Source organism: Bos grunniens, chromosome 15 (genome assembly GCF_055505025.1).
Source record: "Bos grunniens cultivar Pamir isolate PY7600 chromosome 15, Bosgru_T2T1.0, whole genome shotgun sequence".
Lineage (NCBI taxonomy): Eukaryota > Metazoa > Chordata > Mammalia > Artiodactyla > Bovidae > Bos > Bos grunniens.
Window position 1 is genome coordinate 64,383,960 of NC_141179.1, and position 128,740 is coordinate 64,512,699.

Here is a 128,740-nt window from a genome sequence, read left to right on the forward strand (position 1 = left end):
TCCGTTCAAAAGTATCAATTCTTCAGAACTCTGCTTTCTGTATGGTCCAACTCTTACACCCACACATGACTACTGGAAAAACCATAGCTTTGACTAGATGGACCTTTGTTGGCTAAGTAATGTCTCTGTTTTTTAATATGCTGTCCAGGTTGGTCATAGCTTTTCTTCCAAGGAGAAGGTGCCCCATATAGAGTCAAATAAGGAGAACAGGCAGCTTAGGGTCAAAAGACAGGAACTACCCTATGGCTTTCAGGGAAGGGTATTTTTTTTTTGGACTGTGCTGAGTCTTTGTTGCAGCTCATGAGTTCTTTGTTGCTGCATGTGGGCTTTTCTTTAGTGCAGGGAGGGGGACTAGGACTTTGTTGCTGCAGTGGCTTTTCTTGTTGTACAGCACAAGTTCCAATAGTTGCAACTCGTGGGCTTCAGAGCACAGGCTCATTAGTTGTGGCACACAGGCTTAGTAGCTCCACTGCATGTGGAATCCTCACTGGTCAGGGATCGAACCCATGTCTCCTGCATTGGTATGTGGATACCATACCAGGGAAGTCCCAGGGATACAATTTAGAAAGAACCTTCTTATTATAAATCTTTGCATTTCTGAATGCCTTTAATCAAAGAACAACTCAAAGTTCCAAAGCACGCTGTTTAAAAAAATTAAACAAAAACAACCTATTATTCTCTATAGCCATATATTTGTGTGATAAGGAGTATTGTGATACTATGTAATCAAAACAAAGTATAAAAATTAATTGGAGGGCTTTCCTGGTGGCTCAGTGGTAAAGAATCCACCTGCCAATGCAGGAGACACAGGTTTGATCCCTGATCTAGGAGGATCCCACATACCACAGAGCAACTAGGCCCTTGTACCGCACTACTGAGCCTGTGTTCTAGAGCCCAGGAGTTGCAATTACTGAGCCCAAATTCTGTAACTACTTAAGTCTATTTGCCCTAGAACCCATCCCCTGCAACAAGAGACGCCACCACAGTGAGAAGCCCACGAATGGCAACTGGAGAGTAGCCTCTGCTTGCTGCAACTGGAGCAAAACCTACTCAGCAAGAATGACCTAGTCCAATCAAAAATTTAAAAAATAAAAATAATAATTGGAGGAAAAGACAAATACAAGGCAAATGATTATACATAACTTCTGATTTCCATTTTTCACATTCGTCAAAATGGCTTCATTGTTCCTTTTGATTGACTTGATAAAAGTAAATGTAAATGAGCTTATAAAATAAATGTATGTCAAAATTAAATTTATTCTACATGAAATATTGACCTAAAATGTGTTTTACAGTTTTAAAATTTGGAGAACACCTCTATTACACTGCAGATTAGAGGGAGGAATTTCTTGGGGGTGGAATAGAGAATAAAAGGGTTTTGAGGAGACAAAATTACTGAAAAATAAGAGGAGCACTCCACGAGGTGACCAGTTTTTTAAAGACTTTCCTTGTTCTTTCCAAGCCATCAGTTGCTGCTACGTCCCATCTTTAATTCAGCTGGATCCTCAGGTGGGTGGGAATTGTAACAGGTGATCTCTTTTGCAATCATCAAATTAATGTTATCAATTCTTTGTGAAATCAAAGGCATATCTTTTTTTTTTTTTTTTAAATACAGACCACTTCATGAATTTGTGTGTCATCCTTGTGCAGAGACCATGCTAATCTTTGCCGTATCATTCCAATTTTAGTACACGTGCTGCTGAAGCATGCAAAAAGGCATATCCTTTTAAGCAATTGCTTCAAAAGATGAAAAAGACTATACAATGAATAGTAAGTCTCTCTTCTTCTGGTCCCTACTTACCCAGGTAATTTTCTGGAGAGAGGACAAAAAGTGAAGACAAAAACACAAACACAACTATATAACCAAAACCTAAGCTATTAGCTTTCTTGGTACATATACAGTAACTACAAAAAAAATTTTCATTTAGAAAATTTTTGTTTCTTATTTATTCCTTCAGAGATATTCTATATATTTGAGTATACTCATATACCCATAAATCTTTATCTTCCACATTAATCCTAAACAACAGTACAAAGAACATACTTACATATATATTATTTTAAAAATGTAAGAATATATCTCTAGGATAAATACTTTTGTGCTTTTATTCTATCAAGATTTCTAATGATTTGTTGGGAGCTGTATATTCATACAAAGGAAGCAAGTCTTCAGTGTATGACTCCATAGTTTTTCGAAAGTGAAAGTGAAAGTTGCATTCGACTCTTTGCGACCCCATGGGCTGTATAGCCCTTGGAATTCCCCAGGCCAGAATACTGGAGTGGGTAGCCTTTCCCTTCTTCAGGGGATCTTCCCGACCTAGGGATCAAACCCAGGTCTCCTGCATTGCAAGCAGATTCTTTACCAGCTGAGCCAAAGTTTATGTTAAAAGTGGACTGAGGGGATTTCCTGGCAATCCAGTGACTAGGAACTGGTGCTTTCACTGCCTGGTCCAGGTTCGATCCCTGGTCAGGGAACTAAGAAGCCAAGCTGCTGCTGCTGCTGCTGCTGCTAAGTTGCTTCAGTCGACCCTGTGCATGGCCAAAAAAAACAAAAAACAAAAAACCTGGGTTGAAATCTCTATATATTGACTTTTCACTTTCTTATTATGAATGTGTGTAGTATAAGGGGAAAAGAGAATTGTATAGATCTTCAATAAGAATTCTTGGTTGAAGTTTCCTTATTTAAAATGATATTTTCCTTTACAGCACAGTGAATTGTGTGTCCTATTAATATAAGGACATACAAAATTTTTACAGTGATGAGGCTTCCCTGGTGGTCCAGTTGTTAAGAATCCACCTTGCAGTGCAAAGTACACTGGTTCGATCCTTGGTCTGGAAAGATTCCACATGCCGTGGAGAAACTGAGCCCGAGCACCGCAACTACTGAGCCAACGTGCTGCAGCTGCTGAAGCCTGTGTGCCCAGAGCCTGTGCTCTGCAGGAAGAGGAGTCAGGGCAATGAGAAGCCTGCACGTGACAGCAAAGACAGCCCCTGCTGGCTGCAGCTAGAGAAAGCCCTTGTGCAGCAATGAAGACCCATCACAGCCAAAAATTAAATAAACAAATACTTTTTATAGTGATGAAATAAAATAACACTTTTAATATTTGTTTATTACCTGTGCACATCTCTTTTCTACTTAATATTTGTCACTTTGAGTAATTTGTCTCCTTCCTGAATGCCAGCCTTAACACTTGTTATATCAAGAACTTGAAAGCACCGAAACATAAAGTTTCTGTAAAGTTGGGCCTTTTGTAACATAATTCCCACAGACAGATGCAAAACTGTAATCTAACCCACTATTTCAGGAGTAGAGAGAATACTTCTGTGACATATGATAAGAGTTAAACCCTACTGAACTACAGATGTTTGTGTTGGCATTACAGCAGTTGTGATCTGTAAAATCTTAAAGCAAATTTCTATTGTAGCAAATTAAATAATATGTAAGGAGTTAGGTTAGTTTTGATCCTCTGACTCAAGATTTAAAATTAAAAAAAAAAAAACCACCTGTTTTCAGTGTTTACAAATTAACTTCCTTTAGCTTTCAGAATATTTTTCATCTTGACAAGAAAAGAATGACAAAAATGTCATGTATTAAATGGTGCCATCTTCCTATGATGCCAGTTTCGGAGAGCTCTTTAAAGAGCCTGAACTTTTAGAAAGATGTTTACTATTTGTAAAGAATATAACCCCCAAGAGGTTTTCTGGACTGTTCCCTAATTTGTTGGATCTTTATCAAATTTCCTGCCTCTGCTCATGCACTCACACTTAATTTGTCATAATTCTCCTTTAGAAAAGGCTCATTTTAAGAGAAGCACAACAACTGTGGTATCTTTGGAACTTATAAATACCTAGTCTGGGATTTCCTTAAGCCTGTCATCTGTTTCCTCATTTCAAAACTTGAAACAGTGTTAGGCTGTGTTTTTAAAATGTTGGGTTTGTTTTGCAAATACAGGAAAAGCAACACTTCCTAATTTGCTTAGATGAGTGCCCATGTAATTTGGAATTATATCAACTCATGTTAAGTACTGCTGTTGTAACAATAGGAATGATCAGGTTTTACGTGCCTGCATACACGTAGAAGCCTTTGTGTGTCTGCTGTATGAGTGTATATAATTAGTGCAATACAGGATTTTAGAGAATCAGTATGAAAGTCAATCCATTCTTTAAATATTGTGAGAGAGACTGAACTAAAGAGAACATACCCAGATCTGCTATGCATACTTCCTCTCTTTTAGTCATTGATTAGCCTATTTCCCCTAACTGGAAAAGTGACAGTATTCTTCCATTCCTTAAATCCTTGAATTAGAATTCATTAACAACAGTATTTTTTGTGGAGCATGATATTTCCTAAAATTGTGCTTTTAAATGAGTCACATAATTGTTCAGTCTTTTAGATACTTAATAGTTGCTTATATCATTTATATTTTAATTATATTAAAAATTGGATGATAGACCTAGCTCATTCTATACTGGAATTTCCCTTATAATTTCTGTGATAAATAGTTAATCAGTTTTTTGTTGTTCTGTTAGTTAAGAGAATGTATAGGAAAGCATCTAGTACTGTTTCTGGTACAATTAATTTTTTGCTAAAAATATTTTTTAAGTGAAGAAATTTTACCAGTAGATAATCATGTATTCAAAGGTTATCATAAGGTTATTTTTTTCTCCTGATTGGTTACATACTCTACTGATTATCTGAATAAAATATATTTATTTTTATAAACCCAAACAAAACAGAAAGTTAAAGTGTACTATAATCCCACTTCTCAGTCATAGTTACTATTAACAACAACCCAAAAGACAAATCTACATATAGACATCATCAGATGGTCAATAGCAGAATCAGATAGATTATCTTCTTTGCAGCCAAAGACAGAGAAGCTCTGTACAGTCAACACAAACAACAATTAGGGCTGACTCTGGCTCAGATCATGAGCTCCTTCCTGCAAAATTCACACTTAAATTGAAGAAAGTAGGGAAAACCACTAGGCCATTCAGGTATGACTTAAATCAAATCCCTTACAATTATACAGTGGAAGTGACAAATAGATTCAAGCGATTAGATTTGATAGAGTGCCTGAAGAACTGTGGATGGAGGTTCCTAACAGTGTATAGGAACTAGTGATCAAAACCATCCCCAAGAAAAAGAAATGCCAGAAGGAAAAGTGGTTGTCTGAGGAGGCCTTACAAATAGCCAAGAAAAGAGGAGAAATGAAAGGCAAGGGAGAAAGGGAAAGATATACCCATCTGAATTCAGAGTTCCAAAAAATAGCAAGGAGAGATAAGAAGGGGTTCTTAAATGAACAATGCAAAGCAAGAGAGGAAAACAATAGAATGGGAAAGACTAAAGATGTCTTCAAGAAAATTGGAGATATCAAGGGAATATTCCATGCAAAGATGTGCACAATAAAGGACAGAAACAGTAAGAACCTAACTGAAGTAGAAGAGATTAAGAAGAGGTGGCAAGGATACACAGAAGAACTATGTAAAAAAAGGTCTTAATGACCTGGATAACCACAATAGTGTGGTCACTTATCTAGAGCCAGACATCCTGGAATGTGAAGTCAAGTGGGCCTTAGGAAGCATTACTACTAGCAAAACTAGTGAAGGTGATAGAATTCCAGCTGAGCTATTTCAAATCCTAAAAGTTGATGCTGTGAACGTGCTGCACTCAATATGCCAGCAAATTTGGAAAACCCAGTAGTGGCCACAGGGCTGGAAAAGGTCAGTTTTCATTCTAATCCTAAAGAAGGGCAGTGTCAAAGAATGTTCAAAACTACCATACAAATGCACTTATTTCACAAGCTAGCAAAATTATACTCAAAATCCTTCAAGCTAGGCTTCAGCAATACATGAACTAACTTCCAGATGTACAAGCTGGATTCAGGAAAGGCAGAGGAACCAGAGATCAAATTGTCAATGTTCATTGGATCATGGAGAAAGCAAGGGAGTTCCAGGAAAACATCTACTTCTGCTTCATTGACTATGGTAAAGTTTTTGACTGTGTGGATCACAACAAACTATGGAAAATTCTTAAAGATATGGGAGTACCAGACCACCTTCCCTGTCTCCAGAGAAACCTGTATGTGGGTCGAGAAGTAAAAGTTAGAACCAAACATAGAACACCAGGCTGGTTCAAAATTGGGAAATGAGTATGACAAGGCCGAAACAAGAAACACCTGGAGTAACAGGCAAACTTGGCTTTGGAGTACAGAATGAAGCAGGGCAAAGGCTAATAGAGTTTTGCCAAGAGAACGCACTGGTCATAGCAAACACCCTCTTCCAACAACACAAGAGAAGACTCTACACAATGACATCACCAGATGGTCAATATCAAGATCAGATTGATTATATTCTTTTCAGCCAAAGATGGAGAAGCTCTATACAGTCAGCAAAGCAAGACCGGGAGCTGACTTTGGCTCAGATCATGAACTCCTTATTGCCAAATTCAGACTTAAGTTGAAGAAAGAGGGAAAACCACTAGCTTGCATGGTGGCTCAGATGGTAAAGCATCTGCCTGCAATGTGGGAGACCCAGGTTCAATCCCTGGGTCAGGAAGATTCCCTGGAGAAGGAAATGGGAACCCACTCCAGTACTCTTGCCTAAAAAATTCCATGGACAGAGGAGCCCGTGGGCTACAGTCCATGGGGTCACAAAGAGTCAGACATGACTGAGTGATTTCACACTCACACTCACATTAGGGAAAACCACTAGACCGTTCAGGTATGACCTAAATCAAATCCCTTACGATTATACAGTGGAAGTGAGAAATATATTCAAGGGATTAGATCTGATAGAGAGCCTAAAGAACTATGGACAGAGGTTCATGACATTGTATAGGAGGCAGGGATCAAAATCATCCCCAAGAAATGCAAAGAAATGCAAAAAAGCAAAATGGCTGTCTGAGGAGGCCTTACAAATAGCTGGGAAAAGAAGAGAAGCAAAAAACAAAGGAGAAAAGAAAAGATATAGCCATTGGAATGCAGAGTTCCAAAGAATAGCAAGGAGAGATAAGAAAGCATTCCTTAGTGATCAGTGCAAAGAAATAGAGGAAAACAATAGAATTGGAAAGACTAGAGATCTCTTCAAGAAAATTAGAGATACCAAGGGAACATTTCATTCAAGGATGAGTATAATAAAGGACAGAAATGGTGTGGACCTAACAGAAGCACAAGATATTAAGAAGAGGTGGTAAGAATACACAGAAGAACTGTACAAAAAAGATCTTTACAACCCAGATAATCATGATGGTATGATCACTCACCTAGAGTCAGACATCCTGCAATCCAAAGTCAAGTGGGCCTTAGGAAGTATCACTACGAACAAGGCTAGTGGAGGTGATGGAATTCCAGTTGAGCTATTTCAAATCCTGAAAGATGATGCTGTGAAAGTGCTGCACTCAATATGCCAGCAAATTTGGAAAACGTAGCAGTGGCCACAGAACTGGAAAAGGTAAGTTTTCATTCCAATCCCAAAGAAAGGCAATGCCAAAGAATGTTCAAACTATCACACAATTACACTCATCTCACATGCTATCAACGTAATGCTCAAAATTCTCCAAGCCAGGCTTCAACAGTATGTGAACCATGAACTTTCAGATGTTCAAGCTGGATTTAGAAAAGGCAGAGGAACCAAAAATCAAATTGCCAACATCCGCTGGATCATCGAAAAAGTGAAAAACATCTACTTCTGCTTTATTGACTATGCCAAAGCCTTTGTGTGGATCACAACAAACTGGAAAATTCTGAAAGAGATGGGAATACCAGACCAACGCACCTGCCTCTTGAGAAATCTGTATGAAGGTTAGGAAGCAACAGTTAGAACTGGACATGGAACAACAGACTGGTTCCAAATTGGGAAAGGAGTATGTCAAGGCTGTATATTGTCACCCTGCTTATTTAACTTATATGCATAGGACATCATGAGAAATGCTGGGCTGGATGAAGCACAAGCTGGAATGAAGATTGCCAGGAGAAATATCAATAACCTCAGATATGCAGATGACACCACACTATGGCAGAAAGCAAAGAAGAACTAAAGAGCCTCTTGATGAAAGTGAAAGAGGAGAGTGGAAAAGTTGGCTTAAAGCTCAACATTCAGAAAACTAAGATCATGGCCTCTGGTTCCATCACTTCATGGCAAATAGATGGGGAAACAGTGGAAACAGTGACAGACTTTATTTTTGGGGCTCCAAAATCACTGCAGATGGTGACTGCAGCCAGGAAATTAAAAGACGCTTGCTCCTTGAAAGAAAAGTTATGACCAACCTAGACAGCATATGAAAAAGCAGAGACATTACTTTGCCAACAAAGGTCTGTCTAGTCAAAGCTATGGTTTTTCCAGTAGTCATGTGTGGGTGTGAGAATTAGACTATAAAGAAAGCTGAGTGCTGAAGAATTGATACTTTTTAACTGTGATGTTGGAGAAGACTCTTGAGAGTCCCTTGGAATGCAAAGAGATCAAACTAGTCAATCCTAAAGGAAATCAGTTCTGAATATTCATTGGAAGGACTGATGCTGAAGCTGAAACTCCCAATACTTTAGCCACCTGATGTGAAGAACGGACTCATTTGAAAAGACTCTGATGCTGAGGAAGATTGAAGGCAGGAGGAGAAGGGGACGACAGAGGATGAGATGGTTGGATGGCATCACTGACTCAATGGATATGAGTTTTAGTAAGTTCTGGGAGTTGGTGATGGACAGGGAGGCCTGGTGTGCTGCAGTCCATGGGGTCGCAAACAGCTGGACACGAATGAGCAACTGAACTGAACTGATGACAAGGCTATATATTGTCACCCTGTTTATCTAATTTCTATGCAGAGTACATCATGCGAAGTGCTGGGCTGAATGAGTCACATGCAGGAATCAAGATTGCCACGAGAAGTATCAACAACCTCAGGTATGCAGATGATACCACTCTTGTGGCCAAAAGTGAAGAGGAACCAAAAAGCCTCTTGATGAGGGTCAAAGAGGAGAATGAAAAAGCTGGCTTAAAACTCAACATTTAAAAAACTAAGATCATGGCTTGGGTCCCATCACATCATGGCAAATATGAGGAGAAAAAGTAGAAGCAGTGACAGATTTATTTTCCTTGGCTGCAATATGGTGACTGCAGCCATAAAATTAAAAACACTTACTCCTTGGAGGGAAAGCTATGACAAGCCTACACAGCATATTTAAAAAACAGAAACATCACTTGCTAACAAAGGTCCGTATAGTCAAACTATGGTTTTTCCAGTAGATATGTACAGATATGAAAGTTGTTCTATAAAGAAGGCTGAGGGCCAAAGATTTGATGTTTTTGAATTGGGATGCTGGAGAAGGCTCTTGAGAGTCCCTTGGTCATTAAAGAGATCAAACCAGTCAATCCTAAAGGAAATCAACTCTGAATATTCATTGGAAAGACTGATACTGAAGCTGAAGCTCCAGTACCTTAGCCACCTTATGTGAAGAGTCAACTTCTTGTAAAAGACCCTGATGCTGGGAAAGATTGAAGGCAAAAGGAGACGGGGATGTCAGAGGAATAGATGGTTAGAAGGCATCACTGACTCAATAGACATGAATCTAGCAAAATCCAGGAAATAGAGGAGGACAGAGGAGCCTGTTGTGCTGCAGTCCATGGGGTCAAAAAGAGTTGGAAAGGACTTAACAACTGAACAACAATAAAACATATATATTTGAGTACATATAAATGTTAATGTGTTATTTTTCACTTTACAGAAATAAACCAAATGTAACAACATTTTAAAGCAATGTATCTTAGACATCTTTCTCTGTAAATAAAAGTAGATCTATCTTATTATTATTATTTTTATAATGCTGCAGTTTCCATTGTATGGCTGTAGCAGAGTTATTCATCCAAGCTTTCTAAGACACATTTTTCTTTTCCACATTTTAGAATTTCTGAAATCAGGATGGGGCTTATATTTTACAAATCCATGGCGCTACTCACAGCACATGGGCAGCAATTGTGTCCTGGTTGTTTCTGCCTAGTTGTTTTTGTGAGTTTAGTTATAATTGTTCAAACTGTCATCACTCTAATGCAGTTACATGCATTGCTGGTGCTATAGATGCTGAGTTTAATTGCTGCTTAAAATGGGAAAAGATGGCACTAATATTTTTCATTAAAAAATTTATTGTTTATACAGAAAGACACAGAGCAACAGGGCACAAATTTTATATTTAGTGAATATTTGTCATTCAGGAAATAATTGTAATTTCATTTTCTTTTTTTCAAAGGAATGATTTCAAATCCTGTATGAGATGGAAAAAAAGTACTGATAAATAATGAAGATATGTTTCACTTTATTATGAAGATGTATGCAAGAGGATTGCCTAGAAGCAGCCAAGCAATGCAAGTGAGAGCTGGAAAACATGCCAAACTACTCAAAATTGATAAAATATACTTCAAAGCAATGGGGAAATGGCATGCCCAATTCATACTTCTCACAGGACCATTCTTAAGGCATTGTGTCATAATTTAATTGACAGCAATTTTTCTTTCTTGCTACCCTATAAAATAATAATGATTGTTTTTTACTATCAACAATGGCTAAGATTAGATAAACTACAGTATTTCAATGAATATTTGGTATTGTGCTGAAGACTTTATATACATTTCCTACATACTTTTCTAATTGAATTTTTAAAAATACTTTGTTTTTTAGAACAGCTTCAGATTTAACAGAAAATCAAAAATATATTACAAAAAGTTCTCATATATATTTCACATCCAGTTTCCCTTATTATTAATATTTTACTCTAGTATAGTACATTTGCTAGAATTAATGACTCAGTATTAATATATTATTATTAACTAAGGTTCATGGCCTGTTCAGATTCCTTTAGCTTTTACCTAATGTTTTTTCTGTTCCAAGATTCCACCCAGAATATCACAGTACATTAAGATGTACTGTGGTACATTTTACTATTTTATTTTAAAATATTCTATTCTTTTTTTTAAAAAAATAATTAATTTATTTAGCTGCTCTGGGTCTTAGTTGGTGGCATACAAGATCTTTAGTTGCCGCATGTGGGATCCAGTTCCCAGACCAGGGATGGAAAACCGTGCTCCTCGACACCCTCCCCAGTACCTACGCCCCCAGCCCCAAGAAAATGGACTGTAACTCCCCACTCCTTACAGGAGGGCTGCACATAATGACTTCCTTTAAAGTCAGTATTGAAAGGTGGGAGGGTAGGGAAGAGTGGGGCGTTACAGTCCATCGTCTTGACAATGGGATATCTACATACATGTTTTGAAATTCTTCTGCATGGGAGATTTGTCTCTTTTCTCCTATTTGTCTACTTATCCAGTCATTTGCTTGTATCATCATAGACTCACTTATCTGATACTCTGAGTTATGGTTCAACACTATTTCATTTGTTTTGTTGATTAAAATGTCCCAGATGTATTCACTGAGAGCTCCTTTGGTTGCTTCCTGTGGCATTTGACATACCCCTCATAACTGTAGGTTTTTTTTTTTTTTAATTTTTTAAAGCACTTCCTTACTTATTGGCATTTAACTGAATTCTTATAATTCTATGAGGTAGGTATTACCACCTCCTTAGTTATAGAGGAAAAAATTGAGGCTTAAAGAGATTAGGTAGTTTTCCCAAGGTCACATAGGAAGCAAATGACATGATTTGAATTTTGCCCTGTTTGAAACTTTTAATGACTTTTAATACATTATGCTGATACTTTAAATGGTAATAAATTACATATCCTTTTAAGAAAAAGAATTCTGCCATCATAATTCAATAGATGTGTGCATTACTATCTTTATTTTGGACTAAGAGGGGAGAAATATATCTACTTAAAGTCAAATACCTCTGGAGAAGGAAATGGCAACCCACTCCAGTATTCTTGCCTGAAAAGTCCCATGGACAGAGAGCCTGGTGGGTTACAGTTCATAGGGTTGCAAAGAATCAGATACAACTAAGTGACTGAGCACAAAGTCAAGTATATAACTTTTGGAATCCCATAAGCCTATGAATGTCTACTCAGATTGTCAGAGTTCCAATTATCTATGGCTCACAGCTTGCCCACCCTCCTGTGGGAGTTGATTTGTTCTACGTGGAGGTTATCCAGGTGGCGCTAGTGGTAAAGAACCCGCCTGCCAATGCAAATTAGACATAAGAGGTTGGGTTTGATCCCTGGGTCAGGAAAATCCCCTGGAGGAGGGCATGGCAACTCACTCCAGTATTCTTGCCTGGAGAATCCCATGGACAGAGGATCCTGGCGGGATACAGTCCACAGAGTCACACAGAGTTGGACACAACTGAAGCAACTTAGCACACAAGTACACAGAGGTTATAGCTCTTGTAGTAGAGTATGTTAGGCTGTAATGTTGTTGTGTGTTCTTAAAGGAATTTATTCCTTTCATTCATTTGACAAGGTTTACTGTTCTGGTGGAGGTTATACTCCAATGTTGTTTTTGCTGTTTAGTCATTAAGTGGTGTCCGATTCTTGCGATCCCATGGACTGCAGGCTGCCTGGCTCCTCTGTCTGTGGAATTTCCCAGGCAAGAATACTGGAGTGGATTGCCATTTCCTTCTCCAGCGAATCTTCCTGATCCAGGGATTGAACCTGTGTCTCCAGCTTGGCAGGCAAATTCTTTACCACTGAGCCACCTGGGAAGCCCTATACTCCAATAGGAGGAGACAAAATCAACAATTATGTAAGCAAATGAACTTGATATTTTTAGAGGGTAATAATAGCTGCTAGCTGAAAGCCAGTCTAACCAGAACTGCAGTGACTGAGGGGTATATGGGAGGGGATGAGATCAGAGAGGTAGGTCTGTAGCCCTTGGACAAAAGCATGTGTGTTATTCTCATTTTAATAGTTGGCTTACAAAGCGTTTAGGCAAGGAAGCTCCATGGTCTGCCTGACTACCCACAGATCTTCCTCATGCCACTCTGTGCCTGGTCCCTTCTCTCTGGTCACATTGGCCTGGCTCTTCCTGAAATATGCCAACTCTTTCCTGCCTTTGGGTCTTTAGAAGAAAGAAACAAAAGCTACTATTCCTCTACATTATGATGTGACTCCCTCCTTCACATTATTTAGGTTTCTGTTTAAAGCCATCTCTTTGGATATTCTATCTAAGAGAGCTTCATTCCCAACCCTATCAACATGTCTCCTCTCCAATCCTCAGGCTGCTTACATCTTTCTTCTTATTTTTCTTCAGAGCATTTATTGCTACCTGACTTTATTTATTTCTTGCTCACATTCTGTCAGCCTCACTAGAAAGTAAGTACCACATGAGGACACAGAGTTTGTTCTGTACATCATTACTTCATACCCAGTGCCTAGAAAATTGTCTAGAACATAATAGGTAATTTTACTATTTAGTTATCTATTGCTGGGGAACATATTACCCTAAATTTCAGTGGCTTAAAAGAGCAAGCATTTATTATCTCACAGTTTCTGTGGATCAGGAATTCAGGAAGGGCTAAACTTCCTGAAGGGTGGTTGTGCTCAGGGTCTTGTAGGGGCTAAAGTTATCTGAAGGTTGGACTGAGGCTGGAAAGACTGGCTTCCAAAGTCTTTCACGTGGTTTTTGACCATAGGCTTTAGTTCCTTGGTTCCTCTAAAATTGCTCTCAAGATAGCAGGGAAAGCCCCTATATCCTTTTGTGACCTAGTGTCTGAAGTTGCACACCATTGTTTCTGCTTAATCCTATTTTTCAAAAAAGTTCAGCTCAGTTCAGTCACTCAGTCGCATCCGATTCTTTGCGACCCCATGGACTGCAGCACGCCAGGCTTCCCTGTCCATCACCAACTCCCAGAGCTTGCTCAAACTCATGTCCATTGAATCGGTGATGCCATCCAACCATCTCATCCTCTGTCATCCCCTTCTCCTCCTGCCTTCAATCTTTCCCAGCATCAGGGTCTTTTCAAATGAGTCATTTCTTTGCATCAAGTGGCCAAAGTATTAGAGTTTCAGCTTTAGCATCAGTCCTTCCAATGAATATTCAGGACTGATTTCCTTTAGGATTGACTGGTTAGATCTTGCAGTCCAAGGGACTCTCAAGTGTCTTCTCCAAAACCACAGTTCAGAAGCATCAGTTCTTTGGTGCTCAGCTTTCTTTATGGACTTGTTTAAAAAAACAAGTCACCAGGTCCAACCTACATTGAAAAGGAGGGGAACTAGAATTCACTTATAAAAGAGAGGAGTATCAAATAACTTATGGACATATTTTTTAAAGTAATGCATGGATCAATTAATATTCATTGAATGTAGGGATATATAATTTGGGTTATGTTTTTATTCCGTTTCTTTTACAAATTTTTATTTTTTTATTTATTTTTGGCTGTGCTGGGTCTTCATTGCTGTGTGGGCTTTTCTTTAGTTGTGGCTAACTGGGGCTGTACTCTGGTTGTGGTGTGTAGGCTTCTCATTGCAGTGGCTTCTCTTGCTGCAGAGTACAGGCTCTAGGGCTCATAGGCTTCAGTAGTTGTGGCACAGGGGCTCAGGAGTTGTGGCTCCCAGGCTCTAGAAAAGTGAAAGTGAAAGTGTCAGTCATGTCCGACTCTTTGCGTCCCCATGGACTGTAGCCCGCCAGGCTAGTCTGTCCATGGGATTCTCCAGGCAAGAATACTGGAGTGGGTTGCCATTTCCTTGTACAGGGGATCTTCCTGACCCAGGGATCGAACCTGGATCTGCCACATTGCAAGCAGATTCTTTATTGTCTGAGCCACAGGGAAGCCAGGCTCTAGAGCACAGGCTCAACAGCTGTGGCACAGGGGCTTGGTGTTCCATGGTATGTGGGATCTTCCCGGACCAGGGATTGAAACCACATCTCTTGTGTCTCCTTCACCGGCAGGCATTCTTTACCACTGAGCCACCAGGGAAGCCCCTGGTGTTTTAAGCCACAGGGATTATATTTTTAAACAATCATGCTGGCTGCTGTGTGGAGAATGGACATTAAGGGGGCGAGCTCAGAAGAAGCATTGAGACTGTAACAATGATGGCAGCTAACATTTATGAATTCTTTTTATGTGCCAGGAACTTTTCTAAGTACTTTACAGCTATTAATGCATTTACTCCTCAGAACACTCTTAGGAGCTGTGTATCATTCTGTTGTCTCCATTTTATAGATGAGGAAACTGAGGCACACAGATATAAGGAACGTAATATACGTGAAAGATGATCTGATGCGTTCAGTTCAGTTCAGTTCAGTCGCTCAGTTGTGTCTGACTCTTTGTGACCCCATAGACTGCAGCACGCCAGGCCTCCCTGTCCATCACCAACTCCCAGAACTTGCTCAAACTCATGTCCATCGAGTCGGTGATGCCATCCAACCATCTCATCCTCTGTTGTCCCCTTCTCCTCCCGCCTTCAATCTTTCTCAGCGTTAGGGTCTTTTCAAATGAGTCAGTTCTTCGCATCAGGTGGCTAAAGTATTGGAGTTTCAGCTTCAGCATCAGTCCTTCCAATGAATATTCAGGACTGATTTCCTTTAAGATGGGCTGGTTGGATCTCCTTGCTGTCCAAGCAACTCTCAAGAGTCATCTCCAACAACACAGTTCAAAAGTATCAATTCTTCAGCACTCAGCTTTCTTTATAGTTCAATTCTCACACCCACACGCGACTACTGGAAAAACCATAGCTTTGACTAGACGGACCTTTGTAGGCAAAGTAATGTCTCTGCTTTTTCATATGCTGTCTAGGTTGGTCATAACTTTTCTTCCAAGGAGCAAGTGTCTTTTAATTTCATGGCTGCAGTCACCATCTGCAGTCATTTTGGAGCCCCAAAAAATAAAGTCTGTCACTGTTTCCACTGTTTCCCCATCTATTTGCCATGAAGTGATGGGACCAGAGGCCATGATCTTAGTTTTCTGAATGTTGAGTTTTAAGCCAACTTTTCCACTCTCCTCTTTCACTTTCATCAAGAGGCTCTTTAGTTCTTCTTCGCTTTCTATATAGCAAAGCTTGTGCTATAGTTATACCAGCTCTGACTGTGAAGACTTTAAATGCCTCTATGTTCTCTAATTTGTGATTTCAACTCTTAAAAACTCTGAGCTCAATGTATCATAGGAATCCCTAAATTGCTTGAAGATAATACCACAGACATACAAAATAATACACTCAAAAATATGTACCATAGATTCTAAGTTTCTTCCAATGGTATTAGAGTAGTCCATCTTTTCAATAACAGAAGTATATTGTTATGATGTGGAATTTATTTAATTACTGTGGAATTTATTTAAAATTTTTCTTTCATATATTTTTAGGGCAAGAAATAATAAATTTATAAATAAAGGGGAGTCATGAGTGTATTTATCCTTTTGCAGTTTGTATAAAAGTTTTTTTTTTTTAGTTTTTCAGATATTTAAATAAGTATATCTTAAGACTCAGAGCTTAGTATATAATTATCAAGCAACTGATTTTTTTTTACTGAATCTAGATTTGTGTGTGATACGATTCCTAACATATCAATTATATAAGAACTATATTAATATAGCATTATTTTAGTTCATTTACATTTTAAATAAAATAAACTATATATAAACAAAGTAGATTTTCCTTTACATGGTTTTGAAATATTCTGCTTCCCTGCTAGCTCAGCTGGTATAGAATCTGCCTGCAGTGCAGGAGACCTCGGTTCCATTCCTTGGTTGGGAAGATCAGCTGGAGAAGGGATCGGCTACCCACTCCAGTGTTCTTGAGCTTCCCTGGTGGCTTAGCTGGTAAAGAATCCTCCTGCAATGCAGGAGACCTGAGTTTGATCCCCGAGTTGGGAAGATCCCCTGGAGAAGGAAAAAGGCTACCCACTCCAGTATTTTGGCCTGGAGAATTCCATGGAGTGTATAGTCCATGGTGTTGCAAAGAGTTGGACACGACTGAGTGACTTTCACTCATTCCTTATCATGCCAAGAATAAATGAAGTTCTATAGTCTGTAGATCAGGTATGAACATTACATAGTAATTCTCAGTATACTGATTAAAAATGAACATTTGTTTAGATTTTGTTGCACATTTCATTTAATTTTACTGCAACATGAACTGATTGAACTCTACATGAGAAAATATATCATTTTAATTTTTTGCTTCACATTTGATTGCTTCTTTCAAAATCTCATAAGCCTTTTAATAATTTTCCCTCTTTTTTTTTCATTTTTTTCTTTCTGCAAATGTTTTTTTCTCTCATAAAAAAGAAAAAAAAATGTTACTGCATTAATCCCATCAGCAATTTTATGACTAATGTTTCCTTCGTTATTTCAAGGATGTGGGCCTAGGCCACATAAAAAACCTATAAAGCCTGAAAATACTTGAACAGAGTTTCCTGTTTAGAGAAAAAAGCAAGCTGCACCACAGCATTAATCTCACACATATTTAATAGCATACACTATCATCATGCTACATAGTGATTTAGACATTTGGGTAATGAGCAAGAGGCATAAATAACTATATAATTACTGAAGGCAAAGCAGACATTTTGGGGATCATTTGGGAATAAGGGAAGTGTGAACTTAATTTGAACAGAAATTTCAGTTGGTATTTGATTATTAACTGACAGGAATCCATATAGGATTCTAAACTTTATGCTTGGGGCTTATCCCTAGGATAGACTTCAGAATTTTGCATTTAGGGCAAGGCAGTTCTCCTCTCTCAGGGAAAACTGCCCTTTTCAAAGTGGAACAAAACTTAAAAAGGATGGTTCAGACATAACACCGGATAATAAAAGGAGGAAGAGAGGTTTAAGCTTGAGAAAACTGGTTGGTCCTTGAAGTAGCAAAGAAGGGGAGGGAGGCAGAGAAAGGGGGTCTGGAGAAAGGTAAACATTGCCTTTTGTAGCTAAATCCTTCCCCATTTCTCCCTGACTTCTGTGGCTGATCTCAAAACGCAAATAGACCCAGAAATGTAACCCTGAATATCTTCTCCAAGTAGCCTGAAATTTTACTAATTAGACATTCTTAAACATTTAGATTCACCTTTTCAAAATTTTTTCTCCTAGCTTTGTTGCTATATAATTGACACATAGCAGTGTGTACATTTAACAGCACTGTGTATATTTAACAGCACTATGTATGTTTATGGTGTGGACCATAATGATTTGACTTACATACATCATAAAGTGGTTATCACAGAAAATCTGGTGAATATCTACCATCTCATATAGATACAAAATAAAAAGAAAAAAACTTTTTCCTTGTGATGAGAACTCTTAGGATTTACTCTCTCAACAGCTTTCATATATAATATAGAGCAGTGTTATTATATTTATCATGTTGTACATCACTTCCCTAGTATGTATTTATCTTATAAATGGAAGTTTGCACATTTTGATTACCTTCATCTAAGGTGGTCACCTAATCTTCACATTGAGCCCACCATATATTGAGTTTGCACAATCTATCTCATTTAATCCTAAACTTGCTTGCAAGATGAATATTATATCAAATTTAAAGATGACGGTAAAGACCTGGAAAGGTATGAAACGCCCCCAGAGTCACACAGGCAACTTAGTCTCCTGATTACTTCTTGTCTAGTCTCCTTTTACCGCTTCCTATGAGGGACAGAGGACAAGAAAGGGAGGCTGTATCAGCAGGGCTGCTGGGGTGGGAAGGGTGGAGGGCATGAGACATACTGCAAACATCTCAGGTGTGTATGTTTATTAAGAAGTCTTTCAGACATATGGCAGAAAAGTGTGCTGCCTTAACAAAATCCTTATGATAGGACAATTTTCTGACAGACGGAAGCAAAACATCATGAGAAGTGCCTTTTTTAATTCCAGCAAAAGGCTTTGTTTAGGCTATTGGCTGCTTTAACTACTTTGAAACATAACATTTTAAAGGATGCTTTAAATAGAATGCTTTCCTTTCCTTAAGATTAAACTTGAATTTACTTGGGGGAATGGATATTTTCATCAAAGCAAGGAGTGACCCTGAAACCCCTGGGCAAATAACCAGAGAAAACCATAATTCAAAAAGATACACGCACTCCAATGTTCATTGCTGCACTGTTTACAATATGCAGGACATGGAAGCAACCTAAATGTCCATCAGCAGGGGAATGGATAATGATGTGGCACATATATGCAATGGAATATCACTCAGCTATTAAAAAGAATGAAAAATGCCATTTGCAGCAATATGGAGGGACCAACACGTTATCCTGCTGAGCGAAAGTAAGTCAGACAAAGACAAATATCTATGGTGTCGCTTATATTCAAAATTTTTTTAAAAGGGAGTACAAACGAACTTATTTACAAAACAGAAATAGAGTCATGGATGTAGAAAACAAATTTATGGTTACCAGGGGATAAGGAAGGGTATGGATAAATTGGGAGATTGGGAGTGATATGTACACACTGCTGCTGCTGCTGCTAAGTTGAGTCAGTCGTGTCCGACTCTGTGCGACCCCATAGATGGCAGCCTACCAGGTTCCTCCATCCCTGGGATTCTCCAGGCAAGAACACTGGAGTGGGTTGCCATTTCCTTCTTCAATGCATGAAATTGAAAAGTGAAAGTGAAGTCGCTCAGTCGTGTCCGACTCTTAGCGACCCCATAGACTGCAGCCTACCAGGTTCCTCCATCCATGGATTTTCCAGGAGTGGGGTGCCATCACCTTCTCCAGAAAAACAGCTGCTGCTAAGTCACTTCAGTCGTGTCCGACTCTGTGCAACCCCATAGACGGCAGCCCACCAGGCTCTCCCATCCCTGGGATTCTCCAGGCAAGAACATATACACATTACTATATATAACACAGATAATTAACAAGAACCTGTTGTATAGCATAAGGAACCCTACTCAATACTCTGCAATGACACAAATGGGAAAAGAATCTAAGAGTGGATATATGTATATAACTGATTCACTTTGCTGTACACCGGAAACTAATGCAACATTGTAAATCAACTACACTCGTATAAAATTTTTAAAAATTAACAAAGAAAAAGAAAGAAAGAAGAAGTAATTTTGATGGTAGAGCTCTCTGGCTGCTTGGCAGCCAGAGCATAATCTGCAGTTTGTAGGGACTATCTTTGAAGGGAGGAATGGGAAGTCCAGGTGTGTAGGCGAATGTAATAGAAGGAGCATCACAAATAAGTAGGAGAAAAGCACCAAGGGAAAAAGGAGAGTACCAATTCATACACAACCTTACCTAGAATCACTGCTGAAAAGTGTTAAAGGCACAGCTGTCCTTGAGTTGTCCCCCTTCATTTTCCATGCCAGTGCCCTGGGAGAGCAGTTCCCTATTTCTTGTCCCCTAGAAGAGCCAGACTGACACATACGTGGAGTAGGCTGTGATGTGGTTTGAGGACAGACCCTGACCAAGAGACTGTCTCCTTAAATGCCTGAAATCTCCTAACTCAGAGGAATATGGATTAGCACGCAGAGTTTTTATTGCAACTGTTACCTGGCTATGCATGATCGGCATTCCCACAGATTCTCCTGGATGTTTGTGGCATACTTCCTCACACATTCCACTAAGGCAACGGTGAGCTCAAAAAGGAAGGGTGGGTAATTTCTATTTTGGAGTCAGGTAGTCAATATTGAGTGTGGAGGAACTGAGCTGTTTCACTAGTTCAGGTATTAAAAGAGGAAAGAAGGAATTTAAGGATAAATCAAGGGGTTCCTGTTCTGGGAATAAAATCATTCTAATGAATCAGTTGGGATGACTGAGGCAAGAGGACTGGATGTGGATGGTCTTGGGTAAGGAATGAAACCTACCTGAGCCTCTCTTCTCCCCTATCTGAATCTCATCTCTGTTCTCTCATCTGGGAAAGGAGAATGTGGGCCATGATGAGCTTGGGTGACTCTTCTCTATGTATCATTTTAGAGAATTATAAAACTCTACTTTTTTTAAGAGTTTAATGTTTGTCATAGCCATGGTTTGATGCTGAGACTTGTCAGGAACACAGTTCTCAATGTGAACTTTTCCCAAAGTAAATTACAATTTCCTTTATTCCTACATGCTTTATAAAAACATTTTCAAGAATGCATTTAGTGAAAAATCTGTGATTGGGGTAGATGTTTAAGGACAGACAGCTTAATTACAAATCCAGCTCCCATTATTTACTGTGTTAACTTTGGACAAGCTTTTTCATCTCTCTGTGATTCCATTTCCTCATCTATAAAATGAAGACAGTAACAGTTATCCTTGAGTAATTAAATAAAAGCATTCAGAACAGTGTCTGGCAAGTGGTAGGATTTGAAAAATATTTGTGGGGAGCATATATGTCACTTAAGAATGGTATGTTCAATCAAAGCTTTTTGGAGGCATGAACATTTAACTTTGAAGGAAGGATGGGATTTTAATGATGAGAGGGCAAGCCTGATAAGCATGGAGAAATAAAAGGTTATCACTGGGGAAAGAGAAAAGCACACTTTGGTGGGATCACAGGGCATATAGGAAAAATGGACAGAAAGGTTTTATGGAATCCAAATGCAATGTCCTTCAACAGCCAAATTAAGAAATATGGGCAGTTTTAGTGGTGACACGGTCAAAATGCTTGTTGAGTAGGGAAATGTCAAAATCAAAACAAGATCAATGGTTTATTTGCCTTCTTTGCATTTCCTCAGTTTAAACATCTCTTTTCTAATATAAAAGCTATGCTACTCTGTTAAATTGCATCATCAGTACATTTAACTTCCAAGAACTAAACTCCAGAAGCTCTGGAGAGAATGGAAAACGTAAACAGTGTGGGTGCTGGCAGCCCTTTTCTCTCTAGGAGCTGATGCAATGGATTCAATCAAACCTGAAGTAGAATGCAACTAGAGATTGTCACACTAAGTGAAGCCAGAAAGAGAAAGACAAACTCCATACGATATCACTTACATGTGGAATCTAAAATATGACACAAATGACCCTGTCCATGAAAACAGAAACAGGGTCTTTCCCTGGAGGCTCAGATGGTAAAGAATCCACCTGCAATGCAGGAGACCTGGGTTTGATACCTGGGTCAGGAAGATCCCCAGGAGAAGGGAATGGCAACCCACTCCAGTATTCTTGCCCAGGGAAATCCCATGGACGGAGGAGCCTGGCAGGTTATGGTTCATGGGGTAACAAAGAGTTGGACACAACTGAGCAACTGAACAGGCATGCTTGCAAGGTATGATACACATTTCTCTGTGTATATAATCCTGTACAATAATAAGTACATATTAATGATGTGCTACTTGTAAGTAGTCATAAAGTAAATGTTTCATGTGGTTCACCTCTTAGAGCACTTAAGAATATTAATGACGATTATAAACTGTAGGCTTTTCCAGTTTCATCATTTTAAGATGGAGTCCAGCAATCACTCTGTTTGTTACAGTTCTTCTGTTAAATCTTGAATTTCTTCCTCCAGGATGATGGACACACCCATTCACCTGACACCCAAATGGCATCTACGTGAGTGAAGAATCCTTAAAATCCATGGCACGTTATTTTCAGTTTTTGCCATTATACATTAGGGGCAATTTTTGTATTTTTCAAGGATGAATTTTATGAGATTTTTGCGCTGACTGTAGTACCAAGATCCTGAATTAAGATGAGATTTGTGAAGTTCCAGATTAAGATGAGGTTATTTTAATCTATAGTTAGAACCATTTTTTTTTTTTTTTTTTTTTTTAAAGAAAGGAAACAGATCTCTAGGCTACAAAGAGTTACTGGAGTGGGCCCTTCAGTCATGCAAATGTAGGTAGTCTTGAGACACTCCTGAACATTTTTTTCATCCTACCCACCCCTCCCTGAGGCCCAGGTGCACAAAGCTGATATCTAGAGAGAAAGTAGATTATTTGCATAAAGTGGCTGGGAGCTCCCAGGAGGGAGGAGACAGAGGCTCCCTGCTGCTGAACCTCTCTGCTTAGAGTCCACTTTCTGGTGGACTAAGTGCTCCTCCCCCCACATCCCACCAAGGCAGGACTGGAAACCTAGGGTCTGGAGGAAGTCAACAATAACAGCAACAAATCTCCAATTTCTTTGAGGAAGGGAATGTGGGTTGCTGACTCGGGCTCTGACAAAATCCCAAGATTTTTCTTTTGGAGAAGTGTCAGCCTCATTCCCTAGGCCTGTTGGATTTCTCCATTTTGGAACCTATAGGAGGTAAGTGAGGAAAAAGGGCAGTGATGAACACAAGGTAAGTGGGAGGAGGACTGTTCTCCTTTGTGTATGTGTCTGACTCTTTGTGACCCCTTGGACTGTAGCCCACCAAGCTCTTCTGTCCATAAAATTTTCCATGCGAGAATACGGGAGTGGGTTGCCATTTCCTCTTTCCGAGGCTCTTCCCCACCCAGGGATGGAAGCCATGTCTCCTGCGTCTCCTGCATTGCAGGCAGATTCTTTACCCACTGCTGCGCCATCTGGGAAGGTTGTTCCCCTTTTGATGAGTAATTTTGGGATCTGGGTGTTGGGTAAAGACCTAAGATAAAGAAAGAGGTCCTGGATTTCACATTTGGGTGTTTTGAACAACTGTGACAGTGGCAGTCTGAGTTTATGGAGTGTTTCATACTGCTTATACAGAAAACTCATTTGTTCATTTTACAGGTATCGATTACATTACTTTAGTATGCCAGACAATGATCTAGGCTCTGGGAGTAATGCAGCCAACAAAACAAACAAAAATTCTTGCCCTCAGGAAGCTTCCTGTCTGGGTTGGGGTTCAGGGCGTGGGGGGTGGGGAGAGGCAGAAAAGCCGATAAAATAGTATCTTAGATGATGCTGAGACCTAAGGATAAAAATAAGGGTAAAAATGGTGTGGGGGGGGGGAGTTATGTGTATAGATAGGTGTTATTGTTGAGGGAGGCTTCACAGACAATGTAAATTTGACTAACGATCTGAAAAGGAGGTGTGGACAGAGTGTGATCCAGATAGCTGAGGAGGGACAGTGACTGGAGTCTGTGAAACTGGGGCTGGAGTGAGACAAAGTGGGAGGCGAGTTCCTTGTGCGCTTTATACACCATTTTAGGTCCACTGCAAGGTTTTTTAGCTTTTAATCTGAATGAGACTGGAAGGAAAATTTGAAAAACACAGAAAAAAGCAAAGAAGTGATTGAAACATGGATTTGACATGGAAAGCCAATGGCTTCTTTGATCATGCTGAAAGTCACTCAGTCGTGTCTGACTCTTTGTGACCCCACGAACTATACAGTCCATGGAATTCTCCAGGCCAGAGCACTGGAGTGGGTAGCCTTTCCCTTCTCCAGGGGATCTTCCCAACCCAGGGATGGAACCCAGGTCTCCCGCATTGCAGGCAGATTCTTTACCAGCTGAGGCACAATGGGAGCCCAAGAACACTGGATTGGGTAGCCTATCCCTTCTCCAGCCGATCTTCCCAACCCAGGAATCAAACTGGGATTTCCTGCATTGCAGGTGGATTCTTTACCAACTGAGTTATCAGGGAAGGCCTGTGTCTCTGTTAAATCCTTCAACAGTTTCTTTTGCCAGCAGAATGAAGTCCTAGATGCTAATCTGGATCTTGCTTCTCCCTCTACTCTTATCTGCTTCTGATTTATCCTCACTCTGACTAAAAACAATCAGTTTCTCAAATTTCTGCTCTCTACCACATTTTTTTTCTATGACTTTTGCATGAATCTTATCTTCTGCTCTCAAGTGTTCTCTCTTTGTTAGGGCTAATTCCTATATCCTTTAGATCTTAACTTTAACTCAGCCTGTGTACTGGCACAAAGTCCTGTGCTCAGAAAGTTAACTCCGAGAGACAGTGAAGGACTGGGAAGACCAGTGTGCTGCAGTCCATGAGGTCACAAAGAGTAGGACACAACTGAGAGACTGAACAACAACGATTCGTTTAATGCTCTTTTGTCACCAACCTGAAATGCTTAATAATTTTGAACAAGGGGTCCCGCCTTTTCACTTTGCACTGGGCCCTGTATCCATACGTACATGCCTAGTCCTGTTGATCCTCTACTATGCACCACTGCCTTGGTGCTGAACATACAAAGGAGTACCAGAAAAAGATGTCCTCCCTACTTTTGCAGAGCTTTCATACTGGTGGAAGAGGTAGACATTAATCAAACAATCAGAAAATAAACATAAAATTGCAATTGAGAAAAAAGCTACAGAGGAAGATATATGGAAATTTGGGTTAGTCAGAGAAGCCTGGAGATTCCCCAAGGAAGTAAGTATTCTATTTAGCCGAGTCCTGTGTGTTCAATAACTCAGCTGTGTCTGACTCTTTGTAGCCTCATGGACTGTAGCCTGCCAGCCAGGCTCCTCTGTCCATGGAATCTTCCAGGCAAGAATACTGGGGCAGGTTGCCATTTCCTACTCCAGGAGATCTCCCCTACCCAGGGACTGAACTCGCATCTCTTGGGTCTCTTGCATGGGCAGGCAGATTCTTTAGCAATAGTACCACTAACCAAGTCCTGGAGGATAAGAAATGAACCAGACTTCCCATGGCTTGCCCCTTTCCCTACATTTGATTAGGTTCCTGTTCTGGCCCCTCTTTGTGTCCTGTACTTTTCTTTTTGACTGCTATTATTACTAATTATTAGTATGATGGCCAACTTTTAGGGAGAATGTAAGCTCACACGGTGTCTCATTTTTCACACTGCATTCTCAGATACAGTGTATTCTCACTGTATTCTCAGCACAGTTCAGTCACTCAGTTGTGTCTGACTGTGACCTCATGGACTGCAGCACGCCAGGCTTCTCTGTCCTTCACTATATCCCAGAGTTTGTTCAAATTCATGCCCATTGAGTCAATGATGCCATCAAACCATCTCATTCTCTGTTGTGCCCTTTCTCCTCATGCCCTCAATCCTTCCCAGTATCAGGGTCTTTTCCAAGGAGTTGGCTCTTCGCGTCAGGTAGCCAAAGTATTGGAGCTTCAGCTTCAGCGTCAGTCCTTCCAATGAATATTCAGGACTGATTTCCTTTAGGATGGACTGATTTAATCTCCTTCCTATACAAGGGACTCTCAAGAGTCTTCTCCAACACCACAGTTCAAAAGTATTGATTCTTTGGTGCTCAGCCTTTTTTATTGTCTAGCTTTCACATCTGTACATGACGACCAGAAAAACCACAGGTTTGACTATATGACTGAGCAACTATCACTTGACTATACGGACCTTGGAAAGGCGATGGCACCCCACTCCAGTACTCTTGCCTGGAAAATCCCATGGATGGAGGAGCCTGGTAGGCTGCAGTCCATGGGGTCGCTAAGAGTCGGACACGACTGAGTGACTTCACTTTCACTTTTCACTTTCATATATTGGAGAGGGAAATGGCAACCCACTCCGGTGTTCTTGCCTGGAGAATCCCAGGGACGGGGGAGCCTGGTGGGTTGCTGTCTGTGGGGTCCCACAGAGTCAGACACGACTGAAGCAGCAGCAGCAGCATACGGACCTTTGAAGGCAAAGTAACGTCTCTGCTTTTAAATACACTGTCTAGGTTTGTCATTGCCTTTCTTCCAAGTAGCAAGCATCTTTTAATTCTATGGCTGCAGTCACCATCCACAGTGATTTTAGAGCTCAAGAAAATAACGCTAGTCACTATTTCCATTGTTTCCCCATCTATTTGCCATAAAGTAATGGGACTTGATGCCATGATCTTCGTTTTTTGAGTGTTGAGTTTTAGGCCACTTTTTTCACTCACTTTCACCTTCTTCAAGAGGCTCTTCAGTTCCTCTTTGCTTTCTGCCTTAAGGGTGGTATTATCTGCATATCTGAGGTTGTTATTTCTCCTTGCAATCTTGATTCCAACTTGTGCTTCATTCAGCCCAGCATTTCACATGATGTACTCTGCATAGAAGTTAAAGCAACATACAGCCTTAACTCCTTTTCCAATTTTGAACCAGTCTGTTGTTCCATGTCCAGCTCTACTGTTGTTTCTTGTTCTGCATACAGGTTTCTCAGGAGGCACGGAAGGTAGTCTGGTATTTCCATCTCTTTAAGAATAGCTTTGACTACATGGACCCTTGTTGACAAAGTGATGTCTCCGCTTTTTAATACGTTGTCTAGGTTTGTCACAGCTTATCTTCCAAGGAGCAAGTGATGTTTTTGAATTAAAATTTTTAGCAATATTTTTGAACTAAAGGATTATTTTTTGGCTATAAGCTTTTTACACATAAACTTTTTTCATGTACAATTTAGTAGTCTGCATTTTAAAAAGAACTTAATTCTATGAGACATTTTCCATTTTCTAAAACAAATTTCATGAACTGGCTAAATCAGGGGCTTTGAATTATATGGAGGTTGGTGTTCTGAGAGCTTCCCTGGTGGTTCAGACGGTAAAGCGTCTGCCTGCAATGCGGGAGACCCAGGTTCGATTCCTGGGTCAGGAAGATCCCCTGGAGAAGGAAATGGCAATCCACTCCAGCACTCTTGCCTGGAAAATCCCATGGATGGAGGAGCCTGATAGGCTACAGTCCATGGGGTTGCAAAGAGACGGACAGACTGAGCGACTTGACTTTCTTTCTTGGTGTTCTGAATGGATAAGAGAGGGAGAGACTGGAGGTAAAGAGATTAAGAGACAATACATACAAACTAAGTGTTCATTTACTTATTCAGCTACACTTACTAAGGACTTATTATAAATGAGCTAGTGTAATAGGCATTCACAAAACAATCATTTTTTCTTTTTTAAATGATAGGATCTGCTCCTTGAACTTACAGTGTACTGAGTATCAGTGACAGGGCTAGAAAGGTAAAAAAAAAAAAAATCCTTCCCCTTTTCAGCTTCCTTCATAGATGTAGCAATGCTGTAATAGACAGAATAGAAGCCTTCCATTAGCAGTGACCCAGAGAAATGTTTTGCAAGAATTCTGAAAGTTTGAAGTTCTAGTGGAATATTTTTCTTGTTTCACTGATAGATTTTTCTATTATTGTAACTTTCTCCTTTGAGTCATGCTTTTATCCTTTTTTGGTTCTTTTGACTACTACTTTTTAAAAAAAATCAAAAGTAACTAAATACTAAGTAAAAAGGAATGGCTAATATGCTGCTATCTGAGAGACGGTCAGTGTTTTGTTTTTCTATTTTGGAAACCTTTGCAACTGGTTATCCTCCCTAACTTGAAAACTCTTTCCAAAATGTTATTTCCTACCGCCCAGGGCATACTATCCTTTTCTCTTTTAAAGGCATCCTTCAAAATACTCTTCTCCCAGTTGGAAAAGCAGCAGGGAGTCAAGGTGTGGAGTTAAGACCGGCAGCAAGTTGCCACTCCCCTTGCCCTGCCTCAGTTACTGCAAGAGCATACATCTGGGGATAAACCCTTGTGTGGTAGAGTCAATCCTCCTAGTGAAGATTATGAAGGGAACAAAGAGAGGGCCCTTCCACGCTTCAGAGAAAGGTGTTCTCACAAACACTAATTCAGGATAAAAAGAAACAGAGGAAATGAACATTTAAAAAGATTAACTCTGAATGATACCTATAAGTTGTTCAATAAGGAAAAGGAGGAGCGAGGGAGTACAGACCAGGATTCGGCTGGATAATCTTGGGTAGGTCACCTAAACTTCTTTGAATCCCTGCTCTACTTGGACCAAGGATCTCTTAAGGTTCTTTCATCTATAAAATTCTATGGTTCTAGGATGGAACCATCCTAGAAGGGCCATTCTGTTGATTTCCTAGTCTCCAAGAGAGAGATAACTAGTTTCTGGGAGAGGAACTGACTGCCTTGATGGAGAATTATCAATGCAAAGGTGAGCGAACTTCTTATTTACGGGGGTTCGGACCGTAGCGATGCTTTTGGAGAATTTCCACGAGGGCCTTTTCCTCGTTCTTTAACCTGATTTTACAATTCTCTTGACGCTTTAGGATGGCGGAGCAGGAAGAACCTATTCAGACTGGGATTGTTCACTTCAAGCATTTTCCCCTTCCTTATTATTAGACCTTAAAAAAAAAACAAAAAAACCCGCCAAGAAACAGATCCGAAAGGGATGGCAGGGGAAACTATGATTACGGGATCTCGAAAGGCCTGTAAAATGCGCTTCCGCATTTTCATCTTTTCTTTGGCATTAGGACCTTTTTGAAAAACAGATTTTTGGCGGAGTGGGCCCAAGAATGAGGTTCAGAACAGTAGAGGGGGTGCTGGCGTGGGGCAGCTCCGGATCGGACTCTAGCCGGCCGCCTGGCGGGCTAGAAGCTACAAGGGCGCGGCCGCGGGCGGGCGGGCCCCGGGGAGGGGCTTTGCGGAGGCGCCGCGGCCCGAGCCGAGCGGGGCGGCCGGGGCTCGGCGCGCAGAGCGGCCGGGCGGGCGGTGGCGCTGCGGAGGCGGCGACCGAGGCCGGCGGGCGCGGAGGAGGGGCCCGAGACTGGGGCGGCCGGCGGCAGCCGCCTCGGTGACGACTCCCGGCAGCGCGGCGACCAGAGGAGACCGAGCCCCGGGCCCCGCCGTCGCCGCCGCTCCAGGCTGTCTTCCTTCTCCTCCAGTCTCGGCGGGGGCGTCAGGAATGGGCCCCAACCGCCGCGGGCCCCGCACGCTGCGCCGTCCGTAGGCCCCCCGGCAATCGGAGGTCGGCCGGCCGGCCTCTCACCACCCCTCACCCCAGCCGAACCGTCCCCACCCCAAATCCCCGGGAAGGAAGATGAGGGAAAAGGGCCCGGCGCTCAGCAGCCAGAGCAGCAGCAGCAGCAGCAGTGGTCGGGGGAGGGTGTTTCGCCGTTTCCTCTCAGCCGCCAGGACAAGATGGCAGCGGCCGCGGAGAGGGGCTGAGCCCGGGCTGGGTGGTGCCGCCTGCTGAAGCGCCTGGCTCCCTGTCCCCGGCACGGCCCCGCACCCACCCCGGACATGCTCAGGGCTGCGGCCGCCCGAAGAGGGGAGAGCGCAGGCCTCTAGGAAGGTAAGGGACTAGGGTAAGGGGGCGCCCCCACCCCGCGGCGGGGGTTGGCGGTGGGGGGGCGGAACGGCTCCACCAGCCGCGCCTGCGTTCGGAGGGCCAGCGGGCCCCTCCTCCAGACCCTCCCTGGGCCCGACGCCCCCTAAGCGGTCCGCACCCGTAGCGCGTTCCGCACCCGGATCCGCATCTCCTGTGCGCTCGTGCTCCGCGTTTCCGCCTGGCTCCCTTGGGGTGGCGGATCCAGGCGTCTCCCTTGAGGCCGAGGCGCCCCAGGCCCGAGGCCGCCGGACGCGGGGGGCCGCGCGTGGTTCCTGCGCGCGGTGGCGCAGCCTCCGGGAAGCCGCGCTGGGGCTGGGCCGGGCGGCCCCCGCCGCCCCCTGCCAGGGTTGCGCAACGGCTCTTCCCAGCAACCGAAGTTTTGTTTAGTCCCACTGGTGGGGCGGTGGGGGGGGCTCTTCCCTCCCCGCAGCCCGGGCCGTCACTACGGAGACCTCTTGTCTTTCATTAAGGGGAACAAACACAAACACACGCACGCACGCAACTTGAGCTCCGCGGCCGATGGCTGCGTCCCTGGCTTTGTGGCCCAGTCCCCAGCGTCGTCGGGCGGCGGGTCCGGAGGGTGTCAACTCGAGGGACGTGAGTGCGTGTGATTGTTGGGGAGGAGAAATGTGATCCGCCGCTCCGCGTCCCCCGCCGCGGCCGGAGGAAGGCGTGGCGGCCGCGCGGCAGGTCTGTTGCCGGCGTCTCTCGTTACGGTGGCGGCCGCCCGCTTCCCTTCGCGGCGCTGGGAGAACTCGCGGAAAGACTTCGGAGGAGAGAATGTCTGTTTTCCTGTCGGGAGGGAGACGGCTGTTTTAACATGGTATGTAGCTCTCGGCGAAGCCTGTTGTTTCCCAGTCTTATCTCTGCTTGAGGAATTGCGCTGAAGGGTGTGTGCGTAAATTACCTTGGACCTGTTACAGAGCAGTCACAACACGTTCAGTCCTTGAACCGTGTTTTCACAACCTCTTGCTGCCCTGTTAGAATTTATTTTTCCACCTGTCGGTCTCTGCTTCTCATTAAGAGGAGCTTCTGTTAGCAGTAGAGAAGTTTTTCAGATTATCGTCCAGTTTACAGGCAAAGCTCATGGTTGATTCCATTGTCAACTTTGATGTCTCTCTGGTCTAGGGCCAAAAAAGTTAGCTGGTAAACCAGCCTTTGCCTCTGTTTAGTAGTTTGGTGATTATTATTATTATTATTATTTTCTATTTTAGGTATTTGCTTGTTAGCTGTAACTTCTGAAGATGAAGGATTTATATTTAAACCGTTTCTGTTTATTTCTAAATTTTAATTACTGGGCGCTATAAAATTTTAAGAGGTTCTCTTAATCAAATTTTTGATGAGAACTTTTAAGCAGGATCGGTGAGTTTTGTTACCCAACTAAAAACATTTTAATCCTGCATTCTCAATTTTTCAGAAGCTAGGCAAGCCTCACCATATGTTTGATAAGTCTAAATTCTGCTTATGCTTGCAAGTGCGGTGCTAATTTTATACAATGAGCCATGATAAGATTTTGATAGGTCATGATTAAACTTAGGATTTAAGTAAACAAAATAAGACTGGCCCTTTTTGTTTTCTTTAAAAAAATTAGTTTTTATAGTTTTGTTGGTTACCTCATGCCTTCATGCCACTTAAGAGTAATTGAGATGTACCAACCAGGTAAAGTTCCGTGCTTTTTAATCAACAAGCTGTTTCTTGGTATATTTATGGGTGTATTCGTGAAGTATAGGGTACTTATTTGTGAAATACAATGGTTGAGGTTTATTTTTTTTCACATTTCTGAAACGTTTTTAATTTGTGTAAAGGTAAAGATGTGCTGATACATTTGTATTTTGGATATTTCATTGTGTGCGGTTCTTTTTTGTATTTATGGGAAAAATGAATAATTTAATTTGCTCCTTAATTTTTTATACTCTAGGGACTATATTTAAAAATTTTTTTGTGGAGAGTGTTAGCTTAAAACTATGTTTTAGAAAGATAAAATGAGCTTGAACTCTTGAACAGAGCCAGCCATTAAATGTTTCAGATTTATATTTGGACACTGCTGACTATAGTAGCTAAACATACATATTAGGCAGGCAGATCATAACCTGGTGAGCCAGTCTTAGTTTACTGTCATAATACCTTTTCCATTGAACTTGTCATTATCTTGCTTATAAACCAGTCATTGGCTTCTGGGCATGGAGTTTTAGAGTCACATAAAAGTGGATGATTTTTATGGAGTAATTCTTCTTGTAAACATGCTTGAAAAGAAGCTTCAGATCATACTATTTTAATTTTTTGGATGTTCTGTCATGGGTATCATAAAACAAGGTGCAAATTACAGAGGTGGGTTTCTGTAGCTAGTAAGGCAGGGCATGTAAGTATTTGTTGAATGCAGATTATTGAAAGCCCCACCCCCCCTTTTTTTCTTGCAACTTAAAATAGCAGCAGCTGTCAAATGAACTTTTTCATTGAGCTTTGTTTTAAATATTTGATATATCAACATTGAGGGCATCTCTATGGAAGGGCAGATGAAGAAAATGTAAATTTCAGAGTGCTAAAATGCTGTTTCCCAATCCTGTTTCACATCCATTGAATGGAATACTTGTTTGAGTGTTTCCATTTGAATGTTAATTTATTCTGGTAACTTTCGAAGTTAATTTTCTTAATATGATGATATGGTAGATTAGAATTGCATTATTGGGGGTTAGTTAATTCAAAGTCTTTAAAAATATATAGTTTTCCATTGTAACTTTATGTTTGAATTTGGAGATGAAAATATCATGGCACTATTTAGATTTAAGGGTGTTTTAAGGACCTTTGAATTTTTCCACATTTAAAGTATCTGTCCAGAATTATTCTTGCTTCTTAACTATTAAAGGATATGAGATGCTTTGCTGCATGATAATATTGTTGGTACTGAAAGAGATCTTCATGTGAAGTTTCTGTGTTTGCAGCTGTCCTAGCTTCCTAATGTCTGAAGTTGAGACTCCCAGTGTGGTATGTTTAACTTGGAAGTTACTTTTGATGACAAACCCTAGAACTTTGTAAAAATCAAGGAACCTATCAGTGTATTTTATTTTAAAAGAACCCCTCCCGGCTCCCTCGTCCCCCCCCCCCCCCCCATTTGCTGAAACCTTTGTGGTGGGTATAACCTTTTCTGTGTAATACGAATGTAAGTCTAAATGAGTTATTTGAGATGTCCTTTCTGATTCTGGATTCAGCTGCTTAAAAATTTTATATATATACACACACACATGCATATATATATATATATATTTGTCTAATACGTTAAAGCATACACTATAAGTTGAATATAGGGCTATAGATTTGGAATAGAAGTTTTAAATTAGTGGAGGATTTTAGGATTAGCCAAAAGTCCACTCCTTTTAGTTTGGTTGGTATAATTAAGAATGATTTGGGGAAGAACAGTTTAATATTAGTGCGCTGCTTCTGTAGCTTTGTCACAGCTGTCCTTTTTTTAAAAATCTTAATCACTGTCAGGACAGAACAGATATTTGGAGGATGTATGTTACACATTTTACCCAAATATTTGTTGAATTAGACCTTGACCAATTTAGTGGATCAGGCTGTTCTCCACAGTTGCTACTTAGGCCATGTGTCGCTACATAAAGGCAACATGTTGTCTGGATTCTGAAGCATACCACTGAATGCTAGGGTGTTAGAGCTTCTGTTCTCACCACTCCTGTGGAAATTAAAAGAGCTGGATGAGTATTGGAAATACTATATTTTTAGGGTGGCATTTATAGTTTGTGGACAGTTAAGCTGATTTACTTTTCTCTTTCATATTTAGTAGTTAATGGCAAGAAAGCTGTCTTTTTTTTTTCTTTGAAAGCTGTCTTTTTCTAATGTAAAAGTCTTTGAAATGAAACAAACCAAGATAATATGTTTTTACCTTAAGTGCATTTTATTTTGATCCAAACAATTTGTCTAATTTTCTGAGTGAGCATTTTTGACTCCTAAGGGAGACTGAGGGGTAGGGAAGGTAGAGGGGAGATACTTCAGAGAAAGCTGGGCTGTGGTGGGGGTGATGGTGAGGCGTGGGTTTCATTGGATTTGGGAGACTTAAGAAATCTGTTTTAAATGTTCAAGTTGCTAGAAACCAGAGTTCTCTTAGTTGTAAAGTCAATGAAATATTGTGGTAGCTTGGAGGAAAGATTATGAATATGGCATTGGCACCTGCCGAATGATCATTCTTGTGAAATAATATGTTTATCATCCTTGACCAGTTTTTAAATCCTCCCCAGCCCCCAATTTATTTTCCTTAAAGTATAATTTAGGGAAGATAAACTTTTTATACAATTTAAAAACAAAGAATGTTACAGGCCTATCTTGAAATTAGAGGTGTGACGAGAAGAGAACATATTGCCATTATGATGAGTTTGATTTATGGGAATATTTTTAGTTTTTGGAGATCCTTAAAAATAAAACTGAAGTGCACTTAATAAGCAAATCTAGGTTTTTCAAAACACAGGCTTCTTTGTCACATGTTTCATTTTTACATTCTAAGAGGAACATCTCTTTTAAAGATTAGACTTCCAGATACTTTTTCATGTTGCATTTTCTTTCTTGCTTTGTCTTTTTTGTTTGTTTTGTTTTTTTTAAATGAAAAGGTGGTTACACCTTGTTTGTGGAATAGGGAAAAATAGTACTTGGCTCCTCTAAACTATACCTTTTCCTTGATCTAAGTGAAGTGAAGTTACTCAGTCGTGTCCGATTCTGCGACCTCATGAACTGTAGTCAGCCAGTCTCCTCCATCCATTGGATTTTCCAGGCAAGAATATTGGAGTGGGTTGCCATTTCCTTCTCCAGAGGGAATCGAACCTGGGTCTCCTCCAATGCGGGCAGTCTCTTTACAGTCTGAGCCACTAGGGAAGTGAGCATCTAAATTGTGAAAAACTGGTTATTTAGTATAACTCTTTGGTCACATTCAAAATAAGAGATTGCCAAGGGTGGTCAGATTTAGTTCTTTTTCGTGTAATTATTAATGCTGGAGTACCTTTTCTCATTGGAAAAAAATTGTTTTAAGTTTGATAGATATTGAAATAATCAAATCAGCAGACTATGAATCATTCTCTCCCTCTTTTAAAATTTTGTAATCATTATAAATTATATTTGATTACATATGGATTACCAGGAAATTGTCTTTAGGATTTGATAGAAAATATAAAGCTTGGCTTATTAATTGGCTAGTATTTGACTAGCCAGTTAATCCATTTTAGAAATTTTAAAAAGTATTTGATTTACTAAAACAGCATTTATATTAACTTCAAACTCTTTAATTTCTTCTTGCTTTGTTGCATATTGTTCATAAATAAAATGTTACAGTTTTTGAAAAACAGAAGGTAAACTTTGCAGAAAATAACTTGTTTAAAAAATGTTTCCTCCCCTATAAAGCTATTATTTTAAAGGCGTAAAAACTTCATTACCGTATATATTGACTGTGTGTTACCTGTTTAATAATACATCAAGAGTCTTGTAGGTCTGGTAAACGATGCTACTTTAGATAAATAATGCTCGGTCTTACATAGTTAATAAGTTAGATGGACTGATAACACTGAAAATTGAACCCGACTTTCTAGAGACTTTTTTTTTTAAAGAGTATAATACTTCTGAGGACTTTAAATCTGTAATTTATTGTAACTTTTAATGAGATTAAATAGGGTACAGTGACATAAAACCACAATGAAAATTAGAGGTTATGTGCTAGATAGCCTATAGCTATGATGCTGTTTTTCACTACATTCTCAAAACATGTTTTGGGCCAGTTTCAGTGGAGACAGTACAGGTATCTCTATAGTATATTAGTTATAGTTTTATATTTTAAGTTAGATAAGAGTAGTATTGGGTTCAAAAGTATTAGGTTTTTAATCGGGTTAGTATACTTTAAATCTTTTTTTGTAGCTGGATCATTGACTCTGACCACAAATAAATGAAATTTTATTATGATAGGTAAAACAATGATAAATAAGTATTGAAAATTAGTACATGTTTGAGTGCCCATTAACTGCAAATTACTGTCTATGGATGAAGAGTAAGACATGATAATCTCTGCTTTGAGGAAGTAGATTCTATGAATTTTATTTTTGTGATAATCTTTCCGTCAAGTCTAGCCAATTTAGTAGTATAATAGCCTTATATTGCCTAACAGAGATGTGTTGTATTATTTAGTCGCTAAGTCGTGTCCAACTATTATGTGACCCGTAAACTGTAGCCTACCAGGTTTCTCTATCCATGGGATTTTCCGGGCAAGAATACAGGAGTGGGTTGTCATTTCCTCATCCGGGGAATCTTCCCAACCTAGGTATTAAACTTGCGTTTCCTGCATTGGCAGGCGGGTTGTTTATCATTGAGCCACCAGGGAAGCGGTTGAGTAGTGTAATTGCTTTCATTGCCTTATGGAGACATGCGTATGTTAATTTAAATGAAGGAGAGGGTCATTTCTCAAATACGGTTAATCTCATTCTCTTAGTCTCTAGTGTTTCATTCTGGACTTGCCCCATTCTTGTATTGCCTGAGCAAGTTATTAAAAGATTGCCTCTTCTAATTATATTATTACTTTCTCAGTTTGGAGTAGGGCTCTCCAAATCTTATTCTTATGCCATCTGTGGGAAGAAAACAGGTGAAAACTGGGTACAGATAGAATTTCGTTTTCAGTCAGTTCAGTTCAGTTCAGTCGCTCAGTCGTGTCCGACTCTTTGTGACTCCATGAATTGCAGCACGCCAGGCCTCCCTGTCCATCACCAACTCCTGGAGTTCACTCAAACTCACGTCCATCGAGTCGGTGATGCCATCCAGCCATCTCATCCTCTGTTGTCCCCTTTTCCTCCTGCCCCCAATCCCTCCCAGCATCAGAGACTTTACCAATGAGTCAACTCTTCGCATGAGGTGGCCAAAGTACTGGAGTTTCAGCTTTAGCATCATTCCTTCCAAAGAACACCCAGGGCTGATTTCCTTTAGAATGGACTGGTTGGATCTTCTTGCAGTCCAAGAGACTCTCAAGAGTCTTCTCCAACACCACAGTTCAAAAGCATCAATTCTTTGGCACTCAACTTTCTTCACAGTCCAACTCTCACATCCATACATGACCACTGGAAAAACCATAGCCTTGACTAGACGGACCTTTGTTGGCAAAGTAATATCTCTGCTTTTGAATATGCTATCTAGGTTGGTCATAACTTTCCTTCCAAGGAGTAAGCATCTTTTAATTTCATTTTAAGGTACTTTTAAAAATATTGAAATTTCTGGCTATAACTCATTTTGAAACCACTCTTCAGAAGGGATATTATTTGTGTACTTAATTTGTGTAAATCAAGTCTGTCTTATGTTGAGGTCCTTAAAACTAGTCATGCAAAAGGCAAGTGTTGTATTGTGTTTCTCCTATTACGATTGTGTATGATAAATTCTTAATGAACTTTGACAATTTGGTAACATTTTGATATTTTATACATGTGTATTTAAAATGGGATTCGTTTTCTTTTTGGCCACACTGTATATCTTGCAGGATCTTAGTTCCCCGACTAGGGATTGAACCCAGGCCCCCGCAGTGAAAGTTGTGAGTCCTAACCCCTGGACTACCAGGGAATTCTCTAAAACTGTTTTCTGTATGGAAACCTACTCAGAGTGTTAGGGACTATAGCATAATTGGTTTCCTAATAGCTTTTGAGTAGAAAATAGTTGGAATGCTTGCCTTGTCAGTTGCCCTAAGCCTAGTGTGACAGTGCTGGAAGTATTTCTAGTGGCTGCTTTGAAACTTGCAAAATCACTTTAAAAATATCTCATATCTGAAGGTATATCTAGCTTGAAATTGTTTCCTATTATCTGATTGGAAGAAAATGAAATACCTCAATTTATAACCTATTTTTATAAAATAACAATGTATTCCATTGTAGGGGAAAGGTTACATTAAAAAAATATAAAATCATATCTAAACTGTTCTTTGGTCAGAGACCATGTCTCAAAGGTTTTTATATCTCCTCAACTGCCTGCTTGACATTGGGGAGTCAAATATAATTATCATTGATAGTGTGATAGTGAAGTCACTCAGTCATCTCCAACTTTTGTGACCCCATGGACTGTAGTCTAGCAGGCTCCTCCGTCCATGGGATTTTTCCAGCCTAGAGTACTGGAATGGGTTGCCATTTCCTTCTCCAATAAAAGTAGTCATAAACCATAAAAGTAGTCAAATACTGGCATACTTTATTGAGTAGCTTGACTGGTACCTGACGAAGCAATTGTGAATGTATCAAAGACCCATTTGACTTCTCAAAACACTACTTTTCCCCTCACCTTCTTAATTCTAGCAAGTGAGTTTGTTTCTTAGGTAGAGGTCAAACAGATATCAACTTTCTGCAGATTTCCAACCCTTTACTTCAGAGTATAACTTATACCATTACCCATGTTGTTTTTCTACTACTCTCTCAAGAAAAGAAATACCTCTTTTCCTCCAAGACTACTCCCTATTCTCTTTTGTGGATTTCATCCTAAAATGTTTTTCAGCATCTTGAACCTATCCAGTAACTTCAGTCTCTCTCTTTTTCTTGACCTCTTTTCTTCAGCCTTAAACAGGCATCTTTTAATTGTGCCTCCACAGGTCTGTGGACCTATCTTCCCTACTCTATTTCTTCCGCATTCCTTTATGTGTACTCTAGCCTCTACTTGACATTGTAGCTCTCTGTCCATGCCACTCTAGTGAAGTTACTCCCACTAAGCTCTCCAGTAGTTTTCTCTTATTCATGGTTTGTGTATCCCTCCAGATGATTGCGTCCAGTCACTATTCAGTTCTGAGCTTCTTGTAGCTCATCTTCTGAATTGTCTCCTGAACTCCCTATTTTTCCTGTACAGGTAGCTCAAACTTAATTGATAATCTTATTTCCAAATTTGTTCCTTTTTCTGCATTTCCTTTTTGGTATTCATATTCATTTTCTATTGTGGTTTTAATGTTTGAAACTTTAAGTCTTAAACTATTTTTTTTTCTGATGAGTGCATTAAAAAAAATACTACTAAAAACAAGACACACAGCCAAAACTGTGCTTTGCAAAACAAAATCTTTCAGTTTTTATCAAGTCTCTTTTTTGGAAATTCATATTAAGAAAATAAAGTATGTATAAAAGCTATATGAAAATATTTACAACTTTATAAATGTGAAAAAACTGGAAAAAAAGCAGTCTAGCAACTTAGATATGCATATGTGGTAGAATATTATGCTGCTGTTTAAAATAAGAGTAAAGATATCCTGTAAGAGAACAAATTGACATCAGGTTATACATGTATTATGATTATAAGCATGTAATAAAGCATACATTAGAATGACTGAAGGAAATGCTTTTGTGCAAAATGTTAAATGTCACAGATTAGTCCACTCATTCTAGCCATCTGATTTCAAGTAACGATAAGGCTTAGTGATAATTTCTACTCTTTGAATTTGCAAGGCTTCTATGAATAAATAACATTTAAGTTATAACGTTGTAATATGACCATTTTGGCATATTCATCGTGTATAGTTAATATGTAATCATTAGTTTTACATCTGAGATTCTATCTAGCCTCTTACGCAATTACCTGAAAAATGGCATGAGGTCAGTTTTGGCCAATAAGAAATTTTTAGTTATTATCTGGAGGATAAATTTCTCATCAGTAAGCTATAACTACTTTGTGGTCATTTTCAAATGATTTAGTGTGTTTTTGTTTTATGCCATGGAATCAGTAGCTAGCCTTAATTTTGAACTTAAAAATTAGGGGGCTTTCCTGGTGGTTCAGTGGTAAAGAATCCGTGCACCTTTACAGGAGACTCAAGTTTGATCCCTGATCCAGGAAGATCCCACATGCAGCAGAGCAACTCAGCCCCTTGGCCACAGCTATTGAGCTTGTGCTCTAGAGCTTGGGAAACGCGACTTTTGAGCCCATGTGCTGCAGCCAGGGAAGCCAGCTTTCCTCAAGCCTGTACTCCACAACAAAAGCCACTGCAAATAAGAAGCCTGCCCAATGCAAAGGAGAGTAGCCCCTGCTCGTTTTAGCACAGCCAAAAATAAATAAAATAAATTATTTAGGCAAAAATGTGTTAGATATTACAGAAACTTCAATCTGAATTACTTTCTTTTTTAAAAAATTTATTTTATTGAAGTATAGTTGATGAACAGTGTTGTGTTAATTCTGATGTATAGCAAAATGATTTGTTTATACGTATATATATACATATATATATCATTTTTTCATATTTTCCGTTATGATTTATTATAGGATATTGAATATAGATGTTGAATATACTGTATACCCTGTGGTATATAGTAGGACCTTTCTGTTTACCAATGCTATGTGTAATAGTTTGCACTGCAGTCCCCACTCTCAGTTCATTGCCCCTGCCCACTTAACAACCACAAGTCTGTTATATTTGTGAGTCTGTTTCTTTGAATTAAACATTTTTTGAATTAAACTTTCTTAATCATGTTTTTATCTTTTAATGCATTAGTGTTGTTAAGAAAACTCTTTAGCCAGATAAATCTTGAGTTTTTCTTATCATTATAATTCTGATACATATAGTTATATGGTATCCTATATGACAGTGTGGCTTTTTACACTGATATAACACATTTTTTTCAATGTTTCTGTGAGCTTGTTGTGGAAGAAATAAATGTTTATGTGACCCTTGCCAAATGGATATAAATCTGCAGTTTTAGTTCACAGCTTATTACATGCAGCCCAACAACGTGTCACTTTAAGAAGTTAGTGGTTAGAGGTAGTCAGAGCCAAACAGAAGCAGTTGTAATAGTTCTAAGAATTCAGCGTCCTCTAAGAGTACTTTTGAGAAGCTGATTGTTTTTCCTCTGTAGGGCTTTATGAATTGCTTTGTTCTTTAGTTTTTTTTCTGGCTTTCTTAAGGATATCCATTGTAAATTTCTGCCCTGTCCTCTTCCTCAAATTTGTCATGAGAATAAGAGTGAGATCTTTGTTTTTCTTAATATAGTCTCATTTCTGTTCCTTCTATTGTTTCTCACTTGATACCATAGAGATTCCAGAAGCGCAGGATTTCCTGATGCCATGGTGAAAGATCATCTTCACAAGATGTATATGACATTTAAAATTTGAAACTAAAGTTTCTTTACTTAGAAAAGTATTTGAAGGTACTTCACTAAATTCCTCAAAAAGGACTTTTCTATAAAATGGCTTATCTGGCAACCAGCTATGAAGAGAGAGAACATAATTATAGGGAGAAAAAAAACTATGAATTTAGCAGTGTAGGTCACATCAGGAACATACAGGGTCTTAACATAATTTGGAAAGAACAAGGAATTGACTTTTTTGTTCCAGTTTATTTTTTCAAGCCCTAAAATGTCTTTCATAAAGATTTTTCAAAACCAAAAGTACTAAAATCAAGCTTATGCAACTGTAAATATTTGTCTCTTCAGCTCTTAGAAATACAAAACTGTTATTAGTGTGTGCATGGTGGTGGGCAGCTACTGTTCTCACTTCACACTAGTTTTTAGACTTGCAGCTCATGTAGTATATATAACTCTTGAGTGATAGTACTCTTAGTTATGTATGAAGAACACTGTACAGAAAGAGAATCTTAAAACTGTTTATTTAGCATAGCCCATAATTTAGAAAATTTTTGTAGAACTTGACCTTTAATTCTATAAATGTTCATTTAGAACTTTGAACTCTTATCTCTTATAAAAGTCTTAACTTGTCAGCAGCATTTTTTTTTTCTTTATTTTGGTTGATCAGCAGTGGATGTTTGATCAAATTATTAATCTATGATTCACCTTCCTCTGAATTGTTTCAGAGGTGTTTTAGGTTAGGAGATATTCATGCTTTAACAGTTGGTTACATGGATTTTTGTTTTAATAAGAAAAGTTTTGTAGTGATTCTTTTGGGACAGACTTTTCTACAAAGTAGAAAACAATTCATTTGGCTTTCTAGAAGAGAGTTATTTTATTCATAACCTAAAGATGTAAGGCTGTTTAATTTTTCTAATAATCCATTGGTAGGTACTGGCATTAGTAGATATTGTGTGATGAATTTAAGGAAATTTTCTTTTGTACTTGTTTTATAAACTAGATTTGAATTATGAATCTTAAAGTTTATTTCAATAAAAAGAGTTCTTCAGAGGAACTTTTCACTTTTAGTCAGCTTTTCTGTCAATATTTCCATTTCTGAGTTTTGATTTTTACATAGCTTCAAAAAAATCTAGAGATTTATATGCTTTAGAAAATGTAGTTCTTAAATACTGTTTTTCATTAACTCTCTTCTAGCCTTTCTAAAGACTTGTATTGGCAGGGTGAATTCTAGCAGCTTTGAAATGTCCACCGGATCACTTTCTGTTCCAAAAGTTGGAATGTTTTGCTAAGTCAGATGAAGCTTGTTATTTAACATGCTGATTTGTGTTATAGTCAACACATTCCCTAGATGCTTTGTTCACAATACTGCTGGAAAATACCCAAGACTTTAGTGTTTTCAAATAAATGTTTTGTAGGTACCTGAGACAGCAGGTTTATTTTATGAAGCTTTACAATTTGAAGTGGTTCATGTATATGCATTTTCTTACATGAAATATTTTAGCATCAGTAATCTCCTGGATATAATAGGCACAGTGACCTCTTTAATAATATAGATATTAAAAATGGCCAGTGAAGAGTTAAACTTACTATTCACACTGAAAACTTATTTTCTGGCATACCCTGTCTTTTATTTTTAAGAAGACTTGTTTTGTTTTTTATAAATATGTACTTTAAACAAAGTAATTGAAAAATGAAAGCGTGACTAGATACTACTTTTTATTGACTAAATATTGCTAGTCATATAGTTTGATTTTCTAATTCCTGTTGTAGAACCTTGTTTAGAAGGTTTTTGAAGAATAAAAAGACTCTTTTATTGTCAATTTATTGGACCACATAGTGAAATACTAAATAGTTTTAGTCTCTGTTGAATGAAGAAGTTACATAATGACCCAAAGCTTGAAAAGCAAGTGTGAATTAAGTAATATATTTTAATGAAAAGATTTCCTGTCACTGCTTATGAATACTTTTTTATTAATGGGGGCACATGATCCCAGGGACTTGCTCTGTGCCTGACAATTCTAGGTGATCTAGGCCATACGCTAGTAAAGTAATGCTCAGAATTTTCCAACCCAGGATTCAGCAAGTAAACCGTGAACTTCCAGATGTTCAAGCTGGTTTTAGGAAAGGCAGAGGAACCAGAGATCAAATTGACAACATCCGCTGGATCATCAAAAAAGCAAGAGTGTTCCAGAAAAACATCGATTTCTGCTTTATTGACTATGCCAAAGCCTTTGACTGTGTGGATCACAATAAACTGTGGAAAAGTCTGAAAGAGATGGGAATACCAGACCACCTGACGTGCCTCTTGAGAAACCTATATGCAGGTCAGGAAGCAACAGTTAGAACTGGACATGGAACAACAGACTGGTTCCAAATAGGAAAAGGAGTACGTCAAGGCTGGATATTGTCACCCTGCTTATTTAACTTCTATGCAGAGTACATCATGAGAAACGCTGGACTGGAAGAAGCACAAGCTGGAATCAAGATGCCGGGAGAAATATTGATAACCTCAGGTATGCAGATGACACCACCCTTATGGGAGAAAGTGAAGAGGAACTAAAAAGCCTCTTGATGAAAGTGAAAGAGTGAAAAAGTTGGCTTAAAGCTCAACATTCAGAAAACTAATATCATGATATCTGGTCCCATCACTTCATGGGAAATAGATGGGGAAACAGTGGAAACAGTGTCAGACTTAATTTTTGGGGGCTCCAAAATCACTGCAAATGGTGACTGCAGCCATGAAATTAAAAGACGCTTACTTCTTGGAAGGAAAGTTATGACCAACCTAGATAGCATGTTCAAAAGCAGAGACATTACTTTGCCAGCAAAGGTTCGTCTAGTCAAGGTTTTTCCAGTGGTCATGTATGGATGTGAGAGTTGGACTGTGAAGAAAACTGAGCGCCGAAGAATTGATGCTTTTGAACTGTGGTGTTGGAGAAGACTCTTGAGAGTCCTTTGGACTGCAAGGAGATCCAACCAGTCCATTCTAAAGGTGATCAGTCGTGGGTGTTCGTTGGAAGGACTGATGCTGAAGCTGAAGGTCCAATACTTTGACTACCTCATGCGAAGAGTTGACTCATTGGAAAAGACTGATGCTGGGAGGGATTAGGGGCAGGAGGAGAAGGGGACGACAGAGGATGAAATGGCTGGATGGCATCACCAACTCGATGGACGTGAGTCTGAGTGAACTCCAGGAGTTGGTGATAGACAGGGAGGCCTGGTGTGCTGCGATTCATGGGGTCACAAAGAGTTGGACGTGACTGGGCAACTGAACTGAGGCCATACCTAAGATATTCAGCAGTTCATTCTCAAATGAGTAACGCTTGAAGAGCAGCCTTGTGCAAGAAAAGCATTGTCAATTGACAAAAATTCAGACCTACAGAAAATTTGCAAGAATAGTACAAAGAATTCCTGTGTAGTTTTTCACGTGGATGCTTCAAATGTTAACACTTTTACCCCATTTGCATTTACCTTTTCCTCTCTATATCTGTGGTTTTTTTTCCCCCTGAACTTTTTGAGAGTACGTTGCAAACTTGATGTCCATATACCCCTAATTTCTCTTCCATAAAAGCAAAGGCTGTTTTGTTTTATATCTGTTTTCTGTAGTCTGGAAAGTTTCTCAGTCTTTGTGTTGTTTCCTGATACTGACATTTTGAAGAATACTGCTAGTTGTTTTGTAGAATGGCCGTCAGCTTGGATGTTTGTTTTCTTGTGCTTAGAAGTAGCACAGTGAAATATATTCCTCTCAATACATCATACATGGAGTCACTGATGGCGATATAGCCCATTACTAGAGATTTTAACATTGATCACCCGGTTAACGTGACATCTGCCCGTTTCTTCTTTTTGATTAATACGTATCTTGTGGGAATGTACTTTAAAAATACGTGATTGTCAAGAACTATGAAAGGTCTTGCAAACTAACAGATTAGGAATGGCTGCTGCAGGAGACAGACTCTGAGGTAAGAGATAAAGGACTTTATTATTTCTCACTTACTGAGCAATAGTAGTAGTCAGTGGGTCAGTATTTCCTCTGTTTCCCCAGCTCAGTTCTCACAGGGTGATGCAAACAGGGCCAGGTGACTCAGGCACAAGAGGAGTTGCACTGCAGGAGTGGCACCCCAGGTTTGGAAAACTCAAATCTTTTGTAAGGGGCAGTGAACCTGCCTGACATGCGTGCAGGAGGGAGTCATTATCTTGGCGTGAAGCAACCTGCCCTTTGCTCAGGAAGACGCTATCTCTACTTTCCAAGGCTGTTCAGTATACAAATATCCTTGAGAAGAGACTCCGAAACAAAGGCATTTAGTGTCCCTGCTTACAAGACTCCGAGAAGCATGAGAGATCCATGGTGAATTGTCTCCCAAGAATAATATCCTGTTATTCTTGAAACTTTCACCATTTTTTTTAAATTTTATTGGAGTATAGTTGATTTACAGCATTGGGTTAGTTTAAGGTATACAGCAAAGTGATTCAGTTATACATATATTCATTCTTTTTCTTACCCACTAGTTTTTGCACCCATTGATAATTCTTGTTTGAATCAATTATTATGGTTGTTGCCAAGTAGTTAATTTTTAATTCCATCATTCCTTTACATTTATTGCTTTTCCCTCTTTCCTGACTAATTATCCCTTGTCGCTTACTTGTGCCCCATGGGAAAGCTTCCTAAGTAAACTACTCGAATGTAGGCCTTTTTGTAAGAATCTGCATTTAATTGGGCTCAGTCTTAAGGTACCTCAAACTCAGTGTATCTAAAATTGAATTCAGTTTTTCCTCTCTCATTTATCCTTTAAAAGAATTTTTTGGTTCACATTTAGTTACCATTTTTTCAAGTCAGAAGCATGATTGTGACACTTCCTTCATTCCTCACCAAGTTCTGTGGCTCTTATCTCCTAGTCGCCTATCACTATTGGTAATCAGCAGTGTCTCATTCCATTACTTCTGCCTTTGCTTAGACTCTGATCAGCTATTATCTGGATTATTAGGGTAGTCTTTCAACTGTTATTTCCGTTATCGTCTCTTTCCAGTTTATTGTTCACAAATTTTCCTGAGTTATCTTTCTAAAATACAAATAAGATTAAAAAAGTGCAAATATGATTATATTGATTTCCTATTTAAAACATTTCAGAGACACCTCATCACCCATAGCTTCTTAGTATGGAAGATGAAGTTCTTTGTGATTTTCTTTTTAAAGTTGTCTTTCTTCTTCTCAAGAGAATCTTTTTCTCCAGCTGCCCCTGGCAGCAAGTATGTTCTAGAGCAGAGGTTGGCAAATTTCTTAAAGGGCTTAATGGGAAATAATTTAGGCTTTACAAGTGGCATATGATCCCGGTTGCATGCATTTTTTCTCTTTTTTTAAACCTTTAAAAATATAAAAGACATTCTTAGCTTGTGGGCCATACAAAAATAGTCTGGGTGGAATTTGGCTGACTGTAATTTATGGGCCCCTGTTCTAGCCACACAAAGCCAATGTGTCATATTTTTCACTAGTCTCTTCTCTTACACGAGCTATTGGTTTGTGCTATTGGAATATCCTTCCTAAGTAGCAGACTTCTTTCCATCATCTTTCAAAATCTAGCTCAGGTTAACTTCTTAGTGAATCCTGTGTTCTTTCAGGCATAGGTTAATCATCCCCTTTTTTTGCTACCTGTGTGCACCATATATCCTTGTTACTGCCCTCATTAGTAATGTAGCTATATGTATACATGTGTTTGCCTTTTCCCAGAAGGAGCTCATTGATGAAAAAACATGCTTCATTGTTAAATCTTCCTCCTCCTAAATATTTTTACTTGAATTGAAAGAAAAATTTAAAAATTGAAAAAATGGGATGCAATAGTGTATGGCTGACTAATAAGCTAATAAAATATATCTAAAATCGTTATATATGTTCTAGCTCTTAAAATTAAAGAGGATATCCTCTTCTCTGGTACGTTTTTTTTCCTTCTGTATTTAAAATTAATGTACATTTAGGCTATGAAAGTATAGAGAGTAAAAGAACCAGTTCCTGTGCAGCTGCCACCCTGGGTACAAAACCGTTCCTGCAGTTGAAGTCTCTCCTTTTCCCTTTCTTCTTGGCCTGTTATAATTTCTGTGCATGATTTTATACTTTTGCCACATACTTAGTGTATCTAAAAACACAATATAGGTTTGTTTGCTATTGACTTTAAATAAATAATACATGTTTTTCTGCAACTTGTTTCTTGTTTTACATTGTTCTGGGATTTATCCATGTTGATATGTGTAATTTACATTAATTCGCTTTGCTGCATGTCTTTCATTCTAACATGCACAATTTTCCCCACGTTTTCACATCTTTGAAATTGTGATAGTATCTTAGTGTCTTAACCTTATAATTGTTTTCTTTTTGCAGTACAGAAATATATGATGATTGTGCTATAAGCCACAGTTGTGTGTTGTATGAAAAAGTCAAAACAACTATATCCATTCCTTTTCTGACGGTTGCTTCAAAATTTTGTTCCTCTGCAGCAGTGAACATTATTTTACCTGTTTTTGTTTGTTTGATTAGTGCTTTTACCTTCTTATTTTTTATTTTTTTTAAATACTAAAAATATTTTATATTGGGGTGTAGCCAGTTAACAGTGTTGTGATAGTTTGAGGTGAACAGTGAAGGGTCTCGGCCATACATAGTCATGTATCCATTCTCCCCCAGACCCCCTTCCCGTCCAGGCTGGCACATAACATTGAGCAGAGTTCCATGTGCTAAACAACAGGTTTTTGTTGGTTATCCACTTTAAATATAGCAGTGTGTACATGACCTTCCCAAAGTCCTTAACTGTCCCTTCCGCCTGGCAACCGTGAGTTAGTTTTCTGTGAGTCTCTTTCTGTTTTGTAAGTAAGTTCATTTGTATCACTTCTTTTTAGATTCCACATATAAGGGATGAGATGTGATGTTTTTCCTTCTCTGTATGACTTAACTTCTCTCAGTATGACACTCTCTGGATCCATCTATATTGCTGCAAATGGCCTTATTTCATTCTTTTTACTGACTGAGTAGTATTCCGTTGTGTGTGTGTATATGTGTGTGCATATGTATATATATACACTGCATCTTCTCTATCCCTTCCTGTAGATGGACATTTAAGTTGTTTCCGTGTCTTGGCCATTGTAAACAGTGCTGCAGTGAACACCGGGGTGCATGTATCTTTTGGGGCCATGTTTTTCACTGGATATATGTGAATTAATTAATCTCTGCGAGTTTTTTAGACATTAAAATACTCTCATAGATTATTAACTCATATATCATTTGAAATATATGTTGACAATTAGGTCAGTTAACAGGAATTCAAACTTCCGCCCAAATAATACAGTGTTTGGAAAAGGTTTTCATTTGTGGTATCATCATAATTATTTCAGGGGGTGATGTTTTAGAAAATCTATACAATAAACTAATATTAATTTTAAAGTTACATTTATGAGCTAATCCAAGATAAGATGGTTAAAGTGGCATTACAATAATAAATAGTTGTGCAGTTAATAGCTTTTTTCAGTCACTCTAAGTCAAGTTGTGTGATACTTGTCTTTAGTATTCTTCTCTATGTTTGATATCTTGTCCTTCAGCTTTAAAGATCTTAAGAAGAAGGTCCTTTTATCCCTCAATAAAATGTTGACGAATTCTCAGTTGAAACAGAAATGAAGTTCTGATATTGATTGCATGGTGTCCAGTTACAAATATCATAAGAATGTTTCTGAATGAAAATATTTTAAAAATGGAAAAAAATGGAAACCTTTTCTAAGTATATTTATGAAAACAAAGCTTTTAAGTCTGTGCATGAACCAAACTGGAACAATTTATTATTTACATGAAACTAGATTAGAAGACAGTATTGTTATCTTGAAGACTTCTGTCTCATTTGATCTCTTTGTCAGACCTAATGAATCAGTCATTTGTACAAAAATTAGAGTTGTGATAAAACTAGTGTTTGCAATATCATATAAAAAAATAAGTGAAAATGTGTGAAACTGTAGAACACCTTGAGTCTATTCGTTTAACTCTGTGCTAGACTTTGTGAAGAATGCAGCAGTAGTATAAGACTCTGATAACAAAGTCTTGCAGAGATGTTGGTACATTCATGTTCACAGCAGCATTATTCACAGTAGTTGAAAGGTAGAAGCAACCCATGTATCTTTAGATGACTGAATGGATAAAAATATGGCATAAACATCAGTGGGATATTAGCTTTAAAAAGAAAATTCTGACACATGCTGCAACATGGATGAACCTCGTGGACATTACGCTAAATGGAATAAGCCAGTCATCACTGACTTGATGGACGTGAGTCTCAGTGAACCCCGGGAGTTGGTGATGGACAGGGAGGCCTGGCGTGCTGCGATTCATGGGGTCGCAAAGAGTCGGATACGACTGAGCGACTGATCTGATCTCATCTGATCTGAAAAGGATAAATGTATAACTAAACTCATGGGTAGTCAGAATTGTAGATGTAGAGTACAGAATGCTGGTTGCCAGGGGCTAGTGAGAGGGGACAATGGACAGTTGTTTAATGGGTAGAATTTTAGTTCAGAAGAGGGAAAAAAGTTCTGGATATGGATGATGGTAATGGTTGCACAATAGTGGGAATAACTTTAATGCCACTGAGCTGTACACTTAAAAATGGTAAATTTTATGTTATGTATATTTTACCACAGTTTAAGGAAAAAAAATTAATGAAGTTTGAACAAGTAGAAGAAGAAAGTTGAGTAAGGAGAATGCAAGGCATTAAATATATTTTTGATAGAATATTTTAAATAAGAACCTTATTACATAGTACCATGTTTAAGTTTGGCAGAAAATGACCCAGAATTTTCATATTGGCTCAGTGGGTAAAGAATCCACCTGCAATGCAGGAGACTCAGGAGATGCGGGTTTGATTCCTGGGTTGGGAAGATCCCCTGGAGGAGGACATGGCAACCCACTCCAGTATCCTTGCCTGGAGAATCCCATGGTCAGAGGAGCCTAAGGGGTACAGTCCATTGAGTTGTGAAGAGTCAGACATGACTGAAGTGACATGAGCACGCAAGATGTTCAAAGTATTTCTATCTCTGCTCCCTCCCTCCCTTTTCAGAAGGTCTGATATTGTATAATAATATTATTATATTATAATGTATTATTATAAGAAAAAAGAAACTCTCTATGGTTAGTGGTGGTTTGGTTATCAACATTGGTTACATTGCTGTTTCAGTAATTGTAAAAGGATGTGAAGAATTTAGATAGATATCAGATGAGTCTTAAAATTTTTTTTAGAGGAATGGGAAAATAAGGCCTGTTCAAGTACCCGAGATTATTAAACCCGAGGAATGGAAGCTTAATGGTTGCTCTACCAGGAGGCTTGACTGTCCTCAGAGTGCCTGTACAGGTAGCTTCAGCTTTCAAAAGGGTAATATTCCAAAACTTCATTTCTTAGTCAGATGGTAAGAACAAATGACAGAGTTTATGAAATACAGCTGCAGAGGTGTAACCGTATGTATAGCAATGAAAAATAATGGGAAATATGTAGTAGTGAACTAAATCAGTGTTTGGAACCTAAGCAGCTTCTGGGAGTAATGACTATACTCAGTAAAATTCATGAACACCAAGGATGAGAGACTCCTCTCAGGTTATGAGTTAATGTGAGGGTGGGTGGGAGAAGGGAAAGACTTAATACCTGTGGTCAGTTTGATTAGTAATTTAGAGTTCCTTTCTTGTGGTCTATTATAACAACTATCTCCAGCGTTACCCCCTCCCCCCTTTTTCTTATGTGCTGTGTAAATTATGTGACACTTCTACCTTGTGTCTTAGAAAGAATTTTCTAAAATGCTTTTCGAGATTGGTACCCCAGCGCACAGTGTTGGTGAGAGGTAATTACTTTTTCTAAGCTTCCTTTAGTTGGCCCTTGGATTAAGCTGATTGTCTGCCTTCTGGCTTGGCATGTTGGAAAAGGAAAAGTAGTGACAGCTGGATTCAGAAATTGCATTAGTTTCGTTAACATCTCCAGGTAAATTATCTGGCTTTTGGCTGTTGTCCATGTTCAGTTTAGTCACTCAGTCGTGTCCGACTCTTTGCAACCCCATGGATTGCAGCACACCAGGCTTCCATGCTTCCCTGTGTATCACCAGCTTCTGGAGCTTGATCAGACTCGGGTCCATCGAGTTGATGATGCCATCCAACCGTCTCATCCTCTGTTGTCCCGTTCTCCTGCCTTCAGTCTTTCCCAGCATCAGGGTCTTTTGCAGTGAGTCAGTTCTTCACATCAGGTGGCCAAAGTATTGGAGTTTTAGCTACATCATCAGTCCTTCCAATGAATATTCAGGACTGATTTCTTTTAGGATTGACTAGTTTGATCTCCTTGCAGCCCAAGGGACTCTCCAACACCACAGTTCAAAAGCATCAATTCTTCGGCCCTTAGCTTTTTTTATAGTCCACCTCTCACATCCATACATGACTGCTGGAAAAATCACAACTTTTACTAGACTGACCTTTGTTGGCAAAGTAATGTCTCTGCTTTTTCATATGCTGTCTAGGTTGGTCATAACTTTTCTTCCAAGGAGCAAGCGTCTTTTAATTTCATGGCTGCAGTCACCGTCTGCAGTGATTTTGGAGCCCCCAAAATGAAGTCTGTCACTGTTGCCATTGTTTTCCCATCTGTTTGCCATGAAGTGATGGGACCGGATGCCATGATCTTAGTTTTCTGATTGTTGAGCTTTAAGCCAACTTTTTCACTTTCATCAAGAGGATCTCTGGTTCTTCTTGGCTTTGCTGATCTCACACGCTAGCAAAGTAATGCTCAAAATTCTCCAAGCCAGGCTTCAACAGTACGTGAACCGTAAACTTCCAGATGTTCAAGCTGGATTTAGAAAAGCCAGAGAAACCAGAGATTAGATTGCCAACATCCGGTTGGATCATATTAAAAGCAAGAGAGTTCCAGAAAAACATCTACTTCTGCTTTATTGACTGTGCCAAAGCCTTTGACTGTGTGGATCACAACAAACTGTGGAAAATTCTTAAAGAGATGGGAATACCAGACTACTTGACCTGCATCCTGAGAAATCTGTATGCAGGTCAAGAAGCAACAGTTAGAACCAGACATGGAACAACAGACTGGTTCCAAATTGGGAAAGGAGTGCGTCAAGGCTGTATATTGTCACCCTGCTTATTTAACTTATATGCAGAGTACATCATGTGAAATGCTGGGCTGGATGAAGCACAAGCTGGCATCAAGATTGCCAGGAGAAATATCAATAACCTCAGATATGCAGATGGTACCACCCTTATGGCATAAAGTTGTCCATGTAACACCTTGGTTTAACATGGCATGGATTGGCCTAGGAGGGTATATCTTTTATTCTCTAGAACTTCAACCTGATGTTTCAGACTTGAGGGCCCTGAATTGGTCAGACTTGAATTTGCCTAGGTTTTTGTACAGACTAGATCATTGATTCTCAGATGTTTGTGTGAATCTAAATGGCCTTGGGAACTTGTACACATATAGGTACTTGAACCTCATTGCAGACTTATTGAACCAGAATCTTTCTGAAATTTTAAATATATTTTTACTGAACTTTGTATTAAGGAAAAATGTAAGCATTCAAAAGGAGACAGGATAGTATGATGACCCCTTTTTACTTACAATTAAGCTCCTTTGGTAATTTATGGCTAATCTCATTTTATCTATATCCCCATCCACTTTCTCTTCTCTATTAGTTTGAAGCATATCCCAGGTATATTATTTCATGTTGAAATTTTTTATGTATATATTTTATTAGGTTTCCAGATGATTAAAAAACTTTTGAACAGTTAATACATGTACAAAGTAAAAAATAAGGTGGTTAAAAGAACATATAAAGTAAATCTTTCTCATTGCTCCCAGTAGTCTTACTATTCTCTAAGGCAAAGCAGCCTATAACTTATTTATGTTTGTATAGATACTAATATATTTGCAAAAATATAGATATATAATTCCCCCTTTAATTAAACATATATGGTAATATCTATTGTAAAGTACACATTTTCCTAAATTTTGCCTTTTTCATATTACAATATTGGGAATCAGGTTGCAGCAGGTTAAATAGGTTGTTTTCATTCTTTTTCAAGAAGATTCTAGTTGGTCTGTGTATCAGAGTGGATGTCACTCACGCCTTTTGCATGGGTGTTTAGGTTTCCAGTGTTGTGTCTCTGCACATAGTGCTCCGTGAATACCTTGCACCATATCTGAATTGTCAGATTCTTGATCAGGGAACATCCATGCATGTGTGCTAAATCACTTCAGTCGTGTCAGAGTCTTCGTGACCCAATGGACTGTAGCCCACCAGGCTCCTCTGTCCATGGGATTATCCAGGCTCACTAGTTCCATTTAAAAAATTATTTTCCTGTCTCTCCTGTTTATGTTCATGCTTTTCTCTAAATCTATTAGTATATTTTACACGTGCTACTTTAGGAATTTTGTTTATTGACTGTCATTCTGTGTGTTTCTGTGATTGTGGGTTACAGAAGGGATTTGAAATAAGAATGGTAATGTTAAGTTATTGAAGATGAGGGTGGGGAGCTTCACAGTGTCATGTGAGCTTGATATGTTCAGAAGGAGTTATTGATGTGGCTTTGCATCATTAAAGAGATGATAAATTGGTGGAGTTTGAAAAACTCCCTTGAGTAACAGCATAGAACAGATGCCAACAAGAATTTAAGAAAATGGATGAAAAGGTTTAGATCTAGGATTTCAATTTACAATTTCTCATATATGTTGAACCATAAATCTTAATTTGTGTAATAAGTTTTTGTAGCTGATTGCTTACTAAAGCCAGGTCAACTTAAGAAAGTGGTAGTAACAAGAATTGTTTAGGAAGTTGAAAGAGGCATAAATTTATGCCTTTTACCTGAAGGGGCAGTGTATCTTCCTGTTTTTACTTCACCTTAGGTATATGACCTTGAACCAATTAACTAGTCCCTTTGGGCTTCCCAGGTGGCGATAGTGGTAAAGAACCTGCCTGCCGATGCAGGAGACATAAGAGATGCAGGTTCGATTCCTGTGTTGGGAAGATCCCCTGGAGGAGGGCATGGCAACCCACTCCAGTATTTTTGCCTGGAGAATCCCATGGATAGAGGAGCTTGGTGGGCTGAAGTCTGTAGGGTCACAGAGAGTTGGACATGACTGAAGCAACTTAGCGTGCATGCATTGAGCTTTAATTTTCTTAACAGCAAACTTGGACTACATAAAATACTGCAAATAAAGCATTTGTCAAACTGTTGCATAGTAGGTGGTAGCTCTTATTATTTTAAGTGCTGCATATATTACATATTGTAATGGCAATCTGTTGGTTATTTTATTTATTTATTTGACTGTTCTGGGTCTTAGTTGCCACATATGGGATCTAGTTCCCCAGCCAGGAACCAAACCCACATCCCCGGCATTGGGAGCAAGGAGTCTTAATCACTGGACCACCAGGAAAGTCCCATTTTTTAGAAGAATGGAAATATTTTGAAATCAATTCCCAAACAACATTTATTAAAAACCAACTTTATATTCTGAGTACTTTGTTTTAGATCTCGTGAGAAAGACTGTTTTATACACTGACAATTATAATGTCAGTCATGTCATATCATGCCTGGAGCATGAGCGGTGAGTATATGTGTTCTAGGAAAGGCTTCATCAGGAAGGTATTGTATTAGGAATTCCCTGGTGATCCAGTTGTTACGACTCAGTGTTTTCACTGCAGAGGACTGGACCAAAAAAAAAAAAAAAAAGGAAGGACAACCACTGTATCACTTTGATTTGAATGTAAAGGAATTTACTGTTAATACGTGTTCAGGGATGATGTGAAAAGGACTTTAAAGAGAACATCATGAAAATGACTTACATACTTATTTTTACAATTGGTTTTTTTTTTTCCAAGGTAGTTCTTGAGCTTTAAGTTTAAGGAATATGACATTTGTGTAATATATATTTTCTGGTCTGATCATTGGTTCATAAATGATATATTGGTAATAGAATGCTTACTTTTGCTAGATGTATACAGCTTAAGGATCTGTACATTTTCTTTTGGAGGGAAAATAGTTGGTACAGTTCCTTGGGCATATCTTAGCCATTGTAGCTTGTCAATAAATATTGATTCAATGAAGGTTCTCAACTATTTAGTCCCAACCTTTCATACAATGCACAAAATATCTGAAACACTAACTAAAATGGAGACGGTGAAAATGTTTATCTTCTCCAAGGTGAAGAAAATCTTCATGGAACTTAACTGTTTTTATAAATTATGGACTTGACTCGTTAAAAGTTTTCTTCACGAGAGTTAAAAAATTGAACTTTTGTAGCTAATGTGACCCTTTTGTTTGTTTGTTTGTTTGTTTTTGTAGGTATGGCCTCACAAGTCTTGGTCTACCCACCGTATATTTATCAAACTCAGTCAAGTGCCTTTTGTAGTGTGAAGAAACTCAGAGTAGAGCCAAGCAGTTGTGTATTCCAGGAAAGAAACTATCCACGGACCTATGTGAATGGTAGAAACGTTGGGAATTCTCATCCTCCCACGAAGGGTAGTGCTTTTCAGACAAAGATACCATTTAACAGACCTCGGGGACACAACCTTTCTTTGCAGACAAGTGCTGTTGTTATAAAAAACCCTGCGGGTGCTACAAAGGTTATAGCAGCTCAGGCGCCGCAAACTCAAGTGGAGGCACCTCAGATCGGGGCGTGGCGGCACAGGTTCAGTTTCCTAGAAGGCCCCCAGCGATGTGGATTGAAGCGCAAGAGTGAGGAGTTGGATAATCATAGCAGCGCAATGCAGATTGTCGATGAGGTGTCCATACTTCCTGCAATGTTGCAAACCAACATGGGAAATCCAGTGACAGTTGTGACAACTACCACAGGAACCAAACAGAACTGTACCACTGGAGAAGGTGACTATCAGTTAGTGCAGCATGAAGTCTTATGCTCCATGAAAAATACTTACGAAGTCCTTGATTTCCTTGGTCGAGGCACTTTTGGCCAGGTAGTCAAATGCTGGAAAAGAGGGACAAATGAAATTGTAGCAATCAAAATTTTGAAGAACCACCCTTCGTATGCACGTCAAGGTCAGATAGAAGTGAGCATATTAGCAAGGCTCAGTACTGAAAATGCTGATGAATATAACTTTGTACGAGCTTACGAATGCTTTCAGCACCGTAACCACACTTGTTTAGTCTTTGAGATGCTGGAACAAAATTTGTATGACTTTCTGAAACAAAATAAGTTCAGTCCCCTGCCACTAAAAGTCATTCGACCCATTCTTCAGCAAGTGGCTACTGCACTGAAAAAATTGAAAAGTCTTGGATTAATTCATGCAGACCTCAAACCAGAGAATATTATGTTGGTGGATCCTGTTCGACAGCCATACAGGGTTAAAGTAATAGACTTTGGGTCAGCCAGTCACGTGTCAAAGACTGTTTGTTCAACATATCTGCAATCTCGGTACTACAGGTAGGTGATAATTATTTTTTGGTTATTTGATAAGTGTTGAATTTTTGCTGAATGAAATAATTTTGTGTGTGTATGTGGTGAAAAAGACTGCTTTGGATACATAGATATCAAGATACTTTAGGCATAAAATCTGTTCAGGCAGAATAGAAATTTCTACTGCAAATTTCTGTGCTAAAGACAGTTATTTTTATTGTTAATAGAAGACCTGAAGGATTGGTAGGTGGTTAATGATGATTAAACGGAAGTCTAAATATTGAGAAAGGGTTTATAGTAAATTTTGTACATTTCTTTGGAGAAGGAAATGGCAACCCACTCCAGTACTCTTGCCTGGAGAATTCTATGGACAGAGGAGCCTGGTAGGCTGCAGTCCATGGGGTCGCACAGAGTCAGGCATGACTGAGCAACAGTCATTTTCTTGGGCATTTTTCAGTGCTTAAGAAAACTAGCTTTTTAAAGATACATCTGATATAACTGAACATTTAGAAAGTTTTAAAAATACAGAAAGTCACTTTGATTAGTAATTTTAAGATTTAAACTTACTTCCATGGCTACCACAAATGTTCAAGCTGCTCTTTTGTAACAAGTTTGATTATATTCTTTACATATATGTTTTAGGTAATGTTATTTTGATGTTTGTACTATGGTTGGAATTTAAAGAAGAAAATAATTTCAATGCAATGTCATGATTAATATAATGCTAGCCTGGAGTACAATAAATGGTCTTGAGGTTAGCTAATCATTACCAGGATTCAGAGTATCTTAAGTTTGTAAGTGTTTTTAAATTCATAGTTGTGTAATTTTGAGAAATTCTTTTCATTTCAGCTTAAATGAGTTTTATGGTCTTGGTGTATTCTGGAGCCCCACAAGCCCCAACTCAGCAGGCAAATAAAAGATCTGACAATATTGGCCATTATTAATAAGTTCATAAATAGACAAAAACATGAAGTTTATTGTTGGAAACTGTTAGAACAGGAGAAAGGAAACCCACATTTATGTCACTTGGTTGATAATTAAGTTTACTAAAATATATATTAGAAATCAGAAGTGTAGCCTAAATTACCCTTTATATTCCTAATGTTGTAATTTTTAGTCTGAGAGTACTAGGTACTGTTCTTAAAATCTTTTAGATGGCTTAAAAGGTATTGTAGCAGTGTCATGAGTCTTAATTGATATCTCCTATAATTGGATTTATTTGACCCTCTGTGCTCCTGACCAAAAACAAATTTTTTCCCCCAATTTAATGTAACACAAGATTAACTTTTAGTTAATTTTTCTCTGGAAAAATTACTTTAATATCTGATATAACAGCATGAGAGGAATAGCATTTCCCCTTTCCCTTGTGTTCTGTGGATTCTGTCTTTTTATGAGTTTTGAGCAGTCAGCTAGCATATTATATAAACCCCCCAGCTCCAGCTGCTTGGGCTCTATATTTAGTTCACTTGTTAGTAAATGACTTCATTATATTTGGGTCCTGCATTATTCGGCATATCAGATTTAGTTATGTGTAATACCTTGACTCCTTTTCTTTATTTGAAATCTTTTCTTTTGGATGAGAGTAAAAAAAGAGCTTTATTTTTATACTTGAGATGATCTGTTTATTAAATGTTTCAAGAGAGTAAAAGAAATCCTTTAAAAAGCAGTCTAAAATACTAAATATTTTATGATATTGGTTTTTAACATTAGGCTTTTGCACAAATAGCCTCTTTTGGGAATGGAAAAATAAGGTATGAATAATTGCTGAGTACAGCTAGTAGTTTCTAATTTGTTTTTATACATAAATTTCTAGTAAATAATTTACCTGAATTTCAGAAGCTATATAGGTGCTGGACTTACAGTGTTTAGAGTTTAAACAAAAAAAGTTTCTTAATTATAAAAAGATGTGTTATTTAGCATTTTGGTTGTTGTTACGTGGATAAAATTTAAAAATGGAGTTTCTGTTAGTTGGATTCAAGGTTAAAAGAGTTAGGAAATATTATGGTAAATTAGTGAAAATGTAATGTAGTCCTTAATCAGGTACTGTTTTAATGTTTTGTATAATTTTGCATAAAAATAGCAGGTAACCATTATTTTTCAGCATTGGTGTGTACTTTATCAATTCTACCTTGCTTTGACTGAGTTTACTTATAAACCTGATGAGGCAATAAGCAAAAGTGTCTCATACTTGATTTTTTACTCTTTGTTTAAAATATATTGTACTTAAAAAATGAAAGCAGGAAGTGGCAACTTACCAAATTAAATATTTTTGAACCAATCACAGTGGGAACACGTAGCCCAAGTTCCAAAGTAAACGATTTGTGTTTAAACACAGGTTCATGTGTTACTGTTTCTTTGAACCGCGCAGCACAGAAACATAGTAGGGATATCTTAAAATAGACAGAGGACGGTGGCCAGAAATTGTTGACTGCTATAGATGGTGAGGCTGTCTAGCTCTTGTAGTGATATAAGCCAGAAGTACATGCTAAGGGCATTGATTTGCTCAAGGTCAGCATGTTCTAAATTCAGCTGCTTGAGTATGGTTTCTGTCAAGAACACGTAGGGCTCCTCAATGCATAAAAGGTTTTAGCAGCAGAAGGGGCTGTATTTATGAGGTGTGGTGGCAACATTCAGGTCATAAATATCTTTTTCTTCTTTTTTTAAATACAGAATTTTAGCCTGTGGTTCTGAGTCATTTCAGAACATAGACAGGAAAGTGGGCTGGAAAGTAACCTGTATAGCGGTTGTATTCTTTGCTACTTGACTGAATAATTTAGCATTAATTTTTAGCATTAGTGGTTGTTGAAGTAAATGCTGCTTTTTTGGCATATAATAGTTGACAAAGAGATATGTAAGGTAAAAAAAACAATTCAGGCTTACCAGCTTTTGTTTAGCTTGTTCCTAACCCCTCATGCCTTTTTTAAACCCCAAGTATCAAAGACAGTTTCTGTAACAAAATTAAAACACACAGGATGACCTATTAATAAAATAACCAGTATTTTATATAGGGTACTTTTTTCAAGTGCTTTTAAATAAAATTCCTAGTTTGTTTTTCCTATCTCAATTTCTGTGTTCTTAGATAAAACGCTTGGTGGAATTCCTGTTTAAAAAGTAGAAAACAGGCTTATACAAGTGAGACAGGTCCAAGTTCACCGTGCAAGCTTATCAGAATTTTTGTTGAGCCCTTTCTGTATGCTTGTGCTAGATGCTAGGGATACAGAGGTGGTAAAAACAGTTTCCTCATTTAATGCAGGAGAAAAAATAGTTTGTGTCAAGAAGTTCTAGGGCAGAACCCTGTGTAGGGTGTTTTGGGAACCCAGAGGAGAGCACTGCCTAATCCGAGAGTTTAGAGAGGGATCTGGGGAGAGATGACTCTTGACTTGAATGAGCCTTCAAAGGAGAGAAGGGGTTGTAGTCAATTAGTCTTTTTTTCTTTTTGGCTTGTGGGATTTTAGTTCCCTGACCAGGGACTGAACCTGGGCCATAGCAGTGAAAGCTCTGAGTCTTAACCATTGGACCTCCAGGGAATCCCAAGGATGGACTAGTCTTAAGGAGCGTTCTCTGTCCCACAGCCACCCTTACCTAAGAGCTCAATATTGGCTGAAATTGCTGGTAGCTTCTTGTCTGTATCAAAGAACTTGTTTTGTTTGGGAATCTTTATTAGACAAACATAAAGTTGTCATTTGGGTTTAGTTTTAACAGATGTTTTAATAGACGATTCCAAAAGTCTATAATGTGATTTTCAATGCCATAGATTGTGGTCACAGACATAAATTACTCCATATATTAGGCCTTCAAATAAAAATTTTGACAGCGCTCTTAAAAGTTTTTTTTTTTAAACAGCTTTATTGAGCTATAATTCCCATACTATTAATTTTATCCATTTAAAGTGCACATTCATTGTCCCTTAGTATGTTCACAGTTGTGCACCATCACCGCACTTTTAGAACATTTTCTTTACCCCCTAAGAACCCCCGCTCCTGCTCCCTAGCATGCTTTAGGCATCTTTCCCCGATCTTCCCACCCTTCTAGCCCTAGGCAACCAAAAATCTACTTTCTGTCTCTACAGATTTGCATATTCCAAACATCTCATATGAATGTAATCATACAATATGTTGTTCTTTTTAACTGGCTTTTTCCGCCCACTTAGCATAATGTTTTCAAGATTCATCTATATTGTAGCAGGTATCAGCACTTCATTTTTTTGTTGTTGACAAATAATTCCATTTATAGATATACCACATTTTATATATCCATTCATCAGCTGGTGGAGGCCTCAGTGAAAAGATAATGTGAATAGAAAACTCTAATCTGGCCCATGTTTAAGTCTTTCATTCAAAATACTTAGTGCCTATAAAGTGTAAAGTATTTCCTGGGTGCCGGTTATTCATTGAGGAGCAAAAATAAAGACCCTACTATTATGATGCTTACAATCTAATGTGTAGATAACCAGAAAAGTAAAGTATTCTAATTGGAAAAGAACAGGGAGAGAGACTAACAAGATAAACTTATTTTTTTGTTTTGTCTTAATTATTTTAGGCAATAAAAAGTTGCAAAAATTGTGAGAAGAATTTTTTTTATGCCCTTGATAAGTGTTTCAAATTTACCACCCCGGTTTCATCCTCATTCTTTTTCTATGTGCGTCATACACAGATACACATGTACATTTGTTGTTACAGTGTTTGAGAGCAAGTTTTAGATGTAAAACCCCTTTGCCTCTAAATACTTAACGATGTATAAGAGGTTGTGTGTATTCCTAAACCTAAGGACATCCTCTTGCATAACCCCAGTGCAATAATCAGAATCATTGTTGGTTGACATCAGTATTATTGATTTGATGAACTGAACTGCTCAATACTATTTGGTTTAAGGGAATTAAAATCAATTCAGCACTAGTAGCTTTACAGACTTAATTCAGATTTTACCAGTTGTCATGTTTTGCCGTATATACACAATAGAATACTACTTAGCCATAAAAGAGAATGAAACTTTGCCATTTGCAATAATATGGATGTACTTGGAGGGTATAATGCTAAGTGAAATAAGTCAGTCAGAGAAAAACAAATACTGTATGATAACGTATGAAATCTAAAAAATAAAACAAACTAGTGAGTGTAACAAAAGAGAAACAGATAGATCTAGAGAACAAACTAGTTCTCATTGGGGAGAGGAAAGAGGAGAGAGGAGAAGCAAGATAAGGGTAAGGAGTTAAGAGGCACAAACTATGACATATAAAATAAATAAGATACAAGCATATATTGTAAAACACAGGGAATATAGTTAATATTCTATAACAACTGTAAATGGAGTATAACCTTTAAAAATTGTGAATCACTGTGTTGTACTTATATACTAAAACTTACATACTTAAGTATATATGTGCTTATATACTTAAAACATACACTATTGTATTTCAACTATATGACGCTTTTGAAGAGTACAGACCAGTTATTTTGTACAATGTTGTCAGTTTGAGTTTGTCAAACATGTTGATGTTTTCAGGTTAAGTATTTTAGCTTATAGAAATGATGCTTTGTCCTCAAATATTGGGAGGCATATGCTGTCAGTTTGTCTCATTACTAGTAATGCTAACTTTGATCACTTGATTGAGGGGGTGACTGCCAGATTTTTCCCCCATAAGGTTTATTTTTGTATCTTGTGATACTTTGAGACTATTCACAGTCGCTGTTTCTTATCTTAATTTCACAGGCCAGTTTTAGCGTCCATTGATGAATATGGCCTTTAACAGTTATTAACTTAGGGGCTGCAAAAATGATGACTTTCAGGCTCTATCATTTAAGGAATTCTCCTATGAGGAAGAGCTTTCTTTTACTCTGTTTGTTGTTGTATAGACTTACAGGTTCATATGCAGTGGGTTGGAATTCATTACTTGTCATTTGCTTTACTGCACAGTTGTCCTGAATTGTCTAGCAAGAGCCTTTTAATTTTTTTAAAAATTTAATTCCTTTATTTATTTTTGGCTGTGCTGGGTCTTCGTTGCTGTGTGAGCTTTCTCTAGTTGGGGTGAGCGGGGGCTGCTCTCCAGCTGTGGTGCACCCGGCTTCTCATTGCGGTGGCTTTTCTTGTTGCAGAGCATGGGGTCCAGAGCACAGGTTCCGCACTTGCAGCACACAGGCTTAGTTGCTCTGCAGCATGTGGGATCTTCTGGATCAGGGATTGAACCCGGGTCTCCTGCATTGGCAGGTGGATTCTTTACTGCTGAGCCACCAGGGAAGCCCTAGGAAGAGCCTTTTGAAGTTTGCTCTTGTGTACCTTTGACATGGCCCCCTCCTTCCTTGAGAGCTTACTTGCTGGCGTCTCGAGCTGTTCCAGGTTTACTCTGTACTTTTCTTGTTCCATACTTTGTATTGGCTATTTTTCTACAGGACTCTGGTTCCTTTTGTTGGAGATGATAGTAAAGCAGTGAATTCATACTGACATGTTTATTTCCGTCACCTCAGAGTTCATTCTCTCCTTCTTCCTTTATTTATGATCTCTTCTCTTATATCGAGAAACTTGGCTCTCATTATCCACAGTGTTACTTATTTGCTCAATTTCAGAATACACTTCAAGTAGTTTTGGAATTGCTAACCCATATCACTGCTAATTTACTAACAAGAGTGCACATTTATTTATAATTTTTATTCTTAGCCTTAGACTTGGAGAATGTGTTCAAAGTACTATATTCCAAAGTTAATTAGGTTAGTTCTTCCTCAGCCCCCTTCCCCCATCTTCAATGTGATTGTTTTTTATTTGAAATATAATTAAGTTCATTTCATTATATTCCATTTTGGGTCCTCTGTGTTCTTATTTATTAGACCATATGAAATATTAAAATAGTTAATGTTACTTAGTATATATGACTTGTGAGGTTGATACTTTATATATTTGCACATTAATAGGTTTTAAAGTAAGTTTTATGATACTCTTGGTATATAGGTATGATATTAGTTTATAAGATAACAATACATAATACATGTGCTAAGTAACATAGTTAGGTATTGGTGGGCTGCCATCTACGGGGTCACACAGAGTCGGACACAACTGAAGCGACTTAGCAGCACCAGCAGCAGGACAAAATTATTTTGTAAAAGCTTGGTCACAGAGTGAGTTTGTTAATTCTGTTGATTATAGATGTAAAATATGTAATAAATGTAATGCCATATAAACAGCTGATCGGTATTTTATGTCAGATTGGAATGACTATATTCTAGAACTGCATATAACTGTTAGTTATTCACAGGTTAAAATGAAAACTTTTGTGATGGTTTATAAAATTAAGTTGAATGAAAGTCTTCAATATTAGTTTTTCCTCTTGTGCTACATAGCTTTGTTTCAGAGGTGTGTGTAGTCTCATGGATGTACTGTAATAGACTGTGATGACATCATGGATTAGATGTCAGTCCTGACCACACACACCTCAGGATGCATGTGCCTATTTGTTTCTGAGTCTTTAGCATTTTGCTGTGAATGGAATTCAGCTCCCGGGATGTTATTAGCAGAGTGCCTGCTGCCACAGAAGAGTACCAGTTCAGTGGCCAGTGAATAATTTAGGCATCAGTTGGTGTGGTGAGATTGTGTTACTTAGGAGAGAATCTAATACATGTGCTAAACTTTGACATTAAAAAGAACAAATGTGTTTTTTCCTTTTTTGAGAGAACAGTGAATTACAGAAAGTTTTAGATTTATTTATCTAAAACCAGTGTACTAATTAAAATTTTTTTGATTTAATGTTTTAAAAATTATATTAGTTATGGATGCTCTGTCAGAAAAAAATTCAGTAATAGAGAAGGCCAAGAAGCAAAACAGGAACAATTTCCCCCTTTATTGTGACTCTGCCTTGTAATTTTTATAATTTGTTTTATACTTTATAAGCCCTTCCCTGTGGTGTATGTTTCGTTTGTTTTCTGATATTGCTATCGGGAACCTTCTTGTAAGTCCTTGGACACTTGTAGTAGGTTTATTTCCACTACATTTCTAGAAGGAGACTTGTTGGGTCAAAGGATATTAACATTGTGCTATCGGACGCTGCCAAGTTTCTTTTCAGAAATGTTGTCTTGTTCCAGTTTACATACAGTCTTGCCAATAACGTGTGAAAATGTCCTTTTCTTCACATTCTTGTCATCACAAGGGCATTTTTTTTTTGATTGGTAGCTGTAAATAGGCAAAAAAGAAAACCATTTAAATTTTATCTTCACTCTTCACTACGTTTTAAAAAGTTTTATGTATGTCTTCTGGAGAAGGCAGTGGCACCCCACTCCAGTGTTCTTGCCTGGAGAATCCCAGGGACGGGGAGCCTGGTGGGCTGCCGTCTGGGGTCGCACAGAGTCGGACACGACTGAAGCGACTCAGCAGCAGCAGCAGCATGTATGTCGTCTTTGTCATGTGTTATACTGGTAGATACTCTTTTATATGGAGAATGAGAATGTCAAAATAAACAGAGTTCATATAAAAACAATATTTATTGATGGCTTAGTACCAGCCACTGTGCGGAAAACTTTTACCCTTTACCCTCGTAGCAGTCGTGGTAAGTGGTAGTGTTGTCTTTATTTGACAGGGGATTTGAGATTCAGATATGTTAAGCAACGTGCCCAGTGGTACACAGTTAACTGTAGAGCTGTGATCTGAGCACCGTTCAGCCTATCTGTTTGCTGTGCTCCTTCTCCAGAGATTTCCCTTCATCTTCCTGAAAGTCCTGTGCTAAAGGACACTGATGACTTGTTTGTTAACCACCATATTTGAGAGTTTTTTTTTCTTTTTAGAAGTCCACATCTGGCTGGACCTCTGTCTTTCAATGCTGTTAGTGCTTTATTTTATTGAAATGTTCTCTGCTAGTTTCCTAAACATCATAACCCTCAGATTCTTCTTTCATTTTGCTAGCTTTTTTGTTCTTTTTTACAGCTCTTACATGAGTACACCCCCCCAGGGTTCAGTCTGGGCCACTTTCTCATTCAATATACTTGCCTTTTGGAGACCTTACTCTCTCCCATGACTTCAGTTTGTTTGTTGTATGGTAAAATTTCAAATACCTTCCTGTAGCCCTGATCTCCCTTTGAACACCTAATTTGTTTCCAGTTACATCCTTGCACAGTCTCTGGGTTTTACTAACTCATGTTCAAATGATTCGTCTTTATCCCAAGGCTTCTCATCTCCCTTATTACATATCAGAATTATTAAAAGAATCATTTCCATTGGATGTTTCTGTCCTATGTATCTAATCATTTTATGACCAAATCCTATTGATTTTACCTCTGAAATATCTTCATATGTTAATTTTTCCATGTTCTTCTCACTGCTTTGTTCTGGTCTGGACTTCGGTACTAGATTAGTCATTGATTTTTTTTTTAAACCCGTAGTCTCTGCCTCTTACTCTTCTTAATCCTGAATTGTTAGAGATGTGTTGTGGGTTGGTTTGAGAGATCACAGGACTGTGTACACACAGATACGCTAGAAGAGTTTTTTTGTTTTTAAAACTGCTTTGCTCTTTTTTACTCCTTCAGTTCTGATCAGCAAATGTGACAAAATAGTGACCTTTTGGAAACCTAATTTCAGTGACATCAAGATTATGGCATGAATTTTCCTGGTAGTACAGTGGATAAGAATCTGCCTGCCAATGCAGGGGACCATGGGTTTGATCCTGGTCCAGAAAGATCCCATATACTGTGGAGCAGTTAAACCCGTGCGCCACAGATGCTGGAGCCTGTGCCAGGACAACTGGAGCCTGTGCACCCTGGAAGCCGCTTGGCCTCTCCTGTGCAGGGCACGTGCTCTGGGCTGCGCACCGCGACCATGAGTGGTCCTTGCTCACCACAACTAGAGAAAGCCCATGCGCAGCAATGAAGACCCTGTGCAGTACCCCCGCCAAAAAAAAAAAAAGATTATGGAATGCGTTTGGCCTTGAAATAGTTGTACACAATTGGACGCCACTGATAAAATAATCAAAAAAGGGATCAGAATACTTAAAAAATGTGTTAGTAGAATGTTGTGCTTAGGAAGCATTTGGTAACTTTCAATAGGTTCATAGTATACCCCCTGGTAACATGAGCCCTGTATCTCTGTTATGTCAGGAGTCTCTCTGTGGTTGGGAGCTATTTCATATTGTAGCAGAATGCTCCCTGGGATTATACAGTAAATGTGGATTTTCCCCTTTCCTTCCTCTAAAGCTAAATTAATCATCAGTAGTTCATAAAGATAAAAATATTTGTATTAAGATGTTGGATGTGTAAGTAAATAGAGATGGAAACAGCTGTATAGACATTTAGTCTATCTTACTTTATAGAAGAGTCCAGTGAAATCCAATATACCTAAATGAGAATTGTCATATCAACATTTATAAATAACTGTATTATATATATGTAATAGGGTTATATTTGATTTTGAGAAATAACAAAGTAATAGTAAATTATCCTTGTAAACAGTAAAACTTAATGGTAGAAGTTGACAGTGACTGCAAAAGCCATCTGAAAACAGGTATCATTTTCAAACAAAATACTCTTAGAAGTATTTAAAAGGAATAAACTCACTGAATAAACTCATTTGAAGAATATGATGGTGAAACTGTAATATGACAGAAATGTGTGTTTGAATCTTTTAAAGATTTTATTTGCTCTAACTTGCTTTTCGTTAACATAAGTCCTTCAGAGAGAATGTCATTGAATTAGTAACAAGATTCTAAACACAATGTAGTATTTTAGATAGGATGGTCTTTCTTTTTAGGGCTTATGAGGAAATACTTTTTAGTGGTTCATATGAGGCATTAACAGAGTGTTTCAAGGAATGACAGAATTTTAGTAAAAACCAAATGAAACATTATATTTATGTCTGCTAAATAATGCCAAATTATTTATTCATAGGTTCATAACTTCAGCTCTGCTACTTTATTGTATCACTTAGAGCAAGTTATTTAACCTTTCTGAGCCTAGTTTACTTACATGTAAAATATTAGCTACCTCAAAGAGTCTTATGAAAGTTAAACTCCATAATGCATGTAAAGCAATTAATACAGTCTTAGGACAATTTTATAAGTAGAAGCTACTTTTAAAAACAGTGTGTGGTTTAAAGAAAATGTGTAGTGGTAACAAGGTAATAAGGAGTCTCCCATAATTATCCCCTGTGGGCCTGCATTGGGTATATGTGCTGCTTTATTCTTTGAGGCAAAGCCTGTGAAATCTTAGAAAAAGTAGCTGAATTTGTGCTCATAATGGTCAGTTCAACCATTGTTTGGGGTAGTGGGAAAATTAATGTACATTTTTCTCCACATGGCTGTCCCGTAAGTGAGCCACATTTATTATTCCGCTACATGGAAGGGGCAGTTTTGTCACAAACCAGGAGACCTTATATGAGTGCGTCTGTTTTTGGACTCATTGTTCTTCTGTCTTTTCTTGGGCCAGTGTCATGGTGTCATTACCGCACTTGGCACCGTGTGTCCTCCTGCTGTTCTTTAAAGGCTTCTAGATGAATTGCAGAATGTGTCAGTCCTACAAAAGACACTTTCATTTTTGAAGTATAGATATATTTCCTGGGAATGCTTGGGGAGTTATTTTCTTTCAGAGCTTTAAAGATGTTATAATCTGGTGACTGTTATTACTATAGGGAATTGGCTCCTTGATGATAGTATGTCATTCATACCATACATGATGGTATGTACCCAGAGGGGTACACTTACGGATTTTTCTTTGGTTTAAGCAATTGACATGTGTGTGTGTGTATAATTCTGCCTGGCCTTATTTAAATCCCCTTTCTTCTCCATATTTTACTGTTAAAACTTCTCAGACTTACGAATAGTATGAAAGGGTTTACAGTGAACATGCATATGCTTACTACTTGGATTCTATAATTAAGATTTTGCTACATAGCTTTATCACAGATATTCCCTCTGTCCATTTATCATTCCATCCTTTTCTCATGAGACAATTCAAAGTTATAGATGTTCCCACACACTGTACCATTATACACTTACGCATGCTACTCATAAAATAGCTCAGTATTTATTTGTGGTTCCTTTTTTGTAATGACATTTTATATGTAGTATAATGCACAAATCTTAGCATTATATCCCATTGAGTTTTGACAGATGCATACACGTGTGTAACCCAGATTCACGTGTGTCATCCCAGAAAATTCTCTCATGTCTCTCTCCATTCATTGTCTGTCCCTCCATCTTGACTTTTCATTTTTTCACAGCACATTAGTTTTTCTCTTCTAGAACTTCCTGTCAGTGGAACACACCTTTTGTCTAAAGTTTATTTTACTCAAGGATTTTGTGATTTTTGGTATTTTTTCTTGTATCAGTAGATCATTTCTTTTTATTGATAAGTAATTTTTCTGGCACAACAAGTTTTCCAAGCTTACCTTATACTTTGCCTCTCAGTTTTGGAATCAGCCATTTCTCTAACGGTCCCTACTTCCTTGTAGGTATGGGAATGGTATTTAGATGTCAAGAATTTGTTGTTTTAACAAGTAGATTCCAGGTTTTTTTTGGTGAAACTATCATTTAATTCATTCTCTTGAACAGTTTTTATCATTAAAGTACCTATTATTATTTCAATAACTTGATAATTAGGGCTGCCTCTATTAATTTTTCCTCTTTCTGTTTCTTTGCATTTGATTCTAGTTCCTATTAGGCTGGTAACTTTTTGTTTGTTTGCTTGTTTCTTTAGCACTGGACCTTGGGTATTATTAAGTGTTAGATAGCATCACTCTTGTGGTATTCCTGCTGAAAATAGATAACTTGAACCTCCTTGTGAGGAAACATTAACTGAACACAAATCGTGGGACAGTCTACAAAATAGCTAGTTTGTATTCTTAAAAAATGAGTCTCATGAGGACCACAGAAATGCTGAGGAATTATCCCAGGTAAAGGGAATTAAAGAGACATGGGTCTAGGATTTATTTTTAAAAATTGTTTATTGTGAAAGAAGGCATTATTGAGACAGTTGGCAAAATCTGAATAGTAGTGTCACATGAATATTAGTTTCCTGGTTTTGACAGGAATTACATGCTGTAGCTATGTAAGAGCCTGCCCTTGCTTTAGGAGGTAAGCACTGAAAGAAGCATGTAAGGGTAGAGGGGTTCAGTGCTTGCATCTTAACTGTCAGATGATTTATAAAAATCATATTTGTATGTGTATATAAAAGATAATACAAATGTGATAAAATGTTAATGTTTAGAAATCTGATTGCAAGTGTATAAGAATTCTTTGTATTTGTAACCTTTCTCTAAATCTAAAAGTATGTCAACTTAAAAAGTTGTAACGGAAAAAATATGAGAAAAATAGTGATATATTTGCTGAGTTAAGTGAAATTTAAGAATTTCACCTTTAAGAAATGTGCCACCAGATTAAGAGATTGCTCACTTGTGAATCAGTATCTAATCTTCTACCTGCTTGTTACTGCCTGGTCTTATGATTGAATAATGCATTTGCAGTAGTTCACAAAATAAAATGATCTATATAATGGTGTTGAGGAACTTGGATTTTCACTGAGACTCCGTGGTCTCAGTCATGTTTATAAGCCCTCCTACTTACTTAGAGAACTTGGAAAGTTACTTCTGTGCTTTATTTTCCTCATGCTTACAATGGGATAATACAGTGCCGACTTTAGAGGATTTTGTTAGAATTAATGAGATAATGAGCATAAAACATTTAGTACAAAATCTGATTACTCATTAGAGCTCACTAAACATATTTTTGTTATTGTCAATATTTTTGAAAAATTGCAAATTAAATAATTTCAATTAAATAATTTTTGTTGTCTGATTTAAACACATCATATAGGTTATGAACTTCTGTTGGCATCCACTGATGGTACATTATAATTTTAAATATATCTCATAGTCAAATAAATTTGAGAAGTTTTGGTACTTCCCTCCTCATCACCTGTAGTATAGTACCAACTCAGCTCCTTAGCTTTTCTCTCTTGATATGTATTAACAACAGTGTTCTCAGTTTTCTCTTCCGTAAAATGGAATTTTGAGATCTTGCCTACAGTTCTTGATAGGTAAAACACAAAACATGGACTTCCCTGGTGGTCCAGCAGTTAGGACTCCATGTTTCCACTGCAAGGGGCTCGGGTTCAATCCCTGGTTGGGGATTTAAGATCCCGCTCATGCCTGAAGGTGCTGCCAAAGAGTTAAAAAAAAAAAAAAAAGCGAGAAAAAAAAAAAAAACAACCCATGAAAAATAGTACTGTCTGATACATTTCTGACTCTACTTTTATAAAATATTAGCTCTTGATCAGTCGTAGGTTTGCAAATCATTGATGTATACATCTTTTTGGATGTTGGGGTCTAAGTGATATATTTGGCATATTGGTAATGGCTATTAAATCTTTACCGTCTCCTATCCTCTACCTCTGAGGTTTTACATTTAATGTATTTTGAAGACACTTATTATTACTGCAGGCCTTTGTACTTGGCGCTTTGATCTAGAGCATTGTGCAGCATACTTAGAAGATTAAGTGCCCTTGCAATAAGGATATTTTTAATTGTGGTATTTTTAGCCTACGACTCAAGCTACATTTGAATGAGTGTCTATTCTAAGAGCTTGTACTTTTGATTACATTTCATCATGTTATTGAATAGTTGTGGTTACAATCATAAAAGCAATCTGTTGAATATCGGATATTCTCTAGCCTTGTTATTGCCTATAGCAACAAGTTTCTTATCATGGTAAACATTCGTGACTTCAAAAAGAAAATATTTCTGAAAGTGATTGATTGGTTCTTTTAAAACTTATTTGCCTTTCTGTCTGGAGAAGGCAATGGCACTCCACTCCAGTACTCTTGCCTGGAAAATCCCATGGACGGAGGAGCCTGGTAGGCTGCAGTCCATGGGGTCGCTAAGAGTCGGGCACGGCTGAGCGATTTCACTTTCACTTTTCACTTTAATGCATTGGAGAAGGAAATGGCAACCCACTCCAGTGTTCTTGCCTGGAGAATCCCAGGGATGGGAGAGCCTGGTGGGCTGCTGTCTGTGGGGTCAAACAGAGTCGCACACGACTGATGCAGCTTAGCAGCAGCAGCCTTTTTCTGTCAGTGTTGAGGTTTTGTTGGTGGTTTTTCTTTTTAAAAAGCACCATTCTGCACAATATTGAATTGAGTGCTGATTAAGCTAGAAACCAGCTCCCTAATACATTTTAAGTCTTCTTTCTGTTAAAGGTCTGGTTATACAAATGTTCTTTCATATTTTCATAAATTTTAGTTGCGTTATGATTTGAAAGATTCTTGGAGATCTTCCAGTTCCCCTGTTGTACTTAGAGGCATCTTCTCCATGGTGTCCCCTGCAGACGGTATAGAGCCTTTCAGGGCCATCTCCAGTGATCCTCCCTCCCGAGACTCTGCGTTCCCAGCTTTAGAGAGTCACACTCGGAAGTTATTCCTGATAATAAAAGGAAATAAACTGGCTTAACACTGACTATGTGATTACTTTGATGGTAGTGCAGTTAGAAGAAAACATGAAATTCCTATAAAATTTAGCTGACTGACAATTTTTAAACATTAGTCTTTTATTGTATAGTGGGAGATGCTTGTTTTAGAAACCAGTGTTGTGGAAGTGTGTACTTCTGTCTCCTTTTCAGGTTGATTCGTGAAAGATAACTGCTTGGGTGTGTATCCTTTGCTAGATTTGTTGTGTTTGTATAAATATATGTTTATTAGTACCGATATTTTATAACCACTTTAGGTCTTTGCTGTCTTTTGCCAAGTATAAAACTTTGCCTGTTGAGTGCATGATGTTATATTGATTAGTAATCACACCTACTGGATGGTCACATCTATAACACTATTGAGCTCATTTCCTAATAGCTTTTGTAAAAGATTGTTGTAGTCATCTTTTGGAACACAGCATCTGCCAAAATAAGAGCCTTATTTTAACTGAGAAGTGTCCTGCAGATATCTATGTATTTAACATGAAAGATTATTTATGGATAAGATGAGCAAATGCTTAAAGATCAGGAAGAGGACTTAGTAAAATGTCAACTGTAGTTCTTTTCACATAAGTATATATCTCACATTTCCCAGTTAGTCTAAAAATCAAAGGTGACATGTTGAAAGAGAAAAAAGAACACATTAATGATAAGTATAGCATCTGAGTGGGAAGACTTTGAGCACGATAAAAGTCTGATAGTTTTAGTAATCTTGGGAATTATTTATTTTAACATGCAGCACTTACGGATCCTGAAGCCATAAAACCTGGCTTTGAATTCTGGCTACACTTCAAAATAGCTGTATGAGCCTTAGGCAAGTTCCTTATGCTTGTGTCTGTTTCTTTGTCTGTTAAAAGGATTAGCCTGACTATCAAATGGGCTAATAATACTTATGAAGTGCTTAGAGCATTGCCTTGTTCTTAGTGCTAAGTACCTGTTTGATGTTCAGTCAGTTCAGTCGCTCAGTTGTGTCCGACTCTTTGCGACCCCATGGACTGTGGCACGCCAGGCTTCCCTGTCCTTCACCAACTTCTGGAATTACTCAAACTCATGTCCATTGAGTCAGTGATGCCATCCAACCATCTCATCCTCTGTCATCCCCTTCTCCTCCCGCCTTCTATCTTTCCCAGCATCAGGGTCTATTCCAATGAGTCAGTTCTTCACATCAGGTGGCCAAAGTATTGGAGCTTCAGCATCAGTCCTTCCAATGACTATTCAGGACTGATTTCCTTTAGGATGGATTGGTTGAATCACCTTGCTGCTCAAGGGACTCTCAAGGAACTCTCCAACACCAGTTCAAAAGCATCAATTTTTTGGTGCTCAGCTTTCTTTATAATCCCAACTCTCACATCCATACATGACTACCTGAAAGACCAAAGCTTTGACTAGACAGACCTTTGTTGGCAAAGTAATGTCTCTGCTTTTTCATATGCTGTCTAGGTTGGTCATAACTTTTCTTCGAAGGAGCAAGTGCCTTTTAATTTCATGGCTGCAGTCACCATCTGCAGTGATTTTGGAGCCCCCCAAAATAAAATCTGTCACTGTTTCCATTGTTTCCCCATCTATTTGCCATGAAGTGATGGGGCCAGAGGCCATGATCTTAGTTTTCTGCATGTTGAGAAGTTTTAAGCCAACTTTTTCACTCTCCTCTTTCACTTGACATCAAGAGGCTGTTCAGTTCTTTGCTTTCTGCCATAAGTGTGGTATCATCTGCATATCTGAGGTTATTGATATTTTTCTTGGCAATCTTGATTCCAGCTTGTGCTTCATCCAGCCCAGCATTTCTCGTGATGTACTCTGCATATAAGTTAATTAATTAAGCAGGGTGACAATATACAGCCTTGAAGTACTCCTTGCCCGATTTGGAACCATTCTGTTGTTCGATGTCCAGTTCTAACTGTTGCTTCTTGACCTGCATACAGATTTCTCAGGAGACAGATCAGGTAGTTTGGTATTCCCATCTCTTTAAGAATTTTCCACAGTTTGTTGTGATCCACACAGTCAAAGGCTTTGGCATAGTCAATAAAGCAGAAGTAGATGTTTTTCGCTTTTTCGATGATCCGACGGATGTTGTCAATTTGATCTCTGGTTTCTCTGGCTTTTCTAAAACCAGCTTGAACATCTGGAAGTTCATGGTTCACGTACTGTTGAAGCCTGGCTTGAAGAACTTTGAGCATTACTTTACTAGCGTGTGAGAGGAGTGCAATGGTGTGGTAGTTTGAGCATTCTTTGGCATTGCCTTTCTTTGGGATTGAAATGAAGACTGACCTTTTCCAGTCCTGTGGCCACTGCTGAGTATTCCAAATTTGCTGGCATATTGAGTGCAGCACTTTCACAGCATCACCTTTTAAGATTTGAAATAGCTCAACTGGAATTCCATCACCTCCACTAGCTTTGTTCGTGGTAATGCTTCCTAAGGCTCACTTGACTTCACATTCCAGGATGTCTGGCTCTAGGTGAGTGATCACACCATCGTGATTATCTTGGTCATGAAGGTCTTTTTTGTATAGTTCTTCTGTGTATTCTTGCCACCTCTTCTTAATACCTTCTGATTCTGTTAGGTCCAATTTCTGTCCTTTATTGTGCCCATCTTTGCATGAAATGTTCCTTTGGTATCTCTGATTTTCTTGAAGAGATCTCTAGTCTCTCATTCTGTTGTTTTCCTCTGTTTCTTTGCATTGATCACTAAGGAAGGCTTTCTTATCTCTCCTTGCTATTCTTTGGAACTCTGCATTCAAATGGGAACTCTGCATTCATCTGATGCGAAGAACTGACTCATTGGAAAGGACCCTGATGCTGGGAAAGATTGAAGGTGGGAGGAGAAGGGGACAGCAGAGGATGAGATGGTTGGATGGCTTCACCAAGTCAATGGACATGAGTTTGAGTAAACTCCAGGAGTTGGTGACGGACAGGGAGGCCTGGCGTGCTGCAGTCCATGGCGTCACAAAGAGTTGGACACAACGACTGAACTGAATGGGTATATCTTTCCTTTTCTCCTTTGCCTTTTGCTTCTCTTCCTTTCACAGCTTTCTGTAAGGCCTCCTCAGACAACCATTTTGTCTGTTTTCATTTCTCTTCCTTCAGGATGGTCTTGATCACTGCCTTTTGTACAATATCATGAACCTCCATCCGTAGTTCTTCAGGCACTCTCTGTTAGATCTAATCCCTTGAATCTATTTGTCACTTCCACTGTTATAATCGTAAAGGATTTGATTTAGGTTATACCTGAATGGTCTAGTGGTTTCCCCTACTTTGTTCAATTAAAGTCTGAGTTCAGCAATAAGGAGTTCATGATTTGAGCCACAGTCAACTCCCAGTCTTCTTTTTGCTGACTGTTTTTGCTTGATGTTACTGCTGTCCTTATATGTATTTTAAAGGATTTATGCTGTTTAAAGGATTTATACTGAGTGAAAACTGGGTTTAGAAAATGGCAGCATAATACTTCTTAAATTAGATTGTCCTAGAAAGCTAAAGACTAATCAAAAAAGGCATAGAACTATTAGAAAACATAGGTCAGTTAGTATATTCTTAGAAAGAAAGTGAAGTCATTCAGTTGTGTCTGACTTTTTGTGACCCCATGGACTTAGCCTGCCAGGCTCCTCCATCCATGGGATTTTCCAGGCAAGAGTACTGGAGTGGGTTGCCATTTCCTTCTCCAGGCTATATTCCTGACCCAGGGATTGAACCCAGGTCTCCTGAATTGCAGGCAGACCTTTTACCTTTTGAGCCACCAGGAAATCCTAGTATCCTCTTATTTTGTGGAAAATAAAGCTGGAACATAACTTTAGTTGAATTGTTAAAAGTAGCTTTGGTGTCTGTTTCTAGGTTTCCTGTTTGGCTTTCTGTGTTTCTTTCAGTCACAAAATTTTATCATTGAGATGGTATAGTATAGAGAAAGGTTTTTGGAATAAGGTATTTGAAGTCTCAGTTCCATTGCTTTCTGGGTAACTTTGGGTACTGTATCAGTTATCTGTTTCTGGGTGACGGCTCCAAAACTTAATTGCTTCAAAAACGATTTATTATTTCTCATGATTCTGTGGATTAACTGTACTCAGTTGAGGGGTTCTTTTGTTTTATGTGGAACATTTTGTTTACCGCATTTTTGATCTTGAAACAGAACAAGGCAGAAATCTATTTTTAGAACATCTTCTTTAAGTGAGATAATGTTTTTAAAAATTATTTAAGTGAGATAATGTTTTTAAAAATTATTTCTGTGATGTTGGCCGCTATTAAAGCTCAGTAAATGGTGTTGACTTTTATTTTATAATCAAAACATTTCAATTGTCCCTAATGTGAAGTGGCTAGCATGTCAGAGTCTCTTGGTTGATACCTCTTTGGCTCATGTATTTAATAAAGATATTTATAACAGAATGCTGACAGCTTCCACTGTTTGATCAATTAATTCATTGAACAAATGGATAAGTGAATACCTGCTATATGCCAGGCAGTATTCTCAGTGCTGGGAATGTAGCATCGAAAGAATTAAAGTTGTTTCCCTCATGGTTTTATATTCTAGTAGGGGAGGGGAAGACGTAATAAGGAAGCCTATCAGTTGGTGGCAGGTGCTATAGAGAACAGTAAAGCAAGATAAAGGAGGAGCGGGAAGTATGCGTGCTGGCAGGGGCTTACCCTTCTGTTTAAGGTGGTAAAGGAAAGCCTTCCTATCAGGTCTTTGGACAGAAACACAAAATAAGAATGCAGAGATCGCGTCTTGCGTTCCCCTCTGCCAGGAACCTTCTCCTAGATAAATGTAAAGGTTTGGAGGCAGCAACTATGATTAGAATCAGTAAGGAGGCCTGTACAGGTGGATCAGGGCAAGCAAATGGGATAATGGTAGGAAATGTTAAATAGATTTCCTGAGGGCAGAATCCCGTCTGACCTTGTATAGATCATTGTGAAGAATTTGGCCTTACTGTGAGGCAGGAAGAAGCTGCTAGGAGGTCTGAGGCGAAGCGTGATGTGGCATGACTTGTGTACTAAGTGGATCACTCTGGCTGCTAAGTTGAGAGTAGGTGGTAGAGGACAGGGCAGAAGCAAGAACAGTTAGGAAGCTTGCAGCAAGAGATGCTGGTGGCTTGGATTGTGGTTTTAGCAGTAAAGGTGGGGCAAAATGGTCCAATTCTGAATCTGTTTTGAAGATAAAGTCAGTGGGCTTTGCTGATAGTTGTGAAAAGTGAGAGTCAGATTTGATTCTTACACCAGTTATGTGCCTGAGAAATTAGGATAGAGTTGTCATTTCCTGAGATTGGGAAGGCTGGAGGAAGAGTGGGTTGGAGGGAATTGTGCAGATGTTTTGAACATGTTCAGTTTGAGATATCTAATAATTGACAGTAAGAGATATTGAGTAGACAGTTGGATAGGGAAGTCTAAAGTTGGGGGAGAGACATCTGGTTTGGAGATGCACATTTGGGTTTAAGAATAAAGGTGATATTTAAAACCGTGTGATTGTATGAGGTCACCTAAGGGAAGTGAATGTAGGTAGAGAAGACAGGTATCTAAAGGCAGCCTTGGGACAGCCCAGAATTTAAAGGCTGTGGAAATGAGATGGAACTGGAAAGGAATCTGAGAAGGGAGTGCTGGTGAGGTAAAGAGAGCAGAGTGATGTCCTGGCAGTCAACTGCAGACTGTTTAATGCAGGAGAGCACAGTCAACTGTGTCAGATGCTGCAAGCCAAATAAATCAAGGATGTGGCAATGCAGTGGATGATGGTGACTTTGACAAGAGCTATTTTGGTGGAATGATGGGGTAATGAAAGCCTGATTAGAGTTGAGTTCAAGACAGGGGCAGAGTTGGAGGCAGCTTTTCTTAATAATGCTTTTAAGAAGGCCTGGTTTAAGGGGGAACAGAGAAACGGATGATGGCTGAAGGAGGGTATGTAAACAAGAACGTTTTTTCTTTTTTCTCAAAATGGGAGATATGGGAACAGTCATATCTTTATGTTGGGGGTTGGGGAGAGGGAGGGAGGGAAGAAGGGAGGGAGAGATTGGTGATGAGAGAGACTGGGAAATTGGTGGAATGGTGTACTTCAGTGAGTGAGCATGGCTGCCTTAGATAAAAGTGCTGACAGATGCAAGTGGGCTAGTAGATGTGGTGGTGAGAATGTAGAACTTTCTTTCAGATATCCCCCCACCCCCGCCAAATAAAGTTGGATGCAAGGACAACAGTCAGGAATGGGGATAGGGAGGAGGTGATGGTTTGAGAAGAGAGGAGGTGTGAATTAGGACAGTGGGAGTATGAATAAATTTGTAAATGTATATGCTGTTTTACATTTTACACAGATTCTTTTACCTAGTCCTTTAGATAATTTTCAGAGTATGCTGCATCAGTAAAACCCATTTCAAAAATGAAAATACTAAGGCTTGGGTAAATGGTGGGATTGCTAGGTGTCTAAAGTGTTTAAAATCTAGCTCTCTCTGGATGATTTTCATTGTTTGAAGTCATGCATCCTTACCAGACTCAAAGACTTGTCTTCCCAGAACTTTCTGCATAGTAGCACTATAGCAAAACAGTCTTATGAAATTTACCCTTAAATTTACCCATGACCCCATGCTCTTTTTATATTGGGTTCCCAGCAGATGGTCAAGAAGTTGTTACTGTTATTATTTTTCAGTGCCCTAGAGGTTTGAAAAAGAGGTGTAGCACAAGATTAGCTCAGTTGTAAAGCCTGCTGCAATGAAAAATCAGCAGTTTCTTTAACACTAGCCCCCTGTTTCCCCTTTTGGATATATATTTCATCAAAGGCATTTTCTTCCTGTACCATTCAGTTCTCTGAGAAAGTGATTGTTTTTGGTGTATAGCTTTTCTGCTCTGACCTTCTTCAGCCCTGGAGTACATTCTTGCTCAATAGCCTGGTGAGGTGGCATGGCTTTTCCTGGTTAACTTTTCATTTTTCATGTAGCTGGAAACTGGAAACAACCCAAATATCCATGAATGGATAAGTAAGTTTGGTATACCCATACAATGGAACATCATTCTGCAATAAAAAAGGAGTGCTGGTACATGAGCAACATGGTTGAACCCCAAGTGAAAGAAGCTCGCCATAAGACATCACAGGTTGTGCCATTCCATTTGTATGACATGTCCAGAAAGGCAGATCTAGAGACAAAGGAGATTTGGGGTGGTCAGTGGCACCCCACTCCAGTCCTCTTGCCTGGAAAATCCCATGGGCAGAGGAGCCTGGTGGGCTGCGGTCCATGGGGTCGCTAAGGGTCGGACACGACTGAATGACTTCACTTTCACTTTTCACTTTCATGCACTGGAGAAGGAAATGGCAGCCCACTCCGGTGTTCTTGCCTGGAGAATCCCAGGGACGGGGGAGCCTGGTGGGCTGCCGTCTATGGGGTCGCACAGAGTCGGACACGACTGAAGTGACTTAGCAGCAGCAGGGATGGAGAAGTTTGGAAGAAATGGGGAGTGACTGGTAATGGATAAAGGACTTCTTTTGATAGTGATGAAAATGTTCTAAAATTGATTGGGGTAATGGTTGTATAATTCTGTGAATATACTAAAAGCCATTGAATTGTACCATTTGAACAGATAAATGGTATGGTATGTGAATTATGTCTTAATAAAACTGTTTATTTTTAGAAATAGCTTCTGTATCACCTACCTCAAGGAAGACTGTTTTAATTTTATTATTTTTATCTTTATTGAGTTTACCATTTATTTACCTTTTCCAAGTTTGTGTTGCTTTTCTTTGGTGTCTTCTTATTGTCAAAAGTAGAGCGAAGCCTGTAGTTGTATATTTGTATATAAAGGAAATGGCAGTCCAATCCAGTATTCTTGCCTGGAAAATCCCATGGACAGAGGAGCCTGGCAGGCTATAGTCCATGGGGTCTTGAGAGTCGGACACGACTTAGTGACTAAACCACCACCACCAGAGGAGTATCATCGAAAGAAGCCAGGATAACTGTAGCTCTCATTTTTACTGAGTTATAACCCTGACAGCATCATTAGAGTCTGGCCCTTAGTTTTGTCATTTCAGAAATTACTTGATCAGTGTTCTAGACTTAACTAGACCTGGGTTGTTCCTGTCACTAAACTCTCAAGAAACTGAAATATATCAGCATTATGCTAGTTTTATTAACTTTAGTGAGAAACATTAGGCAGGCTAAATAATCAAGTTGGCCTAACTATTGTATTTTCTGTATTTGAAAAAATAGGTTAGGAGCCATATCATGGTCACCACTTTCTTGACGGCCTTGAAATCATCACATGATCATAGCCTAATGGCATTTGCCAGGATAACCCAGGGCATCTTTCTCTTATAAGAATATATAACTGTTCCTCAAACTTGACATATTGAGTTCCTGAACTGAGACATCCTTTTTCCCAACAGGGCTAGGTTTCTCTGCCAGTAATTGAATTTTCAACTTAAATAAAAATGAAATAAAGTGTTCAATTAATAGTCATCTTTTCTGAGTGACAGTATTTCACCATGTTCTTATTTGAACTATATACTGCTAACATTCTTTCTGAGTTCTCTAGCAAAAGACCCATAGATCATTCAGAGTTTAGTTTACCCACTTAAAAAAAAAATTTTTTTTTAGCTTACCCACTTTACCTAGATTTCATATCAGTATTTCAGGGCTTTAGAAAAGTAAAAAGGACTTGGTTTTAATGAATATTGATAAGTTTTATTAGTCACATAGCAAAAAAGGAAACATGGCATTTTATGCATAGCCTTTCTTACCGTATAACCTAAATGTTTGAGTTTGTGGATTTGACACTCGCCTTCTAATTGTGTTACTATTTATAGAGTGGTGAAGTGGTTTAGTTGTGCTCTCCATCCAGTGGACGTGTTTAGTGTGCGCCTGGCCTGTCTACAGAAGTACACATGTGTCTGTTCCCTGCTGTACCCTTGGCACACCACTCACATTACAGGTGCTCAGAAGGGAGTTAAGGTGGATAAGAAAAGAAGTGGAAGAATTTCCTTTAGGTGTAGAACACAAGGTTTATTTGGAGAGTCGTCCATAAATCAGACTTTCTGCTATGGTCATTTATATTTAAAAGTATATTTAGCCCAGAGAAATAATTTGAGAGCCAGTTAAGATATATTCAGAAAACTAAGCTTTATTCATTAAGTTACAGATGGGTATATTATTGTTTTGTGCATAATTTGATTTTTAAAGTTTATTGTATTGTAAGACTGGCTGGCTGAGCTCTGATATCTCTGGCAGTTTCATCTAGATTGTAAATGCTTGAAGGTGTTGCTTCCTCACTTTTTCACATGTGATGATGCATACAGAAAATATAACATTCTGTGGTATGCTGTGGTAAACTGGAGAGAATTTGTACATTTGACTCAGACTTGGTGAAGAAATATATTGCATTTTCTTTATGGTATTTATGTTTTACAAAATAAAATACAAAAGCTTTGGGGAAGATGGCTGTGGCAGCGTTCAGATCCACTTCAAGAGAACCTGCTGTGAAGAGCAGTTAGCTGCCAGCCTCCACCTGTTGTGCCTGTTAGATAACGCAGCAGTGCTGGGCAGAGGCCCATTCCTCTGGGCTGCTCCCAGCCAGTGACCAAACACTGGGGGCCCTAGAGCTACGCTGTTCTAGTTTGATGGGGACCTACTCCAGCAGATAATTTTTGCCTCGAGACTCCCCATTGACCCTGCCAAGACTCTTCTCTTAACAGCACTGCAGTCGGATAGAAGTTCTAATTCTTCCTTTGCCCCTCTTTCACAGCTGTCAGAACTGCTTGAGGTCTGAGGCTCTCTTCACCTACTCCTGCTTCATCTCCCTCTGTATCCTTCAGAGACATTTTCTCCCCAAGAAATTTTTTTTTTGCACATCTCATCTGCTTCTCAGGATTTTAAACTGATGCAATAATACATAATGAATTTGTATAAAATTTGCAATTAAAATTCTTTTTAAAAAATGAGATATTTGAGTTTGCTTCCCTAAATATAACTTTTGAATCTTAGATTTTGTGTTTGAAATGGTTTTATACAATTTGTAATCAAGATTTTTAAAAAGATAAGTCTGTATTCTTATCACGGTCAAAGTGGCTCACTCTCTGTTGCTGCTGCTGCTGCTAAGTCGCTTCAGTCGTGTCCAACTCTGTGCGACCCCAGAGACGGCAGCCCACCAGGCTCCCCCATCCCTGGGATTCTCCAGGCAAGAATACTGGAGTGGGTTGCCATTTCCTTCTCCAATGCATGAAGGTGAAAAGTGAAAATGAAGTCGCTCAGTCGTGTCTGACTCTTAGCAACCCCATGGACTGCAACCAGGCTCCTCTGTCCATGGGATTTTCCAGGCAAGAGTACTGGAGTGGGGTGCCATTGCCTTCTCCAGCTCACTCACTAAATGGTAGCAAATGGCAGAAAGAATTCATCACTCTTCGTCCACAAGACAGAACTCTAATTGTTGACCAGATTTCAAGCAGTTTTTGTCTCTTTAAGTTGTATGTCCTAAATAGTATCATTTTGTTAGTTTTCTTGCATTACCAAATACAATGTTGAAATTTTCTATAGTAGTCCATTTCAAGTCTTGTGAATTTTTGTATTAATTATTTCAAAATAACTATGAAGCCCTTACACACAGCTATAGCTCTATTAGTCTTACTGGCAAGTCTTTAGGATTCAAATTAATACATGATTAACTATTACTAGTTGATCTCATTTACTCCATACTTTTTGAAACTAGCTGCCTTTTGCTTTGAACCTTTTGAAGTATAGATTAGTATATACTTTATAAACTCTTGTGTTCATTTCTCTCTCTTTCTGCCTAGACCTTTATTCTTCCGATGCCTAGTTCAGACCCACATTTCACACTGATGCTTTCTTTCCTTTGTGTGAATCAACCTGTGTTGGCATGACTTACTTAAGAAATGTTTATTGAGTGCATATTTTCTGCTATGTTCTGTGTATAAACTAGTGAACAAAAAAAGGATAAAATCTTGTGAATATGATAATAAATATAATTTAGGGTAAGCCTTTCTGTAGTAGTTTAGCATTTGATTATATCTGAATATAATTTACATGTATACATCTACACAGTTACAGAGTTAAGTAGTCAGAAGAGTGCAGGCTTTTTATAACTATGTTTTAAGGTTCTTTTTGGAGAAGGCAATGGCACCCCACTCCAGTACTCTTGCCTGGAAAATCCCATGGACAGGGGAGCCTGGAAGGCTGCAGTCCATGGGGTCGCTAAGAGTCAGACACGACTGAGCGACTTCACTTTCACTTTTCACTTTCATGCATTGGAGAAGGAAATGGCAACCCACTCCAGTGTTCTTGCCTGGAGAATCCCAGGGACGGGGGAGCCTGGTGGGCTGCCGTCTATGGGGTCGCACAGAGTCAGACACGACTGAAGCGAGGTAGCAGCAGCAGCAGCAGCAAGGTTCTTTTATTCCTCTTAGCATCTCCCCATGACACTTACTTGTTTTTAACAAGTACTGTGGATTAAGAATCTATTGAATCTTAAATATTAATTACAGCAGAGATATTCAGGAGTAGAGTCAATAGACAGATTCTAAATCTATGGTAGCAAACAATTTATCTTTTGAACTTATTTCGAACAGAAGAACTGTAGGGAGGAGATGGAATCGTCTTTCCATTGGGTTTAACTATCGAGTCTTAGGGCTTTGGTTCTTGACTTGTGTCATATATTGGAATCAGCTGGAGAGGTTTAAAAACCACTGATGCCTTTGTCCCATCCTCAGAGTTTCTGATTTAATTGGTATGGGTGTGGCCAGCACAAAAATTGTAATGTGCAGCCAAGATCTAGAACCACTGCATTAGGAGATATAACAATCAGTACTCTTAAGTTTAAAAAAAAAAAAAACTGGCAGAAGGAATTTTTTAAACTGTATTAAATAAGTATACTGAGAGATCCTGGGAACAGTGCCACCACATTAGTAATGAGGACCTGTGTTGTTCATTGAAGGAGTTCCGACTGGTCAAGTCTGGGAAACTTAGAGCATCAGAATAAGTAATAATAGTAATGAATTATAACCCATTGAATAAAATAGGAATCCATTATACTTACATAGGTAAATACATGGATAAATTGAAATTGGATTCCAGCCTCAAAGTGAAGCCCCACAAAAAACTTGATTACAAAGGGGAAAGAAGAAACTTGATAGTGAAGAAATCTATCAGATACCGTGTTATCAAGTAATCAAAGTGAACATTATCAGTAGTGCTGCAAAGTTTTGTACCACCTGTTAGCATATAATGAGGAAAACCGTCACTTTTCAAACATTTCTCCCAAAGATTTATAACCTGGATCTAATGATGAGAAGATGTCAGACAGACCCATACTAAGGGATATTCTACAAATAACTGGCCTGTAATATCTTATGCCAGGGTCATAGAATCAAGGAAAGACTTGAGGGACTCTTCCATGTTGGAAAAGCCTTAAAGAGATATGACAGCTAAATGCAGTACATGATTCAGAATTGGGTTCTTTTGCCATGAAGGACATTATCTGTGCAGTTGGCCCAACTTGCAGTCTAAGGCTTAGCTGGTGAAAATGTATCAGTATTTATTTCCTGACTTTGATGATTATATTGTGATTATTAGGAGAGTAATCTTGTATGTACGAAATACAAAACATGCCATTATTTGGCAAATTACTCTCAAGTGGACTAGGAAAAAGTATTTATTGTACTGTTTTTATAACTTCTCTGTACCATTGAAATTGTTCAGGATAACCATGATTGTATGACTTTGGAATTAGAGAACTGTATGTGAGGCTTCTCTTAGAATGTTAATTTTCTTATGGGAAAGTCATGGAAGTAGCAACATAATTTATCTGAGAATTGTATCTTTCACGGAATACATTTTCCAGTTAATCAAAGCTCTTTTAAGTGCCAAAATGCTTTTTAACTGTTTTGACGTACTCTGTATTTTTCTGCCCTTTAAGGCAGAATATAGTGAACTTGGTCTTGTCTGTTTTGGAGAACAAATAACCCAGTTTTATTATTATCTTCTGAAGTAATACCTCGGTCTAGATCCCTGGTTAGTCTTTGGGGTTTGGTCTGGTTTGGTTTGAGTCTTATCTTCAGTGTCTGGTTTTCAGTTCTGATGTCATGGTGTGTGCGTTTAATCATCTGTCAGTTCTCTTTCTAGTGTGGTACTTCTGCTGTCATCTCAAAAAACAAGATCTATGCTTTTCCTTTTTTTCTTTTCTTTTACTGTCATGTTAATAAAACTTAGATGTTTCATCATAGCAGTGTTGTTCTCATGTTGTTGTTGATTCGTTGCTAAGTTGTGTCCAACTCTTTGTGACCCCATGGACTGTAGCCCGCCAGGCTCCTCTGTCTGTGGGATTTTCTAGGCAAGAATACTGGAGTGGGTTGCCATTTCCTTTTCCAGGGGATCTTCCCAACTCAGGGATCAAACCTGGATCTCCTGTGGGTGAATTCTTTACTGCTGAGCCACCAAGGAAGCTCCCCATTGTACTCATAGCATCCCTTTAAGTTTAATTCAGGATTATGGTTAGGTTTGAAAGAGTTATGAAAAATGGTGAATTACTGTGAATAGATGATTTCTCTCTGATTTTATGAGCTTTTCTTTGAATACCAGATGAATTGGATAATTTTACAATCATTTTTTAAATTTTTGAATTTCAGAGCTCCGGAGATTATATTGGGGTTGCCATTTTGTGAAGCCATAGACATGTGGTCACTGGGATGTGTGATTGCAGAATTATTCCTTGGATGGCCTCTCTACCCAGGAGCCTTGGAGTACGACCAGGTAACAGAACTGTCATGATAATCCAGTGGAGTTGGTAGAATGTAAAGGAAAACAATAGACTTATAGGAATGCATTTCCCCAGGCATACAGCACATGTGAAGCTCTTGTTGGAATAAAATGGCAAAACCAGGGATCTTATGGAATTGAAATTTAAGATCTCAAAACAGAATTTGATTTTTAAAGTGTTTTCATGAACAAAGTTGTAATTTCATAAAGTTGTAATCCACATGCCTGAAAACCAGTTTTGTAAACCTCTTGGGAGAATTTTTTTAGTCCCAATTTTTATATTGTAGGTATATATACACAAGGCTGGACTATGTCCATTTAAATAATAACACTTTGCCTGGGGGACAGATTTTGGTGATGGATGAAATGTCAGCCTGTCCCAAGAAATAAAAGGTGTCGTAACTACTGGTCTTAAGCCAGCACCTTTTGTTGGTCTTAAATAACTCAGTCACCTGACCCTCTTTAGTATTTTTCACTGTTTTTGATGGTGCTGAAAGTCTCGCTTAAGATTATTTGAAATGATTCTCCATAGAATCCAGCGAGGCACCTCATTACACACTTTTCATGGTGGTTTTCAGGTATGTTCATTAGTCTTTTTAAGCTAATAGACAATATTGGTTGCTATTCTCTTGGTTTTTATTACCAAGATTGTCGTTTGAAGTACTTTTCTTCACTTTTTGAAAGGGTTTTATAGCATGCCTCCCTTATTAGAAAGAGATACATACTCAACTCCTATTTTAGTGAAAAATGTTAGTCAGAATTAACAAGGGTTACATAAATTTTGTTTGGCTTATATTTTTATTTAAATGATATACTAGTTAACTTTTAGATATGAAAAAATAGGAAGTAGAACATTTTAAAAGCACGCCTGACGTAACCAGCAAGATAGCTGATTTCTAGGGTTTAGCTTTCTACATAAAAGGGGATATGAGAGGTAGTTAATTTAGTGACTTAAATGTTGCTGAGACTCTAAAAATCATTTAATATTAATTATTAGATGTTATTGTTAACTTTAATCTCATCCTCTTCCAAAGACTTTCTACCCATGAAACTTCTTTTAGGCCAGGTTTTTTGTTTTTGTTTTTAATACTCTAACTTTCCCTCTCCCTGTTCAACATACCTCTTAAAAGACCATTTCTGTAAAAATTTCCATAGATTTTTACCTTCTTTCATCTTTTAACCCAGTCATTAACTTTGATTCAGATGCCAAGCTAACTGGTTTTGAGAGAATTAATGATCTGATTGAAAAGTCCCGAAACGCCTTAGCTGCTGACGTCCTGAGGAGCCTGTCAGATGCTGGAAATGCACCTTTGACTTTGTGGGCCACAATTTATTGCGCGCGTAGTACTCTGAAACAGTACACAGCTAGTGGAAGTAAAAAGATGGGTTTGCTATTTTACTCTGAATTTGGACCTTATAGTTGTCTTGGACAACTCATGTTGATACTGAAAAGGACCCTATAAATTCAGTTTTTCTAAAATCAATAATAAACTTAAAAAAGCCAAAAGTGAGAAAAAAAATTGTTATCTGATCCAGATTAACAATATTTTCAGAATGTGTATTATTTTAATTCCAAAAGGTCATAATAATTGAAAAAAGTTACTAGCATGCAGCATCAATAGTTACACAGTTATCAACCTAGTATTTTAAAAGTTATTTTCCAAAATAAATGTATGCAAACCAATAAGAATGATGGTTTTGTTGTTGTTGTTCCAGTCTTAGACTTCATACTCATTTTCAAATATGATGCTTGCTTGGTTTTGATAAATGCCTGTTTTCAGGGCTATCCCTTGTCTTCCTAATTTGAAGTTTTATTTTTTATTTTTTATCCTAAATTGGTTTTGGACTCTGAAATGCATTTTTGCATTAAAATGTTCACGTGAGTGGTATTTTTGTTGTTGTTGTTTTGGTTGTTTTTTTTTTACTTTATTTATGTGGTTGAATTTCATAAAATTTCCTCAACTCCCTGGATTATGGTCATCTAATCAGGATGTGGGAGAAGGCAATGGCAACCAACTCCATCCATGCAGTCCATGGGGTCGCTAAGAGTTGGACACTTTTCACTTTCATGCATTGGAGAAGGAAATGGCAACCCACTCCAGTGTTCTTGCCTGGAGAATCCCAGGGACGGAGGAGCCTGGTGGGCTGCCGTCTATGGGGTTGCACAGAGTCGGACACGACTGAAGCGACTTAGCAGCAGCAGCAATCAGGATGTGAAAGGGCATGCTTCTCTCTGTTACCTGTTTCCTGTTCTAGGCATCAGCTACTGTGATATACTTGGATACCCAATTGAGGCACTGTTGCTATTTTTTTTTTTTTACTTATTTTTTGCCTTTCAGTGGCAGTGCAGTGGGCAGTAGTAGTAACATTACTAACTAATACTTATTGAATTCTTTTATGTGCCAGAAACTGTCAACACTTTAACTCATTTAATATTTACAACAACGCTATGAAGTTTTATAGATGAGGAAGCCAAGGTGTGGGGAAGTTTAATAACTTGCAGGTTTAATAACAGGTAGTCTGAATCCAGAAGCTATGCTGTTAGCAGTCGACTGCCTCTACACTACTTCATGGATAATGATACTTTCAGGGCAGTAAGAGTCCAGCTGAACCCTGCTCCAGTCTGCCCTGACTCCCTGGCACTAGCTCTCTTCCGGACTCCACCTCCACCCTGCCACTGCCAATCTGTTCTCGCTCAAAGAGGGTTTTCACTGTCTTTATATTAGTTTCTCAAATTCATCAACCTCCACTGGTATTCTGTCTCCAGGTTTGAGTTCTAGGGAAGGAGCCAGCAGCCTCTGCTAGTTTATGATTTTTCCCTGTGATAACATTTTGTACAAATATTTCTCTCTCAAATTGTATGTTGTACTAGATATTCTTCTTCTGTTTTGCTTTTAATCATAACATTGCTTTTAACAGCAGGAGTGTTCTTATATTACAAATATTATCAGTATTGATTATAAAGAGCAGAAGCCCAGCCAATTAATTTGGAAATTCAATTCATCACAAACACAGAAATTCTATATTTTATATCCCTTGCAACAGCTTCAAAATATTATAAGTCAAAGTTGATAGAACCAAAAAAATGGAGACAAACCCATAATCATAAGTAGAGATTTACAGTGCATTTCTTTCTGTAATTGATAGAGAACATAGATAGAAAAAATCGGTGAGAATATGAATGATTTGAACACATGATTAACCAAGCTGACCTGCTAATACAGGCATAGAGCACTATGCCCAATACAGCATGCAAAAGTGTAGGTTACATGTATTTTAAGTGCATGTGAAACATTTACAAAAATAAAGACTTCTATGAAATGTGTTGTAATATCTTTCTTAACCCTTGTTGATGTGTCTTTTGTGTAATCTTTATTTAACATTCTAACCCAAAGTTTTTTTCCAGAGGTGAAAGAGAGTTAACATTTTACCTATAGTTATATACTTCAAGGCCAGATTTGAGTCACTAGGAAAAACTATTCAGATTATTTTAATTCTTTATTATGAGCTTTCTGTTCTGTTCCTTTGATCGTCTGTGTCATCTCTTGAAGTCTTCCACAGGCAATTACTTCTTTGAATTTTGGATTCTACAGCTTGCCACTGACCATTTTTTACATTATATTTTTCTCATATGCATTTATTTCTGTTCGTACACAATTGTATGTACTGTGTTTGTTTAGAGACGGCTGCCTCATGAATTGGTACTGTGCTTTGGATCCCTTCCTGTGTTTATTGTAAGCATACTGTCTCACTCGTGCTATATGTACTGAATTTGACTTTTATTTACTGGGAAAATGTCAATATCGTTCAGGACATTAAATAATATTTTAACGGATGAATGGCAGTATTTACTTGATAAATGTTGATTGGTCTTGCAGAATGTTTGTTAGAGTTTAGATAGAACCATATCCACAATGGCTAAAAGCCTGAATTTATATTCAAATTTTATTACGCTTGGTAATATCAAATTATATCTTACGTAAGAAAAATAAAGCTCCCTATTTCAATTCCAGGGTGGGGTGAGAATCTTCAGGGAATTCTATTTCATCACGCTATTCAGATCTCAAAGAGCCTTTCTCGAGTAGCCTCAAATAGAGTGCATTTATTTATGTGTGGTGGTGGTGGTTTAGTCACTAAGTCGTGTCTGACTGTTGTGACCCCATGGACTGTAGCTGCCAGGCTCCTCTGTCCATGGGATTCTCCAGGCAAGAATACTGGATTGGGTTGATATTTCCTTCTCCAGGGGATCTTCTCAACCCAGGGATTGAACCCTAGTCTCCTGCATTGCAGACAGATTCTTCACCAGCTGAGCTGTGAAGGCAGCCCCATTTATGTGTGGACTGTCACATAAATCCAAGAATGAGCTTTACTGTGACTGGATTTTTTGAAGTCTGGAGTTGAAGGTGGTTTTGGATTCACAGCAACACTTAGAAGAATTAGTAGGCATTGGTAGAATCTCACTTTGGTGCTAGATCATGAGTATAATTTAGCTGCTCTGTAAGTGCTTTTATCTGTTCTGATTCTGACTTGCTGCTCAGATTTTCTGCTTACTCTGGTTACGTTAGCATAGTCATCAAACTCTAGCTCTGCTTTATGCCCTTCAGCTCATCCGCCAACGGTGTCTGGAGTTTCTTAGTTTATGTTTCTGACATTGTAAATCTAATTTGCTTAGCTTAATTCTAGTTGAGTTTACAAGGCAAATTGCTTCTAAGACTAGTCCCTGCCCTTCATCCACTGGGGATGGGAGGGGCAGATAGGTGGAACACGTTCTCTCTCTTCAAATGACTGTCAGGCATTAGGACCGAAAATAACTTGCAGGTTTGTTTGCTGCTTTTTCAGTGCTATCTCTACCTCTAAGGTATATTAACTGCTCTATTGGGTTCTTTTAGCACTTTATTTTCTTCTTTATAATGGCACGTCCTAGTTTAATTGCATGTTATGGGCTTAAGTATTTATCTCTTTTACTGAATTAATGCTGTTGAAGAGTGACACCATATTCTATTAATCTGCATGTCTTTGTCATAATAAATGCCCTGTGTATGTTTGTTGAAATTGATATGTTGAGCACCTTCCCTACTTTGAGAGACTCTGATGCAGCATCTGGGCACTTCCCATTTTCTCGTTCCGTAAAACAAGGAACTCAGGCACTTGGGATGCTGAGTGAGGGAAAGGCACTGCGCTTTAATGAAAGGAAACTAACTTGTAAGGTGAAGATTTTAATGACCATTTCTTGTGAAATTGGAGATACAAAGATACATGAACATAGACTGTCAGGAGGCACATAGTCTAGCAGGGAAAACTGACGTGTAAAAGTAATTGTTTTGTGTTATGAGTACATTAAAATTGCTATATTCTAGGTGTGGTGGTAGCACAGAAGATGACGATGGCCTCTGTTTTGGTTAGGGAGAGCTTTACAAAGGAGAGTTTCTTGAATTGAGTCTCGAAGAAGGAACAGTAAAAGATTAGCACGTTGGCTTGGTCAAGTGGCAAGGAGGGAGAGGGACAGGGACGTGATAAGTAGGAGTTAGAGAGCAATCTCGGCAAGACAGACTGGCTCATGCAGGGTTCAGCAGGTGCTGGAGAGGGCAGGAATACGGAATGTGTGAAGAGCTGGGAAGAGAGAAAGTGGGGTGGGGTCAGGGGGACTTGTATGCCACAATTAGAGATTTGGAATCCAGCCCGTAGGCAGTAAAGTAATTTTATACAGAGAGTAACAATCAGATTTGCATTTTACCAAAGTGGCTGTTAGCAATTTCTTGTTCTTGGCAATGTGAATAATGAATCGGGGATGAGTGGATGGGGTTGGGGACTGCATGGACTGTAGCCCACCAGGCTCGTCTGTCCATAGGATTCTCCAGGCAAGAATACTGGAGTGGGTTGCCATTTCCTTCTCCAGGGGATCTCCCTGACCCAGGGATCGAACTCATGTCTCCTGCATTGGCAGGCAGATTCTCTACTGCTGAGCCACCCGAGAAGCCCATTAGGGAGGCATGTAGACTAATTAGGAGGCTGTAGACTGTGAGACTGTATAACTAGAATTGAAGAAGACCTGAAAGAGGAATGGAGAGGAGGGATAGTTATGAAAAATACAAATGAGATAAAATTGTTAAGAGTTTTGGTTGTTGGAAAGAGGGTGATGTGGGAGAGGTACTTGTCAGGCCTCAATTCCAGGTTTCTGTCAATTTCAGGTTTCTGATTCAGGCATTGTGATAGTGATCACCAAAGGGGAAGTACCTGAGGTTTTAACAGATTTAAGAAAAATCAGTTTAGAATGTATTCACTTTGAGGTACCGAAAGGCGTTCCAGATGGAAAGTTTCACTTAAGCAGTTAAATCTCCAGAGCTAGAGATAAATATTTAGACATAGAATTAGAGATAAAGCTATGGGGGAAGGCAATTAAAGAGTGCCAAGAAGTAGGAAGACAACTAGAAAAGAATGATGTGGAAATGAAAGGAACAGTTTTTTAAGTGAAAAGATAATAGCTAATAGTGTTAAAGTAAGATAAGGTTTAATATTCAACTATTAAATGTTTCAGTTAATGACAGGACATCACTTACCTTTATCGTTTTGTGAGAGTAATAGAATTCTAATTGTTGTGTGTTGAGCTTAGAATGAAAAGGAAACTATAGATTATTAAGACTTACTCAATTAAATGTTTCAAATAGTTAAGAGAGTTTTTTGTTTTTAGGCTGGAAGATATTAAACATTTTTGTAGGTTGAGGGCAAAAATCTCATAGAGAAGAAGTAATAGAAGATGCAGAAGAGGATAGAGTAGTTGTCTTCTAGGTTTAAAGAAAGAACCCTGTGTTTTCAAACACAATTTCAAGGGGTTAAGCCTCTGTTTATTTCCTGTGCTGCCCAGTTGTTGAGTTGGGGAACAGATATTTGAGGGGAACAGTTATTTTAGGGCCAACTATGTATCAGACACTGTCATGGGTGTATATGTAAGGAAACAGAACAGACTCCTTCCTACTTCTACTGCAGAATGGATAAGGAAATACAAGGTAAATGTGCAGAATGTCAGATGGTAAAAAGCACTGTGGAGAAAAAGACAACAGAGAAGGGGAGGTAGGGGTACTGAAGAGGGGAGAGCTTGTCCTTATTTATTGGTGGGTCATAGAAGGCCTCATGAATAAGGTGACATTTGAGCTGAGAGCTGAAGGAAGCAAAACACAGCCATACAGATGCGTGGGGAAGAGTGTTCAAACAGAGTGGTATTAACTTCAGAGGCCCTGAGGCTGGAGCTTTTCAGTGTCCTCCTGAGAGAGCTCATCTGTGCTTGTGTCTCTTCCCCTACTGACCCAAGCACACATAGGTCATGTCATAGATGCATGCACGCCCTCCAGTGTTCCCATAGTCCTGATTTACCCAGGTTAACTTGTCACTGAGTCAAGTAGCTTGTCAATTTCCTGTGTAGATTTCTTCAGTTTCTCCAGTGGTTTCCCAGTATTACCTCTGAGATTAAAATCAAGCTTCTTAACCTATCGATAAAACCCTTTGCCTACAAGATCAATTTCGTCTCTTGCCATTTCGCCCTTTGTGAACCTCAGTCTCTCAGTGTGTGGATATATTCTTTTTATTTTCCATATTATAACCTTGAAAATGTTACTTGCTCAGTTGTGTCTGACTCTTTGTGATCCCATGGACTATAGCTGCCAGTCTCCTCTGTCTATGAGATTTCCCAGTCAAGAATACTGGAGTAGGTTGCCATTTCCTTCTCCAGGGTATCGTCCGGACCCAGGAATTGAACCCGCATCTCCTGCATTAGCAGGTGGATTCTTTGCTGTCTGAGCCACTAGGGAAGCCTTGTATCATAATAGATCATATTTCTCCACTCCTTCAGGACTAACAAACTATTTATTCTTTACTGCCCGATTTGAGCAGAACTTTATATGACTACCATTATTTTATGTGTCTCTTCTTTGCCTTCTCATGATGCATGCCTTTATTATACCTGTATTACATATATTACACTGCCTTATGATTGCTTACTTGTATCTTCTCCACTAGAGTAAGAGACAGGGGTTCACTTCCTGGGTTGGGAAGATCTCCTGGAGGAGGGCAAGGCAACCTACTCCAGTATTCTTGCCTGGAGAATCCCATGGACAGGGGAGCCTGGCAGGCTACAGTCCATAGGGTCACACGACTGAAGTGACTGAGCACACACGCAGACTGATTTATTAGGGCACACACACTACATCATTTAATTCTTGACCTAACATCTAGCTTAGTGTCTGATATATTATAGCTATGTAATTAATGTCTTAATGCAATAAAAGAATAATTTTTCTCTTTTGTAAATTATCTTTCAGATTCGATACATTTCTCAGACTCAAGGTTTACCAGGAGAACAGTTGTTAAATGTGGGTACAAAATCCACAAGATTTTTTTGCAGAGAAACAGATCTCTCCCATTCTGGTTGGAGATTAAAGGTAACTCACTTACACTTGATCTTAGCCAAAAGGCCGAGAAGTGATCTCACTTAAAAAAATATTTAGAAAAACAGTTTTCTAAGATGCCTTATGTTCATGGATAATACTCTTTATTTTTACTTTATTACATTTGTTTCTTTTGAGTTTTCTTTTTTACCATCCCCCAATCCCACTTTTAATAAGCAGAGTCTTTTCTGAATAGCTTAGCTCATTCTCTAACCTGGCAACACAATTAGTAATGTGTTTTAAATAGTTTAAAAAATTTTATGTGTGTCATTTTGAGTTCTTCCCTACTATTTATCAAGCTTTATGGGACAGGGTTGAACTTAACCACTTATGGTGTAACCCAAGTATGTAATTTATTCCCAGGATCAGTAAATCCTTAATGATTAACATTAGTAATTTTGTTAGGGAATTTATCTATGTGTGTGATTTTATCTATATATTTTTGACCTCAGCCTGAATGTCTCATTTTCTGTATACTTTTAAAAATTATATTTTGATAGTTATTCTTTTGAAACTACTACTTGCCTTAGAATATTCAGTATATTAGACTAAATGTGCCAGAATTGAAGAAATAAAGAATTTACAAGTGGTAGTAATAAGATGTTTTTCTTCTCTGATGTATTCAATAAGACACTGGAAGAACATGAGGCAGAGACAGGAATGAAGTCTAAAGAAGCCAGAAAGTACATATTCAACAGCCTGGATGATATAGTGCATGTGAGTACCACAGTCACATTTGTCAATGTTTCATGCATATAAATTGGTGCACTTGAATGCCAAGAATGCCAAAGCACGTTAATCATTTTCTACGTGACCCAGTGCTTGCTGTTTTTAAGCTCTTCAAATGAAATTGATTCTAAGGTTTAAGAAACTAAATTTCATTCATCTTTATCAAATATTTGATTTGTATTATCCTGTTCTTCAGTATTTTCTTTAAAAAGGAAAACCCTAGCAAACATATTTCTTCTACTTACATCTCTCTAGAATTGAATGTTTAGTTAAAGCAGTTTTTTTCCCACTGTTTTGAATGCTTTTTGATACCTCAAAATATTTTTGAGATGTGTTCTTTCTTATTTGAAAATACTTGTAGTTCTTGGTTCTTTCCTGTTTGAGGTTCTTTTTGAATTGTTAGACTTTAACATATAGTACAGTGTATGGCTTATTTTTATTTGATGTCTTGAAATGTTGATATTGCAGGTGAACACAGTGATGGATTTGGAAGGAAGTGATCTTTTGGCTGAGAAAGCTGATAGAAGAGAGTTTGTTGGTCTGTTGAAAAAAATGTTGCTGATTGATGCAGATTTAAGAATTACCCCAGCTGAGACTTTGAACCATGCTTTTGTTAATATGAAGCATCTTCTTGATTTCCCTCATAGCAACCAGTATGTTACTTTAAAATCTTTTAAAATGATTCTGAAGAAATGATAATGCTCTCTGTAGTAAACCAGTTTGTTAGAAAAATGATTCAGTTTCTTCATTAAATATAAGTAAACTGAGTCAAAAGAGGTTAAGCTAACTTGAGCAAGTTCACATAGACAGTAAATTGCAGAGTAGAACTAGAATGCAAATCTAAATCACAGTCCAGTGTTCTTTTTCCAAAATAGCATACCAAAAATGACTGAGTGATATCACTTTTACATAATATTCTTACCTTAATGACTGGACATATTTATAATTAAAGAAAGTGTTAAGTTTTTCCTCCTTCAATTTTGAGTCCTGCAAACTCCAAATTGAAAAACTCCTTTTTTCAGTTTCCCTTCACACCATTTGCTTTTCTCCTCCATTCCCCTGCCCCCGTTTCCTCTCTTCCTTGTGGAAGGAGGTTTTTTAATGGGTTGGTGGAGAAGAATATATGCCCAAATTGAAATGGGGGTCACAAATTATAGTGTGCTCACCAAAATGTGCTCACTGTTGCTTTACTGTCTCAAGAAAATGTCTCAGATAGAAGCATATGCTGCTTCTTGCTTCAGACTTCCATCTTACAGGATTTCCTGGTAGACATAGTATTGGAAATCGGCAGATTAAGTGCAAGCCATAGACTTTATTTTTCTTTTAAAAATAATTTTTAATCTTAAACTATTCTAAACATTTAAAAAATAATATGACCATTACTGTTCACTTTTTCTTTTGCAGTGTAAAGTCCTGTTTTCATATTATGGATATTTGTAAGTCCCATCCAAATTCATGTGATGCAAATAATCACAATAAAACTTCACTTTTAAGACCAGTTGCTCCAAGCAGTACTACTAATCTGGCAGCAAATTTTACTAAAATTGGCACATTAAGAAGTCAGGTAAGAACTTACAGTATTTGGTCATTTTTGCTTCTCTTTTAACAATTAATCATTTTGCTTTTGAAATATACATAAGTTTCCGTATCAGCACTTCCAGTGCTGATGAGGTCTTACTATGGCTGTTCTACTAAATCTCTAATATTTCAGGGTAACAGTTGGAATGTATCTACTTAAATTTATTTTTTTCCTTCACCTTTTATTCTTTCAATGCAATCTATTGGCTCTCCTATATCTCAAGTCTACAAAAACTAGACTTCAGTAAGATCAATTTCTGGGTCCATCTTTATCATAGAATTATGGTTTTTTAAAATGCATTTGACTTCTACTTATAAAGCATGTGTACACAATTATTAGCGTACTCTGTATAATGAATGCCATGTCCATCAATTGTTCTAGGCATTAACCACATCTGCCCATTCAGTTGTGCACCATGGGATTCCTCTGCAGGCCGGAACCGCTCATTTTGGTTGTGGTGATGCTTTTCAGCAGACACTGATTATCTGTCCCCCAGCTATTCAAGGTATTCTTTTATTTAAATTACACTTTGAGTTTTTGCATGCATTATTTTAAAATAAGTTTAGGCATCTATTCATTAGATATACTGCATGGGTTTTGTTACATTTAATGCTACATTTGCATTTAATTTAAGCTGGTCAGTAGCCTTTAAACCACTGATACTCATTAACTGACTGGAGTTCCATTGTAGTCATCATTAACAAAATGGCTCATATGACAGTTGTATTTCCTGTAGAGTCTAGCATGATAAAATACTTTAGTAGGAATTAATGAACTGGGAAAGCTGTGGATTGTCCTATGCTGGGTAAAACTGCTCCAGATATTCAGGTTAAATACTTAACATCTGCATGTCATCTCTAGACATGACCGTGACTGAAAGCTCAGATCTTTGTTTTGGTCAAAGGATTTCTTTCCTAAAATATTGTAGTCTTGTTCTTTACCCATAGCTTAGTCTTTTGTTTTTTTAAATATTGATTTTTATCAAATTGCCCTTATTTAGTTAAAAATATCAAATCCTCAAATGAGATAATGACAGAATACCTTTGAAGAGGCATAAATTCTCACACTGAGGAACTACTTTGTGGTAAGAGAATGATAGCAGTGAACTTTTTGACTGGAATAACTAGAATAAAGTCCTCTTTCCTAGGTCCTTTACTAGCATCTTGTTCCTGCTAGGCTGTGATGTCTAAATCTTAAAATCAAGGGATTGATTTCAAATGGGCCTGAAAGGACTGTTTGAAGTGTTGTAATGCTGTTAATAATAAGTGAGAGCTCTTGGTGCTCAGTCAGGATGCCTGGGACCTAGTTCTTGTTTCCTCTATTTGCTCTGCCATCCCAGACATGTTTGTTATCTTGCTTCAACCTTAGTCAAAGAAAATGGATGGAATGGCTACTCTCTTGATCATTTCCAGTTCTAATATTTCTGGATTCTGAAAGTGATATTTAAAATATTTATTTGATTTAAGGATATGAGCAACTTTTTGAAGTTTTTATTTTAATCTCCTGCACAGTATCTAAAAAGCACCAAGAATATGTTTGTTGACTTGCTTAACTAGTAATGAGAGGTGTGAAAACCTGGCAGCTCTTCAGCCGCTTTGATTCTACCAGGGTGGCTTTGGTCTGTTATCTGTGACAGTGACCCGTGGCTTATCTGATAATAAAAATACCTATAGCATATTGTCAGCACTCCTAAAGATGCTGTTGTGTTTCTTTGTTTTTCTTCAACTGTTATTATAAAAATTTTGAACATATAGAGAAATTCAAATAATAATAATACCTTCTACTCTAGATTCAACAAGTATTAACATGTTATATTTATTCTCCCTATTACACATACACACACTGTTAATAGTAAGTCATAGATGTTTTACTTCTAAATACTTGAGCACACAAAACTGCTGCTTTTTTAATTTAATCAGTTACTATTTAAGTGGTATCGTGACAAATACATTTTCATATAGATGTGTTTAATCTGTGCTAATAGATTGTTGCCTCCTTGATGACTCAGTGGTAAAGGATCCACCGGCAGTGCAGGAGACATGGGTTTGATCCCTAGATTGGGAAGATGCCCTGGAGGAGGAAATGGCAGAAATCCGTGGACAGAGGAGCCTGATGGAAATGGCAGAAATCCGTGGACAGAGGAGCCTGATGGGCTACAGTCAGACAGGACTTAGTGACTAAACAACAAAAAATAAATTGTTAGGTTCTTTCTCTTTCTTGCATGTACCAAAATTAATTTGGGGATTGCCTTCTACCTACAGTGTGGTGTATTTCATCCAAATTTGGAGTAGCAAGAAATTCCCTGGGGGTCCATGGTTAGAATTCTGGGCTTTCACTTCTTTTTTTTTTTTAATTTTTTTAAAAAATTTTATTTAATTTTTAAACTTTACATAATTGTATTAGTTTTGCCAAATATCAAAATGAATCCACCACAGGTATACATGTGTTCCCCATCCTGAACCCTCCTCCCTCTTCCCTCCCCATACCATCCCTCTGGGTCGTCCCAGTGCACTAGCCCCAAGGGTCCAGTATTGTGCATCAAACCTGGACTGGCATCTCGTTTCATACATGATATTTTACATGTTTCAATGCCATTCTCCCAAATCTTCCCACCCTCTCCCTCTCCCACAGAGTCCATAAGACTGTTCTATATATCATTGTCTCTTTTGCTGTCTCGTTCACAGGGTTATTGTTACCATCTTTCTAAATTCCATATATATGCGTTAGTATACTGTATTGGTGTTTTTCCTTCTGGCTTACTTCACTCTGTATAATAGGCTCCAGTTTCATCCACCTCATTAGAACTGATTCAAATGTATTCTTTTTAATGGCTGAGTAATACTCCATTGTGTATATGTACCACAGCTTTCTTATCCATTCATCTGCTGATGGGCATCTAGGTTGCTTCCATGTCCTGGCTATTATAAACAGTGCTGCGATGATCATTGCGGTACACGTGTCTCTTTCCCTTCTGGTTTCCTCAGTGTGTATGCCCAGCAGTGGGATTGCTGGATCATAAGGCAGGTCTATTTCCAGTTTTTTAAGGAATCTCCACACTGTTCTCCATAGTGGCTGTACTAGTTTGCATTCCCACCAACAGTGTAAGAGGGTTCCCTTTTCTCCACATCCTCTCCAGCATTTATTATTTGTAGACTTTTTTGGATCTCAGCCATTCTGACTGGTGTGAAATGGTACCTCATAGTGGTTTTGATTTGCATTTCTCTGATAATGAGTGATGTTGAGCATCTTTTCATGTGTTTGTTAGCCATCTGTATGTCTTCTTTGGAGAAATGTTTATTTAGTTCTTTGGCCCATTTTTTGATTGGGTCATTTATTTTTCTGGAGTTGAGCTGTAGGAGTTGCTTGTATATTTTTGAGATTAGTTGTTTGTCAGTTGCTTCATTTGCTATTATTTTCTCCCATTCTGAAGGCTGTCTTTTCACCTTGCTAATACTTTCACTTCTTGTGGGCCCTAGTTTGATCCTTGGTGGGTAAATTAAGATCCTGCAAGCCATAATACGTTAACAGCTGTGGTTGGTTCATAACAAGGGTAACAGAAGGAAAAGGAGATATTCTCAGACTCGTTAACTCATCAGATGTCAAGAACAATAGTTTTGGAATTAATAACAAGACAAAGCGAAATACTTGTTCACTTACTGAGCTAACAGGTGTGGTTGCAGCAGCGTAACAGGCAGGCTTTATAATATGTTGTCTCATTATTTCTTATCTTAGTATAGTGGCTGCTTAGAAAGGAGTTTTCCCTCTAATCCATTTTGTCATCTCTATAGAAAATCCCAGTGTTGGTCTTCCTACCCCTTTATCTCATAATGTGCCAATCTATTTTGAAGATATGAGTGCAGTTGTACAGTAGTTTGAGCATTCTTTGGCATTGCCTTCCTTTGGGATTGGAATGAAAACTGACCTTTTCCAGTCCTGTGGCCACTGTTGAGTTTTCCAAATTTTCTTATGTATTGAGTGCAGTACTTTAACAACATCATCTTTTAGGATTTTAGATAGTTCAGCTGGAATTCCATCACCGCTGCTAGCTTTGTTCATATTAATGCTTCCCAAGGTCCACTTGACTTCACACTCCCAAGATGTCTGGCTTTAGGTGAGTGACCACACCACTGTGATTATCACGGTCATTAAGGCCTTTTTTGTATAGTTCTGTGTATTCTTGCCATCTCTTCTTAATATCTTCAGCTTCTGTTAGGTCCTTGCTATTTCTGTCCTTTATTGTGCCCATCTCTGCATGAAATGTTCCCTTGATATCTCCAGTTTTCTTGAAGAGATCTCTGGTCTTTCCCATTCTGTTGTTTTCCTCTATTTCTTTGTGCTCATTTCACATGCTAGCAAGGTAATGCTCAAAATCCTTCAAGCTAGGCTTCAGCAGTATGTGAACGAAGAACTTCCAGGTGGATAAGCTGGATTTTAAAGAGGGAGAGGAACCAAAGATCAAATTGCCAGTATCGTTTGGATCATAGAGAAAGCAAGGGAATTCCAGAAAAACATCTGTCTGTGTGCTTCATTGACTACGTGGAAGCCTTTGTGTGGATCACAACAGACTATGGAAAATTCTTAAAGAGATGGGAATACCAGACCACTTTACCTGTCTCCTGAGAAACTTGTATGCAGGTCAAGAAGCAACAGTTAGAAGAGGACATGGAACAACAGACTGGTTCAAAATTGGGAAAGGCTGTAGCTTATTTAACTTCTTTACGGAGTACATCATGCAAAATGCCAGGCTGGGTGAATCAAAAGCTGGAATCAAGATTACCAAGAGAAATATTGACAGCCTCAGATATGCAGATGATACCATGCTATTGGCAGAAAGGGAAGAGGAACTAAAGAGTTTCTTGATGAGGCTGAAAAGGAGAGTAAAAAGCTAACTTAAAACACAGTGTTTAAAAAATTAAGATCATAGTATCTGGTGCCATCACATCATGGCAAGTAGATGGGGAAAACGGGGAAACAGTGACAGATTTTATTTTCTTGGGCTCCAGAATCACTGTGTACGGGGACTGCAGCCATGAAATTAAAAGACACTTGCTCCTTGGAAGGAAAACTATGACAAACCTGGACAGTGTATTAAAAAGCAGAGACATCACTTTGTCAACAAAGGTCCATACAGTCAAAGCTGTGGTTTTTACGGTAGTCATGAACAGATGTGAGCATTGGACCATAAAGAAAGCTGAATGTCGAAGAACTGATTGATGCTTTTGCATTGTGGTGCTGGGGAAGACTCTTGAGAAGTCCCTTGGACAGTAAGGAGATAAAACTAGCCAATCCTAAAGGAAATCAACCCTGAATATTCATCGGAAGGACTGATGCTGAAGCTGAAGCACCAATTCTTTGGCCACCTGATGTGAAGAGCTGGAAAAGATTCTCGACGCTGGGAAAGATTAAAGGCAGGAGGAGAAAGGGATGACAGTGAATGAGATAGTTGGGTGTCATCACCAACACAATGGACGGAGTTTGAGCAAACTCTGGGAGATAGTGAAGGACAGGGAAGCCTGGTGTGCTGCAGCCCATGGGGTCGCAAAGAGTTGGATGTGACTTTATGACTGAATGACAACAACATTTCGATGAAACATTTTAAAATCATTATTGAGTAGCAGTTATGGTACCCTTATAGTTTGTCTTTTAAAGTACAATTTATGTTTGTTGTACTTCACTTCATATTTTTTACTTTGGAGCTATGTTGTGTAAGCATGTGTTTCATGTATTTTAGAGACTATAGACATAATATGTAGGTGTAGCTAAATAGGCACCACGTCCCTAATACTGTGCTGTTTTTATGTACAGAAGACTTAGACAAGCTTTTACTTAACATATCTGAGTATAGGCTGTATATAGGGAACAAGCATTTCACATTACTCCATGATCTGAAAAGCCAGTTAATCCATCCCTTTTGGATGAAACTGCTATTTCAGAATCAAATACATTCCAGCAAAATTCTCCTCTGTTGTCCTAGAATAGGCTTTGAGGTCTTTGTGTCATGCTTTCCAGATATCAAGCAAATCTGGTCATTAAAGTTTTAGCTTATAACCATACAGAAAATTGGAATTTTAACCTACTTTTGAATGATTTTTAAAAAAGATTCAACCTCTTGATAGGAGACTCTTGGTAGGAGAATTCTTCTCATCTTAAGGCTTTGATTATGAGGAGAATTTAAGAGCAACCTGATTTGGGGGAAGGGATTTAAGAATTTGCTCTGTGATTTCATCCATATCAAAGTGAATTCTGCTTTTTTCTCTGATGAGAGTCTCTATTGCTGCAATATATCTACACAGCCTGGGTGTACTTAGATTCCATTTCTTGGAGAATTTGCTGTTCCAGACATGCTTTTTGGAAAGGGTAAGAAGGTCAGTTTTAAAAAATAACTCATAGATCTTTCTGAAACTTAATTCACATTTAGCTCTTCAGGTGGAGCTCAGAGGGTAGAGCACCCTTAGCAATAGGATAAAAGGCTCTGAAGAAAATAAACACAATAAAATTAACTTCCTTCTATAAGCTACTGTGTATTCATGCAATAAATAATGTAAGGTTATTTTTCAATAGGAAAAGAAAACAATTGTTTTTTTTTAAATGGCTGATCACCCAAGATCACTTTTATCCAAAAACTAATTATCTTTAAATAATCTGCCAGCCCATATTGAAAGTAAATGCTACAATAGACCGGAATTATGAAATGATGAATTTATTTTAGTAACTGAGCTTTCTCATCTCAGGAGATATCCCTACTATCTTGTCAGTTAAAGTTCTTAGTTGAGTAACACTTCTTTACGCTTTTAAAGTTTAGTGCTGTGGGTCTTAATGTTTGTAAGGTGCTCTTGCAATGTATGACAGACATACTAACATTAACAGTATTAGCCTGGGTAGTAACCCTGCCTCTAATTTTCCTAGGGGGTAAGCAAAATGGAATGTGTTTCTCCTGGAGTTCCAATAGCTCTCCACTAGAAATAATAGTTAATTAAATCACAATGATCAAAGCTCAGTTGCATCATCATATTAGGCAGAAAAGTTTACTTTTTGCTTTTCCTTAGGAGATGGAAATGAGTGTGCCATCCTGAGTTTTATTGACTCCTGTAAACTGTCATGGCCATTGAAGGTGTGATACAGTCCCCCTTTGGTGACTCAGGTGTAAGATCCTATTACAGTTTTAAGGAAGAGAATACCAAGCACAGCTTGAAGTTTGTACAAAAAGATGAACATTTATCTGCTAGAGGATAAGGGTTTTGAGTCAGGTTCATCTTTTTGTGTCTTATCAGTGGCAGAACTTTTAAAAAAGGAAAATAAAGTATAATAGCAAACTTTAAAAGGAATGAGAAATTTAAAAAACAATAAATGATTCAACTGTATGTATTGTAAAATAGAAAGAGTAGCTTTATAACGATTTTTGGAATGATGTACCACAAGGTAGATAGAGTATTATGCAGGGGTTTTTTTATAATCCTAAGAAGAATTTTAGCAATTCATAAATTTATAAGAGTTTTGTCACTTAACTCAGAGAGAAGTTTTTCTTTTATTTGAAAACTATTCTTTTCTATTTCATAGGTATTCCTGCGACACATGGTAAACCCACTAGTTATTCAATAAGGGTAGATAATACAGTTCCCCTTGTAACTCAGGCCCCAGCCGTGCAGCCACTACAGATCCGACCAGGAGTTCTTTCTCAGGTTGGTGATAATAATTCATTATTTTTGCTTATGTGCTGTCCTTCTCATACTCAAGTAGAGGCCTTAATCCATTGGTAATACATAGGCTTGTGCTATTGGAAATAATGAAAATGACCTAGACAGGAATTCTGTCCTTATAGATTATTGAATTTAACTTTTGTAATTATTAGGTGATTGTTACTTTGAGTTACTTGTAACATACTGGTTTTTCTTTTGCTTTTGTTGTTTTTGCTGCCACAGACATGGTCTGGGAGGACACAGCAGATGTTGATACCTGCCTGGCAACAGGTAACACCCCTGGCTCCTGCTACTACTGCATTAGCTTCTGAGGGTGTGGCTGGTTCACAAAGGCTCGGAGACTGGGGGTAAGTTAAAAACAGCAATCCTTCTTTGTAAGTCATTTGCAAAATACATATGGTAACGTAGGGATTCAATTTTTCTAAATTTTCTCCATAGGAAAATGATTTCACACAGCAATCATTATAGCTCCGTGATGCCACAACCTCTTCTAACTAATCAGATCACTCTATCGGCCCCTCAGCCAATTAGTGTGGGCATTGCACATGTTGTTTGGCCTCAGCCAGCCACTACCAAGAAAAATAAACTGTGCCAGAACAGGTTGGTATTGATATTTTAACTTTTCCTCTGCATTTTGAAAATGAATCATTAAAATAAATTTTGCATGCACACCAAAGGGTCACCCTGTTGTATTCAAAATGACCTCTTTGATAGATTTGCAACAAATACTAAGCCAAGCTCCCTTCTCAATTTCTCAGAGGTATTTTGGTAAAACTAATGGAATGGGAGCCAGGAAGAGAGGAAATAAATGCTTTCAGTTGGTAAGATTGTCTTTATTGCCCTTTTGATTTATTATCTACCTATAGTGTTAGACAATTCTAGACACTCAGATATCACATTTGCCCCCCCCCCCAAAAAAAAAGACCATTAGAATATAAGTAAATGCAGTCTACACTCGTTTCTAGAAATTTTATGTATCACAAACTCATGATCTGTGTGTTGGTGTGTCATATACATAATCTTGAACAAGTGAAGGTTTGTATTGTTACTTATAACATGGTATCTTAGAAAAATGTCATGTATATATTTTGATTATAGAAATGACACATTATTCCTTTGATTGCAGGAGTAATTCATTGCAGAATACCAATATCCCACAATCAGCATTTATCTCCCCAAAGACAGTAACTGGGAAAGATGTCCAGGAAGTAAGTTGTATAGAAACACAGGACAATCGTAACTCAGAAGGAGAGGCAGGAAATTGTTGTGACACGTCTATCAGGCAAGACTCTGATTCATCAGTTTCAGATAAACAGCGGCAAACCATCATCATTGCCGACTCCCCGAGTCCTGCAGTGAGCGTGATCACCATCAGCAGTGACACCGACGAGGAAGAGACGTCCTCGCAGAGACATTCCCTCCGAGAGTAAGTGCCGAAAGCAGATGCCTGCATTTTTGCGACATTCTTAAATAACGATGATGGTATCCTCTGCTGTGGTGGAAAAAAACTTTGTGATTTATTATTGTGATTTATTATTGTCTGTTCATGTCCTTCGGAGTAAACTTCCTGAGTAGTATTTAGCATGACTGAAAGCGAAAGTCACTTAGTGGTGTCTGACTCTTTGTGACCCCATGGACTATACAGTCCATGGAATTCTCCAGGCCAGAATACTGGAGTGGGTAGCCTATCCCTTCTCCAGGGGATCTTCCCGACCCAGGAGTCGAACCGGGGTCTCCTGCATTGCAGGTGGATTCTTTGCCAACTGAACTACCAGGGAAGCCCATTCAGCATGCTTACTATAGCATTTTTCCTGTATTTATGAGCTTTAGATTTTTATCCATGTAGGTCTTTCTTAACTGTTTCATATCTGGGGAGTAGGTTCTCATTTTTGACCTGTTTTCTCCTTCCCCCTTCACTAGATGTAAAGGTAATCTGGACTGTGAAGCTTGCCAGAGCACTTTGAACATAGATCGGATGTGTTCATTAAGTAGTCCAGATAGTACTCTGAGCACCAGCTCCTCGGGGCAGTCCAGCCCATCCCCTTGCAAGAGACCGAACAGGTAAAGGAATTTTAACAGTAGTGTGTTATAAACATTAAGTCTACTAAAAAGCCTATGTTATTTTTCATTGTTTAAATTAGTAAGTACCTGCCAGTTTACCACAGTGGCTCTCTCTTGTTGATAAGTTTTGAACTAGATCACCTTTTTATGAACTCAGGTTTTAAGTAGGAATTTTCTGTATTGTTACAGAACAGATCTAAATGAAAAATTGAGGTTCTAATAAATGGTTTTTAAAAAATCATTTGTTTTTGAAAGGGTAAAAAAGTCACATTCTCAGCTCTAGCTTTACAGACTACCATTGTAACTTAAATTTAGAATAAGAACATATACGTTAACAATACAAAAAGGAATGTTTTACATTATAAAGTAATGACCCACTCTCAGAGTATTTGCTGTGATTTTTTTTCTCTCTTAGTGATTGATTTGCCTGGTTTTATCTGTATTTCCTTTCGGCCAGGGATATGCATTGCCACTGAAGTAGTGAATGACTGCTAACCTGCATGATGTACTATCTCATTAAGAGATGAGCTGTAAAAATGTCAGTGAAATATGTTTGATTTCCGCTGACATTCTTTTTATAGTGGAAAAAATTTTCAGTCATAATTTTATTCTTTTTTTTTCTTAGGAAATATAGTTTTTAATACTTATAGCCAAATCTCTGTGGAAAATATAAAACAGTATTAACACATCTTCTTTTTAAAGTTGTTTATAATGTGATTTGCAAGTTGATACTGTGCATTTGTTGTTGTTTCATTGCTAAGTCCTGTCCAACTCTTTTTGTGACTCCCATGGACTATATATATAGCCCGCCAGGCTTCTTTGTCCATGGTGTTTCCTAGGCAAGAATACTGGAGTGGGTTTCCATTTTCTTCTCCAGGGTATATTCCTGACCCAGGGATTGAACCCACATCTCCTGCTTTGGCAGGCTGATTCTTTACCACTGAGCCACCTGGGAAGCCCCATGAGATGTGTGTGTGTGCGTGCGCATGCGTGCATCACACACACATATATAAGATATAAAAATATATTTAAGTAAAATATACATATAAAAAGATATGCTTCAAATTTTAAGTATGAAATGAGTGGTTAAAACAGAATAAATGCAATAAAAATCCCAAGGTGAGAGGGGGACCAGGGCCCAAGGATCAGGACGAGAAGAGAAATTTGGGCTCTGGGTGGTTAGACTTTCAGAGAGGTAGGAAAGGCCTTTTGAATAACTGGTTAGTTAAAAAGACCCAAATTATCACTAAATTATTAGTGATTACTCTACAATATTATTAATAATTCCAATTTATTAGAATTTGATCTCAAATATCCAAGTTGCCTGCTTATATATTTGTACATTTCATTTCAGTTGTCCAGAACAGTACTTCTTTTGTAGTATCTTGATGAAATCTTCTGTAATTTATAATAGGGGATTTTATGAACTGCTACTGAGGATCAAGTGAAAAGAGACAGGAAGGAAAATTAAATGCCAAGAGGGTGTTCCTAAACAGAGAGAACTAGCATTAGCAGTCCCAATAGAGAATTAATGTGGGAGTCTAGGGAATCTATGAAGAATGTGTTTGGGGTAAGGAAGAAGTTATAATTAGGTATGAAATAATTTAATAAGATCTTATCAATTTGGTGGAGTTTGGAAAGTATTTAACTTTAGATTTAAGATCGAAAAACATTGTTGATACAGATATTTTCTTTTAGTATGTCAGATGAAGAACAAGAAAGTGGTTGTGATACTGTGGATGGCTCTCCAACATCAGACTCCTCAGGACATGACAGTCCATTTGCAGAGAGCAGCTTTGTGGAGGACACTCATCAAAACGCAGAATTGGTAACTTCTACTGACACAGAAACCAAACCAGCTGTTTGTACTGTTGTGGTGCCACCAATGGGACTGGAAAACAGATTAAATGCCGATGAGCATATGGCAAACACAGGTAAACTGAGTCCCCTCTATTTCCCTGATTGTCCCTTAAAAGGTCTTGATGTGGGAACATCAGAACCAAAAGTCATCTCTGAATTTCTGACTTGTCCCTGCCAAATCTATTGTACCAAAGAAATACTTTCTAATATTATCCAGTGCTTGGAAACTAGGAGATCTTTACTTTTTATTTAATTTTAAGGTTCTCAAATCACTGTTGTGTAAAATATCTAAAGACCTTTCATAATTTTTATATGAGAAGGAAAAAGTACCTACTCTCTAATATTTTGTTGTTGCCAGATTCTATATGCCAGCCATTAATAAAAGGACGATCTGCCCCTGGAAGATTAAACCAGCCTTCCACAGTTGGTAATCGTCAGCAAAAATCGACATCAGCATTCCAGCAGCAGCATTTGAATTTTAGTCAGGTATGTTTGTGAATTTATGAGTCTTTGGGATTCAAAATCAGCAGTTTATTAATTGGGAGAAAAAGATTCTCAAACTATATAAAATCTTAATTAAACACTTCCATTTTCATTATTCCAAGTGACTGAAAAGTAATTGGCTTAATAATAGGATAATTATCAGATTATCCGTGGAACTTGAATTTTTTAGAAAGATTAGATTCTTAAGAGAACTTGAGAGAATTCTTCTCTATCCTTAATGTAAGCTAAGATCTGAGAGATCCCTTATGGGTTTTTAGTCACAGTATCTTTTAATTTCCCTTTTTTTCTTCTTTGTGACTTGTAAAATATGTAATTAGTCTTTTGTTTTGTTTTTGAATAGGTTCAGCACTTTGGGTCTGGGCATCAGGAGTGGAATGGAAACTTCGGACATAGAAGGCAGCAAGCTTATATCCCTACTAGCGTTACCAGTAATCCTTTCACTCTTTCTCATGGAAGTCCTAATCACACAGCTGTACACGCCCATCTGGCTGCAAGTGCGCACCTCGGAGGACAGCCTACTCTACTTCCATACCCATCATCAGCTCCCCTCAGTAGTGCTGCACCAGTGGCCCACCTCTTAGCCTCTCCATGTACCTCAAGACCTATGTTACAGCATCCAACTTACAATATCTCCCATCCCAGTGGCATAGTTCACCAAGTCCCAGTGGGCATTAACCCCCGTCTGTTACCATCCCCAACCATTCATCAGACTCAGTACAAACCAATCTTCCCACCACATTCTTACATTGCAGCATCACCTGCGTATACTGGATTTCCATTGAGTCCAACCAAACTCAGCCAGTATCCATATATGTGAAAACTCATAAGAGTATATTGAGGAAGCTCAATGATATAAACATTTGATTAAAAATAAAACATGGTATTTAATAAATATTAGCCATGGCACAAGAAAATTATTTTTGAATCATGTAGACTTGGGTGCAATTTAAACAACTTTGAGCTTTAAAAAAGAAACTCACTTTTAATGTGTTTTGCACATTTGGTATAACTTGTCTTTGGTCATGTTATCTTCTTATGTTGTAACTCTAGACAGGTGACTTATGGGAGCAGAAGTCCAGTTTTTGCTCCCGCTATTTTTTATAAAATTGCCTTCTAACTAGTGCAAGACACGTCCATATTTGGGAAGCCATTCTGTGTACAGACTTAGAGCAACAGATGCACATATGTCAGAATTACAGCATACAAGTGAATTGTATTATCTGTGTCTTAGTGTATAAATGTTGGGTCACTTACCTAAGAAATTGAGCTATTGTTCTTTACATTTGCATGTGTCTTTGCATGGGCAAAATGTTGCCTAGACTTTGCTCTTCAATGTTGTTCTAATAATCTCAGCTGCATTGTAAACCGTTCCCACACATAGTGCCTTAAATATTTGAGGTTGTTAATGTTATTACTATATATAAATGTTGAGGACTGCAGCACTTAAAATTCAGACTTACTCTTTAGTTTCCTTTGATAGAGTAATGTTCATTTTTGGTTTTGTGTGGTATGATTTCAGGTTGTAGCTATTTTTCCTTACTAAAAGGGCAGCATGTTTGCAATAGCTGAATTCTGCTGTCTGACTTTTTCAGAATGATCTAGCTTCAAGAAAAGCAAGCAGGTAGTAGTGCTTAAGAAAAATTGATTCAGTATCTAATGAATAGTTGATATCTGTCACAACACAGCATTTTATATACTGTTAAGTGAAACTGCAATACAATCTAAGTTTATTTTGGGAGTGTTTGCTGTATAATTGGATTTAATAAAATGTTTAGAGATGCAGTAGGCATGACTTTGAGTAGATAATGAAAGAAAATGCAAAATGCTCATTGATTCATGATGTGGTTTCATCCTAGCTTGGGCAAACCATGCAGTATTTAATAAATAGTAGCAGAATATTTACTATTGAAGCTTGAAAAGATGTGAGTTCTTTGTGTGCAATTTCTCATTTATGCATGTGAGAGGGTTTTTTGTTTTTTGTTTTTTTTTTAGTATTTTTACATTGTAGTACTTGTTTTGCTTGTTGGTGGTGTTTGCTTATTTAATACATTCCGTCAGGGACAGAAATTACATGCTTTTTTTTCCTAGGAAGTATGTCTTGGGTTTTTCCCTCTTTATACTTTACTTTTTTTTGGTGGTGGTGGTGGTGATGTTTAAATGAAGTTGCTTTTACAGCACCAAAGACTTAATCATCCATTTCCTATATAAAAGGTAGCTACTTTTTGCATAGACCTCAAGTATATTGTAGTGTAGAGGTGGAATTTAAAGGAAGGTATTAAACAGGCTGTGTTTTAGCTTATGGGCAAGTAATAAATTGTATCATTTATCTTGAATGTATCATAGATAAGCTGCTATATAACGATTGCCACTTCAGATAGCTGTGAAATTAGGTGATTAACTAGTTGTTATTTAGCCTTCTAATTTCTGTATAAGTCTAATTACATGAAATAGAAGTTGGGGTTTTGATTTTTTACTTTGCTTTTCTGTTTGGAGTGTCATTGTAACTACTGTATTGTAAATGATGGAAAATAATTGCGTATGTTATTTTGGGGTGTGTTATTTGCATCAGTATTTTATCTCTATTAATGTTTGTGCTCATCACTGCATATAAAAAAACTTGGATGTATCAATGTAACTTAATTTTTTATTTTCATACTGGCATTGTAGACACTTGAGAGAGCTGTATCTTGCAGGCTTGACTTAACTTTTTTTCCTTAAAAATCTGGAATATAATCTTATACCATTTACTGGAAGAAACAGGACAAAGCATTTGAGTGTAAAACTCTCCAAATGTTTTGGATTTACAGCATTTCTTTGATAAATGAACTGCATACCACTAGTACAGGTCTAGTACAGCGTTGACAATAAGCTAATAATGGATGAACTTTTCTTTACTCCATTAATACAAGCAGTGTTTTATTTAATAATCATCGATGAAATAAATGTGCCTGATATTAATTTTAAAAATTACAGTATTAGATCATAAAATAAAAACCAGCAGTACGTTTTTAGTCACACTGAAAATGAAGGACTTAATTTTCCCCACAAGTTTCAGTGTTTTTAGTAATCAATTCTATGCATTTTATATAAATAGAAATATGTATATATATTACACATAAAAAGGAATAGCCTAAGATTAATTTAAAAGATTATTTACAGATGGCAAATTTATGGAGTCACTATTTAAGTAAACTTGCTGCCCTCCACAGCCTTCTAATTTTATTTATCCGGTCCAGCAGTTTACTGGTATCTGCTCGCTTGTTGGAGAAGAATCAGTGCTGGAAGCTCATGTTTAAGAAACACCAAGGGCAAAAGATTGATGTTTGTACCAGGTACAAAACTGGCACAGTTTTCTTTTTCTTCAGGGCCATGTTTACTACCCTGAAATGTCATATTTTCTGTATTTCAGTTCCAAGACTGTGTTGTCTTGTTAAATTGACAGTAAATGATAAACTTCAGTGTTTTCATAATATAACAGTCCTTTTTGATAAAGGCGTACCCGAGTTAAGTACATTGCTCTTAGCTGATTCTAATCATGGGCTTTTTAACAAGGAAAAAAAAAATTCCAAGATCCTGCTAAAGTCTAAATTTAGCATATTGACAAAAGAATCTGGATTTATACCCTCTTTAAAACCTTTTTTTACCAGTTTTCTTTTGTGTTAATGCTTTCTTAAATAAAACACTGCATGAATTCCAAGTTGCATATTTGCATACTATTTTAATTTACAAATTGTTTTTTAATCAAATATCCTGGTATTTTGTTTCTTTTTCTTTCAGGGTGTTTGAGTATGTTACTGTAGTAGCAAAACTTTTTCATTTAAGAAATCTCTACTATTACTTCTAAAGTTGGTTTGTGTTAAGTAAAAGTTAAATCATACACTGCAAGGTGTAGGAAGATTTGTTTTAAAGAACCCAATGATATAGGTTTGATTACTAAGTTTGAGCTATTAACTGTTTAACAATTTTAGACTTGTGGCTTTCTTTGGTTTGTTTGTTTTTGCTTTTACTTCTATGCTACACTAGTTTGCCATGTAGCAGTTGCACTGTGCAATATTACAATAAGGACTGGGAAAATTTTTATGGATGTAATGTCTATTACGGTTTGCGATAGTATTTCTCTCTAGTTCTCAGTGATTTAAATGTGACCAAGCCTTCTGTACTTTGTCACAAAAAGCGGGTTTTCCAGGTGACTATTTTGGTGAGTGTCAAAATAAGAATTTATGGTGTATTACTGTCGATTCACTTTGAATTAAAATATATATATTGCAGCAAACAGCTTGTTGACTTTTTTTCCACCCCAGTACTACTTCCAGAGTAGGGAAGGAAGAGGTTAGGAAGTTTGAGTTACCCAACTTACATCTCATTTAATTTTCAAGACCACCTGTGAGACAGGTATACAATTATCTTTATTATGTTAATGAAGAAATAGGCTCTCAAATATCTAGGTAAGTTGTCCAAAGCCCAAGCGCTAATGAGTGGTGAATCTGAGATGGGAACAGGCTGCCTAACCCCTAACTGTAACCAAACTACCAACTGCTGTCCGACAGTTGGTTTAAATCCTGAGGGAGTGTACCAGAGTACTGTAACCACAGGACAGTGTGTTAGTCACTCAGTCGTGTCGACTCTTTGCAACCCCACGGACTGTAGCCCACCAGGCTCCTCTATCCATAGAATTCTCCAGGCAAGAATACGAGCGGGTAGCCATTCCCTTCTCCAGGGAATCTTCCCAGCTCAGGCATCGAACTCCGGTCTCCTGCATTGCAGGCAGTTGTTTTTTTTTTTTTTCTTTCCCATCTGAGCCACCAGGGAAGCCCAGATCACAAGATAACCAGGGCCCGTTTTCCTTGAATATTTTTTGAGGTAAATATTTCTGTTCATTGTACATGAGTGAAGAATATGGAACTCACATGTGTTTTTAAGACATAAAACATGAGACTTCAAAGGGACGTGGTTGTAGTAAGCCAGTTTAGGTTGCCTTCAAATACCATCTTATACTAAAAGTTTAGGTTTAGAGAAACATCCATAGGAAAGTTTGTTGAGGAGCGCCCCCCCAGCACACACCGGTGAAAATACATACTTGCAATCTCAGTGAACTTTACTTGCCATATATAAGATATACACACTTTGTTACATGTTTATTATATGTTCGGTGTCTGGCTTCCTTTCATTCAACATTTTATTTCTAAGAGTCACCCGTGTTTATGTAGTTATGAATCGTTTATCCCCATTACTGTGTAGTATTCATCTTTGTGCATATATAATCATTTATCTTTTGTTGATAGACATTTGTGGTGTTTTTACTTTTTGACTATTAGGGCTAGTGCTGCTACAGACATTTTTGTTCACATTTTTGGCGGACATGTATGCATGTCCTTTGAGCATATATGTAAGTATGGAATTCCTGGGTCACGGGGTGTACAGATGTTTTCCATTATTAGATACTGCCAGCAGTATTTCAAAGCGATTAATTTACACCCAACAGCAGTATATGAGTTCTAGTTACTTTACATCCTCACACACTGTATATAGTTTTTCTTTCAATTTAGTCATTCTTATGGCCATGAATTGTTAAAAATTACGTGAACATCCTGATCCTACATGTAGGTAAAATCCAGATTTTGCAATTCACTTGAAGGTAAATTGGCTTCTTGAGAGTTAGGAAATGTTCAGCTATTTAAATGGATTCATGTATGGATGTGAAAGTTGGACTATAAAGAAAGCTGAGTGCAGAAGAATTGATGCTTTTAAACTGTGGTGTTGGAGAAGATTCTTGAGAGTCCCTTGGACTGCAAGGAGATCCAACCAGTCTATCCTAAAGGAAATCAGTCCTGGGTGTTCATTGGAAGGATTGATGTTGAAGCTGAAATTCCAATATTTTGGCCACCTCATGCGAAGAACTGACTCATATGAGAAGACCCTGATGCTGGGAAAGATTGAAGGTGGGAGGAGAAGGGGACGACAGAGGATGAGATGGTTGGATGGCATCACCAACTCAATGGACATGAGTTTGGGCAGGCTCTGGAAGTTGGTGATGGACAGGGAGGCCTGGCGTGCTGCTGTCCATGGCATTGCAAAGAGTCGGATATGACTGAGTGACTAAACTGAACTGAGGAGTATAAAATATTTGAGCAACAGGTGTAAACCATTAAGCCAGTGCCTAGCACATAGCAGTGCCTGTCACATGGCAGGTATGTCATGAGTCATTCAGTGATCTATGAAGCGTCTACCATTTCCCAGCATTCTATGCTAGGGATATGTCAGTGGACAAAGCAGAAGATTCTTTTGCTCTTACAGATCTTTCCTTTTTGAGGGCGAGAAAGCTTTAAAGTAAGTAAGTTTAGGTAGGCTAAGCAGAATGAAAAAAATAGAGGAACCTGGTTAAGTGACTGGAGGGTGTGTGTCAGGGAATGCCTCAGTGAGAAGATGACATCTGAATTGTGGCAAGAAGAATGCTAGTCAGCCACGTGAGGGAAAAGTTTTTGGCGGAGAGAACAGCAAGTACAAAGGTGCTAAGCGGGAATGAGACTTAATACGGGCAGGATAGAAAAGTGGCCTGTGAGGTCCAAGTTCAGTGTAAATGGAGCAGGAACTAGAGGACAGAGCCAGAGGGGTGGGAATGCAGGCCTTTTGCCAAAGGTCTGGATTTTCAGTGTATTTCAGTGTATGTTCACTGAAAGCAGACACCGTAAACTGACTATTGCAGCGAACAGGTGTGCGGCCAGAGCACTGAAGACCAGAGAAGAGGTTTTGAAGTAGCCCTTGACCCCTAAATACTTAGGCAAGCAAGCATCGCTTTCTAAGAATAACATTGTTCAATCAATCACAAAACTGTATAACACCTGGCAAAATTAGGTGTTATATCTAATTTCCAGTCCATATTCAAAATTTCCCAAATGTTTCAATAATGTCTTTTATAGCCATCTTCCCATTCCCCCTGTCTAGGTGCCAGTCAAGATTCACTCATTGAATTTTGGTTATGGTGGCTCAGACGGTTAAGCATCTGCCTACAATGCGGGAGACCTGGTGGAAAAGCCCATGGACGGAGGAGCCTAGTAGGCTACAGTCCATGGAGTTGAAAAGAGTTGGACACGACTGAATGACTTCACTTGTCTCTATTTTAAATTCAGAACAGTCTTTTTTTTAATGACACATCTTTTTTTTTTTTTTTAATTTAAGAGTTCAGGCTAGAATAGCCTTCATTCTCCCTCTGATTGTTTCTTCATGCTAATTATAGCATGAATTTCTGTTAAGTACAAGTTGGGGCTGCTGCTGCTGCTGCTAAGTTGCTTCAGTCATGTCCGACTCTATGCGACCCCATAGATAGCAGCCCACCAGGCTCCCCCGTCCCTGGGATTCTCCAGGCAAGAACACTGGAGTGGGTTGCCATTTCCTTCTCCAATGCATGAAAGTGAAAAGTGAAAGTGAAGTTGCTCAGTCGTGTCCGACTCTTAGCGACCCCGTGGACTGCAGCCTACCAGGCTCCTCCATCCATGAATTTTCCAGGCAAGAGTACTGGAGTGGGGTGCCATTTGGTGGCTTGATTAGACTCAGTGCTCCTCTGCAAGTATCGTAGGAGTAGTTGTGCCTTATTGCTTCACATTAAGGGGTGCACGCATAATGTCAGGTCACCCAGTATCAGCTATGCCACTAAGATAAAGAGATTCCTAGCGTATTTCTCCTTTTGTCATCTGTGGGGTTGGTACTGTGGCAGTATCAGTAATATTTTGCTCACTGGCTTTAGGGTCCATTCATGATTGTTGTCAGAATCAATTACTACACTGGGTTTTTCAATTCCATCATTCCTTCTACATTCTTTACCTGGCATCATATTCTTCTATAAAGGCTTTCTGCCTTTCTCCCTGTGCTCCCTCCAGCTTCTTTGTCTGTCTCTGTCTCTCTCACCATTATGGATTCATGGATCAAGACTGGAATTTGTTGACATTACCACGTTCGTGTCTGAATGTTTCCTCGCCTTCTGGCCTCCTAAGGTGTCTTAGGCTCACCTTATATTTTTTCTGCCTTGGATCTGAAATTAGTCATTTCTCCCAGGTTTCAAAAGACCCAGGTGAGTAATGTTTACGAGACAGAGGTAGTTCCTTTGTCTTTTGTAGTTCTGTCACACACTTACAGTGTCATGGTGTCATGGGTGTTGTTGACAGATCTTTTCTCTTAGTTTTAATCCTGCATCCCCATTCTCAAGCTCATTTCTGGTTCTTGTTTTTTTAAAAATACTTAAAAAATTTAAATAAAAATTTAAAATTAAAACTCATTTTTGGCTGCACTGGGTCTTTGTTGCGGCATGCAGGCTTTCTCTAGTTGCAGTGCACCAGGCTTCGTTGCCCCTGAGCAGTGGTCGAACCAGTCCTCTGCTTTGGAAGGTGGAGTCTTAATCACTGGACTGCCAGGGAAGTCCCTAACTCCTGTTTCTGCAGAGAGATGTTTGCCCAGCGACTACTACTCACCTTCTTTAACCATCTTGTGGCTCTCAGTTTCACACACTGATTGCAGTTCACCAGGGAGAAGGATGAGGGCGTGCCTGAGAAAATTCATCTAATAAATGCATGTTTACTGCTGTTTCTCCGTTGTTCAGCAGTTATGTCCAATGAAGGTCGAATAAATGTGGAGCCTAGGGTTTGGGGACATTATTTAGTAAACCGTAGAAATAATTGTGTTATATTATGATAATGATTAACTTAAAGGAGGTGATAAAGTGAGAACAGGAGCTCTGCTCCAGCCTCACTATTGTAGTCCTCATATTCTTCCATCATTTTTATCATATTTCTTGTAATTATCTTGTCTGCTTTTCCCACTAACTAAAACTCTGAATGCAAAGGACATTTTTGTCTTGTGTGTACCATTTCTTTGGATCTATGTGCCTGGCCATAGCAGGCACTAAAACATTGGTTAAATAAATGAATGAGATCAATAAAAATATGTTTATCAGAATTTAGGAAGCACAGTTTTATTATCTGCTTTGCTAATAATTTAGGTGGTCATTTTCAAGCAAGTTTGGGCTTCCTTGGTAATAGTTTAGGGTTGCAAATATTCAAAAGCAGCGAGGGCTGAGCAGACGACAGAGTAAGTAGAGCAGACTGAGTGGGAATGGCGGCCAAGTGGGGTGTTAGGTCCAAAGGCAGCAGAACACACATATGGGGTTTTCTGAGAAAATGAGTATGGAAGTCAGTGAAATATTGGCAATCAATTAAACTTAAATTTTTTGCTTTAAATATTTTGTAAGCCAAACACAAATCATCTGCAGGCCAGAGTTGGTGTGTGGGTAGCCAGTTTGCTGGAATAATTATTCTTTTTTGAGTTCCCTGGAATTTTGATCGTTCCCTTCATTTCATTATTGCTATATTGTAATGTGGCCAGCAGGGGGCGTAAGAGTTCTCTAGTAATTTTTCTTTCCGGTTTCATCCCATGACAACATTAAAGAACATTAGAGATGGGGCAATGTAGGCTATGTCCCATGAACACTGATAATATAAAGTGAGATGTTTCTGACTTTTGCAAATAGAATTTGAGAAAGTTGGAAAGGATTTCCAGTCTCGATGAATCCTTAAGTTATTAGATGTGTTGGTTTATCATGGAATCAAAAGGAGATGTCCATTCATCCATCCATTCCTCTGCTGCCTTGTCTACCTGCCACGTGGTCCAAAAATGTGTGAATTACTTCATTTCCAGCAAAGTAAATCAGCCTTGGAGGATTTGCAACCAGAAGGGGAAGGAAATGATAACAGGACAAAGCAAGAGTCGTTCAGTATCTAGTTTGTGCCAAAGCCTTTTAATGTTCCTTGTCTTCCTCATGGCCACCCTTTCCTGTGCCAAATCCCTCTTTATTTTTTATTCTTTTTCAGAAGAAGGAAAAGGCCTTGCGTGGCTCAGTAACTTACTTATAAAGCAACACAGAAAGAAACAGAAACAATGCTGAAATGCACATCCCTGTTTGACTCCAAAGCTGTGGACGTTTCACCTCGTTACTTTGACTAAACACAATGTTGGTAAATATTTTACAGCTGCCTGTGGTAGGAGGCAGGGTGTAGGGCTTGTGTGTATATGTACAGACGTAAGTTTGTTATAAACTTTATAATATAAAGAATATGCAGCACATAACTGACAAGTGATAAAATAGACAATGAAAGTGAAAATGCTGGTCACTCAGTCACGTCCAAACCTGTGACCCCTGGACTGTAGCCCACCAGGCTCCTCTGTTCATGGAATTCTCCAGGCAAGAATACTGGAGTGGGTTGCCATTTCCTACCCCAGGGGATCTTCCCAACCCAGGGAACAAATCCATGTCTCCTGTATTTGCAGGCAGATTCTTTATCATCTGAGCCACCAGGGAAGCCCAAATATACAATAATTTTTATTATAAATTTCATTTATTCTATTGATTCTTACAGAAGGCTTTCATTGAGTTTTGCCAAACTCTTATATGGTTATAATTTCAGCCGCAATTTGACAAAATCAGGCTATGAATAACTATATTACTACTATCTGATTTAGCAAAGAATTGCTTATATTATTGGTGAACAAGGGCAGTTCTGACCTGAATATTCATTGCTATTTTCTTTTACATTTAAGACCAAAGTGAAATAAAAAAGATATATGTTGGAACTTCACTTATTCATCAACAACATGAGTGAATTCTTGGCCCAGTCTGGTGATAGTTTTCCAGTATTAATACATGGAAGAATATGCTTTCCCTCAGTTTTTTGGCGCTATTTATAATGTACAGCTACACACATGATATACTTTTAACTGCAGTAACATTTTCTTCCTCACTTAAGTCTTGGAAGTCAACAAAACAATAAAAAGTCTAAATTTTAGTGTTTGCAAGTTTCCATGGTATAAAAATTCCCATCATAGCATTTCAAGCTACTTGCATGAATGATGTCATAATGTTGGGAAGAGATGTGCACCATTAGCTAGTATGTCCATCAGATGGTTACAATAGATGTAAATTCAATAGACCTAAATAACTTCAAGAACACAGAGAACAGTAAAATGTAGTGAAATAATTAGAGGTAAGTTTTGAAGACAAGCGGTTCTCCTTTTGGACAGTTGTGGGGGACCATAAAAATGACCATGCAAGTTGAAACCACGCAAAGTGATCTTAATACTCAGTAGGAAGAATTATGTAATTGTTACCTGATCTTGAGTATCTTTTGTTAAAGCATTAAAAATTCTCTTGCTGTTGGTTATAAATGTACCTAGGGAAAGGAAAAAATAGTAAGGCTAATATTTATAGTACCAAGGGTAATATTTATACTAGTATACTAATTTAAGACATTAGAAGGATTGAGAATTAGAGTTTTAAAGTTTTATTTCTTTGTAAAACACTAACACGTTTAAATGGTGCTTGCACTCTTCTCATTGTAGAACTTATGATGCGTCTTCCTATATCTTAGTGAAATGTCATGCTCCTTTCTAATTTTAGATCAGCTTCCACATTTTATCCTTGTGCTTTGAATGTCATGAAATATCTTTGAGAATTCCTCTAATATGAATTATTTCACTGGCATCACTTCTTCTCTGGGATATCTTCATCTTTTTTGCCACAACCACTTTGCTGTTTGTGTTGATGAGTTTGTTTTCACTAAGTTCCTCTGGCCATAGGTACAGTCTCTTAAACAGCAGCATGGCAGCCTTCTCACAATTAGCTTTGTCTTCTGTGACTCCATTTACATTTGATTCAAATTTGACTTTTAGCATTGTCATGTTTCATTTCTCTGCTACACTTTCCTCTTCTTTGGGGCCAATTCCCTCTTTCCATTATCTATTTTTATAAAATGTCACATGGGCTTATTGCAGGAAGACAAGAAGCTAACACAACTACATACTCTGCTGTTGGCATGAACTGCTGAACAGATGAGCAGTGGTCAATTACCAAGTCTTTGGAAGGGGCAATGTGATTGGTCACTGATCATGAAGCGCATTCTTTATTAACCTAGTGATTATGGACTGAGTCACCATCGGTGAAGTTTGTACTTTACGCAATCACTGATAGCAAATATACTGTGGTAACTAAAATTCAAACACGTTGTTAATGGACTGGTGTTATTTAACTAAACTGTGGTAACTGAAATTTGTGCGTATTGGAACTGCTTATGTTATTTGTGCGTATGAGAGCTGCTTATGTTATTACTTTTGTTTTTAGTATAATGTAACCATAACTTTATCAAATTCAATTTTTAGTATAAGGAATGTATTTAACAACTGGTTCGCAAAATAGCTGCAACTTTCAGAGTTGACTCTTGTACAAACCAGATCCAGCACATCACTACAAAGTTCCATAAAGGGACTTCCCTGTGGTCCAGTGGCTAAGACTGTGGACTCCCAGTGCAGGGGGCCCAGGTTCAATCCCTGATCCGGGAACTAGATCCCACATGCCTCAGTTAAGACATAGTACATTGGTAAAGAATGTAAAGAATCCACCTGCAATGCAGGAAGGAGACCCTGGTTGATTCCTGAGTTGGGAAGATGTGCTGGAGAAGGGATAGGCTAACCACTCCAGTATTCTTGGGCTTCCCTTGCGGCTCAGCTGGTAAAGAATCTGCCTGCAATGTGGGAGACCTGGGTTCGACCCCTGGGTATCCTGGCCTGGAGAATTCCATGGACTGTGTAATCCATGGGGTCCCAAAGAGTTGGAAATGACTGAGCGACTTTCACTTTCACTTTTCACAGCCAAATAAGTAAATAAATGAATATTTATAAAACCCCACAAAGCATTTAGTACTTCTGCTTCCCTCATTTGTATGAACAGCAGAGGGGCTGTTACTTGTTCGAGTTTAAAGGCAAAATGACACATCCAAGGCTAATATTCTTTAAACTCTCCTGATAATTTGCATTCATATAATCTCAAGTGTTACTGTAAGCCTACAACCTCATTATATGTCTTCTTGGTATCCATAAAGAAGAGATCTAAGAAAGTTTAATAATTAAAAAAGTGGAATATTTGTTTTAGCTATTCTATTTCCTTCCTAGCCTTGTATTTTTCATTAATAGCAGAGAGACACTATTATTAGTCAACTATCACTAGGTTATACTGCAGTAACAAATGACCCCCAAAACCTCAGCAGCTAAGAGCAACACAGCCTTATCTCTTGCTCTTATTTGATGTTGGTCCAGACTGGTGGCAGCTCTGCTCCCAGCCACAGGCTCTGTATAGTCCATGCATTTTCTTCATTTTTGTATCTGGACTGAAGGAGTAGTGAACATTGGCCATGCTCTTTTAATGGAAGAGGGAAAAGACCCAGAGTTGGACCTTGGAGTTGTTCCCAAAGCTTATGAATGGAACTGGTGCACTCACTACTGCCATATGCCATTAACCAAAGAAGTCATATGGCCAAGTCTCATATCAGTGGGGAGGGAAAAGTAAGCAGGACAGGAAAGAAAGTGAAAGTGAAAGTGTTAGTTGCTCAGTCCTGTTTGTCTCTTTGGTGCTCCATGGACTGTAACCCTCCAGGCTTCTCTGTCCAGGGAATTCTTCAGGCAAGAATACTGGAGTGGGTAGCCATTCCCTTCTCTAGGGAACCTTCTGGACCCAGGGATCAAACCTGTGTCTCCCTCACTACAGGAAGATTCTTTACCGCCTAAGCCACCAGGGAAGCCCATAAGACACTGGAAGTCACATAGTAATGGGTGGGGAGGTATAATCTTCTTCAGTTCAGTTCAGTCGCTCAGTCGTGTCCGACTCTTTGTGACCCCATGAATCTCAGCACGCCAGGCCTCCCTGTCCATCACCAACTCCTGGAGTTCACTCAGACTCATGTCCATCGAGTCAGTGATGCCATCCAGCCATCTCATCCTCTGTCGTCCCCTTCTCCTCCTGCCCCCAATCCCTCCCAGCATCAGACTCTTTTCCAATGAGTCAACCCTTCGCATGAGGTGGCCAAAGTACTGGAGTTTCAGCTTTAGCATCATTCCTTCCAAAGAAATCCCAGGGCTGATCTCCTTCAGAATGGACTGGTTGGATCTCCTTGCAGTCCAAGGGACTCTCAAGAATCTTCTCCAACATCACAGTTCAAAAGCATCAATTCTTCAGCACTCAGCCTTCTTCACAGTCCAGCTCTCACATCCATACATGACCACAGGAAAAATCATAGCCTTGACTAGACAGACCTTTGTTGGCAAAGGAATGTCTCTGCTTTTCAATATGCTATCTAGGTTGGTCATAACTTTCCTTCCAAGGAGTAAGCGTCTTTTAATTTCATGGCTGCAGTCACCATCTGTAGTGATTTTGGAGCCTAGAAAAATAAAGTCTGACACTGTTTCCACTGTTTCTCCATCTATTTCCCATGAAGTGATGGGACCAGATGCCATGATCTTTGTTTTCTGAATGTTGAGCTTTAGGCCAACTTTTTCACTCTCCACTTTCACTTTCATCAGGAGGCTTTTTAGTTCCTCTTCACTTTCTGCCATAAGGGTGGTGTCATCTGCATATCTGAGGTTATTGATATTTCTCCCGGCAATCTTGATTCCAGCTTGTGCTTCTTCCAGCCCAGCGTTTCTCATGATGTACTCTGCATATAAGTTAAATAAGCAGGGTGACAATATACAGCCTTAACGTACTCCTTTTCCTATTTGGAACCAGTCTGTTTTTCCATGTCCAATTCTAACTGTTGCTTCCTGACTGCATACAGATTTCTCAAGAGGCAGATCAGGTGGTTTGGTATTCCCATCTGTTTCAGAATTTTCCACAGTTTATTGTGATCCACACAGTCAAAGGCTTTGGCATAGTCAATAAAGCAGAAATAGATGTTTTTCTGGAACTCTCTTTGCTTTTTCCATGATCCAGCGGATGTTGGCAATTTGATCTCTGGTTCCTCTGCCTTTTCTAAAACCAGCTTGAACATCAGGAAGTTCATGGTTCACGTATTGCTGAAGCCTGGCTTGGAGAATTTTGAGCATTACTTCACTAGCGTGTGAGATGAGTGCAATTGTGGGGTAGTTTGAGCATTCTTTGGCATTGCCTTTCTTTGGGATTGGAATGAAAATTGACCTCTTCCAGTCCTGTGGCCACTGCTGAGTTTTCCAAATTTGCTGGCATATTGAGTGCAGCACTTTCACAGCATCATCTTTCAGGATTTGAAATAGCTCAACTGGAATTCCATCACCTCCACTAGCTTTGTTCATAGTGATGCTTCCTAAGGCCCACTTGACTTCACATTCCAGGATGTCTGGCTCTAGGTCAGTGATAACATCATCGTGATATTCTGGGTCGTGAAGATCTTTTTTGTACAGTTCTTCCATGTATTCTTGCCACCTCTTCTTAATATCTTCTGCTTCTATTAGGTCCATACCATTTCTGTCCTTTTTTGAGCCCATCTTTGCATGAAATGTTCCCTTGGTATCTCTAATTTTCTTGAAGAGATCTCTAGTCTTTCCCATTCTGTTGTTTTCCTCTATTTCTTTGCATTGATTGCTGAGGAAGGCTTTCTTATCTCTTCTTGCTATTTTTTGGAACTCTGCATTCAGATGCTTATATCTTTCCTTTTCTCCTTTGCTTTTCACTTCTCTTCTTTTCACAGCTATTTGTAAGGCTTCCCCAGACAGCCATTTTGCTTTTTTGCATTTCTTTTCCATGGGGATGGTCTTGATCCCTGTCTCCTGTACAGTGTCACGAACCTCCATCCATAGTTCATCAGACACTGTATCTATCAGATCTAGGCCCTTAAATCTATTTTTCACTTCCAGTGTATCATCATAAGGGATTTGATTTAGGTCATACCTGAATGGTCTAGTGGTTTTCCCCACTTTCTTCAATTTAAGTCTGAATTTGGCAATAAGGAGTTCATGATCTGAGCCATAGTCAGCTCCCGGTCTTGTTTTTGCTGACTGTATAGAGTTTCTCCATCTTTGGCTGCAAAGAATATAGTCAGTCTGATTTTGGTGTTGACCATCTGGTGATGTCCATGTGTAGAGTCTTCTCTTGTGTTGTTGGAAGAGGGTGTTTGCTATGACCAGTGCATTTTCTTGGCAAAACTCTATTAGTCTTTGTCCTGCTTCATTCCATATTCCAAGGCCAAATTTGCCTGTTACTCCAGGTGTTTCTTGACTTCCTACTTTTGCATTCCAGTCCCCTATAATGAAAAGGACATCTTTTTTGGGTGTTAGTTCTAAAAGGTCTTGTAGGTCTTCATAGAACCGTTCAACTTCAGCTTCTTCAGCGTTACTGGTTGGGGCATAGACTTGGATTACTGTGATATTGAATGGTTTGCCTTGGAAACGAATAGAGATCATTCTGTCGTTTTTAAGATTGCATCCAAGTACTGTATTATGGACTCTTTTGTTGACCATGATGGCTACTCCATTTCTTCTGAGGGATTCCTGTCTGCAGTAGTAGATATAATGGTCATCTGAGTTAAATTCACCCATTCCAGTCCATTTGAGTTCACTGATTCCTAGAATGTCGACATTCACTCTTGCCATCTCTTGTTTGACCACTTCCAATTTGCCTTGATTCATGGACCTGACATTCCAGGTTCCTATGCAATATTGCTCTTTACAGCATTGGACCTTGCTTCTATCACCAGTCACATCCACAGCTGGGTATTGTTTTTGCTTTGGCTCCATGCCTTCATTCTTTCTGGAGTTATTTCTCCACTGATCTCCATAGCATATTGGGCACCTACTGACCTGGGAAGTTCCTCTTTCAGTATCCTATCATTTTGCCTTTTCATACTGTTCATGGGGTTCTCAAGGCAAGAATACGGAAGTGGTTTGCCATTCCCTTCTCCAGTGGACCACATTCTGTCAGATCTCATGGAAGTAAAAAACTGCAACAAAGCTGGGTTTTGTTTTAACTAATGGGAAGGTGGACTATTTTCTCAAAACTACCAAAGATCAGGAATTTGTTTTCTAAAAATTCATTTGTTGAGATAAGATATAAGCTCTGTGTTCAACGACCTAATGTTCTGTTAAGTGGGATCTATTGATTAGGATGAGTATCACTTCATCACTTCGGAATGTTTTAGAAATGCAGGGACTTCCCTGGTGGTCTAGTGGTTAAGACTTTGCTTTCCAAAGCAGGGGGTGTGGGTTCAGTCCCTGATCAGTGAGCTAAGATACCACTTGCCTCATGGCCAAAAAAAAAAAAAAAATATATATATATATATATAAAAACAGAGGCAATATTGTAACAAATTCAATAAAAACTTTAAAAATGATCCACATTAAAAAAAAAGAAATTCAGCCTCTTGGGTGGCCTCAGATCTAGTTAATCAAATCTTCTTTTTTAACAAGATCTATAAATTTATATATCCATTAAAATGTGTGAAAATTGGGCCTAATGGACATCTCTTTCTAGATGCCCTTTCTAGCTCTTGTTTTCTGACTCCCCCCCACCCCCCCCCTCCTCTGCCAAACCTCCTTTTCTGATATTCCCAGATCTTGGTTAGGAAATCTCCTTTCACTCCCGTGCAAAACTGAATGTTTTCTTCGGTTTCTACCGCCCTCCTCCTCCTGTCAGTTACCCCTGTTAGATCTACTTCAACCTAGTGTTAGACACTCGGTTGTGTGTGACTCTTTTCAAGTCCATGGACTGTAGTCTGCCAGACTCCTCTGTTCATGGAATTCTCCAGGCAAGAATACTGGAGTCAGTTGTCATTTCCTACTCCAGGGGATCTTCCTGACCCAGGGATCGAACTTAGGTCTCTGTATTGGCGGGAGGACTCTTTACCATCTGAGTCACTAGAGAAGCCCAAGGAACTTGTCTAAGCTAACACTCTTATCTGACTTCTTTGCCTCCAGCTCACCCTCCTCTCTCAACTCCAGCCAATCTCCTTATTACTTGCTGTGTGGTCTTATTAAAATTCAGTTCTGATTAAGACAGCAGCATTGGAGATGACAAGGAGATGCTTGGGGCAAGGGAGGCAGTGCAAGTAAATACGAGTCTAACAACACAATGAAAAGGAACTATTCATCGGTCAAAAGGGGCAAAGTTCTGAAAGCAGAGTTCTGCCCATCAAATACAGGTTCAGGTCAAGTCCTTGACTATTTCCCCACAAGCTCCTCACGTGGAAACCTTAGATTTGCCTTTGGATGCTGCTGCTGCTGCTAAGTCACTTCAGTCGTGTCCAACTCTGTGCGACCCCATAGATGGCAGCCCACCAGGCTCCCCCGTCCCTGGGATTCTCCAGGCAAGAACACTGGAGTGGGTTGCCATTTCCTTCTCCAATGCATGGAAGTGAAAAGTGAAAGTGAAGTCACTCAGTCGTGTCCGACTCTTAGCGACCCCATGGACTGTAGCCTACCAGGCTCCTCCATCCATGGGATTTCCTGCTTTAAAATTGTAATGATCACTTTCAGGATAACATCCAAGTCTCTTAGGAGGAGATTCTCTGTGATATATCCTTTGTCTGCCTCACCAATAGAATCCCTCTTGCTTTCCTTCTCATACTAAGCAGCCGTATCAGCAGATTGGTCTTGTGGGAAGGTACCTGTTGGCTTGTACTTCCATACTTGGGCATGGCTCAGATGCCCTCTCTCTTACTCCATTCTTGTCTACCAGATGTGTCCCAGCTCAAGTGTCACCTCCTCTGCCAGCCTTCCTTGACTCAGGAAGAGATTTCATATGTCCTACTTTATGTCATTTTCACCTATGTCATCGATGTTTTGTAACTTAATTTATCCATTGCTGTGTCCTGAGACCTTGAGGGTGAGGGATTCTTACTCATTTTCATAGTCCCAGTGAGTACCGTGTTGGACACATGATAGACCTCAGTAAAAGTTTATTGAATGAATAGAGAAGTAAAGAAAAAATGGTGGCTTAAATTAGAGATTGTGAAGAATGTTAGATGTGATTTTGTTAACATACAGAAAGTATCCGCTCTCAGTCCCGTAATAGGTACTCACGAATGGGAGATGTTATTTTTATGCATATCGCCTCTATTATTATTATTATTTGGCCTCACTGTGCAGCGTGTGGGATCTTAGTTCCCCTAACCAGGAATTGAACCCATGCCCTCTGCAATGGAAGCATAGAGTCCTAACCACTGGATTGCCGTGAAATTCCCACATATTGCCTCTAAAGGGATGCTGGTGTCACCTGGTCTGAAGATGCACTTGATTGGAATTTCTAATAAAATAGAAGTGCTTTTGGCAAAAAAGCACATTGGTTGGTTGGAGGAGCTGGCATTTATTGCTAGCAGGCTAATATCCATGTTAGAATATGTACTGTTTATATTACACTTCTTATAGACCTTTCAAAAATGATAGAACTTTAAAATGAAATTTGAAATATAAATATTCTCTTATATATAAAAATAACATCAAAGATTTATTGAGTACTTTGTGCCAAGCTTAGTCTTTTTTTCAAAACAGCTTTATTGAGATATGACTTACATAGCATAAAATTCACTAGTTTTAAGTGTACAAGTTTAATGAATTTTGGTATATTTACAGAGTTATATCGGAGAAGGTAATGGCACCCCACTCCAGTATTCTTGCCTGGAAAATCCCATGGACGGAGGAGCCTGAGGGGCTGCAGTCCATGGGGTCTCTAAGAATCGGACACGACTGAGTGACTTCACTTTCACTTTTCACTTTCATGCACTGGAGAAGGAAATGGCAACCCACTCCAGTGTTCTTGCCTGGAGAATCCCAGGGATGGAGGAGCCTGGTGGGCTGCCGTCTCTGGGGTCTCGCAGAGTTGGACACGACTGAAGCGACTTGGCAGCAGTGGCAGCACAGAGTTATATATCCATCACTGTGATCCAATTTTAGAACATCTCTATCATCAAAGAAAGTTTGTGCCCTTCGCAGTTAGTCACTCCCCATGTTTCACCCCTCAGCCCTGAGTAACCACTGTGCTACTTTCTGTCTCTTTGAATTTGCCTTTTCTGGACATTACATACCTGGAATCATATAATGTGTGGCCCTTTATGACTGACTCCTTTCATTTACATCTTATTTGCAAGGTTCATCCATGCTGTAGTATGTTTCAGAACTTCGTTCCTTTATTTTATTTTGTTTTATTTCATTTTATTATTGGGGCATAATTGCTTTACAATGCTGTATTAGTCTCTGGTCTACAACAAAGTGAATCAGCTATAGTGCATTCATGCTCAGTCATGTCCGCCTCTTTGTGACCCTGTGGACTGTAGCCATGTAGCCCACCGGGCTTTTCTGTCCATGGAATTTTCCAGGCAAGAATAGTGGAGCTGGTTACCATTTCCTACTTCAGAGGATCCTCCCAACACAGGGATCAAACCCGTGTTTCTTGTGTCTCCTGCTTGGAGGCAGGTTCTTTACCATTTGCCACCTGGCTATATGTATACATGTATCCCCTTCCTCTTGAGCCTCCCTTCCACCCAACCCCTCCTTTATCCCTTTTTATTGATGAATATCAGGTTTTTGGAGCACATTTTGTTTATCTGTTCACCAATTCATAGAGATTTCGGTTGTTTCCTCTTCTTGGCTACTGTGAATATGCTGCTATAAATACTGGTATTTGTGTGGACATGGTTTTATTTATGTTAGATAGATACCTTGATATAT

At 38.5% G+C, this 128,740-nt stretch overlaps 1 protein-coding gene, 2 long non-coding RNA genes and 1 other non-coding gene across 7 annotated transcripts in view; 2 read left to right on the forward strand and 2 right to left on the reverse strand.

Moving 5' to 3' along the window:
* LOC147358390 (uncharacterized) overlaps positions 1-2,827 on the forward strand; it is a 14,401-nt gene extending 11,574 nt beyond the window's left edge. The window contains exon 3 of the long non-coding RNA XR_015142238.1: positions 2,707-2,827. This is a non-coding gene — a long non-coding RNA (uncharacterized LOC147358390). The remainder of the gene's footprint in view (positions 1-2,706) is intronic.
* LOC147358391 (U6 spliceosomal RNA) lies at positions 1,606-1,708 on the reverse strand. The gene has a single exon (XR_015142543.1). It is a non-coding gene; the product is annotated as a U6 spliceosomal RNA (small nuclear RNA).
* Positions 2,828-14,243: 11,416 nt separating the features above from the next.
* On the reverse strand, positions 14,244-30,069 carry LOC147358392 (uncharacterized). Its single transcript, XR_015142239.1, has 2 exons — positions 29,877-30,069; positions 14,244-14,490 (listed from the first exon to the last, which is right to left on the reverse strand). It is a non-coding gene; the product is annotated as an uncharacterized LOC147358392 (long non-coding RNA).
* Positions 29,096-112,511, forward strand: HIPK3 (homeodomain interacting protein kinase 3). Of its 4 annotated transcripts, none has more exons than XM_086341092.1 (17): positions 29,096-29,722; positions 55,163-56,261; positions 85,241-85,364; positions 93,683-93,802; positions 94,439-94,525; positions 95,006-95,190; positions 95,942-96,101; positions 96,498-96,621; positions 103,674-103,795; positions 104,036-104,160; positions 104,252-104,413; positions 104,572-104,634; positions 104,940-105,239; positions 105,734-105,874; positions 107,573-107,808; positions 108,093-108,220; positions 108,579-112,511. In XM_086341092.1, the coding sequence occupies exons 2-17, from the start codon at positions 55,165-55,167 to the stop codon at positions 109,053-109,055; spliced, it is 3,651 nt and encodes a 1,216-aa protein (XP_086197218.1). In that variant the 5' UTR covers positions 29,096-29,722; positions 55,163-55,164; the 3' UTR covers positions 109,056-112,511. The 4 variants fall into 4 exon arrangements, with proteins under 4 accessions (XP_086197218.1, XP_086197220.1, XP_086197219.1 ...); XM_086341093.1 differs by lacking the exon at positions 29,096-29,722 and adding an exon at positions 30,002-30,581; XM_086341094.1 differs by lacking the exon at positions 104,572-104,634.
* Positions 112,512-128,740: the final 16,229 nt, after the last annotated feature.

What these genes read in the sequence shown, in the direction of transcription:
- HIPK3 (XM_086341092.1), top strand. Translation starts at nt 55,165, where the DNA reads ATGGCCTCACAAGTCTTGGTCTACCCACCGTATATTTATCAAACTCAG. An exon ending in GATTTCCCTCATAGCAACCA is followed by an intron (nt 95,191 to 95,941) that starts GTATGTTACTTT and finishes TTTCTTTTGCAG; the next exon opens with TGTAAAGTCCTGTTTTCATA. An exon ending in GAAATAAATGCTTTCAGTTG is followed by an intron (nt 104,635 to 104,939) that starts GTAAGATTGTCT and finishes CTTTGATTGCAG; the next exon opens with GAGTAATTCATTGCAGAATA.